The following is a 121,921-nucleotide window of genomic DNA, read 5'->3' as shown; positions in this document are numbered from 1 at the left end:
TCGAAATCCATTCAGCAGTTTCAGAGGAGAAGATTTTTTAAAGTTAGCAAATATGATGAACAAATTGTGAAAAATTGTCATTAAAGGACAATAACCCCTTAAGGGGTCAATTGACAATTTTGGTCATATGAACTTATTTGTAGATCTTACTTTGCTGATCATTTTTGCTGTTTACAGTTTATCTTTATCTATAATAATATTCAAGATAATGACCAAAAACTGCAAAATTTCCTTAAAATTACCAATTAAGTGGCAGCAACCCAACAATGGTTTGTTTGATTCATCTGAAAATTTCAGGGCTGATAGACCTAATGAACATTTTTACCCCATGTCAGATTTGCTCTAAATGCTTTCGTTTTTGAGATATAAGCCAAAAACTGCATTTGACCCCTATGTTCTATTTTAAGTAACGGCGGCCATGTTTTTTGACGGATCAAAAATCGAAGCACACACTTTGTGCAGGATACTCTAAGGAACAATCATGCTAAGTTTCATTCAAATCCATTCAGTAGTTTCAGAGGAGAAGATGTTTGAAAAATTGTTAACGACGACGACGACGGACGCCAAGTGATGAGAAAAGCTCACATGGCCTTTTAGGCCAGGTGAGCTAAAAATGTAAAGAATAAATAATAATGAGGTGCTAAAATATACATAATAGAGTATGAATGGACCAGAAAAATAAAAAAGAGAGCAAACAACCAAAATAATTAAAGAGGAATGAATGCACCTAGTCACCCTTGTGATTATCTTTCAGTGTTGGGTTTATTATAAATTCAGAAATTTTGGTGAGGTTTGTATTTCCTTTGGACAATGCGACTTGATGAGTTGCTCAATAATATCCTTTACAGATTAAGTTGAAAAAATTAAAATCACATTTTTTACAATTTAAAAAACAATAGCATTAGTGAATTTATGCAATAATTTCATATTTTACAGTGATACTTAAGTTTTTGTTTATTTGTCTTTACAATACCTATATTCAAGTTCTTAATTTATAAAATAATGTACAGTGAATGATAAAAATATAACAAATAAATAGGCTAATATGTGGAGTAGTGGTGACACCTAGTGGCAGCATAATACAAATGTAAACAATCACAGAATGATTCGTTTTTTAAAAGAAAATCGATTTATGACCTGGATTGAATTTTCAGAGATAAATCAATATTTTATGTATCAATTTCTTCACTGGCGCAATAACAGATCACATGATCAGTATACAGACCAGGATGTTGATACAAAAGAATAGACATATCTTTGGCAAACTTCAGAAATAGTAATCAATAATTTGATTCAGTGTGAGCGCTTGTCATTTTTCTCAATTTATTAAACAATTTTTCGAAATGACTTCAGTATTTTTCATTAATTTCATCACTTTAAATTTTATTGCAGTTTGATGAATGCCATTACAGAACTGACAAGCTGATTGTTTTATCACTGAATTATCTTTACAAAATCTGAAATTTTGAACTACATGTAGCTGAATAAAAGCTCTGTGTTTCATAAGGACCCATTTCCTTAATAGCAATTAGATGCAATAACATTACTGTTAAGATATGACAATATTTTCAACAGCAATATCACTGCTGTTAACAGATATGACACTACTTATAACAGCAATGAATCTACTGTCAACAGCACTGACATAACACTAGACAATAGCAATGTCACTACTGTTAACAGTACAAACACTACTATCAATAGCACTGACACTACTGTTAACAGTACAGTTAATAATGTTAAGAGCAATCTCACTATGTAAACAGTAATAAATCTAATGTTAACAGCTCTGACACTACTGTCAACAGCACTAATATTAATTGTAACAGCAATGTGACTACTATTAACAGCTTTTACACTACTTGTAACAGCAATGTGACTACTATTAACAGCTTTTACACTACTTGTAACAGCAATGTGACTACTATTAACAGCTTTTACACTACTTGTAACAGTTCTGATACAATTGTAAACAGCACCACAAGTATAAACAATGACAGACTCATACTATAACAATTTGGTGAAATGTAGTCATGTAAAAGCCTTATGGTGATTGCTTACAAACAATAAAACTTAATTTGTGACATAATCTGTTGTACATCAATATCACTTCTGAAAGCTGAAAGGCATTACACCTCGAAGTAGTTGTCTCCCTTGATTAAAGTTTTCATGCTGTCCTTATATACACTTTTGTGTCCTCCATTGATGTCATTGCAGCTAACGATTTCTTGATCCGTAAAGTTGTCAATCTGGCTGCAGCATTATGATACCAACATTCCTTCATTAATCTCCCCATTAATCTCAATGACTACAATCAAAACACTTAATGTAATTGATGTAAATTCAGAAAATTTTGCAAGGTTTTTATAATTGTTAAAATTGTTAAACGTTGTTGCAATGGATTAGGTTTTCAAAGCCTTTGATAGCTATTTAGGTGGTATATGTTTTTATCATTGTTGAAGGCTGAACTGTGACCTATAATTGCTGACATCTGGTCTTTTGTGGATAGTTGTCTCATTGACAATCATACCACATCTTAATTATTAAACATTGACATTCTTTTTAAAGAAATCAAAGTCAGTTGGTTAAATGCAATTTTGTTGATGTTTGTTTATGGATATAAGAATATGTGGCATGAGTCCAAGTGAGAGCTGTTAATAGGCTGTTTGTCAATTCAAGCAATTGACCCTATAATTAGAGATTTTTTGTTGTTGTCTCCCTTTGAAGTAATATCAATTTTCATTAACAATCAGCATGAAGGAAATACAGAAAGAGCAGACTTATATGTGTGTTATTTGTTTAATATTTAAGTTTTTCAAATCTTTTAATGCCCCTAATTTTTTATTAGGGTAGCAAAAATTGTTTTAAATTCCCTTCACTTGGATATTTGAAACTAATAGTTGTTAATTGTCTTTAAGTTCAAAGGTAAAATTTTTGGTGTTTACTTTCTTTTCTTTGGGATAGATGAACCCAATGGATGTGTATTAAGGTGTTACAGACGAAAGCACTGATGGATTTTTTTGACATTGTAATATTTTCATGAGAAAAGTTTGATCTTCATGTGGGGCAAATGTCATTTTGTTTAGTCTAAACATAAGACATAAGTCTTACAACCAAGCAACCTCTTCTCTTGTCATCATTTTGTTTGAGGAGTTTAATTTTGTTTGCATGTCATTACTTTAACAAAGAATGTATGGGCACCTCAATAGACCACTTTCGAGTTCATCCGTCACCGGCAAAAACTCGTCAATTATGCACGCCTTTATGACGTCATTTACCAGATAGAGGGGATCGCCTGTATCCCTGCACTATTTACGTTCATCAAGCGTCTTAGTGATCGTCGTTGTGCAGGATAAACTAGAAATAATGGTTGTTCTGTAGGTACTTAATGACAATTCCCTAATGACAGCAGTGCTGATTGTCAATTTTGAGAATTTAATTTGCTGAATAATTCGTACAATATAGAATTATAGTTTTCCAACCACTCGCTCCAACATTGTAACGGAAGTGACGACGCCCCTAAACGCATAAATGACGTTCACTAAAACCAAAGTTTTTGACGGAAATGCGTCGAACTCGAAAGTTGTCAATTGTCTGAGGCTTCATGTTTTGCGTGTTTAGTTTGTGTTGCTTATTCTTTAGTTTTCTATGTTGAGTCATGTGTACTATTGTTTGTCTGTTTGTCTTTTTCAATTTTTGGCCATGGCATTGTCAGTTTATTTTCGATTTATGAGTTTGACTGTCCCTCTGGTATCTTTCGTCCCTCTTTAAAGATAGAACCAGCCTACAAATTGACCAAAGGGAAGCAATTTTTGCTTAAAAATGTCATAACAGAATCTAATTGGTAAGAACTAATTATGTTGTGTACAGAACCAGTCTACCTTTAACAAAGGGAAGTAAATTTTGTTAAAAGTGTGTAATAACAGAATTAAATTAGTAATTTATGCAAATTCTATCCAGTATAGAATCATTTGCCTTTTCCGAATCTAAAGGTTAATCGTCTTGAATGTACACCAAAATGGAAATAACATTATGTCATCAGTTAAATTTCCATTGTTAAGAATGTTTCAAACTACTCACAACGTTTTGGTGTATACTTTTGAAAATATTACAGAATGCATTAGATTCTGATATGGCTAATTGACAAAGGGAAGTAATTAGTCTTAAAAGTGTGTGATAATAGAATCAAATCGGTTATAACAAATGTTGTTTATTGTACCTCTACTGTTTGCCATCTGTTGGGTATGGCAGGTCGATATTTTTCATCACAGACAATCTTTCTCATTTCTTCTAAGGAAGGATCTGATGGAACCATGTCATAATATGGTAACTGGTAATCTTCTACGATTCCTGTCAACAAAGAATTCTACAAATTGAGACCCTTGGTATAAATGTTTTAAAGTGAATGTAAAGTAATAATGTACACATATTGATTAAATTAAAGCCACAAAAGCAAGTATAAATAGTTTTCTTGACAGACTTTGTTGAAGGCCGTACGGTGACCTATAGTTGTTAATGTCTGTGTCATTTTGGTCTTTTGTGGATAGTTGTCTCATTTGCAATTATACCACATCTTTTTTTTATTGCCTACACTTAAATTAAACCCCTTGGTAATGTTAAGCATGTTAAGTAAACATAAAGTATGTTCCTTTCAGGAATTTTAACACATATAATCATTATATTTAGGCAGTCTAAGTAATTCTACCTTTCATTCAAAGGCTTGTATAGTCCACTGTTTTATTCTCAAAAATTGGACATTCCTTACAGGGTGCGGACAATAAAGTACAATAAGCAAGAAATAAGAGAAAAAGTTCAATTTCGTGAGCAAGGTGGTTTGTTTACAATCTACCATGTTTGTTCTTGATATTGTAGAGGGCGCTCTTACCAATTTTCAAACTAATAATTTTACCTAATCCATAATAATAAGTTATTTTTATACAATATCAAATTAATACTGATAAAGTTAAAAATTAAATGCATCATTACAAATTTCTTTTTGAAAAAGTATAAAGAAAGTAAAAAAGACAACCGTAAACCAGCTGATGATTTGTAAACTTTAAAACTTAATGGGTTATTGTTTGTTCCTTTTGGTGTTTCATACAGACTAATACATTTTTTATTAGCTTAAGACCCTTCTAATATTAATGTGATATATATTTAAGACCCTTCTAATATTAATGTGATATATATTTAAGACTGTTTTACATAAGGATGGAACTGTTTTACTTTCAAAGTCATAAATATAGTGATATCTATTATGTACTGATTTCGACTCTCACTTTATTTTCTTCTTTTATAAGTCAAATTCAAACTTCCGGTCTATCAAACAAAAGTTTCTAAATTGTTTTGTGTGATTTAAACTTATTTTAACAATCATAAATTCTTCTCGAAAAGCTTTTTCACATTTTTTGATTCCAGCGTCACTGACGAGTCTTTTGTAGATGGAACGTGCATCTGGCGTAAATATAAAATCTCAATCCTGGTATCTATGAGGAGTTTATTTACAAGCAGTTTCAGCTCCTGTTTGATGATGAAAAAACAGGTTTTTCCTATAAAATACTGAAACAACCAAACACGATTTGAAATTACTGTATTTCAGTAGACCTTTTCTAACAGTTACAAAATGTTTGGTTACCTGAAATTTAGTAGGGAGAAGGGGGTGCGAATTATACAAGCCCCATCATAGTAATTTCTTCCCTGACTTGCCCACACTTACCTCCAATTGAACATCGCCTTGCCATCTCCCATAATACTAAACCAAAGGCATATACATCAGCTCTTTTGAAAGACTCAAAGTGTGTTCTGTTGAGAGTAGCATCTAAGACTTCTGGAGCCATGTATCGTTTGGTTCCTACTCTGTCATTTGGAGCTATATCTACTGAATCTGTGGCAATATCATGACGAACAGCAAGACCTGAAATGATAATCAATTGAGAATTATATCTACTGAATCTGTGGCAATATCATGACGAACAGCAAGACCTGAAATAATAAATAATAATAAAATAATAATTTTGTTGCATTCTGTTATGAATTGTTGCATTTTAGCCATAACAGATACTTGTGATAGAAATTCAGATGACAGAAATCTATGAATTTAATTATTTTAATTCACAATCCTCAAAATTTGATCGTTTGAAAATTTATTTTTCAGAAATGAAAAAAAAAGTTCTAGGGTCGGTCGTGTTACTGGAACCACACATATGTTTTTAGTTGGCCAAATAAATGTTGCATCTTAATGTACAATGAATTCATTATCATTCTTTGGATGTCAGTGTTTATGATATCTTGGGTTTAAATGAAGCACAAGTTAAAATGTTCAATGGAGTACAAAACATAGTGCCAGTTTTACTTGATGGCGACTTTTTTTTTTAAAAATATTTAAGATTGACTATAGAAGCAATGTTATGGACTTTTAAAGGTGCTTAACCAAAATGTTGGTAACATGTGTTACTATAACATGTATATATCATGTAATTTTAGGGTTGTATGAAATAGAATCATATTCATTGTTTGACCTCATCACACTTTTGAATATACCTTCATTAAGGTCACTACCAAGACTGATCAAGTTTAGTTGCTTTCCTTACTAAACAAACTATTAGAATATAAACACCTACCTAAATCTGCTATACAACAAGTCAGATTATTTTTAACCAAGATATTTTTACTCTTCAAATCTCTGTGTGCAATGGCTGGTTTGCCCGCATGAACTGAAAAAAGAAAGATTTTTGTATTTAATATGGATTAAATAATGGGCACTGGACATGAAACGAGTAATAATCAATGGATTTATCTATGCATGTTTATATATTCAGTTGCAAGACTAAATTTCTGCCCCATCCAACATACTCTCATTTGCTTTGTTGGTCCTTATTTCCTGTCCTTTTTCCAAGTGAGCCTACTTTTTTTTATTAATTATTAATGCTTCTTGACCAGAGTATGACACTGAACATTAAACAAGTAACAGTTAAATTATAACTGTGGAATCATTATTATTTGTTGCATTCCAATTTCTTGGGTTTCATGGGTACAGATGATCCATCAATTCCAATGTTTCTTGCATAAAAGCTTTTATGAGTGGCAAAACCACAAATTCTTATACAGTACTGTGGATTCATTATTATTCGTTGGATACCAATTTTCGTGGATTTCGTGGGTACAAGTGTACCACGACATTAAATGTTCAACGAATGACATATTTTATATAGGCTTGTATGCAGACATCCGCAAAACCACAAAATTAAATATCCACGAACATGCAGGTTTTCCTTAATCCACAAATATTGGTACCCACGAAAATAAATGAATCCACAGTATCCACAAACAAATGTTTTCCTCATTCTGATAAAATTTGGTAACCACAAAACATAATTGAATCCACATTAATCTAAAATGTTAAAATACCTTCTGTGCCAATAATCTCCATGTGAAGATGACAAAGACCGTTAGCAGCAGACAAAGCTAACTGAATCATCTGAGGGATACTGATCTGGGTCCTGTTCAAATAGTCAAACAGGGAACCATTCTCATGATAGTCTGTAATCAACCATAACTGTGTCCATGTACCATTGTCTGAAATTAGAAATTTACAATAAAATAATATAATTGTAACTCATCATTGAAAATATCTTTTACCTCTTCTTTCATTACATATACAAAGATAAACAATGTTAGACTATAAACTATTTTGAGTTTTGACATATAAAGCATTAAAAACAAACTGGTGGAATATGAAAGCTTTTAAAATTTTATGGTACAACCAACTGTGATACAAATACAAACAGTAAAATGAAAAATAGTTGGTTAGCAATAGAAAAAGTGCCTAAAACAGTTCTAGCTTACTATTAAAAACAGGAACTTTCACCTCATATTTATCATGCTTATTTAAAACATTAGAAGAATTCAAGGAATAAAGGAATGATAAGTTTTTTTTTACCTTTTACCATGATACAGTTGCACTAAGACATCAAGAACTTTGAACCTTGACCTCTCACCTTTATTAACTGCAGCTATGAACCCTTAAATATTCTCATGCTTCAACATGACAGTCTGATATAACTCAGCCTCTGTGAACCTGTAATTTTTAGCCTTGACCTCTCACCTTTATTATCTGCAGCTATGAACCCATAAATATTCTCATGCCTCAACATGACTGTCTGATATAACTCAGCCTCTGTGAACCAAGAACTTTTAACCTTGACCTCTCACCTTTATTATCTGCAGCTATGAACCCTTAAATATTCTCATGACTCAACATGACAGTATGATATAATTCAGTCTCTGTGAACCAGGATTTTTTAACCTTGACCTCTCACCTTTATTATCAGCAGCTATGAACCCTAAATTATTCTCATGCCTCAACATGACTGTCTAATATAACTTAGCCTCTGTGAACCAAGAACTTTTAACTTTGACCTCTCACCTTTATTATCTGCAGCTATGAACCCTAAAATATTCTCATGCCTCAACATGACTGTCTGATATAACTCTGCCTCTCTGAACCAGGAACTTTCTTCTCGAGATGAAAATATTTTGACAGCCACGTTTTCTGCCCTCCACTTTCCTCGCCAAACTTCCCCATATCTCCCCTTTCCAATGATTTCACACAAGTGTATCTGTCTGGCTATAGTCCTCTGAACCAGCAGAGGTAAACCTGCAATCAAATCAAATTAATTATTACATAAGTTGCAATGAATTATTGTGATTTCCCAGTGAAATTTAAAACTGATAATATCATACCTGAATAAACACCTATAATGTCACTCCTCTGACGTCATAAAACAATTGGTGGTGACAAGATATTGTCTATGATGATGCATCCTAACAGTTTTGGCATGGGAAGGAAAGCAAATAGTTCCTTGTATTTCACACTTTATTTTAACTAAAACCCACAAGGTCAATGTAATTTAAAGAATGAAGTAATTTTTTAACGGCTTGTTTCCTACGTTAATAAATGATGTAATTATGTAACATTGTGAGAATGGTCATAAAATAATTTTTAGAAATTTTAGCCATAATCATTTTCTGCTCTTTGGACTGGTTGTTGTATCTTTAACATATTCACAAATCCCTCTCTCAATTTTATTAGTAAGAACTCTGCTAAATATAGTGATATATATTTGTGCATTATTAGAATCTATATATACTGTAAATTCAGAAATTACTGTCAGGTTTTATTATTGCAAAAAATGAAACAGAGTTGTAAACGCAATAAATAAATTTAAACTCGCAGTTTAAAATATGTATTTATCTCAAAATTGTAAACATTAAAATTGCAATTAAGTCTAAACTGACAAAATCTCAATCATAAATGCACGCAATAACTTCTGAATTAAATTTTTACAGTAAAGCTAAGATCCTTATACATACCAGATCCAGAACCCGAATATTCAATCATCATCTCTCTCAATCCCTCTGTCCCTTGCTGAGCGAATGGTGCAACGTCTGCATTACTGGTGTCTGGTGGCAGCATGTAACCTGAGGGTCTTCTATGCTGGTACTGGTAGTAAGCAAAGAATCCAATCATAAAGAGTAAGGAGACCAGTACTACTGGACCGGATATCAGTACAACAAGCTCTGCTGTCCCAAACTCTAATTTGTCTAAATCCTCATCTGTAAACAAACAGCAAAAAACATGATTAGCATCATTGCATTTAAGCACCGACCTAAGTCAGGAACCTATAGTCATGGTAAGCCTTTGATGTGCTTTTAAAGTTTGTTTCATTTGTATGTAAATTTAGAATTTATTTAAGGAATGACTGTATTTTTTTCTTCTGTCTCTATAATTGCTCTATAATATAATTCTATATTCCATTTTAACTGGAGTAAACCATGAAAAAATGTTGATGACGTCACGGTCACATGACAAAATTATATCTATGGACTGATAAACAAAACGATGTTAGCCAATCAGAAGACGTGTTACATCCAAAATTAAATTATTGCTAATTGTTTTTATTGTGATAATATTCAAAGCTTGCATTTTCTCAATAAAATTGTTTCATATTTTTCAAGTCCGGGCCTTTATACATCATTTATACATGTTATAGCTGTCTATATAATATCATTGAATGTCTTTTTATTCATTGTTGAAGGATGTATGGTTCCAAATGATTACTTACATCCACTTTAATTACACTTTGGTTGATAATTGGCTCTTAAACATTACATGTTGTCATGGTAGTAAATATAAATTGTAAGTATACCTGTAACATGGTATTTTTATTTTAATTAGAGAAAAAAATAAAAAAAATATCCGAACATTTAAAACATGTCATATACAGATATAAAATATCTGACAAATCTATCAAAACATTCTTTTTGCAAGTGCAATTTTGGGAATTTTGAAGTGTTGATGCTAGCCAATTAACATGTTTGAAGCATGTGTAAGCTGAGAGGGTATAGTGCAATACTGGACAAAAATATTGAAATACTACCTTGCTTGCATCATTTACAAAATATACACTAGTATACAAGTATATATTTGCATCGATGTACTGGTTTTTCATTTTTATAACATAGTGAAATACTCACAACACTAACAAACTACAAGTATATTTAATAAAAAGTTGAAACATAAATAAAATAAAAAATTAAGAATGGAAATGTGTCAAAGAGAAAACAACCCGACCAAAGAGCAGAAAACAGCAGAAAGGCCACCAATGGATCTTTAATACAGAGAGAAAATCCCACACCTGTAGGCATGCTTCAGCTGGACCCTAAACAAAAATATGTACTAGTTCAGTGGGGGTCTCATTGGGGGGTTCTGATCCCGGACCCTGCTTACTGTTTCATAAGATTGCTGTATCCCACTTACACTATGTACGTAAGCAAATCTCATTTTTTTTGTAATTTCTTGTGTCCTGCTAGACTCCATTTCCCGTTTTCATGGCACAATAATTTGAATTTCACGGGTCACACTTACAAATATCGGCAAGTCCGTGTCACACTTAGACCCCAATAAGACCCACTTCAGTGATAAGAGAATGCATTAATATTCTGCTGTCCAGTATTCATAGAAATACCCATACACAAAATTAAACAATAGAAAATTATGGAGTATTAATGTGTATGAAGAGGATAATACTTTTATGGACAAACAAAATAGAAAGAAAATCACAAAAATACTCCGAGGAAAATTCAATTGGAAAGTCCCTAATTACATGGCAAAATCAAATGACAAAACACATCAAACTAATGAACAACAACTGTGAAGAGAGAAAAAGTCTATACAGAATAAAGACCTTTACCAAGATCCAATATTTTTCTGCTATATATAGCTATCAATGTCAGCTGAAGTGGGATAAAAGACAAATAGTCTATCTATATTCCCATATCTATGTAGAAATTATTAAATTTGGTAAATTCTTGTGTCTACTACGTTTCCACAGTTTTGGGTGCTGGATCCCAATTATTGTCATATTAAAAAGTAAAATCACAAAAATACTGAACTACGAGGAAAATTCAAAACGGAAAGTCCCTAATCAAATGGCAAAATCAAAGGATAAAACACATCAAATGAATGGACAACAGCTGTCATATTCCTGACTTGGTACAGGCATTTTCAAATGTAAAAAATGGTGGATTGAACCTGGTTTTATAGCGCTAAACCTCTAACCTATCATGTCTGCTTGGGTGATTCACTTCATTTTGTCAATATAACAGAACTATAAACAACTGACTTACAAGCGTGAGGTTTAGCTAGATGTTAAACCAGGTTTAACTCACCATTTCCATTGGAAAATGTCTGTACCCAGTAAAGAATACATAAGTTGTTTTTCACTTGTTATATTGATTGATAGCGTTAGATTGTCAGTTTTTACGACTTTCCCATTTTGAATTTACCTTGGAATTCATTATTTTTGTTAAGATTTTTTATGGTCGAACTTAAACAAAACCTAAAGTGTATCAAATATTCTATGTATACAAAACTAGAGGCTCTAAAGAGCCTGTGTCGCTCACTTTGGTCTATGTGAATATTAAACAAAGGAAGCAGATGGATTTATGAACAAATTGTGTTTTGGTGATGGTGATGTGTTTGTACATCTTACTTTACTAAACAGTCTTGCTGCTTACAATTATCTCTATCTATAATGAACTTGGCCCAGTAGTTTCAGTGGAAAATGTTAATAAAAATTTACAAATTTTATGAAAATTGTTAAAAATTGACTGTAAAGGACAATAACTCCTTAGGGGGTCAATTGACCATTTCGGAGGAGAAGATTTTTGTACAAAGTTAACGACGGACGCAGGACGACAACGGACGCAAAGTGATGGGAAAAGCTCACTTGGCCCAAACAGAAAAACCCAAATGTAAGTCAAAAAGCATATCATTGTTAAGTGTCAAAACAAACCTGGACTCTGGGTTGTTGTTGTAGGTGGCGCCAGAGTCGGCTCCAGAGCCCGATTACAAAAATCGTAATCATCACAACACAATCTATAATTGTCTGTCTTTTGTTTCTTAGCTGTATTACATGTTAAATGCTCTCCATTCAAAAACTGTCCTTCTATTTTATCTAAACATCTGAAATATTAGTCATAAATTAAGTTTAACAAATATATGCATAATTATCATGTGATTATATCAGTTCAAAGAAAGTCATTCAATTCAAATTCTGCCTACTGACACATGGACACATGCCTGATGAATTTCATGATTTCCAGTTAATGACTCCTGATAACTATTTCATCTAAACATGCTAAATATCTGAAATATGGTTCATAAATTAAATAATACATTTTACATGTATATGCGTTATCTATGGTGGCCTGTTAAGGCCATTTCACGTTTCATGCTCAATATTCTACAGGGCAAAAACGCAATTTGGATTCCCAGGAAAAAAAAAAACTTTCTGATTTTTCAAATTTATTTCAAAATCATTCTTATTTCATACATTTTGTATCATGAAAGCAGTAATGCCTTTCACTTTGCGGTTTAAGCTTTTTTTTTAGTGGTGTCTCTGTCCAGTGGGAATGCTGCTTGCTTGCAATTGTATATAGATTTTGCTGAGTGAAAATGATTTGCAAAAATGCGTGAAATGGTTTATGCAAGAAATTGGGATATTCTGATGGGTTAAAGGAATCTTAATGGTTTTTGGTATGTGTTGCCATGGTGATAGGTGGTATAAATACCTGTCATATTTGTACTCCCAACATGAGTTAATGTAGGAGAAAGATATCGATTACAATAATCTGAGTCGGAACAACATTGAGCATTACTCAGACTCGTTTTATCAGTAGGATTACAAATACTCGGCGAATCTGGTGGACGGAAAAATTTGTCCTCTGTGTTGCATCTGAAATGTCATAACACTTTATACTTGTCATTGGTCATCTAATGATTGGGACTTTGAAGGTTTTTTCAGGCTTCATTCTACATGTTAAAAAACAGATTGATTTCAATGAAAATACATGTACAGACAGTGTACCCAGTAAAATGTATTTTTGAACTCATTCTGGTACCCTACATTTTCGTTAATTTTTTATTTGCAATGATCTGGTTCCCTAATATTTGTCAATACAAGTTTTTCATGATCTGGTACCGTTCATATTTATCAAAGTTATATCTGCATGCTTTGGTACCCTACATTTTGTTTATCTCTTAACATTTCTTCTGTTGCCAGTATCATTTTACATCTCAATCATGTCAATGATTTCATCTTATTAATATATATATATATACACATACCTGTATCTATAGACAAGACCTGTCTTTCCTTTGACAACAACTGTTAAACATTTAGCATTAGCTATACATGTACTATTCGGACATATGTCACAATAACATTTCAGACCTGAAAATAAATCAAAAGAATCAAAATCTAGTAATTCTCTGCTTTTAAAAATTTTAAATTAACAAATATTTTAATTCATAACAGTTTATAACAGGGGCGGGTCCAGCCATCTGAAAAATGGTGGGGGTCCTAACCCAGGACAAAGGGGGGTTCCAACTACATGTCCCCATTCAAATGCATTTATCAACCAAAAAAGGGGTCCAAACCATGGACCCCCCCCTCCCCCCTTGGTTCCACCGCTGTATAAGGATCAGAATATACCAAGTATACAGGAGATTTAGGATTTGTAGGTTTTGCACTGTCTTAACTCTCATTAAGTCACTTGCTAAATATATATGATATCATGGTGATGTGACCAAATATTCTTTAAAATAATATTAAAGTGCAGATAACTCTAAGGAGGAAGATACATAAAAAATCTTAAAGAAAGCAATTTGATAGCTAAACGAGCAAAGGACCTTTTTTTTTATAACAGCAGAATTGAACTAGTAAAATGTAAAATTGAATGTGTTGGTACACTTTAGTAATACACTTGTAAGATGGATCAAGATGAGCATACAGATCATCTGATGGCGCTGAATTTCTATTATCACTGCGTTCAAAAATGAAGTCTCAAAATTTTTAAGTAAATGGCTTACCTATCAAACTTCTATTTGAACATTTGTTGAATATTGTGTTAGAAAAATGCTTAATCAAATTTACTTAATTTTCAAGCAAACATTTACTTTTACACGATTTAGAAAGAACTGTAGAATGAAAAAAAGTGCACTCTATTTCATGTAAAATTCAATGGCATTTACATGTACATGATGGCCATACAAGCAAATGCTTTAAAATAGAAACAAGGGTTTGGGTACATGTAAATGAAATAACCTTTGCAACAATGATCGTATTATCATATATGAAAACAGGATAATGCTACACCATTAACATGTAAAATAAGGGTTGTAATTGGGTACGTACCCTATTTACGACCCACATGACGAATAACAGTAAAAACTGTTGCCAAATGACATCAACAGGTTTTAAAAAATTTGTAAGGGTTCCGCGGAACCCAGTGTCTCGCCTACTTTTGCTGTTAATCACACACTCATCAAAAATGATGAAAAAAATCAATAAAATTATATCTCTCCATACTATCTTTTGATTGTCAGAAGCTTCTGTCCAAGTTTGGTAAAAATCCAGGCTAGTTTAAGAATCTAAAAAATGTTTTTAATACTTTAACTGCAGACTGTATGTAATGTTAACTGGAAGAAAAACTAAGTCCATTTATAAGTAAAATACGGGAAAAATGGAATTTTATTTTTACAAAATTTACATCTGGATACTATCTTCTGATCATAAACAAGCTTCTGGCCAAGTTTCTTACAATTCCAGGATAGTTTAAGAAAGTTATTAAAATTTTAAAAACTTTAACCACAGAGTGAATGTAATGTTTCCTGGCAGAAAAAACTAAGCATGCTAAGTCCATTTATAAGTAAAATACGGAAAAAATGGAATTTTATTTTTACAAAATTTACTTCTGGATACTATCTCCTGATCATAAACAAGCTTCTGTCAAAGTTTCGTACAATTCAAGGATAGTTTAAGAAAGTTATTAAAATTTCAAAAACTTTAACCACAGAGTGAATATTTGTGGACGCCGCCGACGACGACGGAATGTTACTAAGGATCGCTATGTCTCGCTTTTTCGACTAAAGTCAAAGGCTCAACAAAAACCTATAATGAATAATGTGGCAATCATGATTACCCTGATGACCCCTCCTTTTTTTTTCATGTTTAATACCATTATGACCTGGAAAGACTCAAATTTATATAATAGAAAGGTTCAATTTGTTCCGTGTGTTTAACCATTTTGTCAATGGGGGTTACAAAACAAGGTAACTGAATTCTGGTGCACATTTGTGGCTTATATGTTAACGTCTGAAGGTAAAGGGCATTCCTACCCTCTAAAATGGGGTATCATTGGGGCTTCTGAACCAGGGTTGGCAAAGTATTACCCACCCGGGAAAACCCAGGTGGGAAAACCCAGGTTTTTCCGGGCTGGGCAATACTCCCAGAAATGGGTAATACTGGGCAATATAAATTTTTAAGCTTATCTTAACACAAAATAGTAAAGACTTCTTGTAGTTTCATAGTATTATAGCTAAATATACACTTTTTATACAGATAACCATTGAAAGACATCTCTAGAAGATTGAAAATTCAATTTCATTCTCTTTACTAATTCTATGTATTCTCTTTACTAATCATGCTAATTCTATGTACAAAATCAAAGCGCTGTAAGCGTTGAAGGCAGTTAACCAAAAACCAAGGCAACCGTAATTATGAAAACTGTGGCAATGTTGCCTCAACGTTAAACATTCATATATAGTACATTCGTGTTTATCTAATGATTTATTTATTAAGGCAAATAATTTATATGCTATCAAGGTTTCAAAAGCAATGCATATACGGTATCAATGTATATTTTTTATGGTGAATCTGCAGTGGTACAAGTTCCCAATGATTGCAGTTGTTCTACTTGGTAGTTAACCTTGGTTTTATTTGACTGCTAGAAGTTCAATTTGACTTAGTATGAACATGGAATAGTATGAATGGACTGGTTTCCCTGGAAAGAAAACTGAGTTTGTGTTCTATAGTACAAAAGTTATGAGACACGAATCAGACAAATGTTCACTACAACAGGGATCAAAGGTGAGGTCTGACTGACCTGCCCATAGTAAATGTAAATGATTTGTTATTTTGTCCCATACATATGAATATATATAATTTAGGGGTGGGGATCTCAACGGTTTTCAAGTTCTCAAACAGGTAGGGGTAGGCAGAGGATTTAGGGGGGCAGGGGGCCCCGCCCCCCCCCCTCTTTTGGAAAAAATTTGGTTGCTTATATAGGGAATCACTGAAGCGTGACTGGAGCGGGCCCCTCTTAGGTCAGTTAGTGAGCCCCACTTATAAAATTTTCTGGATCCGCCACTGGGGGTAGGGTGACCCTAGGGACTTCCCCTACATTTCATTTTATTTGTTATATTGTCCCATACATGAATATATATGGTTTAGGGGTGGGGATCTCATTGGTTTCCAAGTTCTCAAACAGAAGGGGTAGGGTGACCCAAAGGACTTCCCCTATATTTCATTTAATTAGTTATATTGATCCATACATGAATATATATTGTTTAGGTGTGGGGATCTCGACCGTTTCCAAGTTCTCAAACAGGAGGGTTGGGATGACCACAGGGACTTCCCCTATATTTCATTTGATTTGTTATATTGTCCCATACATGAGTATATATGGTTTAGGGGTAAGGATCTTGACCATTTCCAAGTTCTCAAACAGGAGGGTGAACAGTGACCTCAGGGACTCCCCCTATCTTTCATCTGATTTGTTATATTGTCCCATACATGAATATATATGGTTTAGGGATGGGGATCTCGACCATTTTTAAATTCTAAAACAGGAGGGGTGGGGTGACCCCTAGCAACTCTTCCTATATTTCATTTGATTTTTCATATTGTCACAAACATGAATATATATGGTTAAGGGGTGTGGATCTCGACCGTTTCCAAGTTCTCAAACAGGAGGGGGTGGGGTAACTCCAGGGACTCCCCCTATATTTCATTTTTTATTTATTATATTGTGCTATACTTGAATATATGCAGGGGCGGACTCAGACGGGGGAGGGTTGCGGGCTTGCACCCCCCTTAAATTTGCAAAGCATGGGTTGTTCTCAGCTTAATAAAGAATATCCGAGAATTTTACCTCAATTTTTTTTTTAGCCTCGCTCTGCTCAGCGAAAATTTAAGTTTGCGCCCCTCCTAACCTAAAATCCTGGATCTGCCCCATCATATGGTTTAGGGGTGGGGAGCTCGACCGTTTCCAAGTTATCAAACAGGAGAGGGTAGAGTGGCTCAAATGAATGCCACCTATATATCATATGATTTACTTACATTAAGGTATATATAATATAGTTGCATTTTTAGTGAGAAAAAAAAGAATGAAACTTTCAGCTACTTTAATTGACCCTTCAAAATTGAGAAAAAAACAAATAACCCCTCGAAATTGCAGTAAACTTTACACTTTAAAAGCATCTCACATGCATTATCATAATTTATCATTTATAGAGAAAATTTAGACTGTGACCATGAACATGTATATTGTTAGATATACTGTTCCCAGCTGTCACGTTGTATTGGATTTTTAAATTAAAATTTGTCAAAAAGTAATTTTGAGTTTCTGAATAAAATATTTTTCTGCTTTTTCTTTCTTTTACATATATCTTTTGGTTTACAATACTAGTGTTTATATTCATTTACCATGTATAGATGTATTTTTTCACCTGCTTGGATTTATTTTGTAAATGATCGCCAAACCCGGAATTACCCTTATCCGCTTCCGGAATCGGATCCGATTTTGTAAAATTTTGTCTTCAACGGCCGCCATTGTTATGTGTTTACAATGTTGTTTTTGTCAATCAGATACGATTTTACTCGAATTTATACAATATTTGTCGGCGATTTTCTGTATAAAGCTAGCGGTTGAACAAAATGAGCATCGCCGTCATGAATAATAATGATAAAAATAAGTTTTTAGCTCGTTTAATTGGAGACTTTGGTGAACATGGTGAAAAGGTTTGCAAAGTAATTTCTTATTTTCTTTCAAATGTAAGGTGACTACGTCGGGCGTAGCTAGAAACCAACTATCCTCTTGCAAAAGTGGAAGGTCGCGGACCTCGGACCACCGCTAATTTGCACACCTGCCTCCAAATTGAAAAGCTACGAAAATTTCTTTTTCTAATTTGAAATTGCCGCCATCAGCATGAACAGTTGAAATTATTATATAATAGACTACTGACGTAGTTGTACTACGTATTGATGACAAACAATATTCCTACGACTTTTGTCATTTGGGAAATCTAAACTACTTGTCTTAAGAGATTTTATGCGATTAAATATTTCATACAATTGTTCTTTGACATCTTAGCTAAAAGCACAAGTCATAATGAACTACACAAGGATTCTTAATAAGCACTACTTCCTATGTGTAACTTTAAAACTTTTGGATAAATCGACGATCATTTAAGGTTTTTCTGGTCATTTTTTTTGTAATCCAGAATAAAAAGTATTAAAAAAGTGTTCAATTAGTTATATATAACATAGTAGCAAGCTAGATAATAACAATGGCAAGTATTTCAGGATTTATTGGGTAGAACACAAATCTAGGGTGCTCGCATAATGCAGCTTAACTGCATAAAAATGATGTATTCTCTTTACTCATGTTACTAATTCAATTTCATTCTCTTTACTAATTCTATGTATTCTCTTTACTAATTCAATTTCATTCTCTTTACTAATTCTATGTATTCTCTTTACTAATTCAATTTCATTCTCTTTACTAATTCTATGTATTCTCTTTACTAATTCTAATTTTAATAATTACTCATTTAAAATAAGCTTTAAAATGTATATATATACAATGTAGTGATCACTGACATGACTGATGTACATATATATACATTATTTAACAAATTATTTGTCTTACATGTAGTTTCTTAATATTAGTTGTATGTGTATTTGTAAAACAATTTATTTTGCTTCAAATTAACAGTTTTACTCTTTGGTCAATCTAGACAAATCAAAATATGTTTTTCCATGGTCGGTTGTTGTCTCTTTGGCACATTTCCCATTTCCATTCTCAATTTTATTATACATGTTATAGATATGTTAAATCTATTGCATTTGTGTTTGATCACTGAAACCTCTTTAGAATTCTGGCCAGTATTTCATATTACCCAGTATTACCCTGTAAAACCCGGGTTTTCCCAGTATTTCCCACTGGGCTGGGCAATACTTATAAAACCCGGGTTTTTGCCAACCCTGTTCTGAACCCAGGTCACGGTTACAGTATTGTTTTGTCAGATTCCTGTATCCTGCTACCACTATATGTACGTAAGCAATTCTCATTTTTTTGTAATTTCCTGTGTCCCGCAAGACTTCATTTCCGGTTTTCACGGCACAATAATTTCGCTTTCATGTGTCACACTTAGACCCAAATGACAAAATGAATGAGACCCACCAAAAACTCTTGTTACTTCATTTATTTTTAAACATGTTTAATAGTAATATTGACACTGCCACAAGGCTAATATACATGTATTATCATATTGAAATTAAGCGATATTCTGTTTTCACATTTATCAGAAACCTTAAGTGCATCCGACTACTATAAACACAAAGGTTCCTGGTTTGATTCCCGTTTCGGGATGAAAATTTCAGGGACTGAATTTTCGGCTCTCCCTTGACCCCATTTGTGAGTATGATCTTAAGGAAACAATGATAGTCCGTTGGAAGGGGACGATAAATGGCTGACCCGTGTTAAGAGAGAGCCATATCTCTTGCACGTTAAAGACACCCTTGTAGATTTCGAAAAAAAGAGCTATGCCGCTACAAGGCAGCACTCGCACAAGCAAATTGGAAAGGGATTAATATAAGTTATTTCTCAATCCACTATAAATAAATATGTTTAAATTAGCAGGAGGGCAAAATAAAGGCAACAGTAGTATACCGCTGATCAAAACTTGTAAATCGAAGGACAAAAAACGGAATCAGGGTAAAAAACTAAAACTGAGGGAAACGCATTAAATATAAGAGGAGAACAAAGACACAACATTAAAATGTAACACACACAGAAACGGACTAAGCGTTAGACAAAATCCAATGAGAATAACAAATATAACATCAGAGGGTTAAATTTCAGTAATTATACAAAAAGTGAATAATAATTGATAGGGAGGAACTTCACCTAGATATACAGAATATTATGTCTATGTTGATACAACTTTAGAATCTATAGATGAAATCTTATACTTTAAGATCAGATATCTAGAGCAGCTGATTTGCCAATCATATAATTTTAGTCGGGGTTGAGATATCGTAAATATGTTTAAATTCTATAAAAATGAAATATGTTTGTTATATTCAACTTGATGATGAGATTATTTTCTTCTTACCATCTGAAACTCCAATTAAATTAAGCAAAATCGTGATGAAAATCATAAAAATTAGAAATTTCAACATTTTTCTCTGTTTGTTATTGACCGAGGAACATACTGTCTGATACACCGGATATCAATCCACCAAGTAAGTCCAAAATAATATTTACTTTGACGATTGAAATTATGATTAAAATGTCCGAAATAAGGATTAAAAACCATTGAATAAATGTTTTTCATATATAAATTATATTTCAAAAAACATTACATTATATTTCAAATTGTGACGAAAAAGAAATATTTTCCAGACACTCAATGTCGCGTATTGATATATATCAATTAACACTCCGAGCACCTGTAGCGATTAACTCCCTTTTACCATTCTTAATTAAATATACCAACAAATCCTTGAATATACTGATAAAAAATATATGAGTGATTAGATAAGTATTAATTAAAGCGTCTTGTTTTTTGGACAAATTCTGGTTATATATCATACATATTTTTGACAAATAAAATACACATTTTAAATACTATAAAGCAGGAACATATAAATGATATATATTCAGGGGAGGATCCAGTCATTTAAAAAGGGTTTTTTTTTTGGGGGGGGGGGCTAAACCAGGATATAAGATGATCCAACTATATGTCTCCATTCACAATACACACATTGATCATCCAAATAAATGCTAGATATACTATTCCCCGAGTTCTACGTCATTACTGTCGTATAAATTTAACTGATTAGAATTTCTCAAACAAAGAATATATGATATTGTCAAGAAAAAGAAGTGTCAAGCAGAAATAATGTTTCTAAATAACTCATTCCATTGATTTTCTTTTTCAACTTTGGTACACGTTGTGATGAAATTAAAATACATCTTCAACTCCCGTATTAAACAGTTTACAAATCCTCTCCTCTACTATGGAAAGCCAACGGGGTCAAAATTCTTAATTCGTGACTTGTCAATTCGTAACTTGTAGTTGTGTAATTTCTAAATTGTTAATTCGTAATTTTTTTTAATGTTTTTAATGCCATTTTTTTTCAGTACCATCAATAAAAAAAAACCTTTAAAAAAATACAGAAGTTATAAATAGCTAGATGAGGAAAAATTTCTTCATGATTTAGAACAGGCAAATCTTACAACAATTGTAGACAATGTAGAAAATGTTAATGAGGCTTATGATATTTTTAACACCAAATTAATGAGTATAGTCAACAACCACATACCAGAGAAAACAAGAAAAACTGTACACAAACCAGCACCATACATGAACAAACAATTAAAAAGTGCAATCTACAAAAAGCAAATGCTTCACAATAAATATTTACATGCAAAATCGAAGAAGAACTGGGAGTTATATCGCCAACAAAGAAATCTTGCTACCAAACTTAGAAGACAATCTATAAGAAATTATTTTATAGAGCGTTGCACTGGTGGTCCAAAACAAAAAGATTTCTGGCCAACAATCAAACCTTTTTTAACAAACAAGGGTAGTCATTTTGATAACAATATTGTTTTATGTAACAACGATGAAATAATTAATGACCAATCAAATGTTGCAGAAATTTTTAATAACTACTTTGTAAATGTAGCCAAAGATATCGGCAATAATAATTGTGAGGTAGATGATAATCATCCAAGCATAAAATCAATAAGGGAAAATTGTAATGTTGATGGTAGTTTATCTTTTATAGAAATTAAAGATGACTTTGTTGAAAAACAAATTAATAAGATCAATGTAAACAAAGCTACTGGCTTTGATGGGGTATCAGTAAAAATCTTGAAAATAGCCAAACCAGTAATTGTTAAACCTATTACTCAACTTATAAATATGTCTATTAAGAGTTCAGAATTTCCTGACGATCTTAAGGAAGCACAGGTAGTTCCACTGCATAAAAAGAATAGTCAGTTAGAGGCAGGAAACTACAGACCTGTTAGCATTCTTCCGGTGGTGTCAAAGTTCTTTGAAAGGGCCATATATCAGCAGCTAATAGAATATTTTAGTAAAATATTTCCTCCTTCCTTGTCAGCTTTTAGACCTGGCTATGGCTGTAACACCGCCTTACTAAAAGTCATTGAGGACTGGAAAAAATCAGTCGATCAAAATTTATATGTGGCTGCTGTGCTAATGGACCTTTCTAAGGCCTTTGACTGCTTACCCCATAATTTACTTCTTTTAAAATTGAAGGCATATGGCCTGTCAAATGAGGCACTTAATTTAATTGATAATTATTTATCAAATAGGAAACAGTGTGTAAAAGTCGGTGCATATTTTAGTACCTGGCAAAATATCTATAAAGGTGTACCGCAGGGCTCGATTTTGGGTCCTGTGCTTTTTAATATTTTTCTAAACGACATTTTCAATTTTGTGAAAGAAAATGAACTGTATAATTATGCAGACGATAATACATTGTCACACTCAGGACCAGACCTAAATGGATTAGTTAAATCTTTGGAAAAGGAAAGTGCTGTTTTAATTGATTGGTTTGCTAATAACAAAATGAAAGCTAATCCAGATAAATTTCAGGCTATTGCTGTTGGGAATAAATCAAAAAGTGGGAATATTAAATTCAATTTGGATGGGAATGAAATTTTATGTGACACTGAGGTAAAGCTCCTGGGGGTGACAATAGATTATCAACTCAAGTTTAAAACTCATATCTCTGATATTTGTAAAAAAGCATCAAGGCAGTTAAATGTTCTTAAAAGAATTGGAAAACATCTATCTAAATTGGGAAGGTTAACTATTTATCATTCATATATTATGTCTAATTTCAATTATTGTCCTGTGGTTTGGCATTTTTGTGGGGAGGGTAATACTAAAAAGATGGAAAAATTACAAGAACGTGCCTTGAGGTTCATATATGAAGATTTTGATAGTGATTATGAAACTCTGTTGTTAAAATCTGGTTTACCTTCTTTAAAAATAAGACGCCTAAGATTGATGGCAATAGAAACTTTTAAAATATTACATAAAGAATCACCGGTGTATCTCCATGATATCATTAATTTTAAAAATGTATCTTATACTTTTAAAAAACAACAAACTGTTGAAATTCCACAGGTGAGAACCACACATTTTGGCCTTCATTCATTAAGATATGCTGGAGCTACACTATGGAATGAGTTGCCTGACACGATCCGTGCACAGACAAACCTAAACCAGTTTAAAAGTATGATCAACAACTGGAATGGCAACTCATGCAGGTGCGGCTCCTGCAGATCTTAATACCTTTATTTTATTTTGTGTTAAATGTTTGTTCCTTGTAGCTTATAGAAATTAGTTTGCTTTATTTATTTCATTCTGCTTTGCATGTGCTTATTTTTCAGTTTTAGTGCTTTGCTTGCATGTGCTATGCTTTTTATTTATGAACTTTTTACTTACAATATAGCTATCATAATTTTTATGCCTCATATGTGTGTTTTATGTATCTTAATATGTGTGTTGTTATTGTTATTAATGTCGGCAAAAAGCTCTACAGAGCTTATGTTTGTATTTAATGTAACCCGACTTGAAATAAAAATTTCTTATCGTACCTGAATGTTTTTTTTTTTATTCAAACGGTATTTTCTCCGGCAACTTATTACCGCCTGCTTTCTTGATTTCATTATAACTTATTACAAACTTTGTACCCTCGATCTCCCAGATACTAGTAACTACAGCCAGTATTACACACGTGCCATAATCATTATAGTCGCAACCTTTCCCAATACTTTTTAATCTTCTCTTTTCGTTCACAATCATGACAATAGATGGAATTAATTTTAACTTTAAAAGGGCACCTTGATTTTCCAAACATGCTTAATGTCAATAGGATTTTTTTTTAAATCTTCCAGTTAATCAAATACAAACTGTTTTTGAGTGAAATTTTTTATTTATTAGATGAATTAATCAAAGTTTTATCTTTTGCTTTTATAATACATATATAATCAGTAACTAATTTTAGACTTGAGTTCAATTAGTACGGTTACCAGACCCATTTTTTTAAAGATTTAATCGTCAAAGATACTATATGGCTATATTATATATCATTGGATTCGGAAAAATGAGAACTTTTGAAATATTGATGTCGTCCAAAAAGAATGCTGTAACAGTTTTGCATAAAATAAGGTCAAAGATCAAATTCTGTTTTTATTTGTTTTCTTCCATACTTTCAAAATTTGAAGATATGTACAACAATTTAGGTTAAACATTTCTTCAAATCAATTAACAATGAATTATCTTGAAAGTGTAAAAAAAAAAATAATTAGGAAATCGATTTATTCTGGAAAATGGCGTTTTTCAAACGCTTGATCTATTATACACATATTATGTTAAAGTTATAGTAGTTACCTTGCCGGCTGCCATTCAACCTTAGCAATAAAGGATAAATAATATTATTTTACCCGAAGCCTACTATCATGATTGAAGGCGTGTTTTGCATAAGCTCATTTATGTAATTCTTTAAATCTAAAAAGCACTGAATACCTCGAAAACAGTTACAATTCAAAACTCAAATCAAACATATCCATACAACAGAATTATGCCAGGAGTATCTTCTGATTCATCTGTCAAGGAACATGATTTGAAATATCTACATAATTAGGGAGCTACCATTTGATTTTTATGGGGGGGGCTAGGATGAAAAATTTTGTCCTGCATTTTTTTTTTAGTTGTAATCTCTGTCCGGCCTTTTTATTTTCCACTCTATTCGGTCCTGCCTTTTTTTTTTTATTAGTTTATCCTGACTTTTTTTACCTAAATTGTCATCCTGCCTTTTTTTTTGCAAAGTGTCTCATCCTGCCTTTTTTTTTACTCAAAACTTCTGTCCTGCCTATTTTTTTCAAATTTCATCCTAGCCCCCCCATAAAAATCAAATGGTAGCTCCCTTATGACCATTTACAGAAGCAAAGCTCCGGACATGTAAAATTTTGTTGCGAACAAACAAATGACTTTTTACATGGAGATTTTCCCTTCAATGAAAACACAAGATCCTGCATGAATTCTGCTGACATATACCCTTTGAAATACACGGTGTGTAATGACTCATTTAACTCTCACCATCCGTATTCTAAAATTGACGGAATAGGGGGTTTGGCAATGTGTAATGCGGTCCAAATTTTTAGTTTGAATCGAAGTAAGTAAAACATGCTGCTTCAGTGTCGCCTCACGGGGAGATAATTTGACTCAACTTACATCTTTTCTGGTGGCAAGCTTGATGCGCATTTGATAATTATTATGATTGGATGGTTTCAAAGAGATTTTTCAAATCATAAAGCTTTGGAATTAACTTTCATGCCCAAACAAGGGCTTCATCTTTGTCAATATTACAGAAACTCTAATAAAAAAACTTATGAAATAGTCGTGCGTGTCCTTCAAAGTCTTGTAGACAGTTTGCTTACCTACTCCAAACAGAGACGAAGTTGTGTCGCATCCGGTAAGTGCATGTACAACAGGCAATAGTTTACTAATTGTTGGGGAAAGACAGACAAATATACTTGTAGTTAGTGAAGGGTTGTATGTCTCATATATTTATAGTAGTGAACACACAGAACAATCACATTTGTATTAGAGGTCCGTATGATTGTTCTTCCGCTATTTCCCATTTCTCTAAACTTCGAGTTTAAGGCATTAAGTTTCGGCCTCCTCTTGATCATGAGTGCTAGACAAGTTAAGAAAGCCATTGCTGTAACAGTTTTGGTATAAATAACTTTAACAATTTCGGCATTTACACAACGTACTGACAATGTAAAACTCACATGAGGTGGAATCATAGGGGATTTGTCAAAGTGTTCCAGTTAGGAATACTTCTCTCCTAAATAATCTGATGCATGGAAGCTGTAGACTTTTTGCGGCGTTTCCTTTCGACAGACTTCATAGAGTTGTTCATGTCGTAGCGGTCAAAAACATCTGCAACATCTGCTTTTGTGTGCGTTGTAGAAATTCATTGGGACATATTTTTTAATAGCTTCAAGGTCACCGAATGTTTTACCTTTCTTAACATCAATACATGATCTCTTATGTAAGTTGTGAGTGATGATGCAAAGGAAGGCAGGGAAAGCCCACAAGTGACTTCAGATTTTAATTGCCTCACAAAATCAGACTTGCATGACTTTCTCATGGTGCCGTCATCTTGAAAAAGAAAAATTGGAATGGAACATACAGGGTGCGATAGCACATGTTCTATGGTAACATCATCCCTACCTTTTGACAAAATCAGTGCACGTCTAAATACAAGTTATGGATTTATGAGACCTAAAAGTATTTCCCCCAAATTCAAATCTAAGGTTTGTTTGTGTCATGTTGTCATGTTAGCAAACGTTTTTAGTTTTGCCTTTGATATTGAACTATAAAACTCCGTACTGATCTAAAGAAAGAGCACACGTGATGAAATGTTTAGACATGTTCAAGCCTTCCTCGACAGCGGTGAGCAAAGAATCTCGAATAACCCTTGTAGCATGCATTCTAGAAGAGATATTGATATGACATGGAGGATGGGATTCCACAACAAAGGGATCAGATCAGTCATGGTTCTTTCAGATGGTCCACAATGGCAATAACATGTTCTTCATCTCTTTTCATTGCTGTTAATTTTGTTTCCTCTTGTGAATTTGCATTATTTATAGCCCCTTTCAGCGTTACATAACTAAGGGATTCTAGGAAATGTCTAGTAAGGGTCCATCTAACAAGCGCAGACTTTTGATTTGTTATTCCTACTGTACAGTGCCACCTGATCCCCCTGAGGCTTTTATAACGTCTTTTCTATTGCCATGTCGGTCCATGTACCGTTAAAATGTCCAGATTTATGTCTAAAGGCAAAGTAGTCATCTATAAAAGGTGTAATTGGTACGGTTGGTAACAAAAAAAAGGTAACATTTGAGATGACGATCTGAAAGAAGTGACCAATTTCCATCTCGTTCTGCTCTTCATTTGACAGCAAATTGTCTACTGCTTCAAGGAACATATCCCAGTATTTGAATGTATGTGATACAGTACATCCCCATTACTTATATGTCTCTATAAGAGGCTGTATATATGAGCTTCGAATAGCTCCGTCATATGAGTGTTAGGACTTGTGTCTTGCTTGAATTGCTAAAATAATGCTTCTGAGATAAATGAATTTGATATTATTGATTAAAAAGGGGATGAAATATCATATAAATGTTAATTATATTACATTTTGCGTTAAAAAAAAATGATAAAATTGAATTGAAACGTACTTATTAAATGCAAAATATTCGTAGTGTTTATCTTTTCCAAAGATTTTTTAAAAACGGGTTAATTTTGCTAAACGTTATTTGAAATCGTTAAAATAAGGTTTAACAACAATGTATATAATAACTGAAATTATATCACGGATTTTATTTTACAATGTAGACCTCAAAACTTTTCTAAGTCGATTTTTCGTTCAAGTAAACTAACGTACTTCAAAGTCCATTTTACGAAAATTGCACCGTACGAATCAGAGACCCAATTTACCTAGGACGGCAATATAAGCTTCTGGCTTGTGTACACACTTAAACATTATTTTGCAAATTTGTTAGGTATAAAAGAATCTACAAAGATATTTTCAGACACTAAATTTGTTTGAAATTGATGATTAAAATTAATAGTGCTATTTAAAATTCATTTCAAACATCTTAAAATAACTATCGTATTCAACATCCATTTAAAATGCATTATCTATGTATCATTTGATTATTATGAAATGAACTATGGACACCAGGGCTGCGTTCAATATCGTAGCAGCTACGTAGTGCTACGTAGATTTTGACTATTGAACGTGTAGCTATAGACTAGTTGTTACATAGATATTGATAGCAGCTGCTTTCGTTTCCGCTTTGTAGAAAATTTAAAAAATCAGCCAGTAAATAACATTGATACAATTAAATCTGTGAAACAGGAAAATGAACGAAGGTGTGCAAAATATCTAATAAAGAGAACATATAGATGGGGGTCTTGGTAAGGGCATCGTTCTGTATCTTTATATTTAAGCACCCAATTATGCCCTATTCTTTTTTTCCCTTTATTCATCAGGTTTTGTCGCTATTATTCTCCACACCCTCATAGATGTATCCCTGTTTACTTTTAAGATACATAAAAAAAAAAATGACAAAATACATGAACAAAGAATTTACCCCAGTTTCAACCCTTTTAATCGCATATATTGTAATACAGTTTGATAATGATTTGTATGTTTATTATAATAACTTTTAAAAGTAGCACAATTTAGGACCACCATGTACCTTAGTTACAACATTAAAAAAACGATATAAAATACATTGTAATACAAAACTACTGAAGCCTCGTTTATATCATTAAACATGTTCAAATTCTGTTCGGTATAATTTCAAACATCCTCCCCTGAACATGTCGAAGATGTCGTCTGTTATAGGTCTAACTAAAGAAGGTTATATTGCAAAAGTTGCAGACGACTACAGAGCACACTTAATGTACTATTTGTCATGCGCAAGCTCGTGCATTGGCATCGAAGACATTGGTTCGATTCATGGATTATGGCCGTTTTACTCTTAACCTCGGAGAAACGGAGGAATTAAGGGCATACGATACAGTTTTGATCCCGTATTTACAGTTTGATGAAAATTTCCATATGGGCTATTTTTTGCCTGATTAAATCAAATTGTAGTAATAAAACATATACCTTCATGTGCTACTTTTTGAGTTAAATGAGTTCGAAATTTTGTATATTTACTCAAAATTCGGATTTGTGGCCGTATTTTTCCTTTCGAAAGAAAGACATAACTTATTTGTTTTACGGGTGCTTCTTCCTTGATTTGAAATTATGTAAAGATGGAGGCAATGGATTTTATGACGCCGACGCCAAGTTTTCGGTAGCAAAAAGTGCGTATATTTCAGGAAAAATGAGAAAAATTGGAAGTGTTATGGCTTATTCTGAAAAAGGGGTATTTATTTGTTGGGAAAATCCAATGAAGACTCCTGTGGCAACATTCAAAGGATATTAACATTGTGTTTGAATTTACTTATAATGGTTACGTGTAGAAATGTAAGAACGATACAACATGAAATAGAACAGGAAACACATCGACACATGATAAACTATAGGCATTGTATTTATTTCAAAATGCAAGTACTTTAAATTACAATTAAACAAAAATATGTAGAAAGATATTGTATTGCATTAAATTATCATAATCACATTGTACAATAGTATCCTTTTTTCAATAGTCATGGTTGAGATCTCAAAAACATACGCAACTATTATCAGCACCCGCAGTGCGCATGCGCTAAATTTGATCGCAATCGATATCGATAAATTTACTATAGATTGTTAAAGGAAATATTGAATTTTGGTTAGCTGAAAGTAAACAAAAATAAATATCTTTTTCATTGGCATCACGTTAGAAAATATATTTTCTTAGCTTTCTAATGACATAATTTATAATTGAATCGGGATTGCAGAAGTTACGGCCATTTTCATTTTAAAAAAAGTGGTTCATTCCCTATTACTTCATACAATTCGAAACCAAAAACGTATGCAAAGGAGTTTTCATTCATGAATACATCTTTCACTATTCTTAGAAATAAATTCATTGGCATAAATATATGTTCTTTGCTTTATAATCTTTCCAATGGTATATATTTGGTATTTTAGAAAATTTAATGAATCGGGGCCTTTTTTATCCAAAACTGGAGTTGTTGTCATTATTTGAAGATTGCGAGAAAAATTCTAAGTCCATGGAAGTATTATATTGATATATATAGTACTTCCATTGTCCTACCAAGTAAATCGCTCACAGGTCACAAAAAAAAGTTAAATCTATTTGTACATAAAATATTTATACATTTAATAAAATGTTTTACATCATGAGTTTAAAAATTCAGTAAAGTAAAAGTGCAACTTTTCATTTAAAATAATATTTTTGTCCAGCTGTCATTTTTCATTATTTTTGATAATATAAAATCTTTCACTATTACATTAACTCAGACTTTTGGATGTTTTTCGTGAAGCGTATTAAAAAAATTTGAAATCCCATCTAAAATGGATTTTTTCTTTGCAATTTTCTTACATATCTTTTAAAAAGGTTTTTTTTTTAATAATAAGGCGGCCGTAACTAAACAATTTTTATACTTAAACATGTTAATCTGATTTACATAGAAGTAATAGATACATATTTTATAAATATTATTCTCATGTTTTAAAAAGACCAATTAGTTTTGATGAAACAGGAAAAGTGTCATTATCTTAAATTTTCCAGATGCAGAAGATCTTTTGTAGTAGATGGATTTGGAATGAAATCTTATACGTCAAATTTTCTTTCATCAATTTGATACCTTTTCACTGCTTTTGATTGGCAATATGAATCGCTGTACTATCTTACATGTACATGTGATATATACTAGTCTATTGCTTGTTTGATGCACATTCTCTTTTTATCCACTTAACTTTTAGAAAAATAAATCGCGTAGAACAAAATAAATATTATTTTTTATTTGTCTCCGTCCTTTCAGAAGTTTCTATCTTGAAATATATATTTTTTTTATACTTGTACATTCAGGTAAAATTTGTATTAAAAAGGAAACTTATTTTAATTATTGTTCTGTTAATGTAAAGTTTACGGAGAGCTGTCTCATTGGCACTTATACCAAATCTTCTTGCATTTATATTGTACATGTATTTGCAGAATTTTTATTTATCGAATGAATGAGATAATTTGAATCGTTAAAACATGAAAACAGATGCCTGCGACCCCTGTTGTTTCAATTAGCATGTTCTAAAGATATCTGCGTGAAGTTCACAAATTTCATCAAGTATTTGATCACCTGTTGTGAATTTCAGATAACACTGTTTCCGTGATTAAGACTTTCCTTTACATATCAGTAATATCCCCCCCCCCTTTTAATATAATATTCGGAACATTATTGTATCCACTTTTCTGTGGGACTTTCTTTACGGTTTTAGGCGGCATGCAATTAAATTTTGGGGAAATTTGCTGATTAGTTTGAGAATATCAGTACATAAATTCATTAGAATCATAAGTATGTGCTTCGATTGGCTTATATCTATAAAAATAAAACAAGTACTCTAAGACTATATCATTTTTGTTAGTGAGAGACCTATCCTTCCATCAACGAACATGTCGTGAAGCGTGTATAAATATTGTTGAAAATGAGAAACATGTATCGATAGAGTGTCCATTATAAGATGACCAGCAAACTGATCTTTTTTAGAAAAAAACTTTGTCACTTCGGAACATCCAAACTTAAAAAAAAAACCAATCTAATTTGAGAAATTGTCTATTGTTCTATAGGTAGACAGTGAATGTGATAGAAATGTCAAAATTTGCAAATTTATTTTACGTAGAAGACGCTTTTCACATCGTTAACTTTTGTCTTAACTGGAAGCATTTTTAAAGAAATTTGGATTTTTTTTTTAGCTCTACAAATTTATACTTCTCTTTTTTGCACATAGCAAAATTAAAGCTATTTAAAGGACAATACGTTTATTGTACTGTAGCGTGTTTTCCATTGTGATTTATAAACAAACTGCATCATCGCGGGCAAAAGTACTATAAAAGCATTTAGTGTTAAAGGCCAATTTTGAAATATCTCTCAGAAATCATGGCTGAAAAGTTAGAGAAAATATTAATAAACATACAATTCTGGGAGGTAAAACAAGAGTAAAAGCAGAGACTGAATTTATTCTTTTAATAAAAAATCAAAATGTTGCAATGAGTTTGTGTATGTGTATTCAAACTCTACGTTGTCTCATATTCGTATATGTTTGGTAATCATGATCTCATATTTGTCCTTTTTCGACTTTTTATTTTGTATGTGCGGTTTGATATTCGGTAAAATCGAATTTTATCTTTTGGAAATAAAGTCAGTTTATACAACTCGTATTCATGCGGAAACTAGTATGCTACAATGTCATATATTTATAATATTGTTTACTTAGGGTTGTCAAATTATTTACGAGTGTCAACATTGTCTTTACAAACTCAGCATGTTGTCTTGATAAGATATCACACACAGAAAAGACTGATCAGACGGATAAGAAATCAAAATCATGCGCGATAACTCGTACTGGCTTACACTGAGGAAAATAGTTGGCCATGACATGTTTAACCCAGCCGCATTTTTGCGCCTGTCCAAAGTCTGGAGCCTCTAACCGTTGTAAGTCTTGTATGATTTTTAATTTTAGTTTCTTTAATATATATAGGAGTTAAGTATGACGTCCATTTTTACTGAACTAGTATTCATTTTTGTTTAGTGGCCAGCTGAAGTACGCCTATGCTGCATTACAGACCCCTTGGTGGCATTCGGTTGTTAACTTCTCTTTTGTCGGATTTTTGTCTCTTTTACACATTCACCATTTCCATTCTCAATCTTATTATGGTTAACTTTCACAAATTGCGACTTGGATGGAGAGCTGTCTCATTGGCCCTCATACCACATCTTCTTATATATATATATGAGTCTGAAAGATTGTGTAATCTTTCACAATCTTTCAGACTCATATAATTTTTCCTGTTTGTGTAGTATTGTCAATTTTGATGATCCAATACCTATTAAGTTTACTGGTTGGTAGATTCTTATAGACTCTATATATATATATATATATATATATATATACTAGTATATAAATTTTAACGGTAAAAGTACATATTTGCATGCCGTCAATATCATAAAACAGCTCCCCGGCTTTTCGATGAGTTGACAGACTGAGGAACGTTGACTATCGACTGACGCCCGAATAAGTTAAATCCACTATTTCTTGTTCTTAAAAAGCTTTGAATCAAATGAGACCAGTATGGGATAAACGTCTTTTCCTTTTAAAACACAATTGAGTAAACCATTTTTTTTTTCATTTCCTTGATATTGTACAAAGCCTCCAATTCCTCATCAATTAAGAATGATCATGAAATGAGTTTTGCTGCTATAAAATCAGAAAAATAACTTATCAAACAATGTTTGCACCTGTCCTAAGTCAGGAATCTGATGTACAGTAGTTGTCGTTTGTTAATTTAGTTTATATATGTTTCTCGTTTCTTGTATTTTTATATAGTTTAGAACGTTGGTTTTCCCGTTTGAATGGTTTTACATTTGTAATTTTGGGGCCCTTTATAGCTTGTTGTTCGGTGTGAGCCAAGGCTCCGTGTTGAAGGCCGTACCTTGACCTATAATGGTTTACTTTTATAAATTGTTATTTGGATGGAGAGTTGTCTCATTGGCACTCATACCACATTTTCCTACACCTAATCACCTCTTCTTCGAATAAAATATATACTGGCAAATGTTATCCGCATAAGGCATATAGAATTTCACTCTTCTGGATAAAATCTACCTGTGAAATATCATGTCTTGAAAAAATGTACTATGACAAATTATCCCCAGGATAAAATAGCACAGAGGAAGACATAAACTGTTTAACGAATAAATGAATCAGTATAACATTTATCTTAACACGGCTGGTAATCTACACACGCAGAACATTTGGTTCTGCAATGAAAACCGTGAGAGGATTTTCCGGTTGTGATTGAGTGGAGTAATTGTCACCGCTTCAAACGGAATGTACATTTCTAAATCTCAATTTTCTTATTCAACTGATCAAAATATTGAAAATCAGAGAATGCTATGCTGTGGTGAATACTTTAACGAAGAGATACATGTATCATTTACTGTTGTACGTAGAGTTGAACTCCTACAAAATCAGTTGCCCCACGAAAAATTGCCTAAAAAAGTGACATTTCAATTTTGAAATGGTTCTATTTACGGACCTACAAGTTCAAATTTAGTTTTTTTTTAGGGCAATGGGTATGAATGTTGTTTTTGGCGGCATGAACGCTGTCCGGTGTTGATAGACGTCTTAATATTTCCAAAAACTACATTTTTTCATTATGTCATGCGTGAGGGGATCGGTTCTGATTGAGGACATCGTAAATGCGTGAGGGGAAGTACAAATTATATCTTTATATTCAAGCTATGAGTCGTAGAAATTTACCTAAATTAGGATACATTGTTCATTAAAAAACACATAATAATTATTATGTGTGCTTAGAAAAGTTTATGAGATTGAATTATGAAATAAATTGTGGGAACCTAGATTTAATAATATGTTTCACGAAGAATAAAAACAAAAAATGTTAACTTGTCAAGAATAACCAAAAATACTGCAGAGATGTTGGGGAGTATCTCATTCGTCTTGATTCGTCCTTTTCAAACCATTAAACAATGTCCAAAAACAGGTCGAATGCAATGTTGTTTAAAGGAAAACGTCCACTCTGTACTAATGGGAAAAAAAATCAAAAATCTTTCCCTTTTCCCTACGTCTGAGAGTTTATCTAAAGCACTTTAAAAAAACTTTATATTCTTCCTCAAGGTCTTCCATGTGGTCTTTCTCGTGGTCTACTACGTGGTCTTCTTCTATGACTTCTTCCTTGTCTAATACATGCACTTCCTTACGGTCCTCCTCGAGATTATCTTGGCTTTCATCGATGTTTGTGAATAATAAATATTGTATATCTGCCTTTTTTTTCGAAAATTTCGTGATTTTGGGTGAACAGATTACGTCTAATATAAATAGGTGTTGAAGTTTTGATCGGAGATATACTTTTCTCAAATAAATGTGGTGGTTTCTGTGACGTATATTTGACGACAGGATTACTCCCAGAGGGTTTAGTTCGCTTCGAGGGCGGGGATAACTTGTATCTCCATGGCTATTTGTAGAGAGTCAATTTCAGTCCTCTTTTCCTTTTTCCTTTGAACAATGGCATTTTCTGAAATTGAACAAGCAATTAATAGTTTGATTTCATTGAATCAGTGATCAGTTTACATCTATTAAAGTATAAGGATAAATCTGTGCTTTTTAATCAGCATTGATCACATTTATTGAGTCAACAAAAGTCAGAAAGCCAAAGATTAAAAAAATGTGTGTCCTTCCCCTCACGCATTCACGATGTCCTCAATCAGAACCGATCCCCTCACGCATGACTTAATGAAAAAATGTAGTTTTTGAAATTATTAAGACGTCTATCAACACCGGACACGGTACATGCCGCCAAAAGCAACATTCATACCCATTGCCCGAAAAAAAAACTACATTTGAACTTGTAGGTCTGTAAATAGAACCATTTCAAAATTGAAATGTCACTTTTTTAGGCAATTTCTCGTGGGGCAACTGATTTTGTAAGAGTTCAACTCTACGTACAACAGTGAATGATACATGTATCTCTTCGTTTAAGTATTCACCACAGCATAGCATTCTCTGATTTTCAATATTTTGATCAGTTGAATAAGAAAATTGAGATTTATAAATGTACATACCTTTTGAAGCGGTGACAATTACTCCACTCAAGCACAACCGGAAAATCCTCTCACGGTTTTCATTGCAGAACCAAATGTTCTGCGTGTGTAGATTACCAGCCGTGCTTAATGAAACCTCTTAGTTATTGTTTTTTAAATTTGTCTTTTAACTTCCTGATTAATGAAGCATGTCTCTACCTCATATAGCATGCGAAGCGTAACCGTTTATAAATAAGAACTGTAGTTCACATAAGGACATCTAAGACATCTCATACCGGTATTTGTATTTGATACGGTAAATTATTATGATATAATTTTTAATCGATGCAAGAAAACCTATATCGCAAAGCAGTTAGGTTTATTTTTATGTCGATTTGTGTAGGTTGATATTTTGTATTTTTCGCTGCAAACGATGAAGAACTTGGTATAGGATTTAGCTGAGGGATTTAGTTGTCAGCAAACAAACAAAGAAGCCAAGGTAAAGTGCTTATCATTTTCGTCACAAATGCTTCCACATGAACTTTCAATAATTGAATCATTTTTTTAAAACAGTTATACATTTGCAAATGATTGAATTTTCTATCGTTTATAAAATATAGTCCAAAAGCGGAAGTAAGTTAAATTACTAATATATTTTTAAATCTACCATGCAAATCTATCTTACGACTCTTCTGCATTTCTATATGATAACTCTTGTCTGTATTTGTGTGTGTTCTTAATATTTTTCTGTTTACTTATGCATGAATATTTTGAGAGTTATATTCACGTGAACCCTTTTATACCAATTGACTGTCACTTCTACAGACAAATGCATCTTCGTTCTCCGAATACCTTACGAGAAGATTGTTTAAATATTTTATAGTTCCTGACACATTTATGTAGTCTAAATCGGGATGAAGTCATGTATTTATGATTATTTTGGTTAAGATTTCTTCTTCGTATGTTTGGTCCACAATTATCTGTTCTTTATATTTAAACATCCATTTATTCTCTATTCTTCTAGTTCATTTTTGCCCAAATGGTCTCCATTCTTTATTTTGTTGGTCCTTTTTCTCAAAACTGTAAGTTTGGCCTATTATTTCTATTCTGTAAATCCAATTCATGTAGACACTATAATACTTGGAGAAAGAAAGCAATCATCATTTTCTATTTCATCGTTTTACGATCGATTCCAAACAAATTAAAATAACACCTGTGAATTGTGATTTCCCATTTCTTGTGATGAGTAAAGAGAGTGATGATAGTTATACATTCAAATCAGGATAAACCACTAATAATACAAATTAAACCAGATAAAAACAGTCGCGTATGAGGCCCAATGAACAAATGTAAGTATGTTAGTTGTTTCTTTTTGTGGGACAAAACAATGCGGAGATCATTGGGACATTCATAGGTTTTATAACGCATTAGTCTGTGGGACAAAACAATGCGGAGATCATTGGGACATTCATAAGTTTTATAACGCATTAGTCTCTGGGACAAAACAATGCAGAGATCATTGGGACATTCATAGGTTTTATAACGCATTAGTCAATGGGACAAAACAATGCGGAGATCATTGGGACATTCATAGGTTTTATAACGCATTAGTCGATGGGACAAAACAATGTGGAGATCATAGGGACATTCATAGGTTTTATAACGCATTAGTCTGTGGGACAAAACAATGTGGAGATCATTGGGACATTCATAGGTTTTATAACGCATTAGTCTGTGGGACAAAACAATGCTGAGATCATTGGGACATTCGTAGGTTTTATAACGCATTAGTCTGTGGGACAAAACAATGCGGAGATCATTGGGACATTCATAGGTTTTATAACGCATAAGTCTGTGGGACAAAACAATGTGGAGATCATTGGGACATTCATAGGTTTTATAACGCATTAGTCTGTGGGACAAAACAATGCAGAGATCATTGGGACATTCATAGGTTTTATAACGCATTAGTCTGTGGGACAAAACAATGTTGAGATCATTGGGACATTTATAGGTTTTATAACGCATTAGTCGATGGGACAAAACAATGCAGAGATCATTGGGACATTCATAGGTCTTATAACGCATTAGTCGATGGGACAAAACAATGTGGAGATCATAGGGACATTCATAGGTTTTATAACGCATTAGTCTGTGGGACAAAACAATGTGGAGATCATTGGGACATTCATAGGTTTTATAACGCATTAGTCTGTGGGACAAAACAATGTGGAGATCATTGGGACATTCATAAGTTTTATATCGCATTAGTCTGTGGGACAAAACAATGTGGAGATCATTGGGACATTCATAGGTTTTATAACGCATTAGTCTGTGGGACAAAACAATGTGGAGATCATTGAGACATTCATAGGTTTTATAACGCATTAGTCGATGGGACAAAACAATGCGGAGATCATTGGGACATTCATAGGTTTTATAACGCATTAGTCTGTGGGACAAAACAATGCGGAGATCATTGGGACATTTATAGGTTTTATAACGCATTAGTCTGTGGGACAAAACAATGCGGAGATCATTGGGACATTCGTAGGTTTTATAACGCATTAGTCGATGGGACAAAACAATGCGGAGATCATTGGGACATTTATAGGTTTTATAACGCATTAGTCTGTGGGAAACTGACAATTACAAGACAAAATAAAAAGAAAAAAAATACAACGAAAAGACGAGCAATATATTTCTATTTGTATCCTTCTGCTGAGTTTAGCCCTTTCAACTGATTTTTATAGTTCGGTCTTATATGTTGTACTGTTACACCACTGTCTTAAGTTAAAAGAGGGTTGGGGTCCCGCTAACATGTTTAATCCCGCCACATTCTGTATGTATGTGTCTGTCCCAAGTCAGGAGCCTGTAATTCAGTGGTTGTCGTTTGTTTATGTGTTACATATTTGTTTTTCGTTCATTTTTGATCATAAATAAGGCCGTTAGTTTTCTCGTTTGAATTGTTTTACATTTGTCCTTTCGGGGCCTTTTATAACTGACTATGCGATATGGGCTTTGCTCATTGTTGAAGGTAGTATTGTGACCTATTGTTAATTTCTGTGCCATTTGGTCTCTTGTGGAGAGTTGTCTCATTGGCAAGCATACCACATCTTCATATATATCAATGCAAAAAAATATAAAAAGAAAATGGCATAAAAAAATAAAGACTATAGAAATTAAGGACATCCCATCCAAACCCTCAGAATACCTGGATCCGTCAATGTGTCAAAATATTTGTTTCGATAATTTGCAGATTGACATTGCTAAATGATGATGTTCCCTGTGGCTGTAATTTATAGTGTATTGATAAACTACTTTACCGTAGCTTTGGACAATGGGTTAGCTAGGACTCCTCCAATGGGTTGGATGTCATGGGAAAGATTCCGATGCTTTACCGATTGTGAGGCTGAACCCGATAACTGTATAAGGTAAGTTTGAATATAGACACTTGCTACGACTACGTTGGAACGTAACAACAACAAAACAGCTATTACGGTGGACACTGAAAACCGCAATGTTAGGTTGGGTTACTAACCCATTGATTACGAACGTTATGGTTTATGTTTATGTTTGAGTGACATTGCGTTATTGATTTTTTTATCCTTTATTAAATCCTGCCACAATGGTTTACACATAGCGTTTATACATCAGCGTTTCGATGCTACGGGATGTGTGTCTTTTGATTTATTCATTGCGCGCGTATCTGTTGTAAACACACCTAAGATAATAGGTTTCTAATTAAGTACGCAAGATTTGTGTTTCTTCTACTTAAGCTTCATTGATCAGTTATGCTCAAATCAAAACAGTTAGAAATTAAAGCAATATCAAGCACAAATGTAGATGAGAGCCGTGGTTTAGTGGTTAGTGCATAGGACTACAAACACAAAGGTTCCTGGTTCAATTCCCGTTCCGGGGACAAGTTAAAATACCAGTGAGTGAATTTTAAATTTAAGCCTCTTCCTTACTTAACAATTTGCGAGTATGGTATTGAGAAACGATGCCGGTTGTTCTTTAAAGGGGTGATAAATGGGTGACGCGTGTCAAGAGTAAGCAAAATATTATGGACATAACCGACACACTACTTGTAGATTTCGAAAAGAGCAGACTAATCAGTACCGCTACATGTAGATTTCGAAAAGAGCAGACTAATCAGTACCGCTACATGGCAGCACTCGCACCAGCAAAGTGTAAAGGGATTAATTTAAGTTGTATTAACTTGTTTTCCGATCCACTATAGATAAATATGCTTACATTAACCGTGATTTCACAGTTTACTCTTCCGGAGCACCTGAGATCACTCCAAGTTTTTTGTGGGGTTCGTGTTGCTTAGTCTTTAGTTTTCTATGTTGTGTCTTCTGTACTATAATTTGTCTGTTTGTCTTTTTATTTTTAGCCATGGCGTTGTCAGTTTATTTTCTATCTATGAGTTTGACTCTCTCCTTTTGTATCTTTCGTCCCTCTTTTACAAATTACTGTTGTTATGCTAGCTGAATTAAGATTGACGATTGCAAATAAAGGCAGCTGCTCTAATGAGAAAATTGTAATTGTTTGCGTTTGATACATACAAATGAAATTATATATGATTGTTTCAGCGCAAAGCTGTTGATGCAAATGGCTGATCAGATGGTAGATGGCGGGTATCTTGATGCTGGTTATGAGTACTTGGCGGTTGACGATTGCTGGATGGCACATCAGAGAAATAGCACTGACGGGAGATTAATGGCAGACCCACTAAGATTCCCTGGTGGTATGAAACCTGTCATAGACTACGTATGTACATATAAATGCCATTGGGTTTTAAATTCTAAAATCCAAAAAAGTATTCCCTGACAATATATGTACAAATCTTAAAACGATGAATTTCATTGTTTATCTAAATTTAATTCAAAATAAATAGAAAAAAATAATCCATGAGCTGCCTTGAGAGAAAAAAAAGCAGTAAGCACAAACCAGTTAGTGGGTAATTGTGACACTCTGTTCAAAGAAACTTACATATGTTAGAGAATTTTCCCATCCCTGAAATGATACCTTTAACAATGATTGGTATAATACTGCGCACAATGCCTGGAATGATACCATGCGAAATGCCTGGAATGGTACGATGTGAAATGTCTGGAATTATACCATGTGCAAATGCTGAGATGTATACCATGCACATTGCCTGGAATTATACCACTTAGTCAAATATCACCAGTTATTACATTCCAGAGTCATATATATAGCAGATTTCTCGGCAAGGAATTTAATAACACTCTGTAGACTGTCTGATATTTTGTACAGTAAACCAAACTCTCGGTAGTTTTTCTACACCATTTAACTTGGCTTACAAATTTCACTTAAATATTTCTTTCTCCTTATTGTTATCAATTTCTATACTTTTTACTCTGCTTAATAGTAGAACTGAGAATTGACACAAGGAATGTCTCAAAGAGACAACAACCCAACCAAATAACAGCAAACAGCTCAAGGCCATCAATGGGTCTTTAACACAGCGAGAAAATTATTCAGTATTTTTAACTATCTAGCTGTCGCTTAAAAAATCTTAAAGCAACATATCATCAAATACAGCATAGAAATCCCTTAGTCATATGTTTTAGGAAAAGGATAAAGGAAGTTTCATGTCTCGCTCCTTTTGGAGTTCGTGAGGGTCTGGATGGGGTGCCTTTCATTTCTATATTCTTTATTTTTGTATGTAATTTTTCTCTGTTCTTTATACTTCAGCACTCTACTATTCTCTCAATTTTTGTGTGTATATTTTATTTTCATCTATTCTTTATATTTTTTGCTTTTTATTCTGCACTTCGTGTTCATTGGTCTATATTATATTAACCCAAACCCGACCCTCGTTCGTGCGATTATTACAATTGTTTTTGTTATCTTATTGTCTTTTCTAATTTATTTTTTTTTACGAAATTTGAACATCGGTAAGCTACTATTGCCTAAATATATAATATTATCTAGCTAACTAAGCTTAGTTTCTAAAGGTTTTAAATGAATTGGAAATAAATTGATTGATGTTACTTTTAGATTCACTCCAAAGGTCTAAAGTTTGGTCTTTATGGTGATGTTGGTTCAAAGACGTGTCAAGGTTACCCTGGAAACGAATTCTATATACCTCTGGATGCTGAGACTTATGCTTCGTGGGGTGTGGACATGTTAAAAATAGATTGTTGTTACGCATCACATAGTGTTGAGGGTAAGTTAGTGAATTAAAATGTATAACGATTCTAGCGCAATAGCACAATACTGCCCATTATCCAGAAATCTTCATTTGCATAGACTTAGTGGTGCGCAATAGCGAGAAATGTCAAATTGCACAATAGAAAAAATCTTTAAATGAACAGAATTGCTCAATCTTCACTTGAAAAATTATACAAATATTTCAATCATTTTGTCAAAAATTTGATCAGGATCCAAATTCAGACAGTGTCAAGCTTGAATATTGTGCCAAAACTTTCAACAACTGTTCAAGGTTCGACCTCTGCTGTCGTATCAGGCTGCGTTTGACGAAGCATTTAATTGATGTGTGATCACTTGGCCATTTTTATAGTGATCATTTGGTTATCAGACTATGTATTTCATGATTATTTGATAATTTGATAACCTAGGACTGTATTTTTGATTATTTGATAACCTTTTAACAAAATAATGAATCACTATATGATTATATTGGCAAAAAGTTGTGATTATGTTATTCCTTTGACACCCCATGAGGTGCCTCATTATAAAGAATTTTGTATGTTTCAGGTATTGAAGTGATGGGATTTTTCCTGAACAAAACTGAGCGACCATTTTTATATGTTTGTTGTAGTTGTGCTAACCCTCAAGTAAGTATTGAAAAGATGAAAATTAAAAAGAAAACCACTAGGAATAGTCAAATATTGCTTCAATCAATTACCTTATCGATATGCTTGCACCCATTTGCGTCAATTTATTAACTAATCTATATGTATGCACTCATTAGATTCAACCAATCGATACACATTTATTTATCATCGTTGTCGTCAATCAATTAACCAATTGATATTTTTTAACCCATTGGTGTCAACAGTTACTAATCAACATAATGATATGTATGCGCCCATTTGTGTGAATCGATTAGCCAATCAATATGTATGTACCATCATTGAAGTCAATCAGTCAACCAATCAATATGTATGTACCATCATTAACGTCAATCATTCAACCAATCAATATGTATGTACCATCACTGACGTCAATCAATCAACCAATCAATATGTATGTACCATCATTGACGTCAATTAATCAACGAATCAATATGTATGTACCATCCTTGACGTCAATCAATCAAACAATCAATCAACCAATCAATCAATATGTTTGCACCATCATTGGCGTCAATCAATCAACCAATCAATAAGATATGACATAACAAGAATGTGTCCCCAGTACACGGATGCCCCATCCGCACTATCATTTTCTATGTTCAGTGGACCGTGAAAATGGGGTTAAATCTCTAATTTGGAATTAAAATTAGAAAGATCATATCATACAGAACATATGTACTAAGTTTCAAGTTGATTAGACTTCAACTTCATCAAAAACTACCTCGACCAAAAACTTTAACCTGAAGCGGGACAGACGGACGAACGAACGAACGGACGGACGAACGAACGGACGGACGAACGGACGGACGAACGGACGCACAGACCAGAAAACATAATGCCCATAAATGGGGCATAAAAAAAGAATACTGATTTATTAATTAAATCTAACCAAAGTAGTAAACCAGTATTGATATTGAAATGATTAACAGTACTTTTTTTCACTTCAATACTAAATGCTTTCCATAGGGAACTTATACTCCTGGTGCAAATACGTGTAATACAGTGAGATCGTATATGGATGTACAAGATAGCTGGGAAAATGTATACCAAATCATTAGTTTCTATGGTAATAAGACAGAGGAGTTCATTGATTCCGCAGGACCGGGTCATTGGCACGATGCTGACATGGTAAATATCAGTTGGGTATCAAATTCAGTGACAGCAATGTTTATACACATTTTAATAGTATAGCAACGATAATTTTGATTGAAATATTACTGCGAATTGTATAACATGCCTTTCTGATTTTTTTTCTGTACAGTTATTAGTTGGTTTTTATTTTCTGAAAAGTTGTTAGTTTGTCTTTATTTTTCTATATACAATTAGTAGTTAGTATTTATTTTCTGTACAGTAACATTAGTCAGTAGTTGTTTTTATTTTCTGAGTAGTTAGTTGTTGGTTTTTATTTATCTATACAGTAAGTACATTGTAGTTGCTTTTTTTCTGTACAGTTAGTTGTTGGAGACTATGGTTTAAGTCTGAATCAACAGAAGATCCAGATGGGTATGTGGGCTCTGTTTGCGTCACCTCTATTTATGTCTGTAGACCTAAGGGAAATTGATAACGAGTCAAAGAAGATATTATTGAACAAAGAAGTAATAGCCATTAGTCAAGATCCACTTGGTATACAAGGAAGACGAATGTTTAAATATCCTGTCCGAGTAAGTATGGTTCCACGTTTAGGTACAATGCATTGCAGTAAATTCGTAGAGAACACAACGTTGGGACGTCACTTATTTCTTATATTGTAAACTTAAGACTTTGTGACGTGTCCCTTGTATACTTTGGCATTCTTCAGATCGATTGCAAATTATGACATGCAACGTTTTCTTTGACATTTTGGTGCCGTGACCAGGATTGACTTTACAAGAGCACTACATGTAAGGGATGAACACAAGCATATAACCTTCAGCTATGTGTGCTTAAATACATGTGCGTTTAAGAGTAACATTCATCATATTATTGGTATTTTAATGGAGCAAAGAAAGCAATATGAAAATCAGGATACTTCACATCATATGTGGTCCTCGAATTTGTCATTATTTTTTGAAATTTCATGAACGGTTCACATAGTTATTTTTGTTGATAAACTTTAACCTTAGACTGTATCTTAAAGTTAACTACAAATATAATAAGCCTTTTTATCGGGTTAGAACAGGAAATAAGAAAAAAAAAGTTTCAAATATTTTCTATCGATACTTTTTAATAATAAAAAAGCTTCTGGCCAAGTTTTGAAATACTCCATAAAGGTTTGACCAAGTTATTGATGTTTCAAACACTTTGGCCACTAACTAATGCCGATGGAATATACCATCGCTAAGTAAAATATCACAGACATGACAAAAAAGAGCAATACTATTAAAAATGTTAAAGCCAATCAAAAATTGTAACACTGTGATAAACACCAAGGTGACAAGAATGTGACTTTTTAAGTCCCTATAATATTACATCGAAAAAGAATAAACTTTCGCTAATGCAAGCAAATCGTGAATGCATATTAGTTCTGCCAATTTAACTTTTCATGAAGCAAATGTGTGAATGCATATTAGTTCTGCCAATTTAACTTTTCATGAAGCAAATGTGTGGGATTTTGCTAAAATTGTAAGGATCAAAGAGGGAAAAAAATGATCGAAGGAAATGCCGCCAAATAAGCATGACAATGCGTGAAAATTGGCAGCTCTGAATATATGTTTTCAGGCGATAAATGCAAATTGACCGTTTGTTTTCCCGTTTGAATGGTTTTACACTAGTAATTTTGGGGTCCTTTATAGCTTGTTGTTTGGTGTGAGCCAAGGCTCCGTGCTGAAGGCCATACATTGACCTATAATGGTTTACTTTTATAAATTGTTTTTTGGATGGAGAGTTGTCTCATTGGCGCTCACACTACATCTTCCTATATAATATTTTTCAGCAAGGTAACGTGGAAGGTTGGTTAAGACCGCTGTCTCCAGCAGGAAGGTATGCTGTAGGAATACTGAATTCTAACAACTTTGGATGGCTACAATACGTAAATAAGACACTGAGCGATTTTGGCCTTACAAATCAAAAGGGATATGATTTGATGGAGGTGTTCACAGGAAAGAAATATGGACCATATAAGCCTTTAGATGAACTTATCTTAAAAATGGAACCAACTTCATTGTTTTTGGCAGTGGCAGTTCCTCTGAGTTAATACTTGAAGCACTTTTTATATTGATAACATTTGTTCTTTATACATTTGCTCATAGGTATATTTCATATAATAGATGAATAATTGTGTTATGTGATTACAAGTTGGCTTATGTTCTATTTAAGTTGTACAAATAAACGTTATTTTTAACCATATTTTGTCATTTCTGAGACAAGTTCCTTGAGAACCAGTAACTTTGGTGGTTGTTTATAAGCGACCGATACTTGATCCTTTCACCATTTCGCTATTTATACATGATATGCCACACCTTCACTATTTCACTATTTAAGATATGCCACAGTAAACAAGATGAACACATGGACTCTATCATAGACCAGTTCCATGTATTAGAATCAACAATATATGACACCAAATCTACACTAAATATAACACAGTAAAACAAGATCAACACATTGACTCTATCATAGACCACTTCAATGTAATAGGTATAGCTATACATGACACCAAGTCTACACAAGATATCGCACAGTAAACAAGATCAACACATGGACTCTATCATAGACCAGTTCCATGTAATAGGTACATCAATATATGACACCAAGTCTACACAAGATATAACAGTAAAACAAGACCAACACAAAAACTCTATCATAGACCAGTTCCATGTAATAGGTACATCAATATATGACACCAAGTCTACACAAGATATATTTACACGGTAAAACAAGATCAACACATGGACTCTATCATAGACAAGTTCCATGTAATATGAACAGCAATATATGACACCAAGTCTACACAAGAAATAACACAGTCAAACAAGATCAACACATGGACTCTATCATAGACCAGTTCTATGTAAAAGGAACAGCAATATATGACACCAAGTCTACACAAATTATAAAACAGTAAAACAAAATCAATGCATGGACTATATCATGTACATCATAGGCAAGTTCCATGTAATAGGAACAGCAATGTATGACACCAAATCTACACAAGATATAACACAGTCAAACAAGATCAACACATAGACTCTATCATAGACCAGTGACCTGTAATATCAACAGCAATATATGACACCAAATATACACAAGATATAACACAGTAAAACAAGATCAACACATGGACTCTATCATAGACCAGTTCCATGTAATAGGTACATCAATATATGACACCAAGTCTACACAAGATATAACAGTAAAACAAGACCAACACTAAAACTCTATCATAGACCAGTTCCATGTAATAGGTACAGCAATATATGACACCAAGTCTACACAAGATATAAAACAGTAAAACAAGATCAACACATGGACTCTATCATAGACCAGTTCCATGTAATAGGTACAGCAATATATGACACCAAGTCTACACAAGATATAACAGTAAAACAAGACCAACACATGGACTCTATCATAGACCAGTTCCATGTAATAGGTACAGCAATATATGACACCAAGTCTACACAAGATATAAAACAGTAAAACAAGATCAACACATGGACTCTATCATAGACCAGTTCCATGTAGTAGGTACAGCAATATATGACACCAAGTCTACACAAGATATAACACAGTAAACAAGATCAACACAAAAACTCTATCATAGACCAGTTCCATGTAATAGGTACAGCAATATATGACACCAAGTCTACACAAGATATAAAACAGTAAAACAAGATCAACACATGGACTCTATCATAGACCAGTTCCATGTAATAGGTACATCAATACATGACACCAAGTCTACACAAGATATAACACAGTAAACAAGATCAACACAAAAACTCTATCATAGACCAGTTCCATGTAATAGGTACATCAATATATGACACCAAGTCTACACAAGATATAACAGTAAAACAAGATCAACACATGGACTCTATCATAGACCAGTTCCATGTAATAGGTACATCAATATATGACACCAAGTCTACACAAGATATAACAGTAAAACAAGACCAACACAAAAACTCTATCATAGACCAGTTCCATGTAATAGGTACATCAATATATGACACCAAGTCTACACAAGATATATTTACACGGTAAAACAAGATCAACACATGGACTCTATCATAGACCAGTTCCATGTAATAGGTACATCAATACATGACACCAAGTCTACACAAGATATAACACAGTAAACAAGATCAACACATGGACTCTATCATAGACCAGTTCCATGTAATAGGTACATCAATATATGACACCAAGTCTACACAAGATATAACAGTAAAACAAGACCAACACAAAAACTCTATCATAGACCAGTTCCATGTAATAGGTACAGCAATATATGACACCAAGTCTACACAAGATATAACACAGTAAAACAAGATCAACACATGGACTCTATCATAGACCAGTTCCATGTAATAGGTACATCAATACATGACACCAAGTCTACACAAGATATAACACAGTAAACAAGATCAACACATGGACTCTATCATAGACCAGTTCCATGTAATAGGTACAGCAATATATGACACAGTAATAAGTATCGCCATATATTGGCCCAAGTCTACACAAGATATGACAATATAAACATTATCAACACGTACATGTTCTGCATCATAGATGGAGTCTGGACAATAGGTATAGCAATACATGACACCAAGTATAAACAAAATCAACCCATGGACTTCATCATAGACGGGGTCCAGACAATAGGGTTGGCAATATATGACCAAGTCTACACAAGATATGACACAATCTGCAAGATCAAAACATGGACTCTATCATAGACCAGTTCTGTCGAATAGGTATAGCCATTTATTGCCCCAAATCTTACACAAGATATGTCACATTAAACAAGATCAACACATGGACTTTATCATATACAAGTTCTAGCAATAGCTATTACCATATATGACCCAAAGTCTACACGAGATATGAATAAATTTAACACAGAGTCTGTTAAAAAACAATAAAAAAGAAATTTTCATCATTGTTTTATTGTAATAGGTTTTGCATAATCAAAAAATATAATTTGAATATTTTACATCTCTGAAAGCTTAATTTGCATACGAGAAAATATATATCACACAAGACTATCAATGGAGGGATTAGTATCGCTACAATAGTTGAGGGTCTGGATGGGGTATTTAATTTTTTCATTTTTTCATTGTTAAGGCAATTTTTCTCTAAACTTCATTTATTTGGCCCATTACCCTCTATTCTTTATATTCAAACACTCCATTATTATTTATTCTTTACTATTTTCTTCCTACTTTTCTATTCTCTTCTCTCCCATTTTTTTTCTATTCTGTAAACCCCTTCCAGACCCCTATAATAAGTCTAATTCAATTTATAATGTAAGTGTATTGCAATACAAGTGAATGCTCAAATAAAACAAGTTAATTTTATATTTTGTCAGAATTTTCAGTCAGCTTATATGTTTTTTTAATATATTGCTAATTTACTAAAAAATCAACAAATAATTTCTCAAAACATTAAAAATTATATATAAACTAAGTAAAGGTATTACTGTTTCCAGAACTGTTCTCCTAAATTAATAATATATTACTCATATTTGTTCTTGATGTATTGTTGTACTTTCACAGCCAGAAATGGAACACCAAGAATAATATATACATAGAAGACAAAATTTTAAATATAAAAAAAAATATATACTAAAATTTCTGAACAAAATATATATGAAAAAATGTTAAAATCACGCACTATAGGTATATAGCTGATAAATTCCAGTTATTAAAAAGGAAATTATTTGGAAAAGAATATGTTTTCTCAATATACAAAAATCTTATGTACAACCCATGACCTATGATATGTTACAAATATCAGACTTGACACAAATCTTTTACCTAGGGTTCATAAATGGGTACATAAATAATAAACCTTATCGCTATTTTTGGATACCCGAACACTTGACCTATTGTCATCATACGAAATCACTTATGCTCTTTGCAGTCAAACCTCAACTCTTGTGTCATCGAAATTTTACGAAAATATGTATGGCAACCAATCAAAGGCAGACTAATAGCCAAAAGGCGTGTCTTAAGATGTTTTTTCTACAACCTATCATAAAACAAGATATGTACAAAAGTAGTAACAACCCATTATCACATGACATTTGGTGATGAATATCTGCATAATTTACATAAAATGGTTTATTTATTCAAATAAGATAAAATACAGATGCATATATAATGAAACAAATCTTAATGGATGAGATTGACTCAATGTGTGTTGACCTCTTACTAGACAAAGGAACTGCTCTTGTTTGCACATGTGCAATAAAGTTAAAAATAAAACATAAGAAATAAGAAAATTATCTATTTAACCAAATATGCTGTTAACATCATATAGTTTATCCACTTATTAATCACTTAATACAATTAATTAATCCAAATAATGTTTTATAAATAGAATTACCTTTTTTATCAATAGAATTTCTTTTTTTTATGAATAAAATGTCCTTGATATAAAAGATTGTCCTTATATTATGCCTGTATTATGTTGCTATTATAAAATATGATCAATCAAGCAAAATAGAGAAATATAAAAATTCCTGTAATTGTGTCTAAAATGACCATGCAGAAGTAATCATGAGGTTTTGAGGTTTAAAGTGTACACTACCTTGGTTGACATTCTAGACATAAAAATACAAAGAGAAATATAAAAATTCCTGTAAGTATTGTGTCTAAAATGACCTTGCAGAAGTAATCATGAGGTTTTGAGGTTAAATAATGTTTAAAGTGTACACTGCCTTGGTTGACATTCTAGACATAAAAATACAAAGAGAGAAATATAAAAGTTCCTCTTCATGCATGTGAGTTGATATAATTAGTTTAAGGTCACACTACAACCTTGAAAAGTGAAGAAAAAAACCAAAAACAGTACAAGTCTTGTGTACATTTACAATAGAAATAGTGTCAGTATAACACTGCTTTCTGCATAATTCATCTTGAGGTTAAATATAAATGCTAAAAGAATATTCTGCATGCAAAATGGGCATTCCCAGACATAGCAATACAGAGTTAAAGTATAAGTATAAATCTACCTCGTCCCGTATAATGTGAAAATTATATCAAATAACTTAACACTATGTAATAAACTGCAAAGAACATTTTTCTCACTTAGAAAAATAATAATAAAGAAACAGAGGATCTCTTTTCATCCTATATACATGCATACACACCGATAAGTAAGACACTTAATACATATATATATATGCTGCCTAAAGATTACAATTAATACACATCAAATTATTTTTATTTGAAAAAAGATTAAAGAAGTCCAGAAATCGTAACCCTGATTAACTTTTTAAATCCAAATTATTAAAATCGATTTGATGGGGTCATAGCTGAACAATCACAAATCTTTCCACTATCAAGTAAATCTATACATAGAATGTGTAACACTGAATAACAACATCCAAATGCATACCAGTACTGTATTTATGATAAAGGCCAAATTAGATATATTCATGGTTAAAAATTTCTCATAAAATGGTAATGCTTTACAAATGTTATTGGTTTTGATTGATGACAATACTTTATACAGAATTTGAATATTTGACGATGTATTTGTTGTTTTGTGGTGTATGTTGAATTCACCAATACAATTGCAAATATTTCTAATTTTAATTTCTGCAAGTTTTTACTACAATTCAAATGCACAGCCTTGATGTAGTCTATTAAATACTGTAGTCAAACTTATTTTTACAACGGATTATTCCCAACCCCCCTTCCCCCATCTGAGTAGAAAATTAGTTGCAAAGTTATATCAAATGTATAAATAGGGCCTTGCCCTATATAAATAAATCATGAAAATATGAAAATCAGGCAGATTCAGTACAATATACAGAATTCAGCATACTTTTGCATTTACAAAGCATGTAATATCTTAAAATTTCCTCTAATCCACACTACCTGACAATTATCTCCCCTTATCCACACTACCTGACAATTTAAGCACTCTACTGATGCATAACCTTCCCCTTGATATGATATGATATAAAGAATGTACAAATATACAGGTTAATAGACCCAATTAATTGGCACCCACTGTTGCTCGGAACTTAAATTGTCTAACTCTCGTCTCAAAGTTCTATACGTTTCGTCAAAGTCATCATTGACGATTGTAAAATCAAACATTCCCTTGTATACTCTCTCTATGTTCTGACTTTCCTGAATCGTCTCGTAAAAATCATGTTCCTGAAAAATAGGTTGAATTGCATGTTAAATTTAGAATATTTAAGAGAGGCAAAAGATTCTTCATTCAATTTTTAAATAAAATAAGGCTATTAGTTTTCTCATTTCTATTAGTTTTCTCATTTGAATTGTTTTACATTGTCATTTGGGACCTTTTAAAGCTGCCTATGTGGTATGGGCTTTGATCATTGTTGAAGGCCATACAGTGACCTATATTTGTTAATTTCTGTGTCATTTTGGTCTCTTGTGGAGAGTTGTCTCATTGGCAATCATACCACATCTTCTTTTTTTATATATTCAAACTCACAAGTTAAAAATAAACAGACAAAGCAATTGTTAAAAAAGAAAAAGTCCAACAGACAAAACACAACATATTAAACTCATGACTGAGAAACAAGACCCAAGCCAAAACTGATTGTGATCTCATATTATTAACTTCAATGTGCATAGAAAGACACTATGGTGGTCCTTGTCTCTTTTCAACTTTTACTTCTAATGTTTAAAATATCAATGATGATCAAGCTAACAGATATAGGAAGATGTGGTATGAATGCCATTGAGACAACTCTCTATAATAGGCTGTTTCTCAAATTATGTCTGTCACAAGAAAAGATCGTCATTTAATCACAACCTTATGACATCACTTACCAGATAGAAGGTGCACCTGTATCCCTGCACTATTATCAAATCAGACTTTTACACATGCATCAACTTGTATTGATGTCTAAAAATTATTTATTTATTTTAAGTACGTAATTTCATTGTCCCGTATGAGTGTAAACGCAGTATAGCATCAAATGATCATTGTCCCGTATGAGTGTATACTCAGTATAGCATCAAATGTTTTCCCTTGTGTGCTCAAAATGTAAGAAGTAATGATGTCTACTTTTTAGTCACATTGGGCCGAGTCACATGACAGACATAACAAACTTACTGTGGATTCATTATTATTCATTGGATACAAATTTTTCATTGGTTTCATGGGTGCAGGTGAACCCCAAATTCATATGTTCAACGAATTACAAATTTTCTATAGGCTTTGAGTGCAGAGATTGGTAAAACCATGAGATCAAATATCCATGATAAATTAATCCACGAAAATTGATATCCATGAAAACACATGAATCCACAGTAACTAACTACTATTTTTAAGAAATGGCATATTAAAGGACAGAAATTCATGTTCTTTATTCTCCAATAAATAATACTTACAGTTTTAACTTCAATAGTGCCATGACCACTTGCCTAAAATAAAAGACATAAACAAATAAGTATCCAGCAATTTAAGAATATGACACAGGTAATGTTCTTCTCATATATGTTATGATGGTATGATACTAAACCCCTAACGGGAAGGATTGTGCCTAATATGCATATGATGAAGTCATAATTTTTCAATCAGTTTAATTGAGGTTTGGAGATGTCAATTGTCAATTAACTGCTAGCAGTCTGATGTTATTTATGTATTATTGTCATTTTGTTTATTTTCTTTGGTTACATCTTCTGACATCAGACTCAGACTTTTCTTGAACTGAATTTTAAATGTGTGTATTGTTATGCGTTTACTTTTCTACATTGGCTAGAGGTATAGGGGGAGGGTTGAGATCTCACAAACATGTTTAACCCCACCACATTTTTGTGCTTGTCCCAAGTCAGGAGCCTCTGGCCTTTGTTAGTCTTGTATTATTTTAATTTTAGTTTCTTGTGTACAATTTGGAAATTGGTATGGCGTTCATTATTACTGAACTAGTATATATTTGTTTAGGTGCCAGCTGAAGGACGCCTCCGGGTGCGGGAATTTCTCCCTACATTGAAGACTTGTTGGTGACCTTTTGCTGTTGTTTTTTCTATGGTCGGGTTGTTGTCTCTTTGACACATTCCCCATTTCCATTCTAAATTTTAACTTATATAACAAAATACTAAGTTGAATACCAAGTAATCAATATTATACTAATAAAATGTATAAATCATTAGAAACTCAGTAACCCAATCAAAATGGGTATATAAAACCTTTTTTATTTAACTTTTATAAACTAATGAGGGATTTATAGAAGGCTTGTTTTAAGACAGAATTCTGGTGTATTTAAGTGCCTACATCTGTATTTCAAGTGTCAACAAATTCTCTGCACATCTTCTGAAAAAAGTTACATAACATTGATAAGCATGTAAAAACATTATTATTTGTAACTCACCCCCTTACGGCCCACCAGACCTCTCCGTCTGCCCTCCTCATACATTCTTTTTAATGCCTCAATACCAGGTGCAGCAATAAATACAACAAAGGGCATATATTCTGCTGTCTTCAAAACTTTTAATGACTGAAAACAAAAATAAACCGATTACAAAGAAATCAGATAATCTTGCAACAAAAATCTCCATACGTAACTTATTTTACGGTTTGATAATTGTGCATTTTGTCCATGGAATACCAAGCTAAAATTGTACTACCTCACACTACAAATAAACCTGAAATATTCCAATAGAATTTTTTTTTGAGATTGTTAATTTCTGTGTCATTTTGGTCTCTTGTGGAGAGTTGTCTCATTGGCAATCATACCACATCTATAGGTCACTGTAAGGCATTCAACAATGAGCAAAGACCATACCACATAGTCTGCTATAAGAGGCCTGGAAATGACAATGTTAAACATTTTAAACGAGAAAACTAACGGCCTTACATATGAGGGGGAGGACAGGGGGTACCCTTCTCCCTTCTCCAACCCCTCTTCTCCTTTCTCCTACCCCTCTTCTCCTTTTTTTTTTTTTAATTTACCGGACAAAAGAGAGATATTTTATTTTTTCATATTTTATTTTCTTCTCCAACTTTTTCTCCTTTCTCCCAGCCTTCCTCTCCTTTCTCCTACCCCCTTTCTCCCTTACCCCTGTCCTCCCCTCATCTATGTACATTTATCTCTATAGAACTTACAGTGGGACTAACATCCAGCACACACATTTTTCCATCCATGGTAACATTATGAATGGACTCCAGTTTAGTTCCATACAGATTACCATTAAATTCTCCCCATTCAATGTATTTTCCTTCTCTTATCTCTTCATCCATGCCTTCTCTATCTGTGAAATAGTATCCCTTACCATGGACTTCTCCTTCTCTAGGGGCTCTTGACGTATCTGTAATTATGAAAATACTCCTTATTTAAGCACACTGTTGTTTATTTATCAGTACAATTGCATCAAAACAATATCTAGTTGATATTTCACTGGGCAGTATCTTTATAATTGCATGATATCAATATCTACAATTTGTTAAAAAAATTTGAAAATTTGACAATAGTCTAATAGGTGTAAACTTACATCATACAAGAAATACTCTAATGAGTGTAAAATAATGTTATACAAGAAAACTTTGTTTTCATTAAAAATCTCAAATGAAAAACAGTATTTTTATCACCAAAAAGATCACTCTATATCCATTTTAAGCTGAGCTAAAAACTTAACAAAAGTCTGCTATAATCATGATAATGTACAAATTTTAAACATTTACATCCTTTCTTTGTAAGAATTATTCTTGGAAACATTTTTTTGTTTTAAGAAATATTTGACCTTTATACACTCAGCAGTAACTTGTATTATATCTGCATCTAGAGCTTAAAGTGTAATAATTACGTGGCATAACAGCTCCAAATCTCCTTGGATCATCTTTCAGTAATTTTTGTTTGAGTGCTCTCCTGCCCACTCCACTTGCCCCTACCAACACTAACGTCTTTCTCTGGAATGGGGGCATTTTAGTCACCTCTTCATATATGGTAATTTCACATTTATCAAACTCTAAAAAGAAAATATGTTTGCGAGTTATAGCAGATGTAAATAATACATTGATCTAGACTGCAACATACAATACAAATAAATGGATAATGTGTCCATGGGACAAAGATGATGCCCCTGCTTGCATAAAACATTATGAAGAGACATACCTGAAGAATGGTAAAATTGATGCCACTTCAAACTTAATCTAAGTTTTCTGATAATAAGCATTGTGTATAAGTATTTTAACATTTGAATGAGGTAAACTTCAGTAGAGAATGGAAACAAAAAAATCTGCAATTTTAATGTTTATAAAGGACATAACTCTAGGACGGTAACTCAAATTCACACTTGATCTGTGTTTTGTGGTAAAAATTGTGCACAGATTTCATAACATTTGGTCAAGGTAAACTAAAGTTAGAGAATGGAAACCAATTTCAGGATAGACGTACAGGGTATCACTTAATGCTTCCTCTGCTGCAGTGAGGGGCAAAAAAACCAAAAGACAACTAGAGGCCAAGATATGGTCTCACTAATATATACCCGTAGCCAGGGGGGGTTCATACAAAATTTATTGTTTGATGTCTCTATGTGTACTGCTATTTACCTTTATTTTTACTGCTTGTGTAATTTATTGTTTGATGTCTCTATGTGTACTGCTATTTACCTTTATTTTTACTGCTTGTGTAATTTATCTTCTTCTTCTTTCTCCTTTTAAGACCACACACTGAAATCAAATTTCAATTTCCAATTAATATGATAAATCTATATAGTAAAATACAAGAATAAAGTGTCCATAGGGCATAGACCCCCATGCTTTGAAATATGTAAGAGTTATGTTCTAATTCAAATCTATGCTGACATGTTGTTGTCTTCTTCTGATTTGTAGTAAAAATGTACCTGCGTTTACTATGTAGAAAACTGTGGTTTCTATTAAGAACACATTTACTGCACACTCTTACCCTATCTGTTTTCAATTTACACATTCTATTAAGATATCCTGTTAATTTCAAACACAACTTTTACAATTGTTTTTCTTGTAATTTTTGCTTATTTTACCACTTATGAGGTTCTAGAATAATTTACGAGCATTTTAAACTTGATGAAAAAATACTGAAAAAATACTGCAAATGATCACAACGCTTTGAAACTACCAGAGCACCCATAGCAGGGATGATTCCAGGTGTTTTCAAATGGGTCCCTTGAACATCAAATTGGGAACTTTTATTCTAATTGGGATTTTTTAAGCATAAAATCTAAGACGAAATAACATTAAGTTCAACCTGTACACTGATGTTCATGTAAGTTGTAACATTTTGAATAATTCTGGATGGGCAACTGTTATTACATGAATATCATTGAACATGATGCACCAGTCTATCATCTTAGCTATAGTTACCTAGGCCTATTACAAAAACATATATTTCAGCTTACATAAACCACTGAAAAAAGCAATTACAAAAGTTCATATACTTAATTGATAAGATATATTTAAAGCATTGAACCAGTGTTCTTTAAAATTATTTGAATCATCTTCAAAACTTGTGAAATAGTTCCATAATCATTTGATAATGTTGACATCGTATTATATGAATGGTCTATCATCAACATTATTTTCAAAAAACGCAAAAACTTTTGTCTTTTGAGGAAATAATTTCTTTTACAAAACAAATTTTCATCATATTATATAACCGGCTCTGCTGGGCGATCTGCTGGGCGATCTGCTTTTACGAGAACGGCGCCCATTAAACTTTATCCATCAATGTTGTATCAAAATTTGATTTTTTCTCTGTCGAGGTCTGCTTTGACACCCATTTATATCAACCTGCTGGGCGATCTGCTTTTACAAGATCGAATACTCCTCATGCGCGAATCCAGCCATTTTAAAAAGGGGGTGGAGGTGTTCCAACCCAGAGTAAAAAGGGGGGTTCCAACTATATGCTCCCATTCAAATGCATTGATCGGCCGAAAAAAAGGGGGTTCCAATCCCCGGACCCCCCCCCCCCCCCTGGATCCACCACTGCTCCTATAACATATTAATCAATTGAATTCGACTGATAATTTTTTTTGCCATATTTTGACATAATTAAATCGTTGTTAATAAAATGCGATCGTAAACAGCATTTTTATCCGGATTTAAAAATGTTTTGACAACAAACTCTGAAAAATTATAGTTGCCTTAATTGGTGACAGAAACTTTTCCGAAAATATCGATTTTTATTTTATTTTCCTGAATTGGGAATTCATTTTCATGTACATTTGGGGGGGGGGGGGGGGGGGGGGGGGGGGGCGCTGGCCGATTTAAGGGCAGCTAAGCAACCCTAAACTATATAGTGGAATCATCCCTGCATAGACGTTATCAACAAGTGAAAAAACTACTAGAGCACCCATAGACGTAATCAACAAGTGAAAAAACTACCAGAGCTTCCATAGACGTTATCAACAAGTGAAAAAACTACCAGAGCTCCCATAGACGTTATCAACAAGTGAAAAAAGTTTATTCCTGAATTCCAAGTGGCGAAAAGCCTGTGCAGACAATAACCAGTGCAGGCTTTTCAAGGCACATTAAGTTAACTTACATAAACTGCTTTTTGAATAATCATAGTCTGGTTGTACGAATGCCTTTCTTTTCTCCTCTAACTGTTGTGACGGGATCAGTCCTGTAGGCCCTTCTCCATCCTTCACTACCCGCCTGGCCTGAAAATTATCATCAAACTTTTATAATCACTTTTATTTTTAACATTTATTGGACCAAAGAGTTGTTTTATCAGACTTTCCCCTCTAATTGATATATTGCCAAGGTGTTTGTGCCAATTAACTTTTTTACATCAAAATTAAAGATAATCTCAATGAATACTTAAATGTTTTCATTATCATAATCATATATATATATAAATAGCAGATGCAGTCATTTGCAAATGCTTGTTTAGGATTGTGGATAAACAATATGTTAAACGTGCAAAAAGCTGAGTGAATACTAATTAGAGAGAGATAATCCTAACGTAATTTCCAATAATCATGATAATGTAATTATTATGAATAAATATAAAATGACACGGTTTATCAAACATTCAACAAAATTTTATTGCCATGGTTTTGTCAGTTTATCATATACAGTTTCTGTCAGTTTGAATATGCTTTGGCTACCTCCCGCCTCTCTTTTATAGGTTTCATAACAAGCAAAATGTGGATATATCGTTTGATTTCAACTCAAGTCATTTAATTTTTATAATTCATTAATAAACCAGCAATTTGTTACATTTTTATCAAAATTGAAATTGAGAGTTGCTATTTAGATTATCAATAGTTCTGAAGAAAAAAAAAAGATGATGTTTCTTGTCTACAATTTCATCAAAGGGTTAGATGAAAGATTATAGATAATCTGTCTACAGGTAACCCAAATGACTTGAGCCTGAGTAAAACCATTCTACGTGATAGTATTTTGCTATTACATTTTATTTCATCTTATTAGAATGACAGTCTAAACCTACTAGGGTAAAAATGCCCCACATGTGACATACATGTTTCCTACCATGCATGAAAAACATGCATGGAATACATGCATGCCCAAGTGTGTGTAAAATGTGTTGCAGGAAACGTCTCAAACATATGCATGTAACACGCATGTGAAACCCAGTCATAGTTTGCTTTACCTGCCACCAGTTAGGGTCCTCAGAAGTCAGGATATGTAGAATGTCTCCATCACTGAAAGTCAGACCGGCATCTTTACTGGGGATCAATCTGTCCTTCAGGGGGTCATAGTTAAAGTGGGCTTTCATAAACATCTGAAAGGAAAAGGGTCAACAGTTAAGATAAATATATAAATATGATGAGGAAAAAATCAACAAAGAATTATGAGGTAAGTTAGAAGATGAAAAATAAGACAAGAGTGCACACACTGAAATGTCTCGCCTTCTTTAACAATCATTGATATTATGTTGATAGTCCTAAATATAAAGCTTTATTACAACTGTCACATAAACTTAACATTAACCAAGGAAACTAATCATTGACCAATGAACCATTAAAATGAGGTCACAGTCAGTTGAACCATGCCAGTCAGGCATGTACAGCTTACAATTCTTCCATACAACATAGTTGACCTATTGCTTATAGTTTAAGAATAACAAAACAAAACACAACAACTGAACACTGAGTAATGAACTGTGAAAATGAGGTCATGGTAAAAAAAAACTGTGGGACTGACATATAGATCTTAACATATATCCATACACCAAATATAGTTGACCTAATGCATATAGTATTAGAAAAAAAGACCAAAAATCAAAAACTCAACTTTGACCAATGAAACATGAAAATGAGGTCAAGGCCAGATGACACCTGCCAGCTAGACATGTACGCCTTACATTCATTCCATACACCAAATATAGTAAACCTATTGCATACAGTATAAGAAAAACAGACTAAAACACAACCAGATGCTCTGCAGGGCGCAGCTTTATACGACCACAGAGGTTGAACCCTGAACGGTTGGGGCAAGTATGGACACAACATTCAAGCTGGATTCAGCGCTAAATTTGGATTGTGATTAAATAGTTGACACAGCATAGGTTTCTGACACAGAATGAATGTGGTCTAATGAACTTAAAATATTTTTTTGCCTTTGAGCAATTCACTATGCTGTTGAATATTAAATCCTCTCAAAAAAATGTTTGAAGAAATTTTCTTTTTATTTATGAAATCTGAAATGAGAAAAATTTAACCCCCCCCCCCCCCCCCCCATTTTTTTTCACATCCCCCTTTCTCTTTTTCCAAAACTGATCTCAATTCAAATTTCTAATGTAGTTTGCAACAATAACTACTCATTTAAATACATCAAAAAAATATTAAAATGTAAAATAAAGTGCTTGTTATCACTGAATAGTAAAGATTGTTTTAATTGTTATTGCACCATACTGTGCAATTAGATATTTCTTGCTATTGCGCAATACTGTGCAATTGAAGATTTCTTGCTATTGCACAATACTGTGCAATTGAAGATTTCTTGCTATTGCTGAATACTGTGCAATTGAAACTTTCTTGCTATTGCACAATACTTAATATAATAATTTTGGATCCTGATTTCAACCAACTTGAAAACTGGGTCCATAATCAAAAATCTAAGTACATGTTTAGATTCAGCATATCAAAAAAGCCCAAGAATTAAATTTTTGTTAAAATCAAACTTAGTTTAATTTTGGACCCTTTGGACTTTAATGAGATCAATTTGAAAACGGGACCAAAAATTTAGAATCTACATACACAGTTAGATTTGGCATATCAAAGAACCCCAATTATTCAATTTTTTATGAAATCAAACAAAGTTTAATTTTGGACCCCGATATGGACCAACTTGAAAACAGGGCCAATAATCAAAAATCTAGGTACATTTTTAGATTCAGCATATCAAAGAACCCCAAGGATTCAATTTGCCGCGGGATCACTATCCCTATGTCCAGCTTTCTGCAACAAAAGTTGCAGGTTCGACACAAATGAATAAAAGATGACTGAAAACGGAAAAAGAGGGTGGGGTGTATCAGTGGGAAAAGGGGGATCTTAACTTTTCTGCAACAACAAACTTATAAATGCTATAATATAGTTCCACCAAAAATGCTCAACACATCGATAAATTATCATTTAGAGAATACCCCCATATTAAAACAGGGTCTTGTATTAAAAGAATCAATATGTTTATCATCTTTCTATTACTGAATAAAAAGAATCAGTTTTTCAAAATTAACGTTTTTCAAACATATCTCTAAATAATAATTAAAAAACAATAGTTCAAGTTCATATACATGTACTGGACCTGGTAAAGTATTTCAAAATGGATTTGGAGAAATAACAGATAATAATTCAAACAATGACTCAATGTGTGGTTGATAAAAAAAGATAATGGTTTACATGAACGATCACTACAGACAAATAGAAAACAAGATTAATATATACATGAACATGTAAGGCAGAGGTTTAACTAAGGAACATATGAAAAACTGAAAATATGAAGGTTTACAAAAAAATAAATAAACCAAACTGAGATTACATCAACATACACCAAGATGCATACTATGAATGAAAACAAAATACATGAACATAGTGAATTTTGCATTATATCAGCACCAATTGTTCTTATACATGTATGTTTCCAGAAACCTTAACCAACTATTTTTTAAACAATTTTCGAGAGTGGATATATATTGGGAATATACAAATCCATGCCAATAATTATATCAATCATGAATCATCCCTCAAATAAGTGGATACCCAGTATTTTTGCCTATCTAAATTTATAAAATTATCACAAAATATTTACCTTTACCTGTTGACAAAAAAACAAAAATTTCAAGAAATTTGTACCACTGAATCAACAGGAATAATTTCATTGGAAATATAGCAGTTTGACAAACACTAATTTTGATCACTGAGAAGCTTGATTCCACCTTATTAAAAACACTCAGTTGATTTTTAAAGAGTTAACTCCCTTAGGTGTTATGCACCCCTGAAATATTCTAGGACATTAAACTGAAAAATAAATGATTACTTGAGAACAACTGTGATATACAACAACAGAGTAACATAACACTTATCCTACAAACCTGGGAATTAACAACTGTGATATACAACAACAGAGTAACATAACACTTATCCTACAAACCTGGGAATTAACAACTGTGATATACAACAACAGAGTAACATAACACTTATCCTACAAACCTGGGAATTAACAACTGTGATATACAACAACAGAGTAACATAACACTTATCCTACAAACCTGGGAATTAACAACTGTGATATACAACAACAGAGTAACATAACACTTATCCTACAAACCTGCGAATTAACAACTGTGATATACAACAACAGAGTAACATAACACTTATCCTACAAACCTGGGAATTAACAACTGTGATATACAACAACAGAGTAACATAACACTTATCCTACAAACCTGCGAATTAACAACTGTGATATACAACAACAGAGTAACATAACACTTATCCTACAAACCTGGGAATTAACAACTGTGATATACAACAACAGAGTAACATAACACTTATCCTACAAACCTGCGAATTAACAACTGTGATATACAACAACAGAGTAACATAACACTTATCCTACAAACCTGGGAATTAACAACTGTGATATACAACAACAGAGTAACATAACACTTATCCTACAAACCTGGGAATTAACAACTGTGATATACAACAACAGAGTAACATAACACTTATCCTACAAACCTGGGAATTAACAACTGTGATATACAACAACAGAGTAACATAACACTTATCCTACAAACCTGGGAATTAACAACTGTGATATACAACAACAGAGTAACATAACACTTATCCTACAAACCTGGGAATTAACAACTGTGATATACAACAACAGAGTAACATAACACTTATCCTACAAACCTGGGAATTAACAACTGTGATATACAAAACAACAGAGTAACATAACACTTATCCTACAAACCTGGGAATTAACAACTGTGATATACAACAACAGAGTAACATAACACTTATCCTACAAACCTGGGAATTAACAACTGTGATATACAACAACAGAGTAACATAACACTTATCCTACAAACCTGGGAATTAACAACTGTGATATACAACAACAGAGTAACATAACACTTATCCTACAAACCTGGGAATTAACAACTGTGATATACAACAACAGAGTAACATAACACTTATCCTACAAACCTGGGAATTAACAACTGTGATATACAAAACAACAGAGTAACATAACACTTATCCTACAAACCTGGGAATTAACAACTGTGATATACAACAACAGAGTAACATAACACTTATCCTACAAACCTGGGAATTAACAACTGTGATATACAACAACAGAGTAACATAACACTTATCCTACAAACCTGGGAATTAACAACTGTGATATACAACAACAGAGTAACATAACACTTATCCTACAAACCTGGGAATTAACAACTGTGATATACAACAACAGAGTAACATAACACTTATCCTACAAACCTGGGAATTAACAACTGTGATATACAAAACAACAGAGTAACATAACACTTATCCTACAAACCTGGGAATTAACAACTGTGATATACAACAACAGAGTAACATAACACTTATCCTACAAACCTGGGAATTAACAACTGTGATATACAACAACAGAGTAACATAACACTTATCCTACAAACCTGGGAATTAACAACTGTGATATACAACAACAGAGTAACATAACACTTATCCTACAAACCTGGGAATTAACAACTGTGATATACAACAACAGAGTAACATAACACTTATCCTACAAACCTGGGAATTAACAACTGTGATATACAACAACAGAGTAACATAACACTTATCCTACAAACCTGGGAATTAACAACTGTGATATACAACAACAGAGTAACATAACACTTATCCTACAAACCTGGGAATTAACAACTGTGATATACAACAACAGAGTAACATAACACTTATCCTACAAACCTGGGAATTAACAACTGTGATATACAACAACAGAGTAACATAACACTTATCCTACAAACCTGGGAATTAACAACTGTGATATACAACAACAGAGTAACATAACACTTATCCTACAAACCTGGGAATTAACAACTGTGATATACAACAACAGAGTAACATAACACTTATCCTACAAACCTGGGAATTAACAACTGTGATATACAACAACAGAGTAACATAACACTTATCCTACAAACCTGGGAATTAACAACTGTGATATACAACAACAGAGTAACATAACACTTATCCTACAAACCTGGGAATTAACAACTGTGATATACAACAACAGAGTAACATAACACTTATCCTACAAACCTGGGAATTAACAACTGTGATATACAACAACAGAGTAACATAACACTTATCCTACAAACCTGGGAATTAACAACTGTGATATACAACAACAGAGTAACATAACACTTATCCTACAAACCTGGGAATTAACAACTGTGATATACAACAACAGAGTAACATAACACTTATCCTACAAACCTGGGAATTAACAACTGTGATATACAACAACAGAGTAACATAACACTTATCCTACAAACCTGGGAATTAACAACTGTGATATACAACAACAGAGTAACATAACACTTATCCTACAAACCTGGGAATTAACAACTGTGATATACAACAACAGAGTAACATAACACTTATCCTACAAACCTGGGAATTAACAACTGTGATATACAACAACAGAGTAACATAACACTTATCCTACAAACCTGGGAATTAACAACTGTGATATACAACAACAGAGTAACATAACACTTATCCTACAAACCTGGGAATTAACAACTGTGATATACAACAACAGAGTAACATAACACTTATCCTACAAACCTGGGAATTAACAACTGTGATATACAACAACAGAGTAACATAACACTTATCCTACAAACCTGGGAATTAACAACTGTGATATACAACAACAGAGTAACATAACACTTATCCTACAAACCTGGGAATTAACAACTGTGATATACAACAACAGAGTAACATAACACTTATCCTACAAACCTGGGAATTAACAACTGTGATATACAACAACAGAGTAACATAACACTTATCCTACAAACCTGGGAATTAACAACTGTGATATACAACAACAGAGTAACATAACACTTATCCTACAAACCTGGGAATTAACAACTGTGATATACAACAACAGAGTAACATAACACTTATCCTACAAACCTGGGAATTAACAACTGTGATATACAACAACAGAGTAACATTACACTTATCCTACAAACCTGGGAATTAACAACTGTGATATACAACAACAGAGTAATATTACACTTATCCTACAAACCTGGGAATTAACAACTGTGATATACAACAACAGAGTAACATAACACTTATCCTACAAACCTGGGAATTAACAACTGTGATATACAACAACAGAGTAACATAACACTTATCCTACAAACCTGGGAATTAACAACTGTGATATACAACAACAGAGTAACATAACACTTATCCTACAAACCTGGGAATTAACAACTGTGATATACAACAACAGAGTAACATAACACTTATCCTACAAACCTGGGAATTAACAACTGTGATATACAACAACAGAGTAACATAACACTTATCCTACAAACCTGGGAATTAACAACTGTGATATACAACAACAGAGTAACATAACACTTATCCTACAAACCTGGGAAGTAAAGCTTAATTCTAGCTGTAAAGAATTGAAGGTCAAACTTTAGTCTATAGACTAATTAATATATAAAGTATGACAAATGTCATGGACAATTTATTTTTTGCTACGGTTAATAACATCCAGATGCCATTATTTCCTGCATATTCAGGAAATAAAAATGTCATAGGGGCGATAGGGCGAGAGTTGAGATTTAAAAAAACATGTTTAACCCTGCCGCATTTTTGCACCTGTCCCTAGTCAGGAGCCTCTGGTATTTGTTAGTCTTGTAAGATTTTAATTTCAGTTTCTTGTGTATAATTCAGAGTTAAGTATGACATCTATTATCACTGATCTAGTATATATATTTATTTAGGGGCCAGCTGAAGGACTCCTCCGGCTGTGGGAGTTTCTTGGTGCATTGAAGACCAATTGGTGGCCTTCGGCTGTTGTCTGCGTTATGGTCGGGTTGTTGGCTCTTTGACACAATCTCCATTTCCATTCTCATTTTCATTGAATTTAAAAATGTATGCAAATATGTTCATTATTTTAAAATGAACCTCAATGTGTATTTATATTCAGTTAAATTATTACTACCTGTGTCTTAAAATTAATATCCTGCATTGTTGGTATAATTTTAAATGTGATTTCACTCTCCGCCACTCTGATAATATCCATTAACTGTTCTGGTGTGGCTACAGGTATTCCATTCACTTCTTTAATGATGTCATTAACATGTAACATACCTGTATAAAACAGATCAAAAAAAGGTGAGATTTTCAAATATTATACCACAAAGGTTGTGAAGTACGGAAACTCAGAAGGTCAAAATGTTTGCTTTGTTAATTGGTCAAACTACAGTGGACAATGAACAATGGTTAAATATAAGCATACTGTGGATTCATTTATTTCTTGGGAGTCAATTTTGGTGGATGAAAGAAACTTGTATGTTTGTGGATATTAAATTTTGTTGTTTTGCGGCATCTGCATAAAAGCCCTAAGAAAATTTATCATTCTTTGAACTATCATTTTTTTGTTCAACTGTACCCGAGAAATCCTCTAAAATTGGTATCTAATGAATAATTATGAATCCAAAGTACAGTAAATTGTATTGTGCATACAAAAAACTTTATATTAAACTTATTTTCTTTGACTATAAGACATACTCATAAATGTTCATAAACATGTATAGGGTATTCATACTAACCTTGTTTATCAATGACACTACCAGCTAAAACTCTGGCAATTCTCAAATTAAAATTCTCATCTATTTTCACTGTAATACCCTGTAAAATAATAAAGAATTCGACAATAATGATTTTGATTTAAATGATGATATGAAATGGAAGAGAAGGGAAATAACTCAGCAAAGATGATGTCAAGGGAAGTAACTCATCATAGATAATTTCAAGGGAAATAACTCATAAAAGATCATTTCAAGGGAAATAACTCATAAAAGATCATTTCAAGATAAAATATCTCATCAAAGATAATTTCAAGGGAAATAACTCACCAAAGATGTTGTTTTATCCTTCTTGATACTGACAAGTCTAACATGGTCTGCTACAGCACTGAACACTGGTGGAGGAGGCTGAGCTAGCTTGTTAGTTTCGTATAATTCTTCTTCATAGTTTTTGTCTGCCACATCATCATATGCTTTCATCAAAGCCTAAATGAAAACAAAGATTATTCTGAGTTTTTATTTGGAATTTAGTCACTTTATAACAATTAACCTATATCAAAGTTAAAACATTCTTTTTGTGTGATTGTGTGATTTTTTTTTTACAATAATCTAGCATGACAAAACAAACTTAATTTTTATTTAGATTGTTATTTAATTGTCAGATTCTGTGTGACCTTGCAAATATCAACTGCTTTTATATTTTGTCAAAAGCTCCTTAGAGCTTGTGTTTTATATTTTAACTTATGCTGAATCAAAATAAAGTTTTCTATCTTATCTTAATTATTTAAATGGGTATCATATTTTGTGGATTGAGGGAAAGTTTGTTTTTTGTGGATATTTATTTTAGCGTATTTGCCAAAGTCAGAATACAAGCCTCAAGAGAATAGGTTCTTCGTTGATGATCAAAATTTGTGATTTACTGTACACCTACACATGAATCCACAGGGATATAGTTTGAGACATTTTTTAAAATATGGAATTGTGATAGTTGCTTTTGAGCTGCGGTTATGAAAGACATTGTTGGAGTGGGATGGCAATATTACCTGAACATCTTTGTTTTGTATTAACCTACCCCAATATGTGGATCTGACAATATTTCATCCAGATCTCTCCCATTGGCTGTTCCTACAACTTTCTGTATGACATTGTTAACATCTGCTAATAATTTCTCCCCTCTGACATCACTAGGAGGATTGGACATGGGAAGCTTCAACTCATCATCAGCCTATAACATAAAACAAGTATATGTTTTTAGTCTTTTATAAACATTTGTGTAACAGTCCTGATTGAAAAAAAAACTAGTGGCCCAAAGGAGTGCAAAAAGTTCACCTAAAGATCAGTGTAATGTGCCAGCATGTGTGCCACACAATCAACATGATTTTTTTTTTATTATTATTATTATTATTATACAATATTTATTATATATTATATTTTTTTAGATACTCTCCCTACCAGCAATTTTATGAAGTTTTCAAACTAGAGGGTCCAAGGACCCTGTGTCGCTCACCTGATATTTTTATTTACAATTGTTGCATGATAAATGCAACTGTTGTACTGTCGTTTAGTTTCAGAGATATAATACTAAAAAGTGCATTTGAAACCTATGTTTTATTTCAGCCATGTGGGCAGGCAGGGTCATCATACACAGTGGTCCCTGGATATCCTAGTGGTGATTTAAACCAAGTTTGTTTAAATTCGACAGTTGTTTCAGGGGAGAATTTTTGTAAAATTTATCTAACAAGAAATGCAAAGTAATAAGAAAGTTGTGAAGTAGTTTTGTTGTTGCGTAACCCCCCCCCCCCCCCCACTTTGCCACCAGTGCAAGGGTTGTATAGCCAGCTGAGGTCGTGAAAAACTCTCTTTCTTTTGTTGTTGCAGATAGATCTTGACCTGATAAACAATTTTACCACATGTCAGATTTGCTCTAAATGCTTTGGTTTTTGAGTGATAAGCCAAAAACTGCATTTTACCCCTATCTTCTATTTTTAGCCATGGCGGCCATCTTGGTTGGTTGGCTGGATCACCGGACACAATTTTTAAACTAGATACCCCAATGATGATTGTGGCCAAGTTTGGTTTAATTTAATCCAGTAGTTTCAGAGGAGAAGATTTTTGTAAAAGATAACTAAGATTTACGAAAAATGGTTAAAAATTGACTTTAAAGGGCAATAACTCCTAAAGGGGTCAACAGACCATTTTGGTCATGATGACTTATTTGTAGATCTTACTTAGCTGAACAATTTTGCTGTTTACAGTTTATCTCTATCTATAATAATATTCAAGATAATAACCAAAAACAGCAAAATTTCCTTAAAATTACCAATTCAGGGGCAGCAACCTATCAAAGAGTTGTCCCATTCATCTCAAAATTTCAGGGCAGATAGATCTTGACCTGATAAACAATTTTACTACAGTCAGATTTGCTCTAAATGCTTCGGTTTTTGAGTGATAAGCCAAAAACTGCATTTTACCCCTATGTTCTATTTTTAGCCATGGCGGCCATCTTGGTTGGTTGGCCGGATCACCGGACACAATTTTTAAACTAAATACCCCAATGATGATTGTGGCCAAGTTTGGTTTAATTTAATCCAGTAGTTTCAGAGGAGAAGATTTTTGTAAAAGATAACTAAGATTTACGAAAAATGGTTAAAAATTGACTTTAAAGGGCAATAACTCCTAAAGGGGTCAACAGACCATTTTGGTCATGATGACTTATTTGTAGATCTTACTTAGCTGAACATTTTTGCTGTTTACAGTTTATCTCTATCTATAATAATATTCAAGATAATAACCAAAAACAGCAAAATTTCCTTAAAATTACCAATTCAGGGGCAGCAACCTATCAAAGAGTTGTCCCATTCATCTCAAAATTTCAGGGCAGATAGATCTTGACCTGATAAACAATTTTACTACAGTCAGATTTGCTCTAAATGCTTCAGTTTTTGAGTGATAAGCCAAAAACTGCATTTTACCCCTATGTTCTATTTTTAGCCATGGCGGCCATCTTGGTTGGTTGGCCGGATCACCGGACACAATTTTTAAACTAGATACCCGAATGATGATTGTGGCCAAGTTTGGTTTAATTTGGTCCAATAGTTTCAGAGGAGAAGATTTTTGTAAAAGATAATTAAGATTTACGAAAAATGGTTAAAAATTGACTATAAAGGGCAATAACTTCTAAAGGGGTCAACAGACCATTTTGGTCATGTTGACTTATTTGTAGATCTTACTTTGCTGAACATTTTTGCTGTTTACAGTTTATCTCTATCTATAATAATATTCAAGATAATAACCAAAAACATCAAAATTTTCTCAAAATTACCAATTCAGGGGCAGCAACCCAACAACGGGTTGTCCGATTCATCTGACAATTTCAGGGCAGATAGATCTTGACCTGATAAACAATTTTACCACATGTCAGATTTGCTCTAAATGCTTTGGTTTTTGAGTTATAAGCCAAAAACTGCATTTTAACCCTATGTTCTATTTTTAGCCATGGCGGCCATCTTGGTTGGTTGGGCGGGTCACCGGACACAATTTTTAAACTAGATACCCTAATAATGATTTTGGCCATGTTTGGTTAAATTTGGCCCAGCAGTTTCAGAGGAGAAGATTTTTGTAAAAGTTAACGACGACGGACGCAGGACGACGGACGACGCCGGACGCCAAGTGATGAGAAAAGCTCACTTGGCCCTTCAGGCCAGGTGAGCTAAAAATGTAGCAAAAGTTCATGTAATTTCAGAGAAAAAGAAATCTGAAAATTTGAACGATTCGAACGATTTGAAAGTTCACCTAGAGATCAGTGTAATGTGCCAGCATGTGTGCCACACAATCAACATGATTTTTTTTTTTTTTATTATTATTATTATTATTATTATACAATATTTATTATTTATTATATTTTTTTAGATACTCTCCCTACCAGCAATTTTATGAAGTTTTCAAAAAATGTAGCAAAAGTTCATGTAATTTCAGAGAAAAAGAAATCTGAAAATTTGAACGATCAGAATAAAAATTTGCTTCTGGAAGCCATGTTTTAATCTGATCAGAAGGAAATGAGTCACTTTGATAAACACCTTTCCAAACTTATTTCTTCCACGTCTGGTTCAATTTTGCCCACTTATTTCATGGGATGATGGTAATAGGATTTCTCATGGGCTTTAATGGAAAGCTATGCACTACTGTAGCTACATGTACCTCATTAGCACTAAATGAGGATTTTTGTAGAGGGTCTCCTAATCATTTTTAGTAGAGGAAGGATATATATATGTCATTGCCTATGAGCTTCAATGGAAACCTATTTGCTATTGTAGCCACAAGGTTATTCATGTGATCACCACTAAATGAGGATCATAAATCCTATTAACTTTGAAATGAAATTTAAAAAGTTGACGAATCAGAATCAAGAATTTTCTCATCTCTTCATGCTTGACATCTGATGGAAACTAAATGAAGACTTTTCAAGGACACCCTTCAAAACATTATTCTTACAGAATTTGGTACAATTTGACCCATGGTTTCAAATGAGATTATGAATTGTCTGATGACAAAGGAGCAGGTCAAAAGTGATAAGAATACTTCATATGGCCCTATGGGCCAGCTGAATTCAAAAGATACTGATGCCACAATATTACACAACCATTGGATCAAATACTGCTTTTGGAAGGATTGAAATTTGCAATTGTATATATATCATGTATATTAAGATCTAACTTATTTTTATTTCAGATGCTTATTAATTCATGAACTAAAGGTCTCCAGTCAACCAGACAGAAACTATTAAGATATTCATGGTATTTTTGAGATAAGAATATTCATTCAAAATGAGAGCAAGAGAACCAACTAATGATGTAGAGAGATTTTTACCTGTGCAATTTTTTGAACAACAGGATCTGTTAAAAAGCTTTTCAGAAAGTCAAGGTCAGCATCACGAGCACCTGTTCTATCACCAATATCATCAAGCTGTGATCGTAAGTCATGCAGACAATCTAAAGAATAAACATGATGACTCAATTTAACTTTTGTTACATAAAGTGAATTAAATACTTTCAATACCAAAACACTGAAAAAATTAAATATCATTATTTAACGATTTAAGAATGTAATGAATGCTTTTTATAATGTTTGAAAAGTTGATACTGTATGATTAACAACAATGCTAGAAAATGCAAAAATATATTGCTGACAAATTTAAAAGAAATGACTATCATGACCATGATGACTATTTTCAAATGCTTAGAATTATTTGATTCCATAAAAACCAGTAAACATAATCAGATAGCATTACCAAGTGCAGTCTCTTGACTGTCAGTCGTTGCAGCTGGCATTTTTACACCTTTAATTCACATCTGAAAAGTACAAAACTGAAATTATTAAAAAATGAAGAACTAAAAACATAGAAATTAAAACCTGTGTTTTCACTGAGGAAAGTCCATGAGTCCAGGACTTGTTATTCAATGAACTGATGAGTCCAGGAAAGTCCATGAGTCCAGGACTTGTTATTCAATGAACTGATGAGTCCAGGAAAGTCCATGAGTCCAGGACTTGTTATTCAATGAACTGATGAGTCCAGGAAAGTCCATGAGTCCAGGACTTGTTATTCAATGAACTGATCAGTCCAAAGATGTTTCAATTTGTACAATGTTGTACTATTTATAACTGAGCCAAGATATCAAAGCAACGCTGTCATGCATTTGAAGATGTCCTTTTTGTCAAATAAGATGCAGAGATACATAAATCATTTAAATTGACCAGTGAGTTGATGGAAAGTTTTGAAAAAGTCCTAATTACATTTGTAAATTCTGGGTTCAGTTGCAAACCCCAAACACATGCCTAATTAATTTTCACAGACCTGACAACTCAATTACCTGGGAAGATACATGTAGGTCTGTGGCTAAATGTAAAGAGTGCATACCGTGTCACAAATGCAAGTTAGAACAATAATATGAATAACATCAATTCTAGAAAATGCAAAAATATAGATTCATTGTGATTTGTTCCAAAAGCGTGAACATTGAAATGAAAACACAGATTTTCTGATATGTCTTGAAAATATGAACAAGACCAAAAAGATGTACCTAAATCACATTATACAATCAATATTTCATGAAACAAGTAGAAACATGAGAAAAGGGAATCCGGGTCTGTTCACGCCCATTTACATTCACACCCACTCATGTTCACCCCTTTTCACTTTCGCACCCTACATTGTTTTGTACATGTTCGCGTCCAATTTTAATTGATTTTGTGTTCAATAACTTTGTAATCAAGTTTTGGGAAGTGTATTCTTATAAGTATAATTGTTGTCATTGTCTCAAAATAAAGTGAGACAGCATTTTTTTTTTTGTGTTGAATAAATCTTAATCATGTTTCGGAAAGTGTATTGTTAAAAAAAATAATAATCCTTTCTAAATAAAGTCATGAGTGGGATTCTGTAAAAGTTTTATTTTGTGTTGAATAACTTTTAATCATGTTTTGGTTAGTGTATTGTTATAACTTTGTTTCACTGACTTGTTTCAAATAAAGTGAGATTCTGACTACGTTTTTTTTTTGTGTGTTGAATAAATTTTATCATGTTTTGGTTATAATTCATGTATTGCTATATTTTAATGTTTCATTGTTTCAGATCAAAGGAACAAAGCTGTTAAAAACAATTATCTTTTGTGTTTTTCATTTAAAATCTTCAATGTTTTACTCATACCAAGCTATACATACATTCAGTATTTACATTAAAGCAATTTAAAACAACAATCATGATTTTCCAATTATTCAACTGGAATTTGAATTAAAATTGGGCGTGAACGTGTAGAGTGCGAACGGACCTTGGGTGCGAACGTGCGAGGTGCGAACGTGTAGGGTGCGAAAGTGTATTGGGCGCGAACGGACCTGATATCGAGAAAAGGCACCACCCAAAAACAAATATGTATGGTAAATAAATCCAGGATAAACACAGATCATTCACCAAATTACCAGGTGCACAATAGGACACCTGTAGTTTGGATGCAGTGTATCATTATCTTTTATTTCTCAGTCAATTTATCTGTTTTTAAAAGCAAAACATGTGTTCAGTCGGCACTTCCGGGTTATATGTTTACATTTAACAGCCATTTTCAGGTTTGTCTTACCTGTCGCTGGTGTTTGTCATATTTACAAGAATTTAATCATAATTTCAACATTTTTTTCGTTCAAATCTACTTTAAATGTAAAAGAAACAAAAGTTGGCAAATGTATATCTGTGTTAATTAACTTATTTACCTGTTTCAATACTTGACTAAGAAAAATGACGCGGTTTTCACCTGTGAAATATTTGTGACATTTATCCGACCAAAGTCGTTTGTAACACCGTCTACGATTAGCTGATAATAATTTCGGGCTATTTGGTATCTTTCGATGTTAAAATCAGAGGCATTCCAACTAGCAAAGTAAAAAACGCGGGCGTTTTTAAAACATAAAATTTAAGTATAATATAATTTTGTTGCATGTATACCTGCCAACTTTTCAAAATATCAATTGGGAGTTTTGCGTGCAAGATAATCTCTTTATATAGTCCTAAGAAATATTCAAGAGGTCCTTCAAATGTATTTTTATTTTGTTTTTATATACTTCATACTTTTAAAAGCCTAAAGCCAAAATGGTTTTCTGTCCAAGTCATTTTTTTTAACTGTTTACCCGTTTCAAGGCATGAACAAAAAATCACTATTGATTTAATAAATTTTTGAAAATTAAGTTTATTGATGCTTGCGACTGTATTTAATTTACTAATTCAGTTCATGTAAACTTATCATAACTGACCCATACATTGATAATTTTTACATCAATAAGTGAAGTTGTCTTTTTTCATACTTCGAAGTACAAACGTAGGAACAGATGTCCGGCTTATATTATTGATTTTTGAGAAAATCCCTACCCATTAATTCCTTCATATTTTTTAACATGAAATAGCCTACTGAACAAGGAGGGTATGAAATTCCGATATACATTAACAAAAAATAAATGCATTTTTATAAAGACAAATTAGCGATTTTGTTCGTTGGAAAAAGGTGAGCTAATGAGTACATCTGAAGCTATTATTTCTATATTTTAAGTAAGAGACGATTTAGTTATATACTGATCAAATTAACTCGACTGTTATAAGTGTTTTCCTTATCTATTAAAGCAATGGTATAACGACTTACCAACATGGAACAATTACGTATATGCATGGCAACATGCTATTTCAACTGGGAAAATACGATTTGATAGGGATTATTACCCGTTTATACCATTTAACAAAAGCTAGGATTTCTAGTTCGATTTTATCACTGAATGAAATGTAAATGATGTGAAAATATTTCCATTTTAAGGATTCCTAAAACTTAAAAAGAAACAAATCCAAAATCAACTTATAAATTAGATAAACCAATACGTCGTGCTAAAACGTCGTTGGCGTTCATCATAATAAGCTGACGAAAAATGAAAAGAGGGTAACATTATCCTTAAACTTCACGTTCCGCTATAAAGATGATGAATATCCTCTCACTAAATAAATTTAAAGACTGATGATTGTGTTGAATGCATGTACCCCATGGAATTTAAAGATATACAGTTAAGGTTATCTCATTTCTCGGCTTACATCTGTAAATTACAATGAGGATTAGTTGAGAAAAAGACTTTCTGACAAATGAGATATGATTTCAGCTTACCAAATGTGAACTTTCCATTTCTATTTAGCAACATTTCAGCAGCTCCTGCTTACATCTAAAAATTAAAAATGAGGGACGGTTGAGAACTAGACTTTCCGACAAAAGAGATGATTTTAGCTTCCCGATTGTGAACTTTCCATTTCTATGTAGCAACATTTGAGCAGCGCCTGTAAATGTAGTTTATAGCTCCCAGTTGATACGATATACAAGAACTTAGTATTTAGAATGGTAATGATCGAAGAATGTGTCAACTTGAAGAGACAACAAGCCGATCAATGAGCGGAAAACAGTCGAAGGCCACCAATGGGTCATCAACACAGCGAGCAAATCCCATATCAAGATACTGTAAACCAACTTATTTTCGCGGATACTTTATTTCGCGTTTAGCCCTTTCTGGTCCATTTCGCGGTGATTTGATTTCGCGATTCTCAAATTTACTTGATTTAGTTAAGTAAGAAATAATCAAAGTTTTACATATTCGCGACGAGTTATGTTCGCGATATTTTTCTACTCGCGAAAGTCGCGAAATATATCGCTCGCGAAAATAAGTTGGTTTACAGTATGAAATTTGCAATTGTGATTTGATATCAAATAAATATAAGATGATGTGGTACGGGTGCTAATGAGTTTTTCTTGGCTTCCCTCATCATTTACCATTGTCTGATCAATCAGACATTTCGTCAGAATGTATCACCTATAGATCAACCACACCATAGACCAATAAAAAAAATACGTCGTACAAATATTCTAAACTAATTCAACAGCATATTCTAATCTGATCAACCAAAACTACATTTTGTCAAATTTGTCGAGTGAGTTACAATTCGAAAGCGTATTTTACTAATATTTTAAGAACAACATTTGTACACAAAAAAAACAACACATAACGGTGTGGAAGATATAAAAGGAGCGATATCTGATGGTTCGACAAAAATAACATCTCTTGCATTGAAGATTTTAAATACATATATTAGATTCCTGCACCTTCCAAAAGTTATGTAAATTTCTTGACAAATATAACATTATTTTGTGACTTGAATATAGGGCATATTGTTCATTGATAAAAAGTAAAATAACAAAAATACTGAACTCCGAGGAACATTCCAAACGGAAAGTTCGTAGTCAAACGGCACACACATCAAGCGAATGGATAACAACTGTCATATTTCTGACTTGGTATAGGCATTTTCTTACGTAGAAAATGGTTGATAAATCTTAGAAGATTTTGGTATCAATTAAGTCAGTCCCCTTGGGGTTTGATTGCAATCTTTACCCGAAAAGACCAATTCAAATGTTTTGATTTTATCGAAAACATGTAAAGATTATGATTAAATACATTGAAGAAGATCCATATATGATTGACGCCGTTGAACAAATAAACCTCATCACAATATTGTTAAATAAATCATTTACTGTAAAAAGAATGTTGATATAAACTTACGAAATGTGTTTGGTTGAATATCTTGACGACCCGACCTTATATCTTTTGTATAAGGATGTTGAGGGTTTGGTATCCAGTATACAGATGATATATATTTTTTTATCGATGTTTAAATGAAATACAAAGCACGTAAGCAAAAACGAAAGACAAGAATACAAAAATATACCATAGCAGCACAATGACGAAATGTGACGAGCCACATCAAACGAGGTTGTAAAGAGTCACACTGATTCAAACAAAACATTCTATGAAACTGACATTATCAAGTAGCTTGATTTCTTTATTGACAACATATTTGTTACGTTTGGACGAAGTGTTTTTCAACAGACTGTCGGCATTCCAATGAGAACCAATTGTGCTCCTCTTCTTGCCGACTTGTTTCTTTATTATTTTGAGGCTGGCTTCATACAGATACGTCTTAGGAAGAAAGATAAGAAATTAAAAATATTCTGTAACTTTACTTTCCGCAATATAGATGATGTTCTTTCACTAAATTGTTCAAAATTTGATGACTATGTTAAACGCATCTATCTCATCGAACTAGAGATAAAGGATATAACATACATTTAAGTCTGCCTCATATCTTAACCTACATATAGAAATTGAAATAGAAAATGAAGTTTGGTTGAACACAAAACTTTACGACAAAAGAGATGATCTCAGCTTCCAATTGTGATCTTTCCATTTCCATGTAGCAACATTTTAGCAGCGCCTGTTTACGGAGTATATATCTCCCGATTGATATGATATTCCCGGGCTTGTATTTCCTATCATGATTTTCTTGATAGAGGGTTGCTGCTCACAAGGAAGCTATTGTTATGGAATAACCGTTTCACAGATGACAACGGATATGTTCCTTATGTCGGAACTACAATCCACCTCCCTTTTCACCACGAATATAACCTACCGAATTAAAACTATTTATCGAGTTTATAATACAACATGAGCAACATAACGGGTGCCACACATGGAGCAGGATCTGCTTACCCTTCCGGAGCACCTGATATTACTCCCCGTTTTTGGTATGGTTCGTATTTCTTAGTCTTATGTTTTCTTTGTTCTGTCTTGTGTACCATTATTTGTCTGTTTGTCTTTTTTTATTTTCTAGCCATGGCGTTGTCAGTGTATTTTCGATCCGTGAGTTTGACTGTCCCTCTGGTATCTTTCGCCCCTCTTTTGAAGCATCCACGACATTGAGCGTCTTGACTGCATGACCAAAATTGAAAGTATTGAACCAGTAAGATAAATCATCCCGTTTTTAATCATCTGGTTCGCACTTTCCCATTTTCTGCCATAATCCTCAACTACATCCTTTAGTAGCCTTCAGTTCTATTTCATGTTGTTGGTCTGAGGAATTCGATATTTCGGATCTTTTTCTAGCATTCTCTCAGTTGTTTATTGTTTACAATGCAAAGGTCTCCAGCTGGACTATATTGGTATGGAATATAAACATGGCACTGTATATAACTTTAGGGTCGATGCCACTGCTGGTGAACGTTTCGTCCCCGAGGATATCACCAGCCCAGTAGTCAACTCTTCGGTGTTGAAATGAATATCAATAATGTGGTCATTTTTATAAATTTCCTGTTTACAAAACTTTGAATTTTTCGAAAAACTAAGGATTTTCTTATCCCAGGCATAGATTACCTTAAAAGTATTAGGCACAACTTTTTGGAATTTTGGATCCTCAATGCTCTTCAACTTTTTACTTGTTTGGCTTTATAAATATTTTGATATGAGCGTCACTGTTGAGTCGTATGTAGACGAAACGCGCGTCTGGCGTACTAAATTATAATCCTGGTACCTTTGATAACTATTTACACCACTGGGTCGATGCCACTGCTGGTGGACGTTTCGTCACCGATGGTATCAATATCAATAATGTGGTGATAAGTCTTGTGTAGACGAAACGCGCGTCTGGCTTACTAAATTATAATCCTGGTACCTTTGATAACTATTTACACCACTGGGTCGATGTCACTGCTGGTGGACATTTCGTCCCCGAGGGTATCATCATCCCAGTAGTCAACACTTCGGTGTAGACATGAATATCAATAATGTGGTCTTTTTTTTTTATAAATGTCCTGTTTACAAAACTTTGAATTTTTCAAAAAAACCAAGGAATTTCTAATCCCAGGCATATATTATCTAAGAAGTATTTGGCACAACGTTTTGGACTCAATGCTCTTCAACTTTGTAAGCTATTAAATGAAGAGTTCCAAATGGTGAAGTTGAAATCATCTCTTCGTAAATTTCACGGACGCCATCACGAGTTGGTTGACCTTTATGGAATAACCGTTTCCCAAATGATATCGGATATGTTCCTAACGTCTTAACTACAATCCCCTTCCCTTTCATGAATGTGACCTACCGAATTAGGCTATTTACCGGATTTGTTAACTCATAAACAACACAACGGGTGCCACATGTGGAGCAGGATCTGCTTACCCTTCCGGAGCACCTGAGATCACCCCTACATTTTGGTGGGGTGTGTGTTGTTTATTCTTTAGTTTTCTATGTTGTGTCATGTGTACTATTGTTTGTCTGTTTGTCCTTTTCAGTTTTAGCCATGGCGTTGTCAGTTTATTTTCGATTTATGAGTTTGACTGTCCCTCTGGTATCTTTTGAACTTTTTTGACTTTATAAATATTTTGATATGAACGTCACTGATGAGTCTTATGTAGACGAAACGCGCGTCTGGCGTATTAAATTATAATCCTGGTACCTTTGATAACTAATTGTATCTTTTCAAAAATAAATATTTTTTCTCTGCATTTATATATGAAAAATACAAGTACTGGCACTCCATGTTCTTTTTTTTTTTTTATTGATATCAAAGTTCGTTACAGTTTTTATTTCCGTGTTTTGACTTTGCTCATGTTCGTTGGACACTTAAATTCGTGAATGAGGACAACCACGAAACCCACGAAAATTGGTACCCCACAAACAAAACTTCAAAAATACTTTCACAGTAGTCAATTATCATGACGTGAAGATGTGTTTATATCAACAAAAATCTTGAATACAGTATGAATATAGTTCCTTATTGGTAACACAAAATGCTTTATACACATGATAGCGACTTGTATCTGCATATAATAATGATTTTAAGTCTTGAATAACCCTATACAGCGAGGTACTTGTATGTAACCTATGATTGTATGTGTTGTATATTTAATCTGTCACAATCTAATATTATATATGCTATGTTTCGATTTGTCTATGAAAATTACAACAGATATGCATGTATTCAATTTAAAATACTTTCTCACTAACGATCGGTGAATTTTTTTTTTAACAATTTTTGATTTTTTTTTTAGATATGATAAGATGGTGCAACTGTTTGAAATTTTTATTAACCTTATTTGGGTTCATATATATTCTCGTGTATGCCTATTAATCCTTATCAGGATTGTTATTGTATAATAATCAAGATTATATTCACGTGAGGTCAACAGACATAGATATACTACAACACTACAAAGGAAGTGGCAGCGTCCGAACTTTAAACGACAGTAAACCTCCATTTTATTTAGTGGCAGAGATTCTGGTAAGAATATATGATAATGACAAAGCAAAATGGACAAAAGTAAAATTAAGACAATGGATGGAAATTGATGAGACTGCCATTAAAGTGAGAGGGTTAGCGCTATAGAACCAGGTTTAATCCACCATTTTCTACATTTGAAAATGCCTGTACCAAGTCAGGAATATGACAGTTTTTGTCAATTCGTTTTTTATGCGTTTTGTTATTTGATTTTGCCATGTGATTATGGACTTTCCCAATTGATCTTCCTCTAAGTTCAGTATTTTTGTGATTTTACTTTTTTATATGCTTTGCGCGGGAGTTGAGCGAATATATCTATATGACCATTTTAAAGTTAAGAATGAATCTTTTAGGCCTTAACTGGTGTTTTGAAAATTTTCCTTTTGCTGTAAGTTATCACGACTGGCATGCTCACTTTCCTTATTCAGTTATAAAAAACCACAGATGACTGCCTATCGACATGCAGTGGAGACTGTAAGTTATCACGACTGGCATGCTCACTTTCCTTATTCAGTTATAAAAAACCACAGATGACTGCCTATCGACATGCAGTGGAGACTGTAAGTTATCACGACTGGCATGCTCACTTTCCTTATTCAGTTAAAAAAAACCACAGATGACTGCCTATCGACATGCAGTGGAGACTGTAAGTTATCACGACTGGCATGCTCACTTTCCTTATTCAGTTATAAAAAACACAGATGACCGCCCATCGAAATATGGTAATATCTTAACATGGCAAATAGTATTTGAAATGGACGTGTATCCGTTCATGCCATATGACAAAACACAAGGATTTCGTTTTCTCCACAGAAATTCAAAAAATCACACGGAAGTATTGATTGATTGATTGTTGGTTACTTAACGTCCAGTGGCATTATTTCATGCATATACAGGACGAGAACAAGTTCACAATAAATACAATAGGTAGGTCTTGTCATATTAGAAGCCATTAGAAGTGGACGAATGGTCTGTGAATAAAACTTTCTCTGTTTTAGGAAAATCTAGAAACGAAAAACATATCTTAAAGAGATATTAATTTGCGTCGTACTCAAAAACCTGCAAATAAATTAGACAAACCAATTTATCGTACTAAAAGTGTGTTGCAATTTCTCATAATGAACTGAAGAAGGGGAGAAGTATGACACTGATGTGAATGAACTAAGAATGAACCATTACTGGGGAGCTCGCTTACAAAACTGGGGAGATGACACAGCCGCAATATTTAATATAACAATGTTTGATGATTCTATTGTAGACATAGCCAACCAATCAGAACGTCACAATACCAATTAGATAACATACATATGATGACTGTACACGGTATACCCAAAACAATTAAACTGCTATATGCTTCAGAAATGTTTGATTATCTTAACATTAGACCCATACAATCTCGGTCGCTTGTACAGAAAGAATTCAGCCTTATTTCAAATTGTATCTAATTAAACTCTTCAAAGAAATAGAAATACAACTCCTTATTTGACCAATCATGGAGCCTTGTGGGTTTTAAATTTCATATAATGATTGCACTGATTTGTTTTACAGGGAAACTTCGCAAAAAAATCAAAAATTGATATTATGTCCATTCTGTATAAAAATGCTCAAATTCATAGATATTAAAGTTTATTCTGCTAGATAAGAGATCACCATCGATTTTAAATTTAGAGTGTCAATTCCCTGCGTGCCGCCATTTTGTCATCTCCTCCGTTTAGAGACCACGATATGTCTAAAGACCAACACTATAGTAACCTGATGTAGTCGTAATTGCGTGTCAATATCTTGTCAATCGTACGGTTGTTTTGTCCGACTGACTCACTTGATACGGAAAATGTTATTATTTTTTAAATAAACATGGTCTGTCATTTTTAAACTGTTTATAGTGGAAAGTAAAATCACAAAAATACTGAACTCCAAGGAAAATTCAAAAAGGAAAGTCCCCAATCAAATGGCAAAATCAGAATTTCAAACACATCAAACGAATGGATAACAACTGTCATATTCCTGACTTGGTACAGGCATTTTCAATTAGTTAAAAAGTCAAAGTTCATCAAGAATAAGTGTATCGGGAAAATTGTTTTCGAAAAGCTAATTTGTTCATTATGACATTCTTTTATGTGATTTAAATAAATTTGGACCTTCCCTCATTTGATAACCATCATGGCTAAAGGTATTACCCCCAAATGTATTGTGAAGTGACACGTCCAGGTATTCAAACGATTTCCTGTCGGACTTGCAAGTTCATGCATCGTTTCACTTCTGAGGGAATTGAGGAGTGTAAACGGCCGATAATTTATAACTTTCCATTTTTAACTATCAGGTGTATAATATACATCCTGTCCTGCGTGATCGAAAGTGATATACTAGTTATTACTAAACTCATACGCTTGTTTATAAATAACATTTCTGGTGTAAAGAATATTATTTATAAAAATCTAAATAATACCCAATAAAAAAAAAAGATTTGGGGTAAACGTTTTGTAAATAGACTAGTCCACGTATGCCAACATATGTGTAATCATCGAATGTCGATCGACTATTGTATACAAAAAGAAGAAGAAGAAGAAGAAGAGGAAGAGAACCAATTTGATTTAAATACAGGTCGATATATAACTTGCTTTAGTTCATCGAAGTTATGGACCTAGTTAAATCACAGATTGTTCTCGAATAAAGGAAGAAATTTTTCATCATCACAATTGTTCCGACATGCATGTAATATGTGTAATATATTTGCTATGTAATAATACAATCCATTTTTTATAACTGATTTATTAAAAAGTTCATCGTATGATGGTCAGACTACAGAATGACAACATGTGTATAAGAGCTTCAATTGATCTATTTAATTGCATGTTTATTTAAGAACGTGCAGACATGTGAGAGTTGCTGATCTGTCATGGTATTTTCACATTACAAGCAGAAAATGTTTGCTGAACCTAAGCAAAAAGGTCAGAATACAAACATGTATTTTTAATACACTATCGATCATGTCAGTTTCATATGTTTGTTTAAAGTATTTGTAGAAAAAATCATAAAATTTTTCTATTGTATGATTTACTTTTATTACTTAAATTCGTATCAAAAATCCACACAAAAGTCATACATCCTACAATCTAATTTTAAAAGTTGTATGGCTATCACTTGTTTTTAGTTGGTTGATAGCTACACCAAAAGTCGTCGATGCGCTTTAAATCATCTTGTCTTCTTGTCTCCGTATGAGCCTCCTTTAGTTAGGAGCACCACCATAAGTTATGGTGTATAAGGGAGGACATTTGGAGCCTGTATCGGTACAGATTAATGTGAGCATTTGCCTACTTAATTCCCCAGCCAGGCCGTGACGGGTCTTATTACCAGAAAGTTAACATTCCCCAAACATAATACAATGCAATAAAATAAATCATACTAAACTCACACACTCACCTGATTCGCTAAGTATAAAAAGTGCAAAACTATATACATAAAATGGAACAAGGTCCCCCGGATGCCCCACAAATGCCGTGGCAAAATACGCTAAGGTAAGAACGAGGAATCGGTTAGGACAAAATACATATCAAAACCGACACTGCCAAGTTTTCATATAAAAAAAAAACTTGGTGAATATGTTTTTTTATGGTATTATGAACATAATAAGATGATAAGTAAAAAATCGCGAAGTTTCCCTCTAAGACAACAAACAATCATAACTAAATACAACATTATGGAACACGACTACAGTCCGTGCATCCGCACAAGAGAGAAATATTGATAGAGAAGATACTCAATTTATATTGTAAGGATGATTTCCCTTTGAATAATATATAAATTTACTCTCAAGATATTAGTTTCCTCTTATATTTGAGTGTGAATTCACATTACTGTAAGACGTGTTACGGTACTTTTCTTTCCCAAATTCATATATTTAGTTTTGATGTTATATTTGTTATTCTCATCGGATTTTGTCTAATGCTTAGTTCGTTTCTGTGTGTGTTACATTTTATTGTTGTGTCGTTGTTCTCCTCTTATTTTTAATGCGTTTCCCTCAGTTTAGTTTGTAACCCGGATTTGTTTTTTCTATCGATTTATGAGTTTCGAACAGCGGTATACTACTGTTGCCTTTATTAGGTTGTTGGAATAATGCTCAATCTTTTTTAAATAATTTCTCCCATGTATACAGCATATAAGAAGCAAAGAACTGATTCACACCTTTACAATTGTCTGTTCAGAATAACACATAATTTTTGTATACATATCTTATACAATGTGTTCAGGCTGTAGATTGATCCAGGCTTTAAATTTGTACGCCAGACGCTAACCAAGTTCATACTAAATACAAATATATATTGTAATAAAATTCGTTGAGAACGATAGCTTTAATTGGACGTTGATAAATAAAGGAATGTTAGATTCCACGTTTCTACCAGAGTCCGTAACTAGGGAAGCCACCATTTTGAATTTCTAATCTCTGGATGGTGTCTACAGAATAGAGAATAAGGGCAAAAATGTCAAAATAAAGGGTTAAAAATAAAATTAAAAAGTAAAATACAAAAAATAAAATTAAAAAGTAAAATACAAAAAATACAAAACTGCAAGAAAAATTTAAAATGAAAAGAACCTAATGAAAAGACAAAATGTAAAGCTCGAACACACCAAACGAATGAAGAAAAACAACTTCAAGAATTAAATAATTGTCTCGGAATAATGGATGGTGAAATAAAACAAAGAATAAAGAAAAATAATTACATTAGATGTATGTTTCATTATAATATTTCATTCTGATTGGCTAACTGCGCATCACGTGTTATTCCGTAAGCAGTTCCATTGCTCAATACAACTTTTCACTCATGATAACACGTGCTCCAACAATAAAGTGCACAGTAGAATTAAGTAATAAAATATATAAAATTCGTGTTTTCATGATCATAGCTAACAAATGTAATTATAAGTATTTAATGCTTCTTTTTGTAACTTTATAGGGTTGTAAAAGCGTTGACCGTGCGTACATTTTTAGAATGAAGCGCTTCCGCGCTTCATACAAAATGTACTTCGGTCAACGCTTTTACACCCCAATAAATTTACAAAAAGAAGCATTCAATTCTTAAATGGATTACAAATTTAAAGAATACAGAATTATAGGACTTCTATCTAGACCCTCCTAAATAATACATTTAAAAATTGTGATTTAAACTGATTTGGTATTCAAAATATATAGCTTAACTACCTACCAATAAATCAATGCCTAGAAAACATGTTTGCTAAATATTTTATATTTGTAGGACTAACGTATCTATTTTCAATGAACACGAAGAGTTTATCATTTATAGTAATGAAATACCATAGAAGGTTTATTAAAAATAACTTGTAAATCAAGTATTTAATACGTAAATATATTTTGACATTGACACTTGAATACATTTGTTTTTCATTGTCCGGTTGTTGATTGCCTTTCTCAAGGCGACAATCAGAGGAAGTTAGAGCTCTCTCTCTCTCTTAATAAGTGGCCAGTGATAATCGCCGCTGTTGAAAAATTTTGAATGCATATAATTATTCTGGTCTTAAGTTTTCAAATAGTTTAAACAGTTTCGAGTGAACATGACTGTTCTGAAGCATGTATGTATACAAAAGAAAAGTATTCTGTTATTCCATTAACGAAACTATCGACTTATGTGAGATGTTTGTATGAGGAAATGGAACGGACAAAATACGTCAAAGTTCAGAACAAAGTTAATCATAAACCCTACACAACTAAGATCATCAATCACGACAGCGTGTCGGACAGCCGTTTTATCACACTTACAAGACGTCAATATTGACATATGATCGATGGTATAAGAAGTTCAGTGTCATATCTCACAATATTAGTAACACAAAAAGCACACAATTACTGCTTTTATAAATCAACCACTAAGAATATGGCAGATTAAAAAATAGTATGTTACAGTATCCATTAAGAGGGATGTTTTATGTTCACACTTTTTGTACAATCTTCTTCGCTGACTCTGGATATTTGTTTCCCTGTGTCATCGGGTTGTTGCAGCAGATTCAATTTCAGAACCACTTGATTTGATATTTGTGTCTTTAAATTTGTTTTTCAATTAAGATAATAACCTAAGTCGACATAGGTGCCTCAGTAGTCTAGGGGTCTTATATAAAAAATCTCAGAGGTTTTGAGTTCGGATCCCGCTACTGGCATGTGCTTTCCACTTCTACAAAAGTAGCCGCTCATATTCTAGGTTGTAGTATGACTTTTAATCTCTTAAAATATTCCTTCTGATGTCTATCGCCTACAAATGTAAAGTTACTGTAACAAACATGTTTTCTAGGCATTAATTTATTGTTAGATAATTACGCAATGCATCGTTATTACGAAATCAGTATAAAGTGGTTTGTGCCATTGACATAATATCTGTTCGAATTTTTAGCTAACATTAATTATCTAACATGAATAAAGATGAAACAAATAGTAAAGGTCATTTAAAATATATATAACTCACTTGCAAATGTTGTCCACTTTTATTTTTTTTATTAAAAAAAACCCAACTTTTATTTTTTTTTATTAAAAATAAATAAGTTAATAAATGATATATCAGTGGCATAGATTTAAAGATGGCAGTTTCCGTCATTGAAAAAGAACAATAACCTATATGTTTACAGTGAAGAGTGACTGGGACAATATTTAAAGGAATATATAGTTGATGATATTATAGTATTAGTTGTTGAGTTTTTTTAAGAATGAATAAACTGAAATATTTGTTAATTCGAGACAGTGACGTTAGTAACAGCATAGCCTAATTACATTTCAGATCATCTGAATGAATTTAACAATCAAACAATCACTTCTGTTGCATTTCAGAAAACAAATCATTTCACTTAATCAGACAAACAATGTGTTATTGGTATCGCAACATCAGACACACAATCAATGTTTCCTGTTATGTTTAAAATAATTTCCAGTAATAATATAGACTGGGAAATTTACCTTTTAAGGCAGACAAAAATCTTTTATTTTAAGTGAGTAATATGTTTATTTAATAAAAGTTGTACATACATATATATAATTCCTGGCCCTAAATGCTCTTCGACTTCGTACTTTATTTGGCCTTTTCAACTTTTTTATTCAAATGTCACTGATGTGTCTTTTGTAAAAAAAAACGCGCGTCTGGGTCAAATATAAAATTCAATCCTGGTATCTATGATGAATTTATCACTGTCTAGTTGTTACATTTTAAAACGTCATTGTTGTCCATTTTGTACCCATGGTTCTCCATTCTGTAAACCTAATCAAAAACCTATTACATACGCTGAAGATGAGAATGAACTTCATGGTGTAGACTATTACAAAGGTAAAATTATGTGTGTGAATAATACATACATCATTAAATTGTGAATAATACATACATCATTAAATTTGTCATTATACATTAAATAAATTATTTTCAATATACCATTTGTAAGATTAAAAATCTTTTGTAACATTGGAAAACAAAATAATAAATCACCGGTTTTTAAACTTAATAGATAATGGTGATTAAAAGATGTCTGCATTCTTTCAAACAACATTCATTGTACAGAAGGTTATAATGCTTTGGTTTGATATACAAAGCTGACGTGAAACAATTTTTCTATACACCAGGGTAGATTGATGGAGGTTTTAAAATCTAGATGAATTGTAATGAAAAATGGAGAAAACAAATATCTTGTTAAAAAAAATCTCCTGTAGCCAAGTCAAACTAAGATTTAACCCTCAAACTAATTGCAACAGAAAATGTTTTAGTTCTAATCTATAGCATTATACCCTTTACATACACAGAAAAAAGTCCCATAAAATTTCACTTGAGGAAAACTCAAAATCAGCATTTTTAATTTCATATGGAAATTAACATTGGAAGGGGAGATAACTCCGCAAAAATAATGAGTCTTTTTTGGTCAGATTTTGGTTGATTTTCTTGACATTTATGTAAAGTATGAAACGTTGATGGGGTTATAAGTTTGTATTTGACTAAATTATGTAATCTCCTGCTCATGAAATGTACAAAACCGAAGTGTTATGGGTAGTTTTATTTTTTTCGTGCGTTTTAAATTAAAGAAAGTGCAAATTTGAAGATTTGTGACCATTTTGAAAAAATAATGTGAAAATTTGGTATTGTTTATATCTGTATATTTTATTTTTTCAGCATCTTACTTATCTAAAGAAACTTTAAACCACAAAAAGAAGATAACATGCTTAATTATTTTTTTTTTATTAAATTTGAGATTCTTTACCTTGACATGTTGAAGAATTCAATAAAAAGTCAACTAAAGAATTAGTAAATCTAGATTATAGCTTGATAAAAGATATAAAAACACCTTTAGAGCTGTTTGTTATACTCTAAAGACCGCTCAAAAATCAAGAATCAATACATTCTGGTGAATAGAAGCGGTAAAGTAATAATTTTGTATCAATTTTTATTGATATATCTGCCCCTTTTGCAAGAGTTATGTCCCTTTTTAATGCAAATCTCCATAGGAATTTTCGATGGTGATTTTTTTAGTCTTCCTCAAGTTAGATTTTATGGGACTTTTTTTCTGTGTATATTTGGGGTGTAATGCTAGAGATTTAAACTTAAGAATCTTCTGTTGCAATTACTTTTAGGTAAGGGTCAAATTTATGTTAGATTGACTCTACTATGCCTACATATGTCTTTTATGTTAGATAAAAGACCTACTTTTGTTTTTCTTAATGTCTTAAGTTTCATTAGAACATCATTTTTATATAAGGATTTTATATCACCTAGTTTTCGATAAGGCCGTAAACGGTACAAATTTTCTGCACCATATGCGCACTTCGACAATCAATGTCTCTTGAGTGATGCTCGAGACAATTTTTCCCCCGGGGCAGAAATGCAAATTGATGGTTTAAGAAGATAAATCTATTATCGTTTTTTTTTCTCTCGGAATTTATGCAAAAAAATCAATGAGAATTAGAACGTATTTCAATCGACTGTTTTGAAAAATTTGTCTATAATTCAAAAGTTTACAAATATCTATAATTCCAATTCAATAACATAATTAAAAACACATAAATAAGATGCATAACATCCCAAATTAACTACTTTCATAAAATTTTAAAGCCCATAGAAACAGATGTATATAATTCAAATTAACAAACGTCACCTTTTTTACATTATCTAACAAAGATTTCCATTTTTTTGTTAATAATTTTAACTGGATTTCCGCTTGTACAAAGACAAAAGAACACCGAAACACGTAGCATTCCTTTCAACAAAAAAGTAACCTCTTCAATGATTGCTTTTAGTTATCCTTAAACTGGATAAGATCCCTTCCGAAGCACCCGAGATTTCCTCCAGTTTTTGGTGGTGTTCGTGTTACTTATTCTTTAGTTTTCTACGTTGTGTCATGTGTACTATTGGTTGTCTGTTTGTCTTTTTCATTTTTAGTCATGGCGTTGTCAGTTTATTTTCGATTTATGAGTTTGACTGTCTATCTGTTATCTTCCGTCCCTCTTTTAAGCGATTGTATTTTTTGTAGTATGTTTTGCATTTAAGTTTTGAAATATTTTATGAACACGTGACGGTCTTTGAAAAAAGTAATTAAAATAACAACAATACAGAACTTTGAGAAAACTGTAAAAGGAAAATCAAAACCTCAAACGCATCACGTGATTAGAAATAACAGTAATATTTATGACTTGGTACCGGTATTTTTTTTATGTAGAAAATGGTGGACTAAACCTGGTTGTATAGCTAGATAAATCTCACACTTCGTCTTGTATATGTTGTATGGCAGTCGCCTAAAATAAAAACTATGTCTTGATCCCAAAGCTACTTTTGATTTTGTGTTGTTGGATTGATGTCCCATTGATGTCTCGTTGATACCGCCAATGACCTTTTATTGATAAGTGAATGTCAACTTATATTTTGTTAAATATACATTTGTGGAGTTAGAATATTATAATCCATTAAAGATAGAACTAGTCAGAATGAAAGAATAGGCTGGTCCTCTCCCTTGCAACATACTGATATCCTAGAGCCAAACAGATAAAGGACAGAGAACCAGTCTACATGAAGACGGTTAATTGATTTTAGAGAATCAAAATGAATAATGGAATAATTTCTTTTTATTGGTTATTAAAACGTAACTAGTTGCATTGTAAATCACCCCTTTGACATTTTCAAACCCAACGGCTACTTCAAACTCGTTTTTATGACAGCGTAGGCTTCGTGGGCAAAGACATTAACTAGATAATATATAGAAATATCATATTTTAAATCCCAAAATATCCTGTTATTTTATATCATTAGATAAATAATATAGTATACACACGGACATATATTGCGTCTCAATTTCCTTAAAAAAAAATCAAATTTGATTATATTTGTTGATTGTATTTTCAAGTCAGTATCAGTAATATAACTTTAGAATGCTTTTGAATTCCTAAATTCAAACAATGTGACATTTCTTGCTGGTGTTTTTTGATAACATTGATTGTCTCCGTGTGAAAAATTGTAAAATCACAAAAATACTGAACTCCGAGGAAAATCAAATCGGAAAGTCCCTAATCACTTGGCAAAATCAAATGACAAAACACATAAAAAACGAATAGACAACAACTGTCATATTCCTGACTAAGTACAGGCATTTTCGAATGTAGAAAATGGTGGATTGAACCTGGTTTTATAGCGCTGAACGTCTCACTTGTACGACAGTCGCATCAAATTTAATAATATAGATAATGATGCGTGAACAAAACAAACAGAATGTGACATGACTCTAAAAAAACGACAAAGTCAAACCAAAGACTTCAACATTGCATTTACTTCTCTTTCAATGAAACATTCACCATTTTTCATAATTCATCGCCCAATCGAATTTGAAGGATAATAACGGCAAACGTGACCTTACAACCAGGGAGGATCCATTTGGCTGAAGACAAGATAAAAAAGGCAAAAGATTGATTGAAAGGTGTTTACTGCTTCTTTTGTGCATTGTCGTGGCGGTTAGTTTTATTGAAAGAGGAAGCCATTGTGTCCGTAGAGAACCACATACCTTCAGTCAGATAAAAGACAGATATACCAAAAGGAACATAAAAACGCTGCAATTACAAAAAAAAAAATACAGATCACAAAATTTAAGGTAGAAGACACAAAAGGGACGAATAAGAAGACAAAAGACACCAAAAAGGGACGATTAAAAAGGAAAAAGACCCAAGAAAGGGTCGACGATAAAGACTGAAGACTAAAACGGGATGATTAATTTTGTACGGCGGCTTTGTGAAAAAATTGTGCACATCCTGCTACAAGCATGAAATTTGTCATAGACTTTCCTCAACTATTACTCTTTTATTTCAGATAGGGAGGCATTTGAAAAATAATGTTTCACTTCCGGTAAAATCCAAAATGGCGGACATCATACTTAAATTAGCCCAATATCGAAGGCTAGTGTGTAAAATGGTGTTATTATCATGCTACTATCATAATATTTGGTACACACCTTTGTTTTTTTACTACTTTTGGATACATTAAATAGATTAGATGTCTTTAATAACCCTACTTCCGGTAAAATCCAACATGGCGGACATTGTACTAAAATAAGTTTATTTTTTAGGGAGGGTAATAAATGTATTCTAACGTATTGCTACTATCATTACATTGTGCAGGAACCTTTCGTTGGTGCTTCTCACATTGATACAATGTATAAGACATATGTCTTTAAAACCCTTACTTCCGGTTATATCCAAAATGGCGGACATAAAATTATCAATTTCTTATTGTAATATTCAACTTTTTTTCAAAATGTTTTTTTTTTTCTCTGTTCATTCAATTTTTGGCTTTAGTTATATTCTTAAAACCACTAAAAGACGAGTCCTCAATCCATATCTTCGATGTAGAGTTTTGGATAGATTGATTAAAACAAAATAAAATCACTTAAGTACTAAAACATTTTTAAAATTACTACAATTTTCGGCCAAAAATAACGGTCACCACTATATGCACACATCGCAGTGTACGGGAAACCCGATTTTCCACATTAACAACGACCGCGGCATCCTTTCAAAATGTACAAGCTTCTGACAAAATGATGAGGCCTCAAAAATAGTTTTTAAAAAGTTATCCTCTTTGTCCCCGCATGGACTGGGTAGCATAAGAGCCAATCCCAAGCTCGTCTCCCTAAACACCTACCTACGTATTTTGCATGATTTACATGCTGGAAAAGACTAGATCAAGTTGAGGGAATAGCCTCAAAAAGCCTTCCCTTTTGCGCAAATCGTTAATTTCTTGCTCCGTTAACCATGTTATACCCATCTGTTAAGTTTGTGCGATCTTACAGTACAACCCCGGTGATTTAGGCTGATCAATCATCATCCTTTATGTTAAAGTCATATCTTCAAATGCCATCAATGTCTCCCACGCAGTCTGTTGTTTTCTTTTCAAGCAAAGAGAGAACCATATCACACCTGGTAAAGGCATGGATAACAATAAGTGTGTGTGATCACACATTGCCTAGTGTATTTGAAAGGCCATTGATAGATATTAATCCAAAGTCTTTTGCCCTCACAAACACAATCCAAAGTTCGTTTACCACTATATCACGGAATAGCGAAACAGTAATGTTAGCATCATCATTAACGACTGTTCGAATTAGGACTCGTTTAAGTTCGTGTTCCACTGCATCAGACACATGCACCATGATTCTAGTGTCTGCCTCTAAATGTGAACATGGTGCTTAACTTGAAATACATTACGTGGTGGATAAGACAGAATATCCTGAGCATTTCTTGCTATAACTACCATACGCATCCAAGACTTCATCCACTCGTATTACAGTTTCAAGGTATTTTATTAAGGTAAGGACATACTACCCAAAAAGCATACTCGTTAGGCCGCAATTCATAATCGGAGAGCTGATTTTCCACATTTACAAAGACTGTAGTATTGTTTCTCACATCCATAATGTACAAGCTCCTGATAAGATGAAGAGGCCTCACAAAGAGTTGTCCAAAAGGATTCCCATGAATCATACATTCATACTCGTCTGGACTAGTTAGCCTAGGATCTTACAACAAAACCACGGATCGTTTTCAATGACATTAAAATTGTATTGAGCATTGACCAAGCTGCTGTGAATGAAAACTTAAAAGTTCTTTCTTATTGTTTTCATCTCTCAGAAAACTTTGCCAATTTTGAGATTTTTTTTTACCCTGGATTCGTCTGTGTATTCCCTTCCCCTAAATGTAGCTCTTGCTTCTTGTAACAGCTTTCAAACTACAAGTATTGTCTATGTTCGCATCCGAGACTACATGCACTGTTGTTACAGTTTCAATGGGTTTCCTAACGAGTATGCTGATTTGAGTATTATCTCTTTACCTTAATAAAATACATTGAAACTGTAACAAGAGTAGATGAAGTCTTTGATGAGTATGGGAGTTGTAGCAAAACATGCTTAAAATATTCTATCTTATCCACCACGTGATGTATTTCAAGTATAGCACCATGTTCACATTTAGAGATAAACACTAAAATCATGGTGCATGTGTCTGATGCAGTGAAACACGAACTGAAACGAGTCATGGTTAACAGTCGTTACTGATGACGATGTCAATACTATTTCGCTATTCCGTGACATAGGGGCAGACGAACTATGGATTGTGTTTTGGCAGGCAAAAATACTTGGATTAATATCTACCAATGGCCTTTCAAATACACTAGGCAATGAGTGATCACACACATTTATTGTGACCCATACCTTTGCCGGTTGTGATACGGTTCTCTCTTTGCTTGAAAAGGAAAAAGAAAGACTGCGTGGGAGACATTGATGGCATTTGAAGATGTGACTTTAACATAAAGAATGATGATTGATCAGCCTAAATCACCGGGGTTTTACAGTAAGATCGCAGAAACTTATAACATGGAGCTAACATGATTAACGAAGCAAGAAAATAACTATTTGCACAAAAGGGCAGGCTATTCCCTCAACTTGGTCTAGTCTTTTCAATCATGTAAAACGTGCAATATACTAATGCAGGTGTTTAGGGGACGAGCTTGGGATTGGCTCTTATGCTACCCAGTCCAGGCCCTAATGGATGGCGAAGGGACAAAGATGATCCCTTTTAACAAAAACTCTTTCTGATGCCTCATCATTTTGTCAGAAGCTTGTACATGGTGGATGTAAGAAAGGATGCCGCGGTCATTGTTAATGTGGAAAATCGGGTCTCCCGTGCACTGCCTTGTGTGCATGTAGTGGTAACTGTGAATAAACATGTATTCTTGGCGAAATAATAGTAATTTTAAAAATGTTTTAGTACTATAGTGATTTTATTTTGTTTAAATCAATCTATCCGAAACTCTACATCGAAGAAACGGATTGAGGACTAATCTTTGAAATTTACGTCATATTTTTACCATAAGTGTCACCTTTGTATTTAAACATTTACAACATGATAGAAGTTTTGGGGATAACTTAAAGCCTAAAGTTTAATGACCAGCACTAAAAAAATCATTTTCTTTACATTTAAAAAAAAAGTTGAATATTTTAATAATAGGAAGTACACCACTAATTAATGGCCCCATTGCTTTCTATGTTAAATTCCTCAATTTCGAGTGGTCACAGCTCTTTTATCTTAAGTTCAAATAAAGTGACAATCATTGCATGTCAAAGCAACACCTTCTGGTGTCCTGTACTGAAAAAATCAACATACCTTACATTGCATATAAGAAAGAACTGGTTCCCGGAACTTCGGATGTACCAAAACAGGTACTTCCGATCTGACAAAAAGGCAAAATGTACCCTCCTTTTTAAATTTCATGCCATTTTTTTATTATTCAAATTTATCAGTCAAAAATTGTTCTGCAATGATCACCAGTCATGCAGCTTTCATTTCATACCAAAATTAATAAAATATTCTAAATATATTGAAAGTTATGTCCATGCGTAGGAACTATTTTGTGTTAAATATGTACTACTTTCTGGTATGTGCTTTCTGGCCGGGCCTGAATTAGTGGTGTTACACCTATAACAGAACCAAACTTGCTATATTGACTTGCGCATTACTTTATTTCATTCTATGATCTATTTCAAGCAATAAAAAACATATAAAGCTTTAGTCCAAATACTATTTTATTAATTTTAAGCTCAAATTGGACTGGTAGTAACATATGGGTTATTCAAAGAAAACTGCATATGGATATTACCATTGGCCAATATACCTTTTTTATTCTCAATATTATTGTTTTATTTATTAATTTCTATTAGGAAAGCTATGTGCTTACTAATAGTCATATTTTTATCAGAGGTTCTTCATTAAATAAAAATATATCAGTTTAAACTTAAGACATAAATGAGAAATTATCCCCCCTTTTTTCTTGAAACTGGAAAAGGGCTTTTTTTTTGTATATACCATAATTCTGTGGTAAAACATAGATTAATAAGAGCAATTTATATATCCCTCAGCTAGATAACTTGCTAAACTGGTTCAAAATTGCATGTACAGTGAGATTTTAGAATTCTTATATGAGTATGTACCATTTGCCTTGATTGTAAAAGGCTACCATAAGAAAAACAAAACAAAAACTTGAAAAATCATAAGATTATTTTGACCAAGAGCTATTTTGTTCCATATACAAGTCATAAAATACTTGTTTTATTGATTTCAATCAGAAAAAATGCAAAAATAAGAACTTGGAGTCAAGTCTTAACTGCATGCATGCTGTATGACCATAAAAGGCTAACATACTTGAGTATGCCAATTTAAGAGCTTAAATTTCCCATAACCAGGACGGTTGACCAAAAAAAGATGATTAAACATGATTACTAACATCAAATTGGACTTATTTTCATTGGAATAGGTACAACTTCTAAAAATTGGATTTCTGGTGATTCTCTGTAATAGGAAGTACACCACTAATTAATGGCCCCATTGCTTTCTATGTTAAATTCCTCAATTTCGAGTGGTCACAGCTCTTTTATCTTAAGTTCAAATAAAGTGACAATCATTGCATGTCAAAGCAACACCTTCTGGTGTCCTGTACTGAAAAAATCAACATACCTTACATTGCATATAAGAAAGAACTGGTTCCCGGAACTTCGGATGTACCAAAACAGGTACTTCCGGTCTGACAAAAAGGCAAAATGTACCCTCCTTTTTAAATTTCATGCCATTTTTTTATTATTCAAATTTATCAGTCAAAAATTGTTCTGCAATGATCACCAGTCATGCAGCTTTCATTTCATACCAAAATTAATAAAATATTCTAAATATATTGAAAGTTATGTCCATGCGTAGGAGCTATTTTGTGTTAAATATGTACTACTTTCTGGTATGTGCTTTCTGGCCGGGCCTGAATTAGTGGTGTTACACCAATAAATTGATATTTCTATGTCAGCCATTTTGGATATTACCGGTAGTTATAAGGGTTTTTAAGACATATCTCTTATACATTGTATCCATCAGAAGCACCAAAGAGAGGTTGCTGCACAATGTAATGATTGTAGCAATACGTTAAAACACATTTCAATTACCCTCACTAAAAAAAAGCTTATTTAAGTACCATGTCCGCCATGTTGAAGTTTTACTGGTAGTAGGGTTTTTTTTTGAAGACATATAAACTATATAATATATCCAAAAGTAGTGCATAACAAAGGTTTGTACCAAATATCATGCTAGTGGCATGATAATAACACCTGTTCACATACTAGCCTTCGATATTAGGCTGATTCAAGTATGATGTCCGCCATTTTGAATTTTACCGGAAGTGAGATATTTTTTTCAAATGCCTCCCTATCTGAAATGAAAGAGTAATAGTTGAGGAAGGTCTATGCCAAATTTCATGCTTGTAGCAGGATGTGCACAATTCGTCTGAAATATGGTTGTAGCCGCCGGACTAGATACAAAATTCTAAGTTAACCTTTCATAAATCTGATATACAGTTGTAGAAAACATGCATTATGGGAGCTTCTGCATACCAGAAGCAATATCTATAATCGCATATAACATGACACATGTAATATAAGGAGTTATTTTAAAATCTATATAATATAAGTACTTGCATACTTATAGAATGTATTTATCAAAACATCCCCAGAAGACGCAATGCGGGTGTTAATGACGTAATCAATCTATGAACAATGATGAACCTGTATTCACAAATCAAATAATATGAATTGTACATGAAATATTCATCAAATAATCACAATGAAATACCAAAGGAATTGATGTAGTTATAAATATCGTAAGATCATTATAGTTTATTGATATGATAGATTATAAATGAAAGTTTATTGAACTATAATGCCAAATGATATAAAATAACTTCAGCTATATCGGCGATTGTCCATTGAATATCAAACATCTTCATCGATGTCGACATGTAAAGCGTCATCATTTATCATTGAATATCAAATACTTTCAGCGATATAAGCATGTAGAACGTCATCATTTGTCAATGAGTTTTAAACAACTTCAGTGATATCGGCATGTACAGCGTCATCATTTGTCATTGAATATCAAATAACCTCCGCGATATCGGTATGAAGAGCGTCATCATTTGTCATTGAATATCAAATAACCTCATTGATATCAGCATGTAGAACGTCATCGTTTGTCATTGAATATCAAATGATCTCAGTGATGTCAGCATGTAGAACGTCATCATTTGTCATTGAATATCATATAACCTCAGTGATATCAGCATTCAGAACGTCATCGTTTGTTATTGAATATCAAATAACTTCGGCTATATTAGAATATACAGTGTCATCATTTCTCATTAAATTTCAAACAACTTCAGTGATATCATCATGTACAATGTCATCATTTGTCATTGCATGTCAAACAAATTCAGGGATTTTAACACGTTCAACTTCATAATTTGTCATTCAAAACTCCCCACTATATGATGCATTAATCTAATATTTTCAATTATTCAGCTTGTTTAAATTTTGACGAAAGTTTAAATTGTAGGGTACATTAACTTGGATTACATTTTGCAAATCACAGTAACACATTATTTGCAAGGATATCATACAAGTGTTTAACTGTTAATGATAAGTTAACTGTGACTTTTCATTCATGCTTATTCATTTCTTAACCTTTACCTCCATTTATAAATGTAAAAAATACAAACAAAACGTAAAGATAAGAGTATTAGATAAGCATAAAACCAGGTTTAATCCACCATTTTCTACATAAGAAAATGCCTGTATCAAGTCAGGATTATGACAGTTGTTATCCATTCGTTTGATGTGTTTGAGCTTTTGATTTTGCCATTTGATTAGGGACGTTCCGTTTTGAATTTTCCTCGGAGTTTAGTTTTTTTATGATTTTACTTTTTACACTATAATTTTTTATTTAAATCATCATAGGTAAAAGGATAACAATTTCAACAGTTATTTGTGTGTGTTTGTTTGTTTGTTGGTCTTTTTTTTTTAATTAATAAACGTTAATCAATAGCATTTTCTACTTGAATACAAACCAACTTCATACCATCATGATAACAATTTATTTCGCAGAAACTCTAGTTAAACCACGCTAATCACCTTTACTCTAATATGAGGAAGGCGCTACCTTGAATGCCAGCTTTATACCAAGACAATGTTCTATATATATTGATTAGTTGTTGGTTGCTTAACGTCCAGTGGCAACTATTTCATGCATGTTCAGGACGAATAAATTCAATAGACAGTAAACATGTTAGATTCCATCAATCACCAATATCCTGGAAATGAGGAACAAACATAATAAAAAATCTTAGCCCACACTTATCGTATTCTAAGTACTCTAAGGTTAACACGTTTAATGCTAATCAGAGTTGGATTGGGTGAAGGGGGCAGTGAACACCCCTTGATGTAGGTACGATTTTCTGTTGGTGTTTTACTAGTTCGAATTTCTGAGTTAAAAAACTAATCGAGACTTAAATGCCAACAGTTTAACAAATTATGAAATCTACTTCAGGTTTGCATTTTTGAATAAATAAAGTTATTTTTCATTAAAATTTTAGAATCAATTAGAAATAAAATAGAGTTTACTTTATCAATTCAAGATCCTTGTAGCGAGCCATTAAAATACAAAACAATACGCTATGATTTTGCAAAACATTATTTTAATTGCTTGATGTTTGTGCAACTATGTCCTAGTTATTGACTACAGTGATCTACCTATAAATGCAAATTTTCGATGTTGAATTATCGAGAAAACTTTTTATTTTAAAAACAATCAGCTAATTTCTAACACATTTTTATAGAAAAAAGTACATTTTACTACAAACGATTTGTAAGGATTTTTCTATTATAAACTTAAAAATATATATGTAATATTATTGGTCCTTTTGTGCCTTTCTTTTGTGCCTTTCTTTTGCTAAATAAATCTCATCATATGGTTAAGGTTTAAATTAACAGAATACAGTACTTTGACTATACATTAAAGAATAGCGAAACATGGGAGGCTTAAAAAAAATAAGGACTTATGGTTAAAAAAAAAAAAAAAAAAGAATAAAGGAGAATAGCCAAAATGTATCATTCTACATTCACTGATTATTTAAAAAATGCTGAAACAGAACACCTGGTCCTTTTTAAATTCTGATGTTATATATATCATATAAAGAAAACATCGTAACTGATAAACTTAACGTGTTCGTTCTATCGCTATTGTGCAGAGAAAATCGTATAACTTTACAATTTTGTTTTGTAAATTGTCATATGATTTGTAATGGAGAACACTGATGTAATATTGTTTATATTCAATACAGAATCTAAATCATATTAAGTCGCTTTCAGTCATGTACCATTGATAAGTTTTTTCCAAGCTAAGTGTTTACCATGAATACATTTCCTATCAATGATTGACATCGTTAGATATGATACCATCTAATACAGCAATGTTTGATAAATGAAAAATGATATCCAACCTAATTTGCAATTTATGAAAATTTCTGTAAGAGGATCATTGATTTTTTTTTGTGAAACTGAATATTTACTCAACATCTAAAGCTTCAGACTGACCTACAAGAAGTAAACAAGCAAACAAAAATAACGAACTTCGAGAAAAACTCAAAAACGAAAAGTCCATAACCAAATTGAAAAATTAAAAGCGCAAAACACATCACACAATGGATAAAAACTGCCATATTCCTGACTTGGAACCGGCATTTTCGTATGAAGAAAAAAGTGCTTTAAACTGGTTTATTATTATTTCTTTTAGTTTTCAAAACCTGGTTTAATAGCTAACTAAACCTCTCACATGTATGCCACACTCATAAAATTAAATGAATATTGACTGATTCATATTGTGAAATCCTCAGTATTTCGAATAAATAAGAAATTAATATATAAGGCAACAGCAGCATACCGCTGTTCGAAATTCATTAATCGATTGAAAAAAAACAAATCCGGATTACAAACTAAAACTGAGGGAAACATATCAAATATGAGAGGAGAACTACAAAACAACAGAAACACAACATCAAAATGTAACACACACAGAAACGAACTATAATATAACAATGGTCATTTTCCTGACTTGGAACAGAAAATGTTAATAAAAAAAATGGTGGGTTGAACCTGGTTTTGTGGCATGCCAAACCTTCCGCTTTTATGGTAATGTTAAATATAACATAACATCACAACCTTACAATGTTAGGACTACAATACAAATATTATAATACTTTATTCGTCCATGTCTTCTATTTACCTATGCAGTTTGGCCATTGTCACGTTGATGTGTAGGTCATAACTATTTGAAATGATTTTAAAACATAATTATCGAACGAATTTGATTACTTAGCACACCATATAATCAAAACATGTTCTTTCGTAAAAAATAAAGATTGTATTCTACGGTTGTCACATATGGAGTTGTATTTGCCTACCCTTCTGGAGCACATAGAATCCTCCTCAATTTTAGCGAGGTTAGCGTTGCTCAATCTTTAGTTTTTTTAGATCGCTTTTCATTCTTTAGATTTTTCAGTTTAATTTATCCTTAAGAGGTTTGATGTCCCTTTGTTATCTTTCGCATTACTTTTAATACGCATACTCGATCATATCTAAATTATGTATTTAGCTTAGCTTACAATAAGACATATTTTGTTGCAAATTAAGTTAAATCTAACGTTAAAACACAATATAATGGATACAGTGCTCTAAAATGACAATGTTTCTATTAATAAAATGAATAATGTTTTCCGTAATGTGACATATATTTCTATGTATAAGTGTAAAATCAGAGACACATTATTATATATCTCTGGAAAAGCGTTATAATTGCGCACTTCTAAGTCTGGAATTTTGTACATTATGTCAGATTGTGTTGCCATCCAATGTTCTACAATATTAATGTTTTATGCCACATTATAACAAGAACAAGGAAGATTTATGAAAGTTTTACACTGATGGATACGAATTAAGTCAAATTATAAATCAGACAAAACCGACCAACGCACTCACTATTCATAGATGATGGTGTATTATACTACATACCAGTACTTTTGTATAATTTGTATTAATGGATACGACTTTGATCACATTATATGTCAGACAAAGCGACCAACGTACTAATGATTCATGGACAGGGATGCATTATACTCTATACTAGTACTTATATACAGTTTATGCTGATGTATACGAATGCGATGAAATTATAAAACTGACCAAAGTATACGTACTAACTATTCATGGACATGATGTATTATACTCTATATCCGTACTTTATGTATTTGGTTTTGATGTTATATTTGTTATTCTCGTAGGATTTTGTCTGATGCTTGGTCCGTTTCTGTGTGTGTTAGTTACATTGTAGTGTTGTGTTGATGTTCTCCTCTTATATTTATGCGTTTCCCTCAGTTTTAGTTTGTTACCCCGATTTTGTTTTTTGTCCATGGATTTATGAGTTTGAACAGCGGTATACTACTGTTGCCTTTATTTATATAGTTTAAATTTATCGATATGGATTAGATCAAGTTATACGTAAGACAAACAGACCAAAGTATTAATCATTCATACATGATGAAGCATTGTACTATATTACAGTACGTGTGTAAAGTTTATACTGAGGGAACCGAACTAAATAAAAATAAGTAAATCATTAAAACACTTGTTGAGAGAAAAATTCAAAACGGAAAGTCCGTTATCAAATTGCAACACCAAAAGCTCAAACACATCAAACGAATTGATAACCACTGTCATATTCCTGACTTGGTAGAAAATGTTGGATTAAAACTGGGTTTATAGCTAACAAAACCTCTCACTTGTATAATAGGTCAGACAAACAGGCCAAGGTGCTTTTGTACCATGGACATGATGTAGTATACTCTTTATCTGTACTTTTATATAGTTTAAATTGATGGATATGGATTAGATCAAGTTAAACATCAGACAAACAGACTAAAGTACTAACTATTTACGAATGATGAAGCATTGTACTTTATTCCAGTACTTGTATATAGTTTATACTGAAGGAAATCAAATAGAAAGAAAAAAGTAAAACAAGAAAAACACTGAATTTCGGGGAAAATTCAAAACTGAAAGTCCGTCATTAATGGCAAAATCAAAAGCTGAAGCCCCTATTCACCCATATTATATGATAGTTTTTATAGATTGAAAAGAAGATAAACAAACATAATTACCTTCAAATTCGCTTGCTTTGTTTCAGTGATTAGAAAAAGTAACACACAAGATAACTGATTTATTCATATGATCAGTTTCAGTAATTAAAAAATAGTAACACGAAAAAACCCAACCCTAATCACATGATCGATAAAGGTGATTGAAAAAGTAAAACGAGAATTAACTGAACATTAAAACTAGCAATACAGTTCGCATATATTGTAACTGAAAGCATTAATTCACTTTGCTAAGTCCCATCTCGGATAAAATTGACAAACATTATAATATCAATTTTGTAAAAGAGAGGCAAAAATACCAATGGGACATTCAAACTCATTAGTCGGAAAAAATATCATAAGGTCATGGCATAAATTGATGTAAATGTTGTTAAAGATTCAATGATTTTCTATAAAATATCAATTACCAAATATAATTGAATGTTTATGTTTTGTTGGTATCTGATATACCTTAAAACAGCAAAATTAAAATTTCACTGACGCACTACTGTTGTGACTTGACTTTAACACATGGTCAATTCACATACATGGGTAGATTCTTCAATATATATATATTCTTCAATATGTACGTTAAATTGCTTTTTTTCTGTTTATTGTCCGTTTTAGCGTTGTGTAATTGTGTTATGACCAATTTTATAACTTCTGCATTCACATATGCATATATTTATTTTGTATCCATGTAATCTGGACTCATGTTGATAATAACACAACGTCTCATGTTTTTCAAAATATTAAGTAGGATTAAGCTGAATACATTAAATATAGAAGGAAACGTTGTTGAGTCCTTGTAATAAGAGCATGAATAAAATGATTTGGTTGATATTAAAATGATACCAAAATCACCTGTCATTGATATATGTCAAATATGTATCCAATGATTTTTACAGTGATAAGTTATGCTACCAAACACATCGTTCAACTGGATATTTACTCCATGACGTTAATAAAGTTATATATAATTGCAAAGCCACGGTGGCCAATTTGTTTAAGTAGTTGTACCACTGTAATCACTAGTCAGTCAACACTGACGTTGTTAGTTCGAACCCCAGTCGTGCGTGTGCGCTCGACTCTTCATTTTTAATTGACTAGGATAGTCAGTTTTCTTATCGAAGGTCGGTGATTTCTCCTGGCACCTCCTCCAATAAAACTGACCACCACGAAATAGCCTGAAAGAGGTGCTTAGAAGTGGCATTAAAACACCAACAATAAATCAATAATTGTGAGTATCTGACGTCTCATAATATGCGAGATTTAACAAGATTCAAATCATTCTTATTTATACATACTTTGATGTATCATAATATCAAACTGTTATGTAATTGAGTATGAAACTATCGTATTTGAAAAGGGATGCTACCTTTATAAGTTGTTAAAATGTTTTCCTAATGGCCAAACACTTTCATATTCATTCCTATTCGAGATTCATTGGACATTATACATACAATGTTTGGTAATATTTATTTCATGCGAACTATCCTTTAATTGTTAAATCAATATTAGCTGTCATGATTAATTATGAAACGAAAAAAGAAGATAACATCAGTGAACATCAATGAACGTTTCTTGTTTTGTCTGGTGTCCAATGGTATCATAACATCTACATGTGACCAGTTAAAGGCAGTTTTGTTTTGGTAACAATCGGATAGACTGAATTTGAAGTGTCAATGCACAAGCTCAGTCTCTTGATGAGTGTTAAACTTTCCGGTTAAGTTGAAGTAATAATAACATGTATTCTGAAGTACAAACTTGATATAAAAATGATATATAAAAATGTTCTTTTGTTTACAAGAAGAAAATAACAGAGTTTTGAAACAAAGGAGTAGATCCGGTAAGGACCGATTTTGGCCTCAACTTTCAGGTTCATCTGACGAAAGATTTTGACCTCTTTTTTAACACTTAAGTGTCTATTTCATTTGATTCAGTTAATTTTTGTGACAGATTTTAACTGATTTAGTCATGAAAAACGATCCGATTCAAGCTCAAAATGACAAATCTACCAAATTTGTTAAAAAATGTCACTTTTCAGATGGTTTTTGTCAAAAATGTAAGTGGCCTCATCCGTGTTCATCCTAAACCTTTATATATGTTATGTATTATCATAAAATACAACTCTCATTCCAATATTAAGGATGAACACGAATGCGGCCACTTTCGTTTTAAGCGAAAACCGTCTAAAATGTAACTAAAATGATAGAATTGTGAAGATTTCAGTAATTTAGAATGACTTAGTGGTGCTAGTACTCGATATATGTGCATTGTATTGTCAAAAACAGGCCATATTTATGTAGTAGAAGCATTCTACTGTCCAATAAATAACTAAAAGTTTACACTTTAACAGTTTGGTAAAACTGCTATATTTTGGGGCCAAAAAGGGGTCTTACCGGACCTTCTCCTTTATATCTTGCATTATACAAAAGAGAACACTCCGTGTTGCTGGAATTTAAACTACAACAAATGAATCATAATCTGTCCGTATGAATCGTGGTCAATCAAATACATACTGTATTTATAAATCAATTCTACAAGGTTCATATCTCGGTCAAAAACACTAATATACACCAATTTTCTACAAGAGTAACAAAAAACAGAGATGCGACAGACACCGGAAGCAAATTCAATCTCAAAGAATCTTGGAATATCATTCGTCATCTGTGAAACAGATATTTAATAACGATTAACCAAATCATGATGGCGTTTGTAGAATTTTCAAAAGTAAGATTTAAACTTAATAAAATTGAGAAAGGAAATGGGAAATATGTCAAAGCGACAACAACCTGTCCATAGAGCAGACAACAGCCGAAGGCTACCAATGGGTCTTCAATGTAGTGAGAAACACTCGCACCCGTAGGCGTCCTTCAGCTGGCCCATTAAAAACATGTATACGAGTGATAATGGAAGCCATACTAAACTCCGAATCATACACAAGAAACTAAAATTAAAAATCATACAAGACTAACAAAGGCCAGAGACTCTTTAAACTTCAGTACTTGAAACGCTTGGTTAAATATCTTCCATGTAGCCCTGTATTATGGTAGACATGACAGGTAACTCAAGCACTTGAATATCGTATTAACTGCGATCTATATAATCCGTATGCAGGAGTTGCTTTATATGGAAACATACAAATATCATCATTTGAAAGTTGAATTCATCTCTTTTGTGATAAAATTTTGTTCTCAGCCCATTTACAACAGTCACATACTCTTTTATGGACAAGTTTTTACAACATGTTTTATCATAGGGTGTGTTACTCTATATCTATTTGTCATTTGCTGAATATTGTATATCTTACACTACAACCTGCTCATATTTAAAGCAGAGATCACATTTTTTGCTGGATTAGTAAAATATCGACTTTGGTCTTGACATTACTAAATAAGTCAGATTCAGTACTTGATGATCTTGCTGTAGTCTGAAATGGTCTCGACCAAGGCACTACCAGTCTCGACCTGTTTCGATCTGTCTTGTAGTCTTGAGCTTCAATGTAAGTCTTGACTAGTCTGAATCAGCCCATCTAACTAAATTAAATGAAGATCTAACAAAATTCCAGGTTATTAGGTAGTTTGATACGTTGCTGTAAAATTAAAGATTTTAATTAATCGGTAAATAAAAATTTCAGTTTCAGATTCATCAAACTATACAACTATCTCAATTATATATTGATCTTACTGAATCGCAGGTAATTGTATGGTTTGTTGTATTGGTGACGTTCGCCCTATACCACCAAACAGTGTGATTTGGGCACGAGCGCGTATTTATGCGGTTTACCTTGAAATTGTTCAAATGTAGGTGTGTCAATAATTGAGATGTGTTACATGTATCACAATTACTAGTTTATTTCAACACTGCTCGTTAGATACATTTTAAGTCATTGAAATCATTGTGTACACATTCCTTGCACAGTATGCCAGTTTAATATGTGAGAACTGTATTTTTAATACTTTTGGATTTCATTCGTATACAATCGATATAAATATGATGCGATGCAAGATTCTAGATATTTTTTTTGACACACAATTTGTCCCTTCCAAATGTGGAATGCCAATAGTACTGAAAATAATGATAACGCTCTAAATCCTGAACGACAATACCTAACAAATGCAAGTGTGTCAAGTTCAATGAAATGTTTCAAAGATTGAGCAAATCTAGGTGAACTAATTGAATGTATAACAACAAATTCGCTTGCATTAAAGATCTAGTTAAAGCTGTTATCAAATTTGTTTCTATAATTGTATATATATAAGCAGACACTTCGAGAGGGGAATTTGTTCTGTCTGGTGACTAGACTGATTGATGGCTTCATAGCCGTCTTGACTATTCAAAGTTTTCCGTTGCTGCGGAAAATTATATGGGATACCAAACAATACCGCATATATCAATTGGTATCGAAATCTGAAAAATTAAAAGCGTATCAAACTAATTAGACGGTCACAGCATAGTTGTAAAACATACATTACATTACGTAATAGATCCGGTATAACAAGAGCACTATCTATCAAAGTTCAAATAACGTGGATCGAAGAAGTTATAAGTCGCAATACATCCTTCAATAGTTAGCATAACCTATGCAGTGTAGTCAGCTATACAGGGCAACATAATGACTAAATGTAATATAACGTATGGAGATGTTATATGATTGCTCATGAGACAACCTTCCAAAATTGATCGTTTCTAAGGAAGATTCATGGTATACCGCCATCTTGGATTGTATAATCCCAGTAAAAAATCGGTCTAGTTATTTGCCCAAATCTGCAAATTTGGAAACAGATTTGCAATTTATTAGTTAGTCTGTTAATTTTTATAAAGAAAACTTGGTGTTTTATTGTAACTCAAAATATTTAAACAAATATTAAATATTGTGTTTTAGGATCAACTTTTTCAAATAAACCATCAACATGATCAAATGGGAGATAATTCGTCTAATAAAAAAAAGAAAAGAATGGACTGATTGGAAAAAAGTACTTTTAATTGAAGCAAAAAAAAAAACAAGTTCGGTGTCACCATTTAGTCTTTTTATTTTCTTAAAACATATTATAAAACCTATCTTCCCACATTTTATTTCCAGATTTTATTTAACAGATTTTTTTATGCACAGAAATGTGTATTTTCGTGAACAATCAAATTAAGGCAATTTTCAACGATTCATAGCTTGAAAAATAGTACGGTATCCCATACTTTTTATTGTATTTTTCATTTTGGCAAAGTATAAGAAAATTCTACCCAAGAAATATATACCTATGATCTATCTAAAGCAGCTATCTCACTGCCCGGTCTTAATCAAAGAGGAAACACAATGTCGCATAGATAGTGTTCAGGATACCGACAAGGCACATGTAAAAAATCAAACCAAAAGGTCAACACCCTTATTTATGACCAAACAAATAACATAAATCAAATGGAACAGGCAACAACCAACTACAACCAATTAATTACAAGCTCTTTGCATGGATCAGGTAAATAATTTCTCTATTTTTTTTCCAATGATCTGGATAATTTTAAGTTTTCGCTTTGTTGTAAAATCCATTATCTTGTTTCTTGTTTTAGTAGATATATATCTTTTGACAGTTCTTTCGAATGTTTTTATTTTTAAAAAGTAGGATATAACACATGTTAAAATCAATAAACTAGTCGAAACTCAAGCCATACCATCATACAAAAATGTGGAGAACGATAATGAATTTCAACTCAAAAATTATCCAATCAAAAGGCTTGCTTTGGTGTTTTGAATATAATTGAGTGTACCAAATACTGTGGTAAATCTTATGACCGAAATAGACTGTTTATTATCACTGTTAAATGTCGACAAAGTGCAACTTCTCACGAAGTTTACATCTGACATATACCACTGTATACTGAACATGGGTTGAGGATGGGGGTTTACAGAGAAGAGAATCATGGGTAAACAATATAAAAGAAAGAGTTGAATTGAACAAACACTTAAAGAATAGAAAATGATGAGGTGCTTATATATTACGAGTATATGATAAAGGCAAAACGTATAAAGAAAGACAATAATACACAATTGAGAATACAGAAACAAAGACCCCCCCCCCCCCAACCAGACCCTCATCAATTTCAAAGAAGAATACAGACGAATATGTGTATTGATTCCAAGAAAAGAACGTTACACTTGTTTTCAATGATTGCACAAAAGATTTAACCTCGAACAGATTCTCGATATATGATCGGAAGCCACTTTTAGTCTGCCAAGATATGTTTCTTATCTAAATAATTGCTTTTTATATTTTTTCCACATTGCCTATAGTGTAAATATTGAAAATAGAATTAGTGAAGTGCTCTTATAATAAAATAAAATATCAATGTTATACACCTTATCATGTCATTATGACTTATGGTTGTATCTGTCGTTATGCAATTTGAATGTAGCACAAATAAAAATGCATTGCATTATGAATTGTTTTACAGTATCAGATTACATACGTCAATGCACAATAAAAGCGTAGTTAATGAAAAATATCTTTTTTTGTGGTTTATCGTGACTGCAACAGTTTTCATAAATTCTAGATAGATTGACCTGAAAATAGGACATGGTATTTAATTGAGTGGACATTTTGTACTGTGGAGGAAAGCTAAGAACATGACGCTCTGTCTCTTTCCATTTGTTTAATGTTTATTCTTTTAGAGTGTTTAAGCTTTTGATTTTGCTGTTAGTTAAGGGACATTCCGTTTTGGATTTTCAATGGAGTTCGGTAATGAAACCACACAGGAGATGCACTATAGTGTGTTTATATACCAAAGTCCATGTCACCCCAAAACACAACCAAATGAGGAAAAAAATAAGGTAAAAAATTAGAAAACATCGTTATAGGTTGCATTTCTGTAAATACTGACAATGCAATTTCCCATAGGAACTCCTTTTACGACTAAAACTGTACCACTTTCACTATGAAGTTTTGAAATCTCATCCTAGAATTGAAAGTTCATATGCACCACAATTGTTTTCAAGGGTCAAAATATAGGGCTGTGCAGCATATTTTCAACGTTTATATGCCCTGAACTTCTCAGAATTTAAACTAACACTAATTTTCTTAACTATCCCTACCTCAAATGAAAGATTACCAAAGATGACAATGTAAACAATATGCACATGTATATTTACTGGTAACATTCCCAAGTTATGTCTCTGTGAAATGGAACACAGAGAGCATAGCTGGGAACCAGTATGTAAACAAAATTAATTTTCTATGAATATTCAAGATCTTCCCAAAAGAGGCGTGTTTTGAGAAACACCTTTATTTACAAAGTGCAACCTATACAAACATTTATTCAAATAGAAAACTCTCTAAAATAAGTTTTTCTCACATTAATACTCATTTATCAGAATTATAGCCTTAAAGAAATCATTGCCTATACTCTAAATTTTTCTTTACTGTACATATTATATCCTCTCCCCTGTTTCAATTATTTTTAAAGAATTTGAAAACAAGACTTAAATTATTGCCAGCTTACCCTATTTGCATATTTTCTGATAAAAAATGCCTAGAACCTGTAAAAAACTGTTTTGATAACATATTAAAAGCATATCAGAATACTATAAATGTAATATTTAGCAGTCAATCAAGATTATATAAAGTATCTAATCCAGCCTCTGACTCCAGTCCACATCTTACTGTATGCCTATTTGTCTATAAAAGTACACATTTTCTGTATCAAATGGTCAATTTAGAATTCTTGTCACAACAGTATTATCTGTAACCATATATATGACATAATTATCTAATATATTTACTAGAAGTGTTCAAACAAAGCCATATTTGCAATAGTTGTATGTATGCAGATACCAGTCTGAGCTATAAATTCACTTAAAATGTTTAAGAGATGACTGCTAACATTTGAATTTTGCATAACTTCCAAGCAGAGTTATTGTTTTCTATATCAAGAACTTAAAAATCATAAAATCATAGCATTTACAACTTAAATTATTTGTTTTATGACCCAGGCGGTAGGCAATTTCTCCGTTTTGTTGCCCCTGGGGCCTCAAATTTCCTTAATCATACTGCTGTTTCTAGCAATTTGGAATATTTAGTACATATTCAGGATAGAACACACTATTGTAAGTTCTGTTGAGATATTTTTGTTTTCCTAGCTTGTATTTGTTATGCCGTGGTGATAAAAAAGCAGATTTGGGTGTCGCGGCTTACTTTTGGGTTATCGAAAGGACACACACACCCCATAAATAATATTAAGGAAGAATCTATGAGTTTCAATGACTGCAAAGAGTAAATATAAGCACTTCTTAACAATTTAACTTACAAATATGCAAATATAATGAATTATTTTTTTATCCAGGACTTTAGTAAACTATGCATAGTGTTAACTGTGAATTTATGCTGAGTCATCATATTTAAGGCCCAGGATTCTATCAATCTTCATTAAATATTTATAAAACTTCATATTTGAGTTAATTTCTTTAAAATCTGTGAAATAAAGCAAATTTGGTTTAATTCTGAATGTTCCCCTTTGTCACCTTATATAGGTTGCATTTCTGTAAATACTAACAATGGAATTTCCCATAAGAACTTCTTTTACGGCTAAAACTGTACCACTTTTCTATGAAGTTTTGAAAAAAATCTTATCCTAGAATTGAAAGTTCATATGCACCATAATTTTTTTCAAGGGTTAAAATATAGGGCTGTGCGGCATATTTTCAACGTTTATATGCCCTGAACTTCTCAGAGTTTTAACTAACACTAATATGCTTAACTACCCCTACCTCGAATGAAAGGTTACCACACATTTCAATGTAAATAATATGCACACGTATATTTACTGTTAACATTCCCAAGTTATGTCTCTGTGAAATGGAACACAGAGAGCATAACTGGGAACCAGTATGTAAACAAAATTAATTTTCTATGAATATTCAAGATCTCACCAAAAGAGGCGTGTTTTGAGAAACAGCTTTATTTACAAAGTGCAACCTATAGTAAGATTCTGTTAAAGTAGAAAAAAGCCGACATGCGTGGTGGATAGGGATACTGATAAAACAACGGACGGATCAGGGGTGAATCTGTTCTCCATGTTGGTTTCTGAAAGACTGGAGACCTATTATTTATCTGTTTTTCTACCGACTCAAATGCCCGTATGCTGCAAGGGGGATAAACAGTTTATGTGTTAAAGGCTTCTACGTTGACTTTTAGATGAAATGCAGCGATACAGAAAAGAAATGAACACCGGACATACATCTTTTCCAATTATTCAAGATAATCCATACTAGTATAACTTAAGAGGTTTACTTTTGTTATTTTCAGCTGTTTTGTCTAAAAGAAGAAAACGATAAACAGACAAAACAACAGTACACAAAGAGCCACATAGAAAAATCAAAAACTTAGCAATTCGAAACCCACCAAAACCAGTGGTGATCGCAGATGCTCTTGAAAGGAACCAGAACCTACTCCATATGTGGCATACGTCGTGTTGTTCATTGTTGTACAAACCCGGTAATAAGTCTGATTCGAAAGGTCGTATTCGGGGGGAAAAGATACAAAGTCGTAGTCATGACAATTGGATACTCCATCAATAACAGTCAACCAACTTGTAATATATACGAAGGGATGATTTAACTTCACCTATTAGAACTCTTGGTTTAATAGCTTTCTTGAATATATACCCAAATATATTCGATTCTGATTCATATAAATGAATGAGAACTGTATTTTTTGCAAAATATATTTTTTTTCTCATTATAATTACTCATCCTATCGCCCTTCTTCTGTTTTGACTTTTTATCAATTAAGAATGTATAACCGATTGTTTTATTTGTGGAACACCCCCTCTCTTTACTATTTAAAACTTCATTATGTTGTTGTGTAGATTATTGAAATAGTAAAATGAACAAATATGCGTTAATAAAGTAATGACACTAAAAACCGGTTATGATACACAACAGTACAATTTAAAATAAATAAATCTTAAAAAAAATATAAATCTGTGTATCCGTTAATAACAACACAAGGCCATTTCAACAGTGAAGTTTTATTAACTAAACATCAACACTCCTTAGCGATTTGTTACCTAATATAATAATTTGTGCATTACGCTTCAACATAAATGCTTTCATTACTTGATGATCCGGCACAATTTGAATTTATACTTTAACTGATGGATTTGTAAGGTGTAGGGAAACAAGATATTTGTTGAATACGTATAATGATCTATTTTTGTCTCTTGATAGCCAAATATAGTAACTATTACACTAGAAAATTCGTTGAAAGACATTTCATGGAATTGGTGTATTCTATATACTTTCTCTATTGCATTTCAGATTGTACTCCAATTGCGGTTTAGATAAGTATATCCTGAATTAAGGTAAAAACAATGTGGTCTTAAAGCAAAACAGATTCAAATTTGCCAATCATATAGTTAGTTTCTTCTGCATAAAAAGTAAAATAACAGAAATACCGAACTCCGAGGAAAATTCAAAACGGAAAGTCTGTAAGCAAATGGCAAAATTTTAAGATCAGACACATCATACAAATGGATAGCAGCTGTCATATTCTTGACTTGATACAGACATAGTATATTATTGCCCGTTCAAAACACAGTGACATCCATATAAGATGTATTTTTCATCTCATCAATTTAACAGTACACTTGTTGAAACAGTATACTTTGCCAAAACAACATCGCAGTTGTAATTTTGTTATTTCAGTTAAACTGTGATACATATTTTCAAATATGTTGGACACGTTTCATCCTTGTATACTTCAAACATTGAATATCATATGCTCGTCAACTTTGTAATTGTTTGGCTTTATAAATATTTTGATATGAGCGTCACTGATGAGTCTTATGAAGACGAAACGCGCGTCTGGCGTACTAAATTATAATCCTGGTACCTTTGATAACTATTATGTCTTCGCAGGCGACGAATGCATAGCAATAGACGCTTACCAACTCGACACAACCGATCTCGGTATATTAAGAGATAATGTGATTACCTCTGTTTGGTTTTTAATCTTAATTGTATCTTTATACCGTTGTCTCAATCTGTTATATATGGCATCAATTGTATGATTACAGAAACAATATCCGGACGCCTTTTTTTCTTTTTTCTCCAAAAATAACTCAATCTGAATAATCATAAGAATGGACGATACTATGCATGGTACCCATAGGACACAGAGGCATAATGATTTAGTTATTGTGGAAGGAAGAGAGGTGACACACAAAATGAGGTCTTCTCGTTTAATAGTATAGAAAAAAGGAACATGGATCACCAAAGTACCACATAGTACAACAAACCACATCAACCATCGACTCCCGACACTTTAGAAAAATATGTATATGCAAAAAGACGAACAACATCGATCAAGATAAACTGAATTCATAATGTGGTAGGGTTGAACCAGTTTTACCTGTTAACAAGTAGTCCCCTCTGACTATGAAAAAAACCCCATATTCTGGGTTTATCCATCCTTTACAAAGAAATCAGTACATGAGCAAAAAATGTCACGTAAATCAAGACGACTATAGTAAAAAATTAAAAAAAGCACATTGTTTTTTAACCCTGGTTTAGAAAAGAGGACCGAAAGATACCAGAGGGACATCTAAAATTATACATCGAAAATAAACTGACAACGCCATGTCTAAAAATAATATTACACACAACACAACATAGAACACTATAGACTAAGCAATACGAACCCAACACAAAATTATATCGTTTCAAATGTGCGCTCTACTACAATCAGCTTCTTAGAGTAGCGACAACTGTTAGGTGAATACTACCACCAAGAATATCAGTGGGCTAGTATTAACACACTAAGATAAAGTTTGGGAGCCACTGACATTTTTTAAAATTGACCTTCACCCTCAATACAATACTCTAAAGCTATTGCTTTTATAATCCTGGTACCTTTGATAACTTTTTAATTCGTTTTTGGTCGATAAAATATTGAATGCTATTCATACCCCATTCGTTTTCATTTTTTTTTTTATATATGTCCATAAATAGGAGAGCTAAACTTTCAACAATACTTCTGTTCGGCTACAAAAACCAAATCGTGATGGCTTATGTCACAAAACCAGGTTTAACCCGCCATTTTTTTTCTTTACAAATGTCCTGTACCAAATCCGGCAAATGGCCATTGTTATATTATAGTTCGTTTCTGTGTGTGTTACATTTTAACGTTGTGTTTCCGTTGTGTCGTTTGTTTTCTCTTGTGTTTGAGTGTGAATTCACATTACTATAAGACGTGTCATGGTACTTTTCTATCCCAAATTCGTGTATTTGGTTTTGATGTTATATTTGTTATTGTCATCGGATTTTGTCTAATGCTTAGTCCGTTTCTGTGTGCGTTACATTTTTATGTTGTGTCGTTGTTCTCCTCTTATATTTAATTCGTTTCCCTCAGTTTTAGTTTGTTACCCCGATTTTGTTTTTTGTCCATGGATTTACGAGTTTTGAACAGCGGTATACTACTGTTGCCTTTATTTCTGTAGAATTTTCGAAAGGAAGATTCCAAATTCACCACTGAAACTCTTGGTTCAAAATCCTTCTTGTGAGCAGCAGCCCTGAATCAAAGACTTATGATAAGAAACTATATTATCCATATGGAGGTGATGCCAGAATGTAAAATGAAAAGTTCATGATTGCAAAGCTGCTTTCATCTCTTTTGTCAAAAAGTTTTGTTCTCAATCTACTTAGAACAGTCATATTTGTTTTATATATATTTGTTTTTCGTTCATTTTTGTCATATAAATAAGGCCGTCAGTTTTCTCCTTTGAATTGTTTTACATTGTCATTTCAGGGCCTTTTATAGCAGACTTTGCGGTATATGATTTGTTCATTGTTGAAGGCAGTACGGTGACCTATAGTTGTTAATTTATGTGTCATTTTGGTCTCTTGTGGAGAGTTGTCTCATTGACAATCATACTACATCTTCTTTTTTTTTTATATATATTCCTTTTGGATCACCCGATTTACAACAGGTTTTTGATAGGGTGGTAGTACTCCTATCTTGTTGTCATTTGCCAAATAATGTTAATACTTTCATCTCTTATCTTATGGCACTCTTGGTGTCTTGCCGCCCGGCCTATACTACCTACAAAATGTTCATCGGACAATTAATTTTACTTTTTGTTTGTTAAACCACACACGAATGCGGAACTCATAAGTACTGAATATAATGGCAACGCTCTAAATCCTGGAAAACGTCCAATACAAATGCAGGTACTAAAGGTATTTCAAGTTAAAGATGTGCGTCGAAGCTTGAACCGATATTGGTGAACTAATTTCTTGTACAACTTCTAATTTGTTTGCATACACATTTCTAAATAATTAGACAATCCGAGAGGGAGAATTATTCCGTTAGATGACTAGACTCATTGATGGCTTTATAGCCGTCTTGACTATTCAATGTTTTCCCTTGTTGTAGGAAATTATTTAGGTTGCCAATGAATACAACATATATCAATCAGATTATAAATCTTAAATACCATAAGAGAATTATACTAATCAGAAGGTCACTGCACAATTCACCGTTTCAGAATCTTATAACGTTGTGATTGGTTTAAAACGTGATTACCCATAGTCATCAAGATTCCGGAAAGGTGAATTGTAATACTTATATAATAAGATTTAGAAATTTATAGATGTAGTATAAATGAAAATAAGAGCAATATTTATATAATTTCAAATGACGAGGATCGAAGCAATTGTAGATAAAAATACATCCTTTAATACTAAGCGAAACCAATACCGTACAGTCAGCTGTAAAAGGCCCCAACATGACAATATGTAAAGTATACAACATAAGCAGATTTTGTATGATTGCTCAGAAGAAAACTATCCGCAAGAGTCAGAATACATCGGATTTAAGCAGACATATGCCACAGTCCGGTCTTAATCAAATAGGGGACACCATGTCTGTTGGCTATAAACAGCGCCGACATGACAGAATGTAAAAAAAATCAACGATAAGGTACTGAGATCACCCCTAGTTTTTGGTTGAATTCGTTTTGCTTATTCTTTAGTTTTCTATGTTGTGTCATGTGTACTATTGTTTGTCTTTTTCAATTATAGCCATGGCGTTGTCAGTTTATTTTCGATTTATGAGTTTGACTGTCCCTCTGGCATCTTTCCTCCCCCCTTTTTTTTTTAACAATTTACAAACATCAAATATGACAGACAACTACTAATGACAATTACAGAATTACAGGCTCCTGGCATAAGTTCATATAGAAAGGGGGCGGGAACAGTTATTATTTTTGCGAGTAAAGGTCCCTAAAAAAACTGGAATAGTGGTGTAAAAGCACAACACGAAAAAGAAACTGTGAACATTATCATAAATCTTTAGATATATACGAAGCTTAAAACATTCCCAACATAAAGACAGAAGACACACAGTACCAATATAAGATTTAAATGAAAAAGGTAAAATCACAAAATTACTAAACTCCGAGGAAAATTCAAAACGGAAAGTCCCTAATCAAATGGCAAAAATCAAATGATAAAACACATCAAACGAATGGAAAACATTTGGAATATAGAAATATCAAACAAACTTGACAATACCTACCATTTTCGTTCCACGCGTAAACATCGTGTATAGTTGTTTTGTGTAACCAAACAAAGATACATAATCGAAAGTTGAAAATACAGTACATTATGCAAATGAATAAAGACATTTGTCAATTAGTCATCTAATAGTTCCTGTCTGTGTGTGTTGCATTGTCGTTTGATTTTGTTGTACTTCAGTGTGTCTGTTGTTTCTTTATTTTCCTTTTATATATAATGTTTTCCCCTCGAATCTAGTTTGTAACCCGGATTTGTTTTGTCTTAATCGATTTATGACTTTTGAACAGAAATATAGTATTGTTGAATATGTTTACATTACAACTACTTTTCGTGGATTGATGATAAAATGTCTTAATATATCATTTATCATTCTATCAATAAAATTGACAGCACATACCTTGAACACGTTGAACTATAAATATGATATCGACGCATTTCACTATTAATGTCTGACCCTTGAAGGTCAACGTACAGTGAATCTTTTGGGTGATTAACTTGTTCAGATAAGCAATCCAAGTTTAAATCAAATGTTAATCCAAGTAGAAGGTTTTACATACTTATTTACATATATGCCGTACATAGAGACAATAACAATCAAAACCAAAGAGTAAACAAAGACAGACTAAAAAAATCAAAGGACATTTACATCAACAGTTATAAATACTAGTAATAAATAAGAAACACGAACACCATTAAAAACCGGGAGTGAAATCAGGTGCTCCGGAAGGGTAAGCATTTCCTGATTAGCAAGTTATATTTCCCATTTATAACATCGCACATCGAGTAGACATTTCCAGAGAACAAACGTTTGGTACAATCCCACCAATTTTCCAGAACGTGATCATCGACATATCAAAACTAATCTGTAGTATTACAAATGTTGTTAAACAAGAGGGTCTGGATTGTAAGAGATATGTTGATGAGGTCTTCATTTCTGTAATTTAAACATTTGAAGCCATTTTCTCAATTTTTAATTTTATGGTTTATCATTTTCTCCCCCTCCCCCAATCATGAATATCTTTTCTTTTCTTTTTATCTATTTAGTATCATTTGACTCACAATTTTCTATTCTGCGAACAACATATGGAAAACTGTACAAAACATTTAAGGTGTCTTCTTCATTAACAACTGATTCAAGAGAGGCAAGCTATGTTATTTATTCAGTATGTACAAATAGAGACATATTATTCCCTACATGAAAGTATAATTTATTTGCCCTTTTATTTGAAACCTTCATCCAAGACTATCTATTATGTGTCAATCATCATGATAAAGATAAACAATAGTTTCGTAGATCTCTATTTTTTTCCCATCTTCAGATCTTAAGATATCTGAATATTTAAACCAAAATCGATAGTCCAAGCCTTACAGTCGTAAAATATTTGGAGAACGATTTCGTATTCAAACTCAAAATTAATCAATAAATGAAAATGCTGATTTGGTGTTTTGAACACAATTAAGTATTCTCCATATTGAGTGTAGTCTTAACCGAAATCAACAGGATAAACTCACGTCTTGAAAGTGCAACTTGTTACACTTATAGGAAACAAAAGACTTCATCTGACCAAAATTTTATATATCAGGTTGTGGATGGTGGTTTACAGAATAGAGAATTATGGGTAAATAAAATATAATATAGAGTAAAATTGAGCAAAAATTTAATAGTAGAGAATGATGAGATGCTATTAGTTTTCTCGTTTGAATTGTTTTACATTGTCATTTTGGGGCATTTTATAGCTGACTATGCGGTGTGTGCTTTGCTCATTGATGAAGGCCGTACGGTGACCTATAATTGTTAATTTCTGTGTCATTTTGGTCTCTTGTGGACAGTTGTCTCATTGGCAACATATCGTATCTTCTTTTTTTAAAAGATATAACGAAAAGAGAATAAAAGGCAAATAAAGGCAACAGTAGTATACCACTGTTCGAAACGCAAAACATTTAAAGAATAAAGAAAAAAAAAATCACAAACAATCGAAGAAAATAGTCAGACCCTCAAATATGTCTTAGCAGAATATTGATCAATTTGAGATTGATTCCTTGCAACGAACGTAAAACTTGTTTTTAATTATTGCATAAAATATTTAGTCTTGGACAGATTCTCAATATATGCTCGGAAGCCACATTTTGTCTGTCAAGAGATGTTTCTTATCTAACTGATTGCTTTTTATAATTTTCCCATTGCCTATAGTGTTAATATTGAAAACATAATTAGTGAAGTGCTCTTATACTAATAAATATTAATGTCATACAATATCTAAGGTCATTATGACTTATGGTTTTATCAGTCAATATGATATTTGAATGTTGCACAAATCCAAATTCATTGCATTATAAATTGTTTTACAGTCTCAGATTGCATGCATTAATGAACAATAAAAGCGTAATCAATATGTAGTAAATGGAAAATAATTTATTTTATAAGGGGTTTATTGTGACTGCAATGGTATTCATAAATCTCGATAGATTGGCCTGAAAATAAGACACGATATTATTCTGAGTGGAAACTATGTATTGTGGAGAAAATCTCACAACATGACACTCTGACTCTATCCATTAGTTTGATGTGTTTGAAAAAAGTAAAATCACAAAAAAAATGAACTCCGAGGAAAATTCAAAACGGGAAAACCCTAATCAAATGGCAAAATCAAAGGATAAAACACATCAAACGAATGGACAAGAGCATTTGATATTGCCATTTGTTAAGGGACCTTCTGCTTGAATTTCCCTTCAGTTCTTTTTTTTTATTTTAGTTTTATTAGTTTTTGCCAAAAAGAAAAATATAAAATGAGAATACTGTCATATTCCTGACTTGGAATGTCTAAATTGCAAACAAACTTGTCAATACCTACCGAATTAGAATTTTTTTACCGGCTTGGTAATAACATAAGCTACACAATGGGTGCCAAATGTGGAGCAGCATCTGAAATCTACCCCCCATCTGGTGGGGTTCGTGTTGTTGTTGTTCTCCTATTTTTCACATTTTGTTCACGCATCGTTGTAAATATAATTTAATTTGATATGACTGCCGTACAAGTGAGAGGTTAACCGCTGTAAAACCAGATTCAATCCACCTTTTTCTACATTTGAAAATGCCTGTACCAAGTCAGGAATATGACAGTTGTTGTCCATTCGTTTGATGGGTTTTATCATTTGATTTTGCCATTTGATTAGTGACTTTCCGTTTTGAATTTTTACTTTTTTGAGGTTTACTTTTGATAAGAAGGTAAACGTGTATTTCATTTCATTTTCAGTTGTTAATTTAATTGTTTTATCGACATATTTATATTTATTTTCGGTGAATGTTTTGTTCAAAAACTAAACCTTGTTTCTTGGGAACTTCTAATTTTGAGTTACTCAGAGTTCAGTATTTTTTGTGATTTTACTTTTTTCTGTGTTTAAATTGTTTTATATGTTTATATATTGTATGGAGTTTGATTATGGTTGAAGGCTCTACGGTACAAACAAGTTACTGACATCATCGCAAATATGGTGCATGGTTAACATTTTATTTATACTACTTTTTCTCATTTATTTTGATACATACATTGTATGAGGAAAAGTAAAAAACTAAGAATGTTTCTTATCCCAGGCATAGATTACCTTAGCCGTATTTGGCACAACGTTTTCGGAATTTTGGGTCCTCAATGCTCTTCAACTTTGAACTTGTTTTTCATTTTAACTATTTTGATCTATGCGTTACTGATGAGTCTTATGTAGACGAAAAGCGCGTCTGGCGTACTAAATTATAATCCTGGTACCTTTGATAACAAATTAGTAATTGTTTTATTCACATT

The 121,921-nt window shown here is 32.7% G+C and overlaps 3 protein-coding genes and 1 long non-coding RNA gene across 7 annotated transcripts; 1 reads left to right on the top strand and 3 right to left on the bottom strand.

The window, feature by feature from the left end:
* Positions 1 to 751: 751 nt before the first annotated feature.
* On the bottom strand, positions 752 to 20,932 carry LOC139503901 (TGF-beta receptor type-1-like). The gene is made up of 10 exons (XM_071293911.1): positions 20,804 to 20,932; positions 13,691 to 13,796; positions 12,357 to 12,526; positions 9,373 to 9,615; positions 8,426 to 8,656; positions 7,408 to 7,575; positions 6,621 to 6,713; positions 5,717 to 5,914; positions 4,220 to 4,350; positions 752 to 2,308 (listed from the first exon to the last, which is right to left on the bottom strand). Exons 1-10 carry the CDS (start codon positions 20,868 to 20,870, stop codon positions 2,168 to 2,170), a joined length of 1,548 nt encoding a protein of 515 aa, XP_071150012.1. The 5' UTR covers positions 20,871 to 20,932; the 3' UTR covers positions 752 to 2,167.
* Positions 20,933 to 34,842: 13,910 nt separating this feature from the next.
* On the bottom strand, positions 34,843 to 36,187 carry LOC139502410 (uncharacterized). Its single transcript, XR_011658835.1, has 2 exons — positions 36,077 to 36,187; positions 34,843 to 35,529 (listed from the first exon to the last, which is right to left on the bottom strand). It is a non-coding gene; the product is annotated as an uncharacterized lncRNA (long non-coding RNA).
* Positions 36,188 to 36,275: 88 nt separating this feature from the next.
* LOC139502409 (alpha-galactosidase A-like) lies at positions 36,276 to 46,204 on the top strand. 3 transcript variants are annotated; one of them, XM_071291856.1, is made up of 8 exons: positions 36,276 to 36,533; positions 39,294 to 39,468; positions 40,633 to 40,810; positions 42,068 to 42,236; positions 42,788 to 42,867; positions 43,855 to 44,016; positions 44,340 to 44,549; positions 45,800 to 46,204. In XM_071291856.1, exons 2-8 carry the CDS (start codon positions 39,308 to 39,310, stop codon positions 46,058 to 46,060), a joined length of 1,221 nt encoding a protein of 406 aa, XP_071147957.1. In that variant the 5' UTR covers positions 36,276 to 36,533; positions 39,294 to 39,307; the 3' UTR covers positions 46,061 to 46,204. The 3 variants fall into 3 exon arrangements, with proteins under 3 accessions (XP_071147957.1, XP_071147958.1, XP_071147959.1); XM_071291857.1 differs by having other exon boundaries at positions 36,278 to 36,350; XM_071291858.1 differs by lacking the exon at positions 39,294 to 39,468 and having other exon boundaries at positions 36,357 to 36,533.
* Positions 46,205 to 48,964: 2,760 nt separating this feature from the next.
* On the bottom strand, positions 48,965 to 74,674 carry LOC139503160 (protein PALS2-like). 2 transcript variants are annotated; one of them, XR_011659044.1, is made up of 16 exons: positions 74,585 to 74,674; positions 72,618 to 72,678; positions 72,197 to 72,318; positions 68,403 to 68,555; positions 67,661 to 67,816; positions 67,355 to 67,433; positions 66,745 to 66,893; positions 59,618 to 59,749; positions 58,544 to 58,661; positions 56,632 to 56,691; positions 55,827 to 55,988; positions 55,129 to 55,331; positions 54,395 to 54,520; positions 53,415 to 53,447; positions 51,951 to 52,205; positions 51,787 to 51,920 (listed from the first exon to the last, which is right to left on the bottom strand). XR_011659044.1 is itself a non-coding variant. In XM_071292892.1 (15 exons), exons 2-15 carry the CDS (start codon positions 72,655 to 72,657, stop codon positions 52,029 to 52,031), a joined length of 1,710 nt encoding a protein of 569 aa, XP_071148993.1. In that variant the 5' UTR covers positions 72,658 to 72,678; positions 74,585 to 74,674; the 3' UTR covers positions 48,965 to 52,028. The 2 variants fall into 2 exon arrangements, 1 of the variants encoding a protein (XP_071148993.1); XM_071292892.1 differs by having other exon boundaries at positions 48,965 to 52,205.
* Between the last annotated feature and the right edge of the window lie 47,247 nt (positions 74,675 to 121,921).

Source organism: Mytilus edulis, chromosome 14, assembly GCF_963676685.1.
Source record: "Mytilus edulis chromosome 14, xbMytEdul2.2, whole genome shotgun sequence".
Classification (NCBI taxonomy): Eukaryota; Metazoa; Mollusca; class Bivalvia; order Mytilida; family Mytilidae; genus Mytilus; species Mytilus edulis.
This window is presented reverse-complemented; position numbering and strand designations above follow the sequence as displayed.

Bases quoted from the DNA above. Each gene is read 5' to 3' on its own strand.
- LOC139503160 (XM_071292892.1), bottom strand. From the start codon at position 72,657: ATGCCAGCTGCAACGACTGACAGTCAAGAGACTGCACTTG. The intron at 54,521-55,128 runs GTAAGTTCTATA...TTTTGTTTTCAG, and splicing joins TGCTGGATGTTAGTCCCACT to TCATTAAAAGTTTTGAAGAC. The intron at 53,448-54,394 runs GTGAGTTACAAA...CTTTTATTTTAG, and splicing joins GTCTGGTGGGCCGTAAGGGG to GCAAGTGGTCATGGCACTAT.
- LOC139503901 (XM_071293911.1), bottom strand. From the start codon at position 20,870: ATGTTGAAATTTCTAATTTTTATGATTTTCATCACGATTTTGCTTAAT. The intron at 12,527-13,690 runs GTATGTGTATAT...CTAATATTTCAG, and splicing joins GGTCTTGTCTATAGATACAG to ATGTTTAGATAAAATAGAAG. The intron at 8,657-9,372 runs GTATGTATAAGG...ATTTGATTGCAG, and splicing joins ATATTCGGGTTCTGGATCTG to GTTTACCTCTGCTGGTTCAG.
- LOC139502409 (XM_071291856.1), top strand. From the start codon at position 39,308: ATGATGATGTTCCCTGTGGCTGTAATTTATAGTGTATTGATAAACTAC. The intron at 40,811-42,067 runs GTATGTACATAT...TGTTACTTTTAG, and splicing joins TGAAACCTGTCATAGACTAC to ATTCACTCCAAAGGTCTAAA. The intron at 44,550-45,799 runs GTAAGTATGGTT...AATATTTTTCAG, and splicing joins TGTTTAAATATCCTGTCCGA to CAAGGTAACGTGGAAGGTTG.